Raw genomic sequence first — 110058 nt, 5'->3', positions numbered from 1 at the left:
TGAACTCCCCCAGCCCCCTGAACCCCCCAGAACCCCCCGTCTTTCCTGACCGCCCCGACCCCTCTGAGCCCCCTGTCACTGTCGCTGTGTCCCCACCACAGTGGCCACCAGGGTCTGAGCCCTTTGTCACTGTGTCCCCACCTTGGTGGCATCACAGGCAGAGCCCCCCATGGCTGTGTCCCCATCGTGCTGTGTGACACTGGGTGGGTGACACCGGGTGTGTCCCCAATGTGCTGGGCACTGCCAGGCACTGCCAGAGCCCCCTGTCACCGTGTCCCCACCTTGGTAGGTGACACTGGGTGGGTGACACTGGGTGTGTCCCCACTGGGCACTGCCAGGCACTGCCAGAGCCCCCTGTCACCGTGTCCCCACATGGGTGGGTGACAGCGGGTGGGTGGTGACAGTGGGTGTGTCCCCACTGGGTGGCCACTGCCATGCAGATGCTGAGCCCTGTGTCACTGTGTCCTCGGTAGGTGACAGTGGGTGTGTCCCCACAGTGCTGGGCACTGCCAGGCACTGCCAGAGTCCCCTGTCACGGTGTCCCCACCTCGGTCGGTCACCTCAGCCCTGCAGGTGTCCCCCTGCCCGTGCCAGGTCTCTGTGCCAAGGTGGCCCAGCCCTGTCCCCTCCCTCCCACCTGCCCAGGTGCGGCCGCACCACAAATTCCGCCTCTTTTTCCCCCAAAATCCGCCCCTCACCCCGTGCCCGGCTGTGCCACCTCCGGGGACACCCAACCACTGTCCCCACCCCACGCCAGCCCGGGTGACCCCACCAACATCCCCTCACCCCCCAGCGACCCCAAACCTCACGGGGACGGCTCCTCCCTGTCCCTTCCTGTCCCTCCCTGTCCCTCCCTCCCCCTGCGCGCTCCCGCGGGTCCCGACTGTCACCCGGCGACAGCGACAGCGACGCGCGCGTGCCCCCGCGGCCGAAAAAGGAAAATAAACAACAAAAAAAAAAAAATCCCCGTCGGAGTCCTTTAAGAGATTGAGCGGGGCCGTCTCCCCCTTCCCTGCGCGGGTCCATCATGAGCTAATGTGTTTTTCACGTTCGTTCCCTTTTTTTTTTTTTTTTTTTTTTTTTTTTTTTATCTCTCGCGGAGCCGCGCGTTCTCCCACGCGCAGCCGGGCGCGCTCCCGGGCGCGCTCCCCGCGCCCACTCCCCGCCGCCGCCGCTCCTCCCGAGCTCGGCCGGGCCTGAAGCCCCTTCTCCAGGCAGGAAAGGAGAGGAGAGGGGGGGAAAAAAAAAACCAAAAAAAACCCCCCCAAAAAATAAAAAAAAAAAAGAGGAAAAGCGGCAGGACAATAAAAAAGCGAAGCAGCCTCGGCGAGCAGAAATGGGGAATACACCCTCTCAAGGCATGTCACTCTCACTATGTGCATCCATTCTTAAGTAGCAGGTATTTTTTTTTTATTCGTGTGGTTTTTTTGCCTCTTTTTCCTCCTTCTCTCCCTCCTTTCCCCCCCTTCTCCTCCCCAGCCTTTTCTTTTCTCCGTCTCGCCGCTGATGCTCGGGGTGCTTGGGGGGCGATGGAAAACGCTGTGGCCGCTGGTGCCGGAGTTTTGGTGGCCGCCCAGGCAGGGCGTGCGCGGGGCTGTGGCGCTCCGGAGGGGCGTGTGACAAACAGAGGGACGCGGTGACCCCCCCCCAACCAGCCCCCTTCGGGGTGGGGGGTCGGTGATTTTTTAATTTTATTTTATTTTATTTTAATTGGGGGGGGTTGTTGTTGTTGTTGTTGCCCCATTGGAGATTCCTGGAAATGGGGAGCGCTGAGGGGTTTGGGTTCCCATGGATGCTCCAGCCCCCCCTGACCGCGAAATTTACGGGGGTGTTTTGGCCACCGAGCCGCGCTGGGGGCGATCGGGCTCGTTTTTTTTTTTTTTTTCCCAGCCGTGGGCTCTCCCCTACCTGCTGCGTTCCCTTTTCCTCCTCCCCAGCCTCTGCCAGAGACACAAAGGCCAGCACGAGCCACCGGGTGGCCCCCGGGGCGACATTTTCCAGCATTCTCGCCAGCACTAAAAAAAAAAAAAAAAAAAATAAAAAAAAAAAAAAAAAAAAAAAAAAAATTACAAATCTGGCGCATCCCTGGCTAGGCTGGGGCGGAGGGAAACTTAAAATAACTCCGGAGGTCGCCAGCCCTGAGCTGCTCGGGGGGATCTGAGCCCCCCCCCCCCGTGGGTGCGAGGCCACCCAGCCCCGCCGAGGTGACAGCGACACGGGCGGGGGTCCCTTTGTCTGTGCTAGCCACGGGCAGCTCGGCGCTCGCCCCGCGGCCTCTCCCTTGTCTTTGTTCTCGCCTCGCTGGCGGTGGCAGCGGGCTGGGCGAGCGGCGGTGCCCACGCGGGTGCCCACGCGGGTGCCCACGCACCCTGCCCACCCCATCCCGGGGAAGTTGGGCTGGGCTGAGCCTGGAGCCGGGAATGCGGCCGGAACCGGAGCCAGGGCCCCTTCCCGGAGTCTCCAGGGGTGACACGGGGGTCGCAGCCGTGCGCGGGGCAGGGGTCCCCCCCCCCATCGCAAAGGGGGTTCAGCCGCAAAGACCCCAAAGCCGGGCTCTGAGATTCCCAAAATCCGCGTTTCTGGGGGCGCAGGTGCCTTCCCTGGATGCTCCAAGGCTTTCAGGGCGCTGGGAAAAGGGGCGGGGGGCTCTCCATGACCCCCCCGTGTCCCCCCCAAACCCAGCTCAGGGGTTCAGGGCACTGGAGCCCCTGGGTTGTTCCAGCCCCGGCGGCGGCTGTTGCTGGTTTTAATGAGGAATTCATTTCCAAGGCGTTAATTATCTCCCAGCAAGCCGCCCCTGGGAACGGCTCCGTGCCCCTGGCAGGAGCCCCCTCCCCACTGGGAGCTGCTGGGAGGGACTGGGACCCCCTCGGGGGGTGGGGGGCGGCTGAGGAGCCCCCGAGAGTGGCAGGGCGGTCACAGGCTCGGTGTTTTCGTGCGGGAGGAGCCGCGGGCTTTGTCCCCTCCCGGCAGGGTGGGATGCTCGCCCCTCTTTTGGGGGGGAATTTTTGGTTTTTGTGGAATGTCCTGGTCAGGTTCTGGGGGTGCTGGTGGGACGGGAGAAGGTGGGGACAGCCCTGGCTGGGAGGTGGCACTGGTGGGGTGTGGATGTCGTTGCCAGGCGAAACCAGGAAAAACATGGATTTACCCCCAAAAATGCGATTTTCCCTTTAGAAAAAAACGGGAATAAAGGCGCCTCCCTGCTGGGCTGGGGGCATGAAGCAGGCAGGACGCCCTGGTGAGGGTGACACCTCTGTCCCCTCACATCGTCCCCTCCCTCCGCCCTTCCCTCCCCCTCACCCAGGGCCGGCCTCGCTTTCCTTTTCCCTTTTCCCCAAAAATCCCCCATTCCCACCCTTCCCGTGGCTCGGGGGTGTCACCCACTGTCCCCAGGGGCCACCGCCGCGGGGAGGGGGGACGGGAGGGACAGAGCCATCAGGGCAGGCTTTAATTAGAGCCATCGATTGTCGCCATCGATCCCCGCTGCGCCCCATGGCAGCGACAGCGGCCCCGGGGAGGGGACAGGGCCAGCCCCGAGTGTCCCTGAGCGCGGGGGGACAGGGTGTGAGAGTGACCCTGGGAAGGGAACGGGCATGGGAAAGGTTTGGAGCGGCTGAGGGACCTGGGAATGTTGATCCTGGAGAAAAGAGGGATCGGGGGGGACATTCTGAGGTCCCGGACAGGAGGGGACAGGAGGGGACATCCGGGACCAAGGGACAGGAAAAGGTTTGGAGCAGCTGAGGGATCTGGGAATGTTGATCCTGGAGAAAAGAGGGATCGGGGGGGACATTCTGAGGTCCCGGACAGGAGGGGACAGGAGGGGACATCCGGGACCAAGGGACAGGAAAAGGTTTGGAGCAGCTGAGGGATCTGGGAATGTTGATCCTAGAAAAAAAAATGAGGGATCAGGAGGGACCTTGTGGATCTGCACAAGGGACAGGGAAGGGTTTGGAGCTCCAGGAGCTGGGAATGTTCATCCTGGAAAAAAAGGGACCTTCTGAGGTCCGTGACAAGAAGGGACAGGAAGGGACATCAGGCTCTGATCCCAAGGGACAGGGAAGGGTTTGGAACTCCAGGAATGGCTGAGGGAGTGGGAAAGCTGATCCTGGAAAAAAATGAGGGATCAGGAGGGACCTTCTGGATCTGCACAAGGGACAGGAATGGGTTTGGAGTTCCAGGAGCTGGGAATGCTGATCCTGGAAAAAAAAAAAAGGACCTTCTGAGGTTCATGACAAGAAGGAACAAGAGGGGACATCAGGGACCAAGGGACAGGGAAAGGTTTGGAACACCAGGAATGGCTGGAGTGGGAATGTTGATCCCAGAGAAAAGAGGGATCAGGAGATGCTCTGTTCCCGGTGCTGGGGTCATCCCCAGTGCTGGGATAACGTCCCCAATTCTGGGATAATGTCCCCAATATTGGGATAATGTCCCCAGTTCTGGGACAATGTCCCACCCTGGCCATGGGGTCGTGTCCCCACGCTGCAGCACCATCCCTGTTTTCCCACCAGCTGGAATTTAGAATCCAGCCGCTGGTTTGGAGGTGCAGGACCCCTGGGGGGGGGGGGGTCAGATGTGCTGGGGAAGGGCAGTGGGGAGGCACAGGAGGGTCAGGGGTGACACAGAGCCCCCGTTTGTGTCACCTGCTGTCACCTGAGCCACCCCCAGGGATGGCTTTTCCCTCCTTTGGCTCCTTCCCAGCGGCTGAGTTTGGGAATTCTCCTTGTTCTCTTTATTCTTTATTCCCTTGATTGGTTGTTATTTATTAATTTTTATTTGTTAGTTATTGGCATCATTTTTAAACTCGCCCTGAGGTGGGAAATGGAGCCCTGAGGGTCCTGCTCTGGATTGGGATGAGAGGATCCCACAGGGCTGGGATCCCACACGGGTCCCTGCATCCCAGATCATTCCCTGATCCCGTGAAATTCTGTGATCCCAAATCATTCCATGATCCCAAATCATTCCGTGATCCCAAATTGTTCCATGATCCTGAATCATCCTGGGATCCAATGAAATTCCCTGATCCCATGAAATTCCATGATCCCGTGAAATTCTGTGATCCCAAATAATTCTGTGATCCCAGATTGTTCCATGATCCCAAATCATCCTGTGATTCCCATGAAATCCCGTGATCCCACGAAATTCCAAGATCTCAAATCATTCCATGATCCCAAATCATTCCATGATCCCAAATCATTCTGTGATCCCATGAAATTCTGTGATCCCAAATAATTCTGTGATCCCAAATTGTTCCATGATCCCAAATCATCCCATGATTCCATGAAATTCCCTGATCCCACAGAACTCCAGGCCCGAATTCCACAGGGTGAAGACCTGAGCCCGTTCACCCAAACTCCGTGGGATTCTCGTTTCCCAAACCCACAAATGGGGGCTCTGCCCCCCGGAGACAGCACCTCCAGCCCCCCCCCCGGCTTTGGGACCACCCCAAATCCACCCCAAACTCACTCCAATACACCCCAAATCCATCCCAAATCCATCCAAATCCTCCCCAATCTACCCCAAATCCACCCCAATCGATCCCAAATCCACCCATATCCACCCCAAACCCACCCCAATCTATCCCCAATCCACCCCAAATCCCCCCCAAACTCACTCCAATGCACCCCAATCCACCCCAATTCTTCCCAATCTACCCCATATCCACCCCAATTCACCCCAAATCCACCCCAATCCATCCCAAATCCACCCCAAACCCACCCCAAATCCACCCCAACCCGCCCCAAATCCACCCAAATCCTCCCAAACTCACTCCAATCCACCCCAAATCCATCCCAAATCCACCCCAATCCCCCCAAATTCACCCAAACCCACCCCAATCCACCCCAAATCCCCCCCAAACTCACTCCAATCCATCCCAAATTCATCCCAAACCCACCCTAAATCCACGCAACCCCACCCCAAACCCACCCCATATCCACCCCATATCCGCACCAACCCACCCAACCCCACCCCAAGTCCACCCCAAACCCACCCCAATCCATCCCAAATCCCCCCAAACTCACTCCAATCCACCCCAAATCCACCCCAATCCCCCCAAACCCACCCCAAATCCACCACAAATCCACCCCAAATTTACTCAAATCCACCCAACCCCACCCCAAATTCACCCAAACCCACCCCAATCCACCCCAAATCCCCCCCAAACTCACTCCAATGCACCCCAATCCACCCCAATTCTTCCCAATCCACCCCAAATCCACCCCAACCCCACCCCAATCCACCCCAAATCCACCCCAAACCCACCCCAATCCACCCCAAATCCCCCCCAAACTCACTCCAATGCACCCCAATCCACCCCAATTCTTCCCAATCCACCCCAAACCCACCCCAACCCCACCCCAATCCATCCCAAATCCTAAAAGGATCCTCCTCCCTCCTCCTCCTCCTCCTCCCCCCCGGAGCTGCAGGTGCTGCGGGGCTCGAGGGCTCTCCAGGCTCATCCCGACAATGAAACTTTGCCGTCAGCGGGTTTTATTTTATCCCTCCCCACTCGCTTTTCCTCTTCCACAATCCGTGCAAATGATGGGGTTTGGGGTTTTTTTAACATTTTTTTTTGTTTTTTTAAATAATTTTTTTGTTTTGTTTTGTTTTGTTTTGGAGATTCATCTCCAGCAGATGATGGAGAGGGTGGGAGGAGAAGGAAGGGAAGGGAAAGGAAAGGGATAAAAACATTTCGGGGTTGTTTGTGTTGTTCTCCCGCTGCTGAAATGTTCGGATTGAGCAGGAGAGGTGGAGTCTGGGAATCCAGGAACTGGGAAAAACTGGGAAATGTGGGAGAAGAATCCCAGTTCCAAACTGGGAGATGTGGGAGATGAATTCCAGTTCCATACGGGGAAATGTGGGAGATGAATCTCAATTCCATACTGGGAACTGTGGGGGATGAATCTCAGCTCCAAACTGGGAATTTTGGGAGCTGAATCCCAGTTCCAAACTGGGAATTGTGGGAGCTGAATTTCCCTCCAAAGGTCTCCAGGTCCTGTCAGGGTGTGGCGCTGTCCCCTCCTTTCCCTGTTCCTGCTCCCTCCCTCCCTCCCTCCCTCCCTCCCTCTCTCCTTTTCTTCCTCCCTCCTTCTCCCTTTCCCTCCTTCCCTCCCTCTTTCCTTTCTCTCTCCCCCTCTCTTCTTCCTCTCCCTCTCTCCTTCCCCTCTCTCCCTCTCTCCTTCTCTCCCTCTCTCTCTCCCTCCTTCCCTCTCTTTTTTCCTCTCTCTCCCTCTCTCCCACTCTCTCCTTCCCTCTCCCCCACCCATCCCTCCTTCCTTTTCTCCCTCCCTCCCTCCCTCTCTTTTTTTTTTTCTCTCTCTCCTTCCCTCTCTCTCTCTCTCTCTCTTTTTCTCTCTCTCCCTCCCTCCCCTCGATCAAAGCCAGGAGCTCTCGGGGATTTTTCACTTCCCGAGCCGCGTGAGCCTCCCAAGGACACTCAAGGACGCCGCGATGGAGCCTCCCCTGCCTTCCTCCCCTTCCTCCTCCTCCTCCCCTGCCTTCCTCCCCTTCCTCCTCCTCCTCCTCCTCCTCCTCCCCTGCCTTCCTCCCCTTCCTCCTCCTCCCCTGCCTTCCTCTCCTTCCTCCTCCTCCTTCTCCTCCCCTGCCTTCCTCTCCTTCCTCCTCCTCCTCCCCTGCCTTCCTCTCCTTCCTCCTCCTCCTTCTCCTCCTCCCCTGCCTTCCTCCCCTTCCTCCTCCTCCTCCCCTGCCTTCCTCCCCCTCCTCCTCCTCCTCTCCCAGTTCCATCTCCCCCTCCCTTTTGTCCCCCCCGTGTCGCGGTCCCGTGGGCTCAGGGCCAGGCCCCTCAGCTGCTCCCTCTGATTCCAGACCCCATGAAATCCCCGCAGGAATTCGGGCTGGGATGGATTTTCCATGGGGTCACATTCCCGGACCTCGAGGGAATTTTTGGCGGCCCCATCCCGACCAAAAGAACTCCAGGAGAGTGAAAATCTCTGGGAGATTTTCCCGGATTTTATCTCAGGATAAATTTTGGATGGGAAGCTCCGGTGTTCCCAGGGCTGGAGAGCACACAGGTGAGGCCGAGATCAAAACCTGGGAATTCCAGCTGGGAATTCATGATTCCACATGAGAATCCATGATTCCAGCTGGGAATTCATGATTCCAGCTGTGAGTCCATGGTTCCAGCTGTGAGTCCATGGTTCCAGCTGTGAGTCCATGATTCCAGCTGTGAGTCCATGGTTCCAGCTGGGAATCAATGATTCCACCTGGGAACTCATGATTCCAACTGGGAATTCCAGCTGTAAATCTGTGATTCCAGCTGTGAATCGGTTCCAGCTGGGAATTCATGATTCCAGATGAGAATCCATTATTCCAGGTGTGAATTCATGGTTCCAGCTGTGAATCCAAACTGGGAATTCATTATTCCAGCTGGGAACTCATAGTTCCAGATGGGAATCCATGATCTCACCCAGGAATTCATGATTCCAGATGAGAATCCATGATTCCAATTGGGAATTCATGATTCCAACTGGGAATTCATGATTCCAACTGGGAATTCAAGCTGTGAGTCCACGATTCCAGCTGTGAATCCATGATTCCAGTTGTGAATCCATGATTCCAGCTGGGAATTCATGATTCTGGCTGGGAATCAATGATTCCAGCTGTGAATCCAAACTGGGAATTCATTATTCCAGCTGGGAACTCATAGTTCCAGATGGGAATCCATGATCTCACCCAGCAATTCTTGATTCCAGATGAGAATCCATGATTCCAATTGGGAATTCATGATTCCAACTGGGAATTCAAGCTGTGAATCCACGATTCCAGCTGTGAATCCATGATTACAGCTGTGAATCGATTCCATATGGGAATTTATGATTCCAGCTGAGAATCAATGGTTCCAGCTGGGAATTCATGGTTGCAATTGTGACTCCATCATTCCAGTTGGGAATTCATAATTCCAGCTGTGAATCCAAACTGGGAATTCATGGTTCCAGCTGGGAATTCATTATTCCAGCTGGGAATTCATGGTTCCAGCTGGGAATTCATTATTCCAGCTGTGAATCAATTATTCCAGCTAGGAATCCAAACTGGGAATTCATTATTCCACCTGAAACTCGTAGTTCCAGATGGGAATCCATGATCTCACCCAGCAATTCTTGATTCCAGCTTGGAATTCATGGTTCCAGCTGGGAATTCATGATTCTGGCTGGGAATCAATGATTCCAGCTGTGAATCCAAACTGGGAATTCATTATTCCAGCTGGGAACTCATAGTTCCAGATGGGAATCCATGATCTCACCCAGCAATTCTTGATTCCAGCTGGGAATTCTTGATTCCAGATGAGAATCCATGATTCCAGCTGGGAATTCAAGCTGTGAATTCATGATTCCAGCTGTGAATCCATGATTCCAGATGAGAATTGATGATTCCAGCTGGGAATTCATGGTTCCAATTGTGACTCCATGATTCCAGCTGGGAATTCATGATTCCAACTGGGAATCCAAGCTGGGAATTTATGATTCCAGCTATGAATCCATAATTCCAGCTGGGAATTCATTTTTCCAGCTGGGAATCCAAGCTGGGAATCCATGGCTCCACCTGGGAATCCATTATTCCATGTGGGAATTCATGGTTCCAATTGTGACTCCATGATTCCAGCTGGGAATCCATGGTTCCAGCTGGGAATTCATTATTCCAGCTGGGAATTCATGATTCCAACTGTGAATCCAAGCTGGGAATTCATGATTCCAGATAGGAATTCATGATTCCAGCTGCAAATTCATGATTCCAAGTGGGAATTCGTGATTCCAACTGTGAATCTAAGCTGGGAATCCACGGTTCCAAGCTGTGAATCCACCATTCCAGCTGTGACCCCACCATTCCAGCTGTGAATCCACCATTCCAGCTGTGACCCCACCATTCCAGCTGTGAATCCAAGTTGGGAACCCACAGTTCCAGCTGTGAATCCACGATTCCAGTTACAAATCCACCATTCCAGCTGTGACCCCACCATTCCAGCTGTGAATCCAAGCTGTGAATCCACGATTCCAGCTAGAAATCCACGATTCCAGCTGTGAACCCGCCATTCCAGCTGTGACCCCACCATTCCAGCTGTGACCTCACCATTCCAGCTGTGAACCCAAGCTGGGAACCCCCTTCTCCCTTCCCCCCCTTCCCTCCCCAATCCCAGCACGGGCTCGCGCCGCCCCCAAGGAGCCGCCCTTGGCCTCCTCCTCCTCCTCCTCCTCCTCCTTCCCCTTTTCCCGCGAAAATTCCCGAATTTTGGCCTCTCAGGTGTCGCCGGGAGCCGAAGGAGATTCCCGCAGGTTTTCCCCCCCGCGGCGCGTTACAAATCGCGCCATAAATAATTCAACCCCTCCGCAATTAAACAAACAAAGGAATAAAGCGAATTTCCGGCCGATTTTCTGCTCACATTCCACGCTTTTTATTGGGTTTTGTTTCCTTGCTCTTTTTTTTTTAACACCTCAGAGATTATTTAGTCGGATCCATGGCCAGGAACCACTAAAATCCCAATTTTTTTAGGGGGGAAACCACCCCAAAATTCCAGGGGAAATGGGGATAAAATGGCTTGACTGGGTTGGGTTTTTTTTTTAACTATTCCAAGGAATTCTGAGTCTCCCATTGGGATTTTGGGGTCCAGGAAAGGTCATGGAGCCCTTTCCCACCTTTCTCCCTGCAAAAAAAAAAAAAAAAAGGGAATTTTGTGGGGTTTGTGTCTCCTCAAGCCCCATCCTGGTCATTCCACAACCCCAAAATCCCCAAAAAACGAAGGCTCAGAGCAGCTCTGGGATTTTTTTTGTAGGATCTGGGAATTGGGATCAGCAGGGAATGGGATTTTCCAGGTGTGGATCCATGGGGTTGTGAATCCCCTTTTCCCCCCACATTCCCCCATATCCATTATGGGATGGTGGTTGTTGGCGGGGCAGTGCCAGGGAATGGGGTCAGACCCTAAAACTGGGGGTGGGAAGGGGATTTTTTGGGATTTGGGGCCGGCAGGATGGGTGGGATGGATCCGTGGTCCCTGACGATCCTATTTTCCCCCCACGAATTCCCCCATATCCATTAAAGGATCCTGGGGCCAGACCCCAAATCTGGGACTGGGATTTTGGGATTTGGGGCCAGCAGCTTCACTTTGGGGTAAAAAAAAAAATCCTTTCTGTGCATTCTCCAGGAAAAAAAAAAAAAAAACCACAAAATTCCACGATTTTTATCCTTCCACGCCGTGAACTCTTCCCAAAAAATCCCTCCTGGAGCTGAGCCCCAAAACCCCACAGGTGTGGGGTGGGATTTTTTGGGGTCGGTTTGCAGCCTGGTTTGGGATATTCCTCTCTTTATTTTGGGATATTCCTCTCCCTCTTTAGGGATATTCTCCTCTCTCATTTGGGATATTCCTATCCTTATTTTGGGATATTCCTGTCCCTGGTTTGGGATATTCCTCTCCCTCATTTGGGATATTCCTCTCCCTCATTTGGGATATTCCTCTTCCTATTTTGGGATGTTCCTGTCCCTGGTTTGGGATATTCCCCTCCCTATTTTGGGATATTCCTCTCCCTCTATAGGGATATTTCCTCTCCCTATTTTGGGATATTTCCTCTCCCTATTTTGGGATGTTCCCCTCCTTATTTTAGGGTATTCCCCTCCCTCATTTGGGATATTCCTCTCCCTATTTTAGGATATTCTCCTCTCTCATTTGGGATATTCCACTCCCTCTTTAGGGATATTTCTCTCCCTATTTTGGGATATTCCACTCCTTATTTTAGGATATTTCTCTCCTTATTTTAGGATGTTCCTCTCCCTCTTTAGGGATATTTCCTTCCCTATTTTAGGATATTTCTCTCCCTGTTTTGGGATATTCTTCTCCTTATTTTAGGATATTCCCCTCCCTATTTTGGGATATTCCTCCCCTTGTTCTGGGATGTTCCTCTCCCTCTTTAGGGATATTTTCCTCCTTATTTTGGGATATTCCTCTCCCTATTTCGGGATATTCCTCTTCCTTATTTTGGGATATTCTTCCCCCTGGTTTAGGATGTTCCTCGCCCTATTTTAGGATATTCCCCTCCCTCATTTGGGATATTCCTCTTCCAATTTTGGGGTGTTCCTCCTCTTATTTTGGGATATTCCCCTCCCTGTTTTATGATATCCCCCTCCATCTTTTGGGATATTCCCTTCCTTGTTCTGGGATATTCCCCGTCCCTATTTTGGGATATTCCCCGTCCCTATTTTGGGATATTCATCCCCCTGGTTTGGGATATCCCCCACCCTACAAGCAGGAACAAATTCCCACGTGTCATCCATGTGATCCCGCGGAATTTTCCCTCTTTTCCCTCTCCGTGTCCCGTTCCCAACCCTTTCCCCGCCGCTCTTTAATTTCGGGTTTTTTTCGCTGCTTTTTGCTTGCTCTGATTCTTTTTTTTTTTTTTTTTTTTTTTTTTTTTCTTTTTCCCTCCTCCGAATTCCCAGGAAAAAAAAAAATAAAAAACAACAAAACCTAAAAACAAAACAAAACAAAAAACACAAAAAATCAGACAAACAACAACAACAAAAAAAAAACAAATAAAGGGAAAAAAAAAAAAAAAAAAAAAAAAAAAAAAAAAAAAAAAAAAGACCCGAATTTTTTTTTAAAAATTCCCAATAATAATAAAAAATTCCCGGCTGGAATTTCCCGCGGGCATTCATGAATCTCCTCCTTTCCTGTCCCTACCCAGGGCTCCATGGAATTGCGGGCGGGAAGAAGCCAGGACTGTGTTCCCTTTGTTTAAAGTCTCCAGGTCAGTACCGGGGGCCCGCAGCGTCCTCCCCTTTTCCCTGATTTTTCCAGAATTTTTCCATGAATTTCATGGATTTCCCCGCCCCTCTCCCGGGAGCCGGGCCCGTGGTGGGTGAGGGGAGCACCCGGAGCCCGATTTTTGGGATGTTTTAGGAGGAATATTCCTGATTTTTGGGATAATTTAGAGATTCTTACCCAATTTTGGGGATATTTTAGAGGTTCTTGCCCACTTTTGGGGATGTTTTAGGAGGTTCCCACCCAATTTTGGGATGTTTTAGAGGGTCCTGCCCGATTTTTGGATGTTTTGAAGGTTCTTACTCAATTTTTAGGATATTTTAGGAGGGACATGCCTGATTTTGGGGATATTTTAGAGGTTCCTGCCCAATTTTTGGGATATTTTAGAGATTCTTGCCCGATTTTGGGGATGTTTGGGAGGTTCTTACCCAATTTTTGTGAGGTTTTAGGAGGATTAGGATTTTTTTTTCTATTTTAGAGGTTCCTGGCTGGATTTTGGGATGTTTTAGGAGGAACATGCCCAATTTTCGGGATGTTTTAGAGGGACCAGCACGATTTTGGGAATATTTTGGAGGTTCTTACACAATTTTGGGGATATTTTAGAGGTTTCTGGCTGGATTTTGGGATGTTTGAGAGGTTCTTGCCCGATTTTGGAGAGGTTTTACAGGTTCTTATCCAATTCTTGGGATGTTTTAGGAGGAATATTCCTGATTTTCGGGATGTTTTAGAAGGTTCCTGTCCATTTTTTGGGATTTTTAGGAGGCTCCTGCCCGATTTTTGGTCAGCATCCATGGTTGAGGCGTCACTTCCCGAACTTTTGGCAGAGGACAGGGTGGATTTGTGGGATTTTGTGGTCCTGAAAGATCCTTTGAGTTCCTAAAAGGATTCCTGGTGTCCCTAAAAGGTTTCCTGGTGTTCCTGGAGAGATTTTGGGTGTTCCTAAAAGGATTCCTGGTGTCCTTAAATGGATCCCTGCTGCTCCTCCTTTTTTTTTGATTCATTTGTGATTGTTTTAGGGATTCAGTGGTGATTTTTTGGGATTCAGTGGTGATGGTTTTTGGGATTCAGTGGTGATGGGTTTTGGGATTCAGTGGCGATTCTTTGAGATTCAATGGTGACAGTATTTTAGGATTCAATGGTGACTTTTTTGGGATTCAATGGGATTTTGGGATTCAATGGTGATGATTCTTTGGGATTCAGTGGTGATGGTTTTTGGGATTCAATGGTGATTCTTTGGGATTCAGTGGTGATGGTTTTTGGGATTCAATGGTGATTCTTTGGGATTCAGTGGCGATGGTTTTTGGGGATTTAATGGTGATGCCCCTTTGGGATTCAATGGTGACAGTATTTTGGGATTCGGTGGTGATTTTTTGGGGGATTCAATGGTGATTTTTTGGGATTCAATGGTGTTGGGTTTTGGGATTCAATGGTGATGTTATCTTGGAATTCAGTGGCAATGTTTTTTTGGGGATTCAGGGATGATGGTTTTAGGAATTAATTGGTGATGGTTTCTTGGGATTCAATGGTGATCCTTTGGGATTCAGTGACAATTCTTTGGGATACAGTGGTGACAGTATTTTGGGATTCAGTGGTGATTTTTTTGGGGATTCAGTCGTGATGATTTCTTGGGATTCAATGGTGATTCTTTGGGATTCAGTGGCGATGGTTTTTGGGGATTTAATGGTGATGCTCCTTTGGGATTCAATGGTGACAGTATTTTGGGATTCAATGGTGATGTTCCCTTGGGATTCAGGGGTGATTTCTGGGGGGGATTCAGTGGTGATTTTTTTTTGGGGATTCAGTCGTGTTGATTTCTTGGGATTCAATGGTGATTTTTTTGGATTCAATGGTGATTTTTTTGGGATTCAATGGTGATTCTTTGGGATTCAGTGGTGATGGTTTTTGGGATTCAGTGGTGATTCTTTGGGATTCAGTGGTGACAGTATTTTGGGATTCAATGAGATTTTGGGATTCAGTGGTGATTTTTGGGGGGGATTCAATGGCGATGGTTTTTGGGATTCAGTGGTGATTCTTTGGGATTCAGTGGTGATGGTTTTTAAGATTCAGTGGTGATTCTTTTGGATTCAGTGGTGATGTTATCTTGGAATTCAGTGGCGATGATTTTTTGGGATTCAGTGATGATTCTTTAGGATTCAGTGGTGATGGTTTCTTGAGATTCAATGGTGATGTTTTTTAGGATTCAATGCTGATTTTTTTAGAGATTCAATGGGGATTTTTGGGGGGGATTCAGTGGTGTTGGCTTTTGGGATTCAGTGGTGATTTTTGGGGGGGATTCAATGGTGATGTTTCTTGGGATTCAGTGGCAATGTTTTTTTGGGATTCAGTGGCAATGTTTTTTTGGGATTCAGTGGCAATGGTTTTTTGGGATTCAGTGGCAATGGTTTTTTGGGATTCAGTGGTGATTCTTTAGGATTCCATGGTGATGGTTTTGGGATTCAATGGTGATGCTCCTTTGGGATTCAGTGGTGATTCTTTAGGAATTCAGTGGCGATGGGTTTTGGGATTTAATGGTGAATTTTGGGATTTAATCGTGATTCTTTGGGATTCAATGGTGATTTTTTGGGATTCAGTGGTGATGGTTTTCAGGAATTCAGTGGTGATGGTTTTTGGGATTTAATGGTGATGCTCCTTTGGGATTCAGTGGTGATTTTTTGGGATTCAGTGGTGATGGTTTTCAGGAATTCAGTGGTGATGGTTTTTGGGATTTAATGGTGATGCTCCTTTGGGATTCAATGGTGATTTTTTGGGATTCAGTGGTGATGGTTTTTAGGAATTCAGCGGTTGAACAGAGCTGTCAAACCCCGCACAGGAAGCTCAGCAGAGGGCTGGGCACAGGATTTGTAGGACTTGCGAGATTTGGGAAATCTTTTCCAACCAGCAAAGCCCCTCCTGACCCTTCCCCCCCCAACACCCCCAGCTCCAAACCGGGAACCACAAACCCTTGGTGGCACCTCCGGAGTCACGAGCGCCAGGGTGACACCCTAAGGGACAGTTCCGCGGGATGAGGGGCGGGAAGGATGGAAAACAAAACCCTTTTCCCGACCCTTTGGAACATTTTTCCTGCCTCCCGTCTGTTCCGCCTCTGTCTGGGGGGATGAAAGCGCCGCCGAGCCCTGGCGGAGGTGACAGCGACAGCGAGGCCGGCGCTAATGGGGACATTAATGAGCTTTGTGTCCCTGCCCCAAAGCTCGTCCTGACCCTTCCCAAGGTTCGTGAACACCTGGAGGAAACCGGAGCCGCTTTCATCCCCGCGTTCCGGCCGGGAAAAAACCCTGCAGGCAGCCAGGGAGGGGGTGGAGGTGGCTTTTGTCCCCAAAAGTCCTCGGGTTTTGTCGCCAAAGTCCTGCTGGAGGTGTTGGAGGAGCTGGGGAGAAAATGCCCGGGATGGGGTGAGCCGGGAATTCTGTGTGGGAATGGTGGGAATGGTGGTGGCCGCCCAGGGGAAGGGTGGTGGCACTGCCAGAGCAGGGGACAGTGTGTCCCAGTGTCCCCTGGGACATTCCCCAAACCCGCAGGACAGGGGAGTGTCCCCATCCCATCGGGACAAGGCAAGGGCTGTCCCCAACCCTGTGGGACCCGGGAAGTTTGTCCCCATCCCAGCAGGTCAGGGGAATGTCCCCAGGGAATGTCCCTCATCCTCCTCATCATCTTCATCATCTTCATCCTCATTCTCATCCTCCTTATACTGCTCATCCTCATCCTCCTCATCCTCATCATCTTCATCCCCCTCATCCTCCTCATCATCTTCATCATCTTCATCATCTTCATCCTCATTCTCACCCTCCTTATTCTGTTCATCCTCCTCATCTTCCTCGCCCTCCTCATCATCATCCTTATTTTCCTCATACTGCTCGTCATCCTCATCCTCATTCTCATCCTCGTCATCTTCCTCATCCTCCTCCTCATCCTCATCATCCTCATCTTCATCCTCCTCATCCTCCTCATCCTCCTCATCCTCATTCTCACCCTCCTTATTCTGCTCATCCTCCTTCTCTTCATCCTCCTCCTCCTCATCTTCCTCATCCTCCTTCTCCTTATCCAGCTTCTCCTCCTCATTCTCATCATCCTCATCCTCATCCTCCTCCTCCTCCTCCTCCCCGGCCCTGTCTGGCCCCTCCATTCCCCCGCTGGCTCCTGGCCCTGGTTGCCACCTGGCCACCATCGCTGCTTCCCCCGCCCACCCCTGTGTGCTTCACCCAAATCCATGGGGCAGAGCAGACGCTCCCAAACCCTTCCCGACGGGAATTTCGGGGCGGACCCACGGGTGATCCACGCGGGGAGCAGCGAAATTCCCCGGAAAAAAAAAAAAAATCCCGAGTGGAAAAAAATAATTCCCGGGTAGAAAAAAAAAATAATTCTCGGGAGGAAAAGAATAATTCCAGGGTGGAAAAAAAGAAAAATTCACGGGTGGAAAAAAATAATTCCCAGGTGGAAAAAAAAATAATTCCCGGGTGGAAAAAAAAATAATTCCCGGGGGGAAAAGAATAATTCCCGGGCGGAAATTCCCCCCGGAACCCCGGGATGATGGAGCCGCTTTTCCATGCTGTGGGATGAGCAGGTGTCCGGGGGCCGGGGCGGGGAGAGATCCCCAAAATAGATCCGGGCAGGGAGGGGGGGGAGGATGCGGCCCCAGCTCCCCCCGGGCAGCTCCTGCCGGAGCCGCCTGACGCCTGCGGCCTCGTCAGAGCTGTGCCTATAATTACCGCACCTATAATTACCGCACCGATAATTACCGTCTGATGGGCCGCAATCAGAGCTCCAGCGGATGGGGGGGGGGAGAGGCCTTGGCTGCCTGAGAGAGCTTCCAGACATTCCTGGTAGCTTCCAGACATTCCCAGAGCATTCCAGACATTCCTGGTTCCTTCCAGACATTCCTGGTTCCTTCCAGCCATTCCCAGAATCTTCCAGACATTCCCAGAGCATTCCAGACATTCCCAGAGCATTCAAGACATTCCCGGAGCGTTCCAGACATTCCTGGTTCCTTCCAGACATTCCTGGTTCCTTCCAGCCATTCCCAGAATCTTCCAGACATTCCCAGAGCATTCCAGACATTCCTGGTTCCTTCCAGACATTCCTGGTTCCTTCCAGCCATTCCCAGAATCTTCCAGACATTCCCAGAGCATTCCAGACATTCCCAGAGCATTCCAGACATTCCCGGAGCGTTCCAGCCATTCCTGGTTCCTTCCAGACATTCCTGGTTCCTTCCAGCCATTCCCAGAATCTTCCAGACATTCCCAGAGCATTCCAGACATTCTCAGAATCTTCCAGACATTCCTGGTTCCTTCAGACATTCCCGGAGTATTCCAGATATTCCTGGTTCCCTCTATCCCCTCCTGGTGCCTTCCAGCCATTCCTAGAACCTTCCAGCCATTCCCGGGGTATTCCAGCCATTCCCGGATCCTTCCATCCCCTCCTGGTTCCCTCCAACCATTCTTGGTGCATTCCAGCCCTTCCCAGAATCTTCGAGACATTCCCAGTGCCTTGATCCCCTCCCAGTCCCTTCCATCCCTGCCCGGTGCCTTTTTCAGGTTCCTTTCAGCCATTCCCGGTCCCTTCCATCCCATCCCATCCCATCCCATCCCATCCCATCCCATCCCGGTGCCCTCAATCCCTCCTGCGCTGTCTGGAGATGGATTTTGGGAAAGCCGAGGGACCAAGGAGTCAGCTCTGTGCCCAGAACCTGCGGGGTTGGGCTCCTTGTGGGATCGGGGAAAGGTTTGGGATGGAAATCCCAAAATCTCAAATCCCATCAGGCAGGGACCCCCTCCCACCATTCCAAACCCTGCCCAGCCCAGCCTTGGACACTTCCAGGGATGGATCAGCCCCAGCTTCTCTGGGAATTCCATCCCAGCCCCTCCCCACCCTCCCAGGGAGGAATTTCTTCCATTTCTCCATCTGTGAAAGCACAGCAGAGATCCCCGGCTCTGTAAAGTTCTGCAATCCCAGAAGGGTTTGGGTTGGGAGGGACCCCAAAGCTCATCCCGTGCCAAGGACGGGACCCCTCCCACCATCCCAGGGCACTCCAAGCCCTGTCCGAGCTCCTGTTCCACCCACAAAGCCCCAAATCCCCGCTCTCAGCAGGGATCCCTCACCCCAAACCACAGGGCTGAGCTTCCCCACCCTCCAAGCCCCCAAAATTTTGTTTTTATCAGCTCAAAATCCTTATACAAACCCGCAAAAACTCCCCAAAATCCCCCAATCCCTCATTTCCTGCTTCCCTCTCCCGTTTTTTCCCCCCAGTTCCTCACTCCATCCACCGTGCCCAGTTTAAACCACAGCTCCCAGCCCTAGGCGAGGTTTTAAAGCTTTTATCGGAGCACAGGGCCTGAAATTCACAATAAAACCCAACAAATAGCGATGATTCAGAACCTCACCGCTGCAAAGAGCCGGACCAGGACCTCAATTAAGCCATTTGTAAATCGTTAATTTAAGAATTGCTCTCGGATGCCTTTAAATCGCTCCCTCCTGCAGTTTCCAAACGGGTAAAGAGAGCAGGGATATGAACGGAGAGGTCGGGAAATGTCATTTATCCGCTGGTTTTGGCACCGGCAGCGGCTCCGGATTTGTTTGAAATCCCGAGGCTGCCTTTGGAGGGAGAGGAGCGGTCCCCAGGTGAGCTGGGACCTGCTGGGGGATCCCCGGGGGATGGATCTGGGAGCTGCCAAAAAGGTCTGGAAAAGCGCTGAGTTATTTTTAAAATCCATTTTTAAATGGTTAAATGCAGAGGAAATAAACGGGATTTTTTAAAGCCAGGTGAGGTTTGGATCTCCAGCAGGATCCCTGGAGCGGGATGGGAGCAGCTCCCAGGGGTGGCAGTGACTCCCCTGGATTTATCCTGATTGTCCCCTGGAATGAGGGGACAGGGACAGCCTGGCAGTGGCACAGCCGGCGGGTTTGAGGATGTGGAATTTTGGGATCTTCCTGCATTAAAAAAAAAAAAAAAAAAAAAAAAAAAGGGAGAAAAATCTGCGGCTGCCTCATCCCTGGAAATGTCCGAGGCCAGGCTGGGGGTGGGATTTTTGTGAACCCCTCCACCCCAAACCCCCCTGGGATCCTTCCGATGACCCCCAAAGCTCCTCGAGCAGAGAATTTGTGCCCCCAAACCCCAGCGCTGCCCTTGCCGAGTCCTCTCCTTTCTCCTCTCTCCAAAACTGAAATCCTTTCCCTGCATCCAGCTGCTCCTGGCAGCTTCTCCCTTCCCATCCCACCTCCCGCGGGTGGATTTTGGGGATATTTTAAGGCAGAACCGGGCACATCTCCCGATCCCGCGGCCGATCCTGCGCCTCCGCGCTGAGCAAAGTGAGCAAGAGGAGAAGGGAAAAAAAAAAAAAAAAAAAAAAAAAAAGGTTCTGGAGCAGCGGGATTTGGGGCCGTGCCAGGGCACCGGGTGGGCGCCGGGTGCCAGCCGAGGCCCCGGAGGTGTCGCTGCAGCCCCGGGAGGCTGTGCCAGGCTCCGCTCGGCTCCGGGGAACAAATTCTCGCCTCTCGCTTCTCCAGGAGGGGCTGGGTTCCGTCACCAGCTGGGGAACAAAACCCCCAAAATCCACGGATTGATCCAGAGGGTGCCGGGGCGGCCGCGGGAACAGCTTGGGATGAGAGAGGGGCCGTGGGAGGCTGGAGGGGACCTGAGGGTGCCAAAATTGCCTCGGTCCCACCTGGCACCGCTTGGCAGCTCCCGCCTGGGAGCGGTGCCGGGCTGTGCCAGCGCCGAGGGCGATGCCAGGCTCGGCAGATGTTGCCCGCAGATCCGAGCAGGCTGAGCCATTCCAGACACCTCCGGCTTCTTCTGCTCGGGCTTTGAGGTTTTGGAGGGGTTTTTTTGGGTTTGTTTTTTTTTTTTTTTTTTTTTGGAGTGATTTGAGAACTTGGCTGGGTTTGATCAGGATCCGCAGTTCCTTCAGCCGGGGGAAGGCTCGGATCGCGCGGTGCCAAAAGGTCTTAAAGTCTTTTAAGGAGTTTTTTTATTTTCCGCCGCTTCACTCGGTTCCTTTCCTACAGATCCGATCCTTCCACCGGCACTCGCAGCCGCCGAGTGGAAAAGATTTTTCTTGCCCACCCTCCAAGCCCCCCGAATTTTTTTATCAGCACAAAATCCTTTTACAAACATCCCCAACATGCCCCAATCCCTCATTTCCCGCTTCCCTCTCCCATTTTTTTTCCCCAATTCCCGCTTCTCTCCCATCCAGTTTAAACCACAACTTCCAGCCGTAGGCGAGGTTTTAAAGCTTTTATCGGAGCCCGGTTTAAACCACAACCGAGGGGCCGAGGGGTTTTTTCCCATCCGGGGTTGGGTCTGGCTTGTCCTGCTTGTCCCGCTGTCACTGTCCCCGCAGCCTGTCCCCTGCCACCACCCCCGCAGGGGCCGGGGCACAGCTCGGGGCACAGCTCGGGGCACAGCTCGTGTCCTGACGCGGCTTTTTATTGGAGTTGGGGTTGTGGAACGCGAGGAGCGGGAATTAATTTGGGAATTTCGGGAAGAGTTTCCTGGCCAGGCTCTGATTTTCCCTTCGCCTTCTTTTCCACCCACCTCCTGCTCCCAGAGCCGGCGGACAGCTGGGAAAGGATTCTTGTCTGCCTGTCTGCCTGTCTGTCTGTCTGTCTGTCTGTCTGCCTGTCTGTCTGTCTGTCTGTCTGACTGTCTGTCTGTCTGCCTGTCTGTCTGCCTGTCTGCCTGTCTGCCTGTCTGCCTGTCTGACTGTCTGACTGTCTGTCTGTCTGACTGTCTGTCTGTCTGCCTGTCTGCCTGTCTGTCTGTCTGACTGCCTGTCTGTCTGTCTTTCTGTCTGACTGTCTGCCTGACTGTCTGTCTGCCTGTCTGTCTGTCTGACTGTCTGTCTGCCTGTCTGACTGTCTGCCTGTCTGTCTGTCTGACTGTCTGATGTCTGTCTGCCTGTCTGCCTGTCTGTCTGACTGTCTGACTGTCTGCCTGTCTGCCTGACTGTCTGCCTGTCTGTCTGATGTCTGTCTGATGTCTGTCTGCCTGTCTGCCTGTCTGCCTGACTGTCTGCCTGTCTGTCTGATGTCTGTCTGCCTGTCTGCCTGTCTGACTGTTTGTCTGACTGTCTGACTGTCTGCCTGTCTGTCTGTCTGTCTGATGTCTGTCTGATGTCTGTCTGCCTGTCTGTCTGATGTCTGTCTGACTGTCTGTCTGTCTGATGTCTGTCTGCCTGTCTGTCTGCCTGTCTGCCTGACTGTCTGCCTGTCTGCCTGACTGTCTGACTGTCTGCCTGTCTGTCTGACTGTCTGCCTGTCTGTCTGCCTGACTGTCTGCCTGTCTGCCTGTTTGCCTGACTGCCTGTCTGACTGTCTGCCTGTCTGCCTGTCTGCCTGTCTGACTGTCTGACTGTCTGCCTGTCTGTTTGCCTGTCTGCCTGTCTGCCTGTCTGCCTGCCTGACTGTCTGACTGTCTGCCTGTCTGTTTGCCTGTCTGCCTGTCTGCCTGTCTGTCTGCCTGTCTGTCCGTACGAGGACAGGCGGACTGACAGAGCCGGGAAAACCTCAAATCCCACATCCCGCCCGAAATGGGAACATTCAATCCAACCTGGCACCGGTATGGAGGAAATGGGCACATCCATGCCCACCTGGCACAAAAATCTGGGAATGGGCACATCCATCCCCACCTGGCACAAAAATCTGGGAATGGGCACATCCATGCCCACCTGGCACTGCCATCCCCCTGGGAATGGGCACATCCATCCCCACCTGGCACAAAAATCTGGGAATGGGCACATCCATGCCCACCTGGCACTGCCATCCCCACCTGGCGCTGCCACCCTGCCCTAAGCCGTGCTGGGCACGGCCTGATCCACCCAAGGGCAGCACAGCCGAGTTTATTTTGGGCTCCGTCCCCTCCTGGATCCGCTCTCCGTCCCCTTGGATCATCCCTGGCCTGGCACATCCCCGCTCCTGCCCCTCCCCCTGCCGGGACGCCGCGCTCCGTTTGTCCCCGAGCTCTGGTGACACAAAGGCCGCTCTGTGCCACCGTGCGAGGGCACCGCATGTGCGAATATTGCTCGATAGACTCGGGCGGGGCGGGCACAAAGCGCCTCTGTCCGAGCCGGCATTCCCGAGCCGTGAGTGTCCCACTGCTCCCATTGTGCTGCTCCCGGGTGGGGGGGGGGCTCGGGGAGAGCCGGGAATCACGGGGGGATGGGATGGGATGGGATGGGATGGGATGGGATGGGATGGGATGGGATGGGATGGGATGGGATGGGATGGGATGGGATGGGATGGGATCAATGGGATGCGGGGGAGAGGGAGCTGGGAGTGGGAATGGAGCAGGAACGGAGCAGGGAATGGAACAGGGAATGGAGCGGGAATAGAGCAGGGAATAGAGCAGGAATGGAGCAGGAATGGAGGAATGGAACAGGGAATGGAGCAGGGAATGGAGCAGGAATAGAGCAGTAATTGAAGAATGGAGCAGGGAATGGAGCGGGAGTGGAACAGGGAATGGAGCAGGAATGGAGCGGGAATAGAGCAGGGAATAGAGCAGGAATGGAGCAGGAATGGAGCGGGAATGAAGCAGGAATTGAGGAATGGAGCAGGAATGGAGCAGGGAATGGAGCAGGAATGGAGGAATGAAACAGAGAATGGAGCAGGAATGGAGCGGGAATAGAGCAGGTAATAGAGCAGGGAATAGAGCAGGAATGGAGCAGGAATTGTGGAATGGAGCAGGGAATGGAGCGGGAATGAAGCAGGAATGGAACAGGGAATAGAGCAGGAATTGAGGAATGGAACAGGGAATAGAGCAGGAATCGAGGAATGGAACAGGGAATGGAGCAGGAATGGAGCAGGAATCGAGGAATGGAACAGGAATGGTCGCAGCACCGTCACCCGCGGGCTCGGGAGGAGCTCACGCCGCTCCCCGGGAGCTGCGATTTTGCCGAGAGCAGAATCGCGTCTGGGAGCTCAGGTGTGAATGCAGATGTCTCACCTTGAGCTGCTTTTAGCGGATTTTTTCCCGGGAATTTCCTCCTGGACACGCCGCGGTGTCACCAGCGGTGAGGTGACACCTTTGTCACCCCCCCTGCCAGCTCATGGTCCAAGTCACCACCTTGGGAAAGCCCAAAGTGGGGGGAAAAAACCTGATATTTGGATTTAAATCCAGGTGTTTCCCTCCCTTCCGGGGGGGTTTAGGCTGCCGGGCCCTGCTGGGGACTGGCTGGGATTTATCCCGGGATAAATCCGGGTGCTGGAACTGCCCTGGGCTCCTTCCCCCATCCCGGGGCAGCTCCAAATCCCTGTGGAACGTGGGGACAATGGGGACAGTGGGGACAGTGGGGACAGTGGGGACAGGGATGTGGCAGCGAGGCTCATTTACCCCTCACAATTAAAAGGTCACTGCATTTTTCTTTCTTTTGTTTCTTTTTCTTTTTCTTTTTCTTTTTCTTTTTTCTTTTTTCTTTTTCTTTTTCTTTTTCTTTTTCTTTTTCTTTTTCTTTTTCTTTTTCTTTTTCTTTTTCTTTTTCTTTTTCTTTTTCTTTTTCTTTTTCTTTTTCTTTGCCTTTTTCTTTTTTTTTACTTTTTTCTTCTTTTTCTTTTTTCTCTTTTTTTCCCTTTTTTCCCTTTTTCCCCTTTTTTCTTTTTCCCCCTTTTTTCTTTTTTCCTTTTTTCTTTTTTCTTTTTTCCCCATTTTCCCCCTTTTTCCCCTTATTTTTAAAAATTTTTTCCCTTATTTTTTTTTCTTTTTTCCCCATTTTTCCCCCTTTTTATTTAGAGCAATTCCCGCCTCTCCCCCAGGCAAAAATCAACCTCACACAGATAATACTGAACATTAACAGGACATAAACGCTCAGGAAATTATTCCCTCAACCCCAAAATAAGGAAGAGAAGGAGGGGAAAAAAAGCCTGAGCGATTCCAGGAGAGCTCAGCTGGGAGGAGAAGGGATTTTTTTGGGAATGTTCCTCTTGTCGTGAGTGTCGCCTGTGCCAGCTGTGACTCACGGCTGCTGGGGAGCCTGGGAAGCTCCAAGGGGGAGCTCAGGGCTCTGGAATTTCTCCCTTCTTGCCCCTGGGAACCGGGAGCGCTCCTGGCCCTGCTCTCTCCGTGCCCCAGTGTCAAAAAAAAACCAAAAAACAGGGAAAATCCAAACTGGATTGGAATCCTGAATTCCCAGCTCTTCCCACCTGGCTCTATCTGAGCCCTCGAGGCTCGTGGGAGAAACTTTGGGGCGCCAGAAACGCCAGGAATGGGAAAGGCAAATAAAAAAAAATAATAAAAAAAAATTAGGTTCTCAAAGTCTCTTCCCAGTGCTGGAAAAGATGAGGGAAAGTGGGAAAGGTTGGAAGTGCCGGGGTGGGTGGGACCTTCCAGGACAGCACGAGTGTCCCCGTGGTGTTCGGGTGACAGGAAAGGTGCCGGGGGAGATTTAAATCGGATATTTGGGACAATTTCTTCATGGAAAAGGTCGGCAGAGCTGCAGGGAGGGGACACGTGGGGACACTTGGGGACACCTGGGGACACCTGGGGACACTTGGGGACACTTGGGGGTTGCTGGTGGCACGTGGGCGCTGGTGGAATTTTGGGAGGGCTTTTCCAGCCTTATCGATCCCAAGATTCTGATTGGAATTGGAATTGGAATTGGAATTGGAATTGGAATTGGAATTGGAATTGGAATTGGAATTGGAATTGGAATTGGGTTGGAGTCTCATTGGGTGGCAGCCGGGCTGGAGGGGACCCTGTGACACCGGGGGGGTCACAGCCCTGTGGGGTTTGGGGTCCCTTTGGCACCTCCCTGGGACCCCGTGCCATTTATTGAAATTATTCAAACCTACTCTAAACTAAAAACACAAAAAAACCACCAAAAATTCACACCCATAACCCGCTAAAACCTAAACCACAACATGTCCCAAAGCCAAAAAAATTTAATAACAAACTAAATAAATCAAATCACAACCCACAAAAATAACTCCTCTAAATTTATCAACTCTTCAAAACAACAAAAAATTTTACTGTTCACTATTATTCATTTTTATATTTAAAAATACTTTACCTATTAAACAAACAGGTTTTTTTTCCACTTCTCTCAAAAAAAAAAAAAATATTCCCAAAACAGTTTTTTTAAAACTGCTTAAATCTATTTCCTAAAACAACTCCACTCAAAAATTTTCTCCCAAATTCACAATAAACCAAAACCAAAGAAACAATTGGCGCCCAACGTGGGGCTCGAATTCCCCAAAATCTGGGAGCAGGGGGAGTTGAATGGGGCTGGAGGAGTGGGGTGCTCCCCTCAGGTGTCCATCCCCTGCTCCTCCTTTCTTCGGGATAATAAACCTTGGGAATTTTGGGAATGGTCAATCCCGTCCGTGCAGGGCCCAGAGTGACCAGAGTGACAAATCCTGCCCAGCTGGGTGTGCAAAGAGAGAGAAAAGGACAGCAACACACACGGAGCTCTTTGAAAAAAAAAAAAAAAAAAAAATTATTTTGAATAAAAGGCCAATTTATTGTACAGACAGTTTGTATTTAAAGTGTGTCAGTGCAGCCAGGACAGGACAGGAGCTCATTGGACAATCGGGACAAACATCCTTGGGACAGCACCTCAGGATGTGTCCCACGGCAAAGACACCAGGGGTTAATCTTTCTGATGAATTTTATTCTGTTTGTCACCGTGTTGTCACCCTGGGAGACTCCTCCCTAACTGAAGCTGCAGTCAGCTTGTCAGCCTGGGAATGGAGCTGAGAGTCAGGAGAAAATCCAGGCCTGAAAGGAATTTCCAAGCTGGAATTCCCCAGCTCTCTGAATGTGTGTGTCCACAGCTGGGCTCTGTTGGGGACAAATCCTCCCCAGCCGAGGTCTCCTGGGGACAAACTCCCCACCCCGGGGGGGGATTTGGGGTCAGCAGGACACCGAGCCCGTGCAGCTTCACTTTGGGGGAAAAAGATCCTTTCTGTGCATTCTCCAGGAAAAAAAGAAAAACAACAAAAAAAACCCCAAAAAACCCCAAAAAACCAAACAAACAAACAAACAAAAACCCCAAAAAACAAAAAACAAACAAAAAACAAAACCAAAAACAACAACAACAACAAAAAACCAAACCAAACCAAAAAAACCCCAAACAACAACAACAACAACAAAAAACAAAAAAAAAAAAACAAACCACAAAATTCCATTATTTTCATCCTTCCACGCCGTGAACTCTTCCCAAAAATTCCCTCCTGGAGCTGAGCCCCGGCCACTGGAATTCTTTCTCCCTCGGACATTTTGGGGTGTCCATGGCCGGGGCAGCTCGGTGACATCAGGGACATCCCGGTGTCCCCAGCGCGGTTCCCCGGACCCTCGGGGTGGCTCCTGGGGGTGGTGGCAGCGCGGGGACAGCTCCCCGAGTGGCACCGGGGACACGGGGACAATCCGGGTGCTGCTGGCAGCGTTTGAGGGGACACGGTGACATTTGCAGGGGAAGGGGGAAAAAAATAAAATAAATCGCTGGGAGACCTGCGGGGAACTCCGGAAAACAGAGCGAGAAACGAGCGGGGAGAGCAGAGGGATAAACCGGGAACGGATAAACCGGGAATCGATAAACCGGGAATTGATAAACCGGGAATCGATAAACCGGAAATCGATAAACTGGGAACCAATAAACGGGGAATCGATAAACCGGGAACGGATAAACTGGGAACTGATAAACTGGGAACGAGGCAAAAGCTGCCAGGGCAGGGACGGGATGTGAGGGGAAGCGATGGGAGCTGGCAGAGGGACAGGGAATGGGAATGGGAATGGGAATGGGGATGGGGATGGGGATGGGGATGGAGGATGGGGGAATGGTTTTGAGGTGACAGTGACAACACTGGCTATGAGGTGACAGTGACAGCACTGGCTATGAGGTGACGGTGACAGTGGCAGCGCTGGCTGTGTGGTGACAGTGACAGCACTGGCTATGAGGTGACAGTGGCAGCACTGGCTGTGAGGTGACAGTGACAGCGCTGGCTGTGAGGTGACAGTGACAGCACTGGCTATGAGGTGACAGTGACAGCGCTGGCTGTGAGGTGACAATGACAGCACTGGCTATGAGGTGACAGTGACAGCGCTGGCTATGAGGTGACAGTGACAGTGCTGGCTATGAGGTGACAATGACAGCACTGGCTATGAGGTGACAGTGACAGCACTGGCTATGAGGTGACAGTGACAGCAGTGGCTGTGAGGTGACAGTGACAGTGCTGGCTATGAGGTGACAGTGACAGCACTGGCTATGAGGTGACAGTGACAGCGCTGGCTGTGAGGTGACAGTGACAGCACTGGCTATGAGGTGACAGTGACAGCACTGGCTATGAGGTGACAATGACAGCACTGGCTATGAGGTGACAGTGGCAGCACTGGCTGTGTGGTGACAGTGACAGTGCTGGCTATGAGGTGACAGTGACAGCCCTGGCTATGAGGTGACAGCCACCTCACGGGCTCGCTCAGGTCGTGCCCGCCCTCCCCGCTCTTCATTACCATCAGCACCACCAGCCCCGCCCGATCCGCCTGCTTAGACCCGGCCTAACGAGGCCCGGCGTGCGGCTTTAAATGCCAAAAGCGGTCGCTGTGCCCATGCCCGGCCCGGCTTAAGCAGACGCGATGAGCTGCGCGTGTTTGTCGCCGCGCAGATCCGGGAGCCGCGCTCCGAGCCGCCCCCTGCTCCCCCCGCGCTGTCGCGATGCTGCCGAGCTGGGCAAAACCGAGCCCCGGAGCTTCCCCGCGAGCCGTGGCCGGGCTGAGGGAACCGGGCAGAGCCAGCGAGCCCCGGGACTACCGGCTGAGAGCGCTGCTCGCGGGTATGGAGCGGGGGGGGGGACGCGGGGATGGGGGGGAGCCAGGGGATGAGCTCTGCCCTGGGAATGATGGGGGCTGTGGGGTGTGGGGTGGTCCCAGCACCGAACTGGGGGATCAGGAATGGCCTGGGGGTGGTCCCAGCCCCTCAGAGGGGGCTCTGGGGGTGGTCCCAGCCCCTCAGAGGGGGCTCTGGAGTGGCCTGGGGGTGCTCCCAGTCCTGAACTGGGGGCTCTGGAGTGGTCTAGGGGTGCTCCCAGTCCCGAACTGGGGGCTCTGGAGTGGCCTGGGGGTGGTCCCGGCACCGAACTGAGGGATGGGGAATGGCCTGGGGGTGGTCTCAGTCCTGAACTGGGGGTTCTGGAGTGGTCTGGAGGTGATCCCAGTTCTGAACTGGAGACTCGGGAATGGCCTGAAGGTGATCCCAGCCCTCCTGGAGTGGCCTGGGGGTGGTCCCAGCACCGAACTGGAGGATCGGGAATGACCTGGGGGGTGGTGCCAGCCCCTCGCAGGTGGGCTCTGCCCCGAAAAGGGGACAGTAGGCCCAGCCTGGGGATGGCCCCTGTCCCTCACAGGTGACCTCTGGGGTGGCCTGAGAATCCCAGTTCCACACAGGTGGGCTCTGCCCAGCAACTGGTGGGTGGTGTGGGCTGTGGTCCCTCACAGGTGACCTCTGGGGCGGCCTGGGGAAGGTCCCTGTCTCTCCTAGGGGGCTGTAGGGTGGTCTGGGGGTGGTCCCTGCCCCTCACAGGGGGCTGTGGAGTGACCTAAGGGTGGTCCCAGCCCCACACAGGTGGGCACAGATGGCGTGGGCTGTGCTGTGCCCGGCTCTGAAGGAGAAGGAGAAGGAGGAGGAGGAGGAGGAGGAGGAGGAGGCACAGGGCTGCAGGCAGCTGCTGCTGCCCTCCTTTTGCTTGACTAAACCCCGCTGCCTGGACAGCTTCTGACTGCGCTGGTGGGAGGCGGCGGGCGGGGGGCACGTGGCTGTGCCCCCCATGTGCCCGACAGGGCAGGAGACGACAGCGGGGGACAGCAGGACGAGGGGTGGCATCTACCCCCTGCGACAGAGCGGTGGCTTTGTCCTCGTGTCACCCGCAGCGTCTCCAGGCGGGATGAGCCACCCGCCCTGAGGGACCGGCTCAGTGTCCCTGTGCCCTGTGGACAGGACATGTGTCACATGTCCCCGCAGCGTCCCCGTCCCGTGGCTGCTCAGGCTGACAGCGAATCCTGGCAGGATTTCACCCCGTGTTTTCCACCCCTGAGCACGTTTTTCTGCATCTCGGAGGCCTCGGAGATTTTTCTTTTTTTTTTTTCTTTTTTTTTTTTTTTTTTTTCTGATTTTTAACGAGCTGTGACTAACCGGGCTGGCACGACAGGCGGTGACCAAGCACCAACGTGGTACCTGAGCTCTCAGAAATTGGGAATGCTCTCCACACCCCCGCCGGGAACATTCCCGGCCTCCCGAGCCCCCCCTCCCCGGGACACCCACCCAGCTTTTCCCAGCCCTTCCCACCCCTGGCAGTGCCCAGCTCCCAGCAGGAGTCACCCAAACGGGCGGTGCCACCCAAAATCCTGCCTGATCGGGGCTGGCGAGCTCCGGGATGGGCTCCCAGCCCATGGTGGGGGTGGCACAGCCAAGATTTGGGCGAGTTGGGTCTCCTGTGCCAAGGATGAGGCTGGGCTGAGGGTGGCTGTGGGATTGTTGTGGTTCCAAACCCTCTGAGCCAGGAAAAATTCCCTTCCCGAGGGATCCCTTGTGGGATTGAGCCCTTGGGAGACTCCAGCTTTGCGGGGCAAAGGGTTGGAGATGCCGTGGGATGCTCTTGGATCGTTCCCTCGAGGATTCATCCCTCAGGGAGAGATTTGGGATGCCAAAGGCCCCGTGCCCGGCTCTGGGCTTTGCCCTGGCAGCTGCTGGTGGCCACAGGCCAGGCTGGAGGGTCACGGAATGGATGGGATTCTGGGAAGGAATTCCTGGCTGGGATGGAATTCCCAGAGCAGCTGCGGCTTCTCCATCCTTGTGAGTGTCCCAGGCCAGGCTGGGGCCACCTGGGACAGGGGGAGGTGGCCCTGCCATGGCAGGGGTGGCACTGGAGGGGATTTAAGGTCCCTTCCCACCCAAACCATTCCGGGATTCGGTGGCTGTGGAGGCCTTGATGAGTTTAGGGATTTTCTCGGTGTCTTATTCAGGGAATTGATTTTTGGGCCCCATGTGAGTCCCCTCCAGCCCCTCCTCCTCCTCATCCCAGCCCTTCCTCAGTCCTGCCCAGCTCCGTGGCCTCTGCCCTTTGCTCTTCCTGTCCAGAGATGAGATCAGAACCAAATCCCAAACCCTGGGATGGGGTCCTGGCTCATCCCAGCAAACCCTGGAAGCTGGGAAGGGCTGGAGCTGGAGCCTCCTGACCTTTCCCTGTCCATCCATCCCTCCATCCGTGGATTCCCTCCATCCATCCCTGGAGCAGTTTTGCACATGAATTCACAACTTCCCTTCCCTCCACCACCTCCAGCGCTGTTTTGGGGCTCTTTCCTCCCACCTGGACCCAGCAGGATCCCAATCCCTGCTCCTCTCCCATTTTCATCCATCCAGGAACCATCGACTCTTGTGCCTTGAGGGGGCAGCTCCTCCCTTTCCCGGCGTCTGATCCATTGGAATTGATTTCCAGAACAATTTTCTTGGAGAGCTCAGATCAGGAATTTGGGATTGGGACTGAGCCCGGCTTTGCCGGGGTGGGGAGGTGACAGCCGTGCCCGGGGGAGGTGACCCCGAGCTGTGACACTGCTCAGCGCTGGCAATCCTCTGAGTGCGGGGTGGATTCTCCCAGCAGCCAAATCCCCAAAATTTCCCCGGGGAATGGGGATGGAGCTGAGGGGGTGATGGAGGCTCCAGGATCTGGGTCCTGCTGCTGCCTTGGGCTCATCCTAAAACCTTCTCCCGGCAGGATGAGGATGAGGGGGGAACTCTTGGCTCTGCTTCCCCACGGCTGAGTCACGGCCCCACGGCTGAGTCACGGCCCCACATCCACGCCCGGAGCTGCCAGCAGCCGAAATCCTGCAAAAACTCAAATTCCTTCCAATCCCGATGGTGTTTTCTCCCTGCTCCCACCCTGGCTTTGACCCCGTCCCCTCTCAGCGCCGCCACCCGCAGCCGGACCCGTGTCCCCCCCTCTTCCGTGCCTCAGTTTCCCCTCTCCAGGCTCGGGCCGTTCCCATGGCAGCTGCCAGGACCTGGCTGTGCCGCGTGGGTGGGGGACGAGGCCACAAAGCGGCTTCTGTGGGAGCCCTGGCCAGCCTCGCCTCTCTTTTATTTTTATCTGCTGTCCCCAAGCTGCTGGCACGTCCCCAAGCCGCTGCGCCAGCCCTGCCAGCCGAGGATGCCACCCTTGCCAGGGCACGCGGGGCTCCGACCTCCTCCTCCTCTTCCTCCCCCAGGGATGTTTTCCATGTGTCGGGAATGATCCCGGCTCTGCCTCCAGCCGGCGGCCGGACAGGGAGCCGAGGGCAGCGAGATTTTCCCGATTCTCGCATTTAGAATTTGTCCTTCCCTCATTCCCTCTGCTCCTCATTTTCTCGGCCTGCCGAGGGCAGCAGGAAGATTTTCCCGACTTTCCCATTTGGATTTTTTCCTCCCCTCATTCCCTTTGCCCCTCATTTTTCCTCAGCTTGCTGAAAGGAGCGAGAAGATTTTCCCAGTTCTCCTATTTGGAATTTGTCCTTCCCTCATTCTCCCTGCCCCTCATTTTTCCTTCGCTTGCTGAGGGCAGCGGGAATTTTTTCCTGGCTCTCCTATTTGGAATTTGTCCTTCTCTCATTCCCTCTGCCTCTCATTTTTCCTCACCTTGCTGAAAGCAGCGGGAAGATTTTCCCGACTCTCCCATTTGGATTTTTTCCTTCCCTCTGCCCCTCACTTTCCCCTCTGCTTCCCGAGGGCAGCGAGGAGACTTTCCCAGTTTCTCCCATTTGGAATTTGTCCTTCCCACCCTCTGCCCCTCATTTTTCCTCTCCTTTCTCCCCCCTGCATGGCTCCAAGCGAGCATCCAGGTGTGCCGGCCCTTCCCTTGGCACTGGATCCGCGGGATTTTGGGAGGTGAACTCGTCTCCCGTCTCCCATGTGCTCGCGTGGGCGCCTTCACACCCGGCGAGGTGAGAAAAAAGTGGCGGCTGCTTTTTGCAGGCCCGGCCAGATGGGATTTCTCCCTTCGCTCTGGGGATCTGACAAGTGACATGCAGGATTTCTTTATCCGGTGCCTTGCGAAGGGAAGGAGCCGCCTGGCAGGGCAGTGGCACCGCCAGATGCCAGCTGGGCTCCTCTTGTGCAGCCCCGAGTGGTTTTGGGGCCAGCTCGGTGTCCTGGAGCAGCTCCGAGGTGGGAATTCGAGGGATGAGAGCAGGGAAAAGGCTGGGAACGGGCAAGATCCCAGGATTTCACCCGGAAATCATCCGGACTGCCACGGCGAGTGGGCACGGTGCCCCTCTGCCCCAAAGCCAAGCGGGATCCTGGCTCTGTGGGGTCCCGCCTGGGAAGTTCCCGATGGAACAGCGGGGGTTGAATTTTCCGCCGTTCCGCTGGAATTTGGGAGTGAAAGGCTCGGCGGGGAACTCGCAGCTTGCCGGGAGGGATCCTTGGGAAGCGGGGGATGAGGGGGGAGAACAATTCCCGCATCCCGGGGGACACCGTGGGGGGGTTTATCCCGTGCTGGGTGTTCCCGGTCCCCTGAGGGTGGCCTTGGTGTCACCTGGCTTTTCCCAGGGGATTTGGTGGCCGCTCCATGAGCCCGGGAGCGAAGGGAGGCTGCGGAATTTTCATCCCAGTCGCCGCCAGCTCTCGCTCTTGTGTCGCTGTGACAGGGACAAGGACACCCTGAAGTCCCCACATCCCCGTCCTGGGATGGACTCTGGGTCTGTCCCGCTCCCGACATTCCCGCAGCCCCCAAAACAAAGCTGGAATTCTCTGGGAATTGCTTTCAAGTGACCAGACCTGGCCTGGGTCGGACCCGTCGGGGACACGGCGGTGGCGGGAGTGGGGGACACTGATGTCCCCCGGTGTCACCTGCCCTGTCCCTGCTCCTGGGCACGGGTTTGCTTGGAGAATTTGGGCACCTGGGCGGCTCCCGGCACTTTTGGGGTGTGAGGAAGGCGCTTGACCATCCCAAAATGAGTGGACATAGAAGTGGCAGAGCCAGGACAGGGGACAGCAGCGACTGTCAATGTCACCATGGACGGTGACTCCGAACCCCCCGGCGCTGTGGAATCACCCTGCCCACGCCAGGGATTGGATCCGACTGATTTTCCCACCTCAAACCACTCCAGAATCCCCCAATCCCCCCCCCCCCCCAATTCCAACCCCCCGCCTGCCCGACTCCTGCCCGGCTCTCACTCCTGCGGCACCACACGAGTTAAACCGCGCTGCTCAGCAGCTCCCCCCGCTCTCCCCACCCTTTCTACCACCCCCCAGGAGCTCGGCAGGGAAGGGGTTAGCGCCGGGCAGGGCTCGCCGGGTGCCGGGCAAGGCTCGCTGGGTGCCGGGCAGTGCGGCAGTGCAGCCTCCGGGAGGAAGCGGGAGCATCCCGCTCTTCCGCTGCGCTAATGGCCGGCCGCGGGGGATCCGCATCGCTCCGAGGGGCTTCCACCCTGCCGGCTGCTGCTCCTCTCCCCAAATGCACTCCCCGCTTCCCCTCCTCCCCTCGCCCCTTTTTGTGCCAGCGCTTTCTCGGCCGATTTTCCACGCTCCGCTGATTGCCGGCGCTCTCCTCGACCCGCTCGAGCTTTTGCTGCCTCATGAAGATTTATGGGACTGCAGTAATAAACTGTGTTTGAGAGGCTCCTGTGGATGATAAAAACCCCTCCGAACCGCTGGTAAAGTGGGGGGGGGGGGATCCCGCAGCCGGATCCCGCAGCCGGATCCCGCAGCCGATCCCGCCGGGGCAGCACCCGGGAGGTTTTTGGGAGCTTTTCCCTTCCTCGGCTCTCAGCAGCTCCCCGGGAGCTCCAACGCCGTTCCTGAAGATTTCCAGCTCAGTTTTTCTCGCTGTTTTCCCGGGAAGGACACGATGGCCGTGCCCTGCTAGCAGCCCGGGGCTCCGGCCCCGGCACGGGTGACACCTCTGCTGCCAGGCGGGGACGATGGGTGGATGAATCGGCAAAGAGAACCGCGTTCCCTCAACCTCCCGCTGCTCGGAGAGGGGCTGGCCAGGATCTACCGAGGCATCCTGGCCGTGGTGGGAGCCCTGCGCCCACCCAAGGAGCCTCCAGCAGCTCCCACGGAGCGCAGCGCTGCCCCCTCCGTGCCCCCCCAGCCGCTGCCCGGTCGCCGTGGGAGCCGCGCTGTGCCGGCGGGTAAGAGAGGGGACAGTCCCCAAAGAGGGGACACGGCCCTCAGGGATGTCCCGCTGGGATGGGATGGGCTGGGCAGCTCGGGCAGGCTCCGGCCAGCGGCTCTGGCACCCCAGTGACCTACTTGGAAGCAGCCTCGGGAAAAAAAAAAAAAACACTTTCCAGGGATCTGCTGTGGGTTCCTGAACTGCCGGAGGAGGAGAAAGAAAAAAAAAAAAAAAACCAAAACTTTGTGAGGGATTTGAGGTGGAATTTTCCGCAGGAGGGAAGGATTAACACCCTTTCCTTCAGCCTGGTCCTGCTGAGGGTTTTTGAAAACCCTGGTGAGGGTTTGCAGGTGTCTTTCCCCAAAAGGATTTTCCCCAAATCTCCCACACACTGCAGCTCTCGGCCGTTTGGCTGCGGGTGGCACCTCCGGAGGGCAGGGGTGGCTGACAGGAGGCCAGCACACGTGGCTGCCGTGGCTTTTCCTCCCCTCTCCTCGGAAGGGTTCACGGATCACAACATTTGTGATTTTGTGAGGTCGGGGCCGCCTCATCCTCGCTGACCGCGGATGGCGGGGATGGAGCCGGCAGCGGATGCGGCTCAGCCGGGAGGGGGTGAAAGAGGAGCTGAGAGGATCCAGCTCCTCCCTGGCCTTTTCAGATCGTCCCTGGGTGAAAGAGGAGCTGAGAGCATCCAGCTCCTCTCTGCCCTGTTCAGATCACCCCTGGGTGGAAAAGGAGCGGAGAAGATCCATCTCCTCCCTGGGTGAAAGAGGAGCTGAGAGGATCCAGCTCCTCCTGGCTCTGTTCAGATCATCCCTGGGTGGAAAAGGCGCTGAGAGGACCCAGCTCCTCCCTGGCCTGTTTTAACCATCCCTGGGTGGAAAAGGAGCTGAGGGGATCCAGCTCCTCCTGGCTCTGTTCAGATCATCCCTGGATGGAAAAGGAGCTGAGGGGATCCAGCTCCTCCCTGGCCTGTTTTAACCATCCCTGGGTTGAAAAGGAGCTGAGGGGATCCAGCTCCTCCCTGGATGGAAAAGGCGCTGAGGGGATCCAGCTCCTCCCTGCCCTGCTCAGATCATCCCTCGGAGCGGGCGAGCGCAGGAGCCGGCGCGTTCCGCTGCTAGAGCGTGTAATTAGCGAGCGGGATTAGCTGCATGCTAATCACGGAGCGGGAGGGGCCGGGAAGGAGCTGGAAACGCGGCCTCAGCCCGGGGCTGGAGCAGGAACCAGGAGGGTGATGATGGAGAACAAACCCCCCGCCCCTCTCATCCCAAAAATCCCCGTCCCTGCGGATTCCTCGAGGAGGGAGAGGAGCTGCAGCTCCTTCGTGCCAGCCCCGTGCCCAATTCCCATGGGATGAGGGAAATTTGGGAATTCTGTGGCGCTCGGGACCCGGAGTCGCTCGGGAATTGTTTCGGGGGGCTTGGAGCACAGCAGGGTCCGATCCCCGCATCCAGAGCAGCAGGAGCTGCTGCCGGGGGTGCTCCAGAGATTTTTCCAATGGGCTCCAAGGCTGGGGCTGGGCTGGGTGCTGGGTACTGGGTGCTGGATGCTGGATTCTGGGTGCTGGATGCTGGATTCTGGGTGCTGGGTTTTGGATGCTGAATTCTGGCTGCTGGGTGCTGGACTCTGGGTGCTGCATTCTGGATTCTGGGTGCTGAGTGCTGGGTGCTGGATTCTGGATTCTGGGTGCTGGATTCTGGGTTCCGGGTGCTGGGTGCTGGATTCTGGGTGCTGGATTCTGGATTCTGGGTGCTGGATTCTGGGTGCTGGGTGCTGGCTGCAATTCCTGCCCAAATTTCTGCTCTGGGCTCACGGAGCCGGTGCTGGGGCGAGCCAGGGGAGGAGTTTTCCTCCTTGGATCAGAATTTCCCGGTGAGGAACGAGCGCTGTGGGGCTGTCAGGGAGCGGGAGAGGGGCCGGCAGCTCCCGGGACTCCCGGGGGTGTCAGGACAAACTGATCCAGAGGGATTTCCCAGCCGGGCTGGAATTCGGCACCCGCGGGGACCTCGGGGCGATGCTCTCCTGGTGTCCCCTCTGCCACCAGGGTCCCCTCGGGCACCTCCCCTGTGCCGCTTCCCCCGGGAGAATTTGGGGTGTTTGGCGCGGTGGAGGCGCCACCGTGACCTCCTCGGTGCCACCGTGACCTCCTCGGTGCCACCATGACCCTCCTCGGTGCCACCGTGACTTCCCCAGTGTCACCGTGACCCTCCTGGTGCCACCATGACTCTCCCAGTGCCACCATCACCCTCCTGGCGCCACCGTGACCCTGCCGGTGCCACCATTACTCTCCTGGTGCCACCGTGACTTCCCCAGTGCCACCATGATCTCTCCAGCGCCACCGTGACCCTCCTGGTGCCACTGTGACCTTCCCAGTGCCACCGTGACTCTCCCGATCCTTCTGTGATCCTCCCGGTGCCACCGTGGCTTCCCTGGTGCCACCGTGACCTCCTCGGTGCCACCGTGACTCCCACAGTGCCACTGTGACCCTCGCGGTGCCACCGTGATCTCCCCAGTGCCACTGTGAATTCCCCAGTGCCACCATGATCTCCCCAGTGCCACCGTGATCTCCCTGATGCCACCGTGACTCTCCCGGTGCCACCGGGACCCGGCAGAGCGAGGGAAGGACGCGATTTCAGCTCTCCCCACATCCCACCTCCGTTTTTTGGGAAAAAAGGGGGTGACAATCTGGCCAAGGTCACCCTCAGTGCCGGAGCTGTGGGGGACGGGAGCTGCTCCGGTGGATTTTTGGAGGAGGGGAGGCTTTGGGATGTCCCCGTGGCGCTGGCGGAGCGCGTGATGTCCCCGCTGGGCTCGTGGCGAAGCCGCTGGTGCGACCTTGAGAGGAGGAATCGCTCCCGTGGCTGCCGCCGATAACGCTGCTGATCGGTTTGATATCAAACTGATCTGCTGGGATGATAAATAATTGAGGGAAAAGGAAAAAAAAAAAACAAAAACAAAAAAAACCCCAAACCTGGCTGTGATTTGTTTAACGGGAATTTGGGAGAGAAGGGGCGGGGGGGAAAAGCAGGAGGTGAATTATGGATCAAGGTTAAAAATAGAGCAGGAGGGGGGGAAATCCGATGAAAAATTCATCAGCGCTGGCAAAGCCAGCCCCGTGGCCACTGGCCAGGCTGGCACCAGCCCGAGGACGGGGGACAGCGGCTCCGATGAGGGGGGACCCCCCCAAAGTGGCTTTTTGGGGTGACACTCGGTGTCCTGGAGCGGGCTCTGGGCTGGGGGAGCTGCGGGGCGGCCTCGAGCCGAGGGCACCGAGGCGGTGCCAGGCCCTGGCAGCGTGCGGGGACTTCCAGGCATCCATCGGCTCTTCCAGATTCCCTGGAAGTCAAATCCCAGCGTGCGCTGATGAGTTACGAGAGGAAAGACAAATCCCTGTCACCACTCTGTGTGTCCCCCTGTCCCCTCCCCTGCCTGCTCGGGCTGGGAAGGGCTGGGATGGGGCAGAGCATCCCGGAGATCCCGGGTTTGGTGCCCGAGGGTACCGGGAAGGGGCTGGAATGGGGCAGAGAATCGCGGAGATTGTGGATTTGTTGCCAGAAGGCACCAGAAAGCGTCTGGGATGAGGCAGAGCATCGCCTTGATCCCGGATTTGGTGCCCGAGGGTACCGGGAAGGGGCTGGAATGGGGCAGAGCATCCCGGAGATCCCGGATTTGGTGTCCGAGGGCACCGGGAAGGGACTGGAATGAGGCAGAGCATCCCCGAGATCCCGGTTTCTGTGCCTCAGGGCTGGACTGAGCCCCGGGAAGGGGCTGGGATGGGGCAGAGCATCCCGGAGATTCCGGGTTTGGTGCCCCGGGGCTGGGATTAGGCAGAGCATCGCCTTGATCCCAGATTTGGTGCTCCTGAGGCTGGGCTGAGCCCCGGGAAGGGACTGGGATGGGGCAGAACATCCCGGAGATCCCGGGTTTGGTTCCGCGGGGCTCGGCTGAGCTCCGGGAGGGGATTGCGATGGGACAGGGAACCCCCCGATCGCAGGTTCGGTGATCCCGGGCTGGGCTGGCCCTGTGAGCAATGGCTGCAGGATGGGGCTGAGAACCCCCGGGGTCTCTGAGGGGCTGAGAAACCCCCGGGGTCTCTGAGGGGCTGAGAAACCCCCGGGGTCTCTGAGGGGCTGAGCCCCCCCCCAGGGTCTCTGACAGGACATGGGGACCTGTCCCACCCCCCCAGCACAGCGCCCGAACACACGACCCTCCCCCTACCCTGCTTGATTTCATTTTCTTTTCGCTCTGTGTCACGTCTGTGTCCCTGTCCCCAGTGTCCCCCAGTGTCCCCCAGTGTCCCCCCGTGTCCCCCGTGTCTCGTCCGTGCTGTTTTCAGTCACCCAGCGCTGTTTTTGTTCCCGTTTCGCTCCGATCATCGCGGGTTTGGTGGGATCGCGGCCCCTGCACCCCCCCCTCCATCCCCGCTGTCCCCTCATCCCCTGCCCCATGTCCGGCAGCGGGGACAGCTCTGTCACCGCAGGGGGATGAAGGCGGCACCCACCCCCTTCCCCGGGCACCCCATTGAGGGATGATCCCACTCCTGTCACCCCACTGAGGGATGATCCCACTCCTGTCACCCCACTGAGGGATGATCCCACCCCACTGAGGGATGATCCCACTCCTGTCACCCCACTGAGGGATGATCCCACCCCACTGAGGGATGATCCCACTCCTGTCACCCCACTGAGGGATGATCCCACCCCACTGAGGGATGATCCCACTCCTGTCACCCCACTGAGGGATGATCCCACCCCACTGAGGGATGATCCCACTCCTGTCACCCCATTGAGGGATGATCCCACCCCACTGAGGGATGATCCCACTCCTGTCACCCCACTGAGGGATGATCCCACTCCCAGCAAGTCTCTGCCATCGCTCCTTACTGAAATCCCCAAATCCCAGCCCCAAATCCCAGCCCTCAACCTCTGCCCCACGGCCGGAGACTGTCCCCTCCCTCTACCCTATGGCAGGGGACACTGCCCCATGCCCGGGGACTGTCCCCTCTCTCTGCCCTATGCCCGGGGACTGTCCCCTCTCTGCCCCATGGCAGGGGACTGTCCCCCCCTCTGCCAGGGCATTGTCCCCCCTCTGCCCCATGCCCGGGGACCCTCCCCTGACCCCGCTGCTCTCCCGCTGCCTGTGCAGATCCCGACAGGACAAGTTCCTATCCCTGCCCCATGCCCGGGGACTGTCTCCTCTCTCCGCCCCATGGCAGGGGATTGTCCCCCCTCTCTGCCTTGTGCTCGGGGACTGTCCCCCCCTCTGCCAGGGGATTGTCCCCTCTCTGCCCCACGGCCGGGGACCCTCCCCTGACCCCGCTGCTCTCCCGCTGCCCGCGCAGATCCCGACAGGACGAGCTCGCACATGATCTCCGCGGACGATGCCGAGTACCCGCGCGAGTACCGCACCCTGGGCAACGGCACCCGGCGCTTCTCCAACGTGGGGCTGGTGCACACCTCGGAGCGCCGGCACACCGTGATCGCCGCGCAGAGCCTGGAGGCGCTCACCGGCCTCCAGAAGACGGAGATGGAGCGCAAGAGGGATGCTTTCATGGACCACCTCAAGAGCAAATACCCGCAGCACGCCCTGGCGCTGCGCGGGCAGCAGGAGCGCCTGCGGGATCAGGTAAGGGGAGATTTTGTGGGATTTTGTGGGATTTTGTGGGATTTTGTGGGGTTGGAAGCGCCTCTGGCTGGGTGGGGCTGGCTGGAGGAGAAGAGGAGTAAAGGGGAGTTGGATGTGCGGGAATTAAAGGGGTGGGTGAGGCAGGGCCGGGGGAGAGTCCTGTAGGGGTGAGGGAAATTATCCAGGGTGAGGAAAATTGTCCAGGGTGAGGAAAATTATCCGGGAGTGAGGAAGGGAATCCTCCAGGAGTGAGGAAGAGAATCCCACAGATGTGAGAAAGGGAATCTTCCAGAGATGAGGAACAGAATTCTCCGAGGGTGAGAAAGAGAATTCTCTATAGAGGTGAGGAAAAGAATCCTCCAGAAGTGAGGAAGAAAGTTTTCTAGGGGTGAGGAAGAGAATTCTCCGGGGGTGAGGAAGGAAATCTTCCAGGGGTGAGGAAGAGAATATTCCAGATGACACCACGATGTCCTTTGGCTGTGTGTCCCCTGTCGTCCTTGGGGCAGGTGACACCTCTGGTGGCCTTTGCTGAGCACAGCAGAGCCCCGGACGGTTCTGGGGGTCCCTGTCCCGTTTTTGGGGTGTTCTGGGGACCCGAAACCCCTTGGGGCTGAATCCACCGTGATGTCCTTTGGCTGTGTGTCCCCTGCTGTCCTGGGGGCAGGTGACATCTGGTGGCCTTTGCTGGGCACAGCAGAGCCCTGGACGGTTCTGGGGGTTCCTATCTCGATTTTGGGGTGTTCTGGGGACCCCAAACCTTCTTGGGGTTCGTTCCAGTAACACCACGATGTTCTTCAGTTGTGTCTCCTTGTCGGTCCTTGGGGCAGGTGACATCTGGTGGCCTTCACTGAGCACAGCAGAGCCCTGGGCATGGACGGTTCTGGGGGTTCCTGTCCCATTTTTGGGGTGTGCTGGGGACCCCAAAACCTCTTGGGGTCAGTGCCATGTCCACCACGATGTCCTTTGGCTGTGTGTCCCCTGCTGTCCTTGGGATAGGTGACATCTGGTGACACTCACTGAGCACAGCAGGGCCCGAGATGGTTCTGGGGGTTCCTGTCCCGGTTTTGGGGTGTTCTGGGGACCCGAAACCCCTTGGGGCTGAATCCACCGTGATGTCCTTTGGCTGTGTGTCCCCTGCTGTCCTGGTGACACTCGCTGGGCACAGCAGAGCCCCGGACGGTTCTGGGGGTCCCTGTCCCATTTTTGGGGTGTTCTGGGGACCCCAAACCCCCTCCTTTGTCTCCTGGTGACACCGATGTGACATCAATAAATCCCCACCTCCCCCTGGGAACCCCAAACCCGGAGCATCCCGAGGCCGTGGCTGGCAGGAAACCTCAGCTCACCCCCAAAAATCCCCGGGGGACAAAGGTGACAATTCCCAGAACTGGCATGGAAGGAAATCCATCTTTGCCAGGAAAACCGGCGGCATCGGAGCTGCTGCCACCCCCAAATTCCCCTAAACCCCCAAATTTTGGCGAGGGGACAATAATTGGTGGTGGCTTTGCTGTCACAATCCATTTCTGGAGATGGAGCAGGGGCATTTCCGGGCACGGAGCGCTGCTTCCCGGTAAATAAATAGGATTTTTCTCCCTATTATTACAGGGATTTAAAGAATTTCCTTTTTTTTTTTTTTCAAATGAGCAGCAGCTTTTAAAAAGAAAAAAAAAAAACAGAAAAAATAAATCCAGCTCGAGTTGGCTCAGGTCTGATAAGCTGCTGAGGATTTTTATAGGTGAAGGAAAGATGATCTGGATTTGGGAATTATCTCCTTTATTCCCCCCAAAAAATGGGAGCGTGGGAGTGTCTGGGAACCTCTTGGCTCCAACCTGGATTTTTGAGCTTGGTTGCAGCTCATTCCTCACCAAAACACCCCCAAATCCTACAAAATCCTTTTTTTTTTTTTTTTTTTTTTTCATTTTCCGCCATTCCTTTCTTTTATTTCCCCCTCAGGCAGGAAATAATATCAGGAATCCAGAAATCCTGGAATGCTCAGGTACCAACCTTTAAATGACATTGGGATCCAGCTCTGCCTGGAATGTTTGGAACTCACTTTGATATTCCAGAGGAGCCCGGAAGGGATTTCAGAATCCCAGGATTTGTTGTCCTATTGGGATTTATTTAAAAAAAATTAAAAAAAAATTTTAAAAAAAGGAAATCCGAGGGAGTTTGGAACATCAGGGGTGGAAAGGAACATTCCATAAAAGTCAGCATCCCTTCCAGGCTGGGAAAAATCCGTTGGATTTTTGAGTATGGGAATGGGAATGGGAGAGAAATGTTCTTTTTAATCATGGGCAGAGCAGGCGGGAAAAAAATATAAAAATATCCAGGGTAAAATCTGCAGGGAAAATTGAAAATCCAGGTGGGAGAAGGCGTTAAATGGGAATAGGAATGGGAATGGGAATGGGAATGGAAATGGAAGAGAAATGTTCATTTTAATCATGGGCAGAGCAGGGGGGAAAAAATATAAAAATATCCAGGGGAAAATTGGGGGAAATCTGCAGGGAAAATTTAAAATCCGGGTGGGAGAAGGCGTTAAATGGGAATGGGAATGGGAATGGGAATGGGAATGGGAATGGAAATGGAAATGGAAATGGAAATGGAAATGGAAATGGAAATGGAAGTGGAAATGGAAATGGAAGTGGGAGAGAAATGTTCATTTTAATCATGGGCAGAGCAGGGGGAAAAAAAAATAGAAATATCCAGGGGAAATTTGGGGGAAATCTGCAGGGAAAATTTAAAATCCGGGTGGGAAAATGGAATAGGAATGGGAATGGGAATAGGAATGGGAATAGAAATGGGAATGGAAATGGAAATGGAAATGGAAATGGAAACGGAAATGGAAATGGAAATGCTGGCTGTAGGATTTGGGGTAAATCCTACCCTGGGAGGGGAAAATCCATCAGGAGATGATTTTTAAGCTGCTTTCCAACCGGAATTGTTCTGTGATTCCACAAATTCCGTGATTCCGTGGCCGATGCTCAGGGAATGGGATTGGGACAGAGCCGCTCTCGGTGCTTGGTGTTGAGGATATGGAAATCTGGGAAGTGTTAGAGAAAAATGAGGAATAGCTGGAAAAATAAGGAATAGTTGGAAGAAAAAAGGAAAATCGAGGGAAATAATTCCGTGGTTTAAGGAGTGGCTCCATCCCCCGTCCCTGGTTTGGGATGGGTTTAATGCAGATGGATCATAAATCCTATGAAAAAAAAAAAAAAAAAAAAGGATTATGGACCCATTTTTTATCCATTACCAGGGAAAAGCCGCGTTGTGGTTTAACCCCTTCCTCTCCCGGCTTTGTCTTGTGGGGTTGAGGCTCCCCCAAAAAAATGAAATGTCCAAAATCTTGGATTTTGTCCTGTTCTGCAGCAAGGAAACAACAACAACAACAACAACAAAAAAATCAGGAAGAGGCAGGAGCTGAGTGTTCAGCGCCTGTGACAGGGGCGGGTTTGCAGCTGCCTGGAATAAATCCGGCTCGGGAATAAATCAATGACAGCCGGGGGGACTGTCCGCACCCGGAGCCACAGCGGGGACAGAGGGACACGGGACAGGGGGATAGAGGGGACAGGGGACAGGGGACAGAGGGACAGGGGGATAGAGGGGACAGGGGGATAGAGGGACAGGGGGGACAGGGGAATAGAGGGGAGAGGGGGACAGGGGGGACAGGGGGATAGAGGACAGAGGGACAGAGGGACAGGGGGACAGGGGGACAGGGGGACAGGGGGGACAGAGGGGACAGAGGGACAGGGGGATAGAGGGACAGGGGGACAGGGGGATAGAGGGGACAGGGGGACAGGGGGACAGAGGGACAGGGGGACAGGGGGACAGGGGACAGGGGGACAGGGGGATAGAGGGACAGGGGGACAGGGGACAGAGGGACAGGGGGACAGAGGGACAGGGGGACAGGGGGACAGGGGACAGGGGGACAGGGGACAGGGGGACAGGGGGATAGAGGGACAGGGGGATAGAGGGACAGGGGACAGGGGGATAGAGGGGAGAGGGGGACAGGGGGATAGAGGACAGAGGGACAGGGGAACAGAGGGACAGAGGGACAGGGGGACAGGGGGACAGAGGGACAGGGGGACAGGGGGACAGGGGGACAGGGGGGACAGAGGGGACAGAGGGACAGGGGGATAGAGGGACAGGGGGACAGGGGGATAGAGGGGACAGGGGGACAGGGGGACAGAGGGACAGGGGGATAGAGGGACAGGGGGACAGGGGGACAGGGGGACAGAGGGGACAGAGGGACAGGGGACAGAGGGACAGGGGGACAGAGGGATAGAGGGGACAGGGGACAGAGGGACAGAGGGACAGGGGGACAGGGGGATAGAGGGGACAGGGGGACAGGGGGACAGAGGGACAGGGGGATAGAGGGATAGAGGGGACAGGGGACAGAGGGACAGAGGGACAGGGGGACAGGGGGATAGAGGGGACAGAGGGGACAGAGGGACAGGGGGACAGAGGGGACAGGGGGACAGGGGGACAGAGGGGATGAAGGTTGGGATGAATTTTAGGGTTCAGGCAGGGGATGGAGGTTGGGATGAATTCTGGGGTCCAGCAGGGATAAAGGCTGGGATGAATTTTGGGGTCCAGCAGGGATGGAGGTTGGGATGAATTTTGGGGTTCAGGCAGGAGCTGCAGGCAGGCCCGGGAGGTGCCGCTTTGCTGAGCCCGTTCTGTGCCTCAGTTTCCCCAGTGCAGGAGAGGCTGGGCTGTGTCCCCAACCTGTCCCCGTCTCTGCTGTCACAGCGGGGTCCTGGCTGTGTCCCCAAACTGTCCCCAGCTGTCCCGAGGGGCTAAAATTTGGGCTGGGCCCGTGTGGATGTGGCAGTGGGTCCAGCTGGCATCCTCGTGCTGTTCCCGGGAATCTTTGCCCTTCCTGATGGCGCCGTCGGCTCTGGGCTCTGAGAGCCGTGCAGGGGACACGGGTGGCACCGGGCACAGGTGACACCGGGCACAGGTGACACCGGGCACAGGTGGCACTGGGGTCACACAGAGGGGTCCTGCAGTGCCAGGGCACGGGGGGAGCCCTGCGGCTCTGTGCTGGGGGGGCTGATGGAGGTGTGTGAACCCAGGTGTGAACCCAGGTGTGAACCCAGGTGTGAATCCAGGTGTGGATCCAGGTGTGGATCCAGGTGTGGATCCAGGTGTGTGTGAATCCCTGCGTGCACCCATGTGCACATCCCTATGCACGTCCACGTGTGCCCATCCCTGCAGGTATCCAGGTGTGTTTCCATGAGTGTATCCCTGTGTTATCCAGGTGTGTTTCCGTGAGTGTATCCCTGTGTTATCCAGGTGTGTTTCCGTGAGTGTATCCCTGTGTTATCCAGGTGTATATCCCTGTATTTCCTGTGTTATCCACGCCCATATCCCTGTATTTTCATGTCCATATCCCTGTATTTCCACATCTCTGTATTTCCACCTCCCTTTATTTCCACATCCCTCTATTCCCTGTATTTCCTGCATTTCCATATCCATATATTTCCATATCCCTGTATTCCCTGTATTTCATGTAAACCCTGTATTTCATATCCCCGTATTTCCATGCCCAAATCCCTGTGTTATCCCTGTATTTCCATATTCCTGTATCCATATCCCTGTATTTCCACATCCCTGTATTTCCTGTATTTCCCGTATTTCCATGCCCACATCCCTATTATTATTATTATTATTATTATTATTATTATTATTATTATTATTATTATTATTATTATTATTATTCCTCTTACATCCCTGTTTTATTTCCCCGTTTTTCCCTCACGTGCTCCCCGCCCCTCCCCCCCCGGCAGGCCCCGCCCCCTGCGCTCTCAGCGCCCCCTACCGGCGGGCTCGGGGGGGCGGGGCCTAGCCGTGGTTGCCATGGTGACGGCGCCGCGGGCGGGGCGGGGCGGGGCGGGGCGGGCGGCGGGAGGTGGCGATCGGAGCCGAGCGGGGCCGAGCGGGACCGAGCGGGGCCGAGCGGGGCCGAGCGGGGCCGAGCGGGACCGAGCGGGACCGAGCGGGGCCGAGCGGGACCGAGCGGCGCTGCGGATCCCGAGGCGCAGCGCTCACCTGCCGCAGGTACAGGGCGGGAATGTGCGGGATGGCTCGGGATGGTTCGGGACGGCTCGGGATGGCTCGGGACGGCTCGGGATGGCTCGGGATGGCTCGGGATGGCTCGGGATGGAGCGGGGCGCATCACTCCGGGTGGTTCCGGAGCCGGTGGCCGCCCCTCGCTGCTGCGGTTGCCCCGCCGATCTCCCCTTCCCCACCTGTCCTTGTGTCGCTCCTACCCACCCCAGCATCCCCCTCCCCAAAATTCCCACCCCGAGGTCTCCGTTCCCCTCTCCCACCCCCGTCAGCACCCGGGGGTTCCGGGGGTTTCTTTACCCCGACCCGGGGACAGCCTCTCCATCTTCCCCTTTCCTTTAGCCCCCCCTTTTCCCCAGTCCCCCTTTTCCCTTCAGCCTCTCCCCCTTCCCCGGGGTCCCCCCCTGTCCCCAGTGTCGCGGCGGGGACGGGGGGGGGGGGGGGGGTGGCATTTTGTGGGTGTCATCGTCCCTGCGCTGCCCTCTGCTGCAGCAGCCGGGGGGGGTCTCACCTTGTCCCCACGGGGGGGTCGTGCAAAGCCCTGGCAGTGTCCGTTCCATCCCCCCCCCCCCACGCTGTCCCGGGGCAGCTCCGCGTTGTCACCCGTGTCCCCGTGCCCCGGCGGGTGGGGACACCCATCCTGTCTGCCACCCCCGGGCAGCAGAGAGGGGCAGATGGTGGCCTGGGCAAGCAGCGTCCCTGTGCCCTGCGGGTGTTTCTGTCACCTCCAGCTCACCTGGCCCAGCGTCCTTCCCACGGGGTGTCCCCAAACCGGACCCCTGTGGTGGCACGAAAGGTTTGACCTCACCTCCAACCCCCCTTCAAGAGGTGGCACCCGGCGTTGGCACGGGAGTGGCCCCGTGGGGGTGCCCGGTTGGGCTGGGAGTGCCCGGCACGGGCAGGTTTGGGGTACCTGGGTGTTTCTGGGGACGGTGGGTGCCGGCTGAGGTGACGCGCGGTGGTGGCAGAGGGGACGCGGGGTCCCTCGGGGCTCTTGCCGGCGGTGTCATCTTGGTCTCCAGAGGTGGAGAGTGACGGGAGGGAAGCGCTGAAATGGTGGAGCGTGGCTGCCGGGAGTAACACGAGCGCTGTGTGCGTGTCCCTGGGACTGCAGCCGGAGCCGGCCCTATCGATTCCCTCCTTTTCCCTCGCTAACAGCGATTCCTGCCTCATTCCCGGCTGGGAATGGGGGATCGGGAGGCAGGCGGAACTCCGGGGGTCACCCCGTTTTTTATGGAAGTGCATCTTGAAGTCCCCAAGTGGGTAAAAAGCTGGGGACAGCGGTGACAGCCCCGGGGAGGGCAGGGATGAGTTCATGGAGGGAGGGAGATGCCCAGGAGGTGCCCACCAGGAATTAGAGGTGGGATGCTCCCCTTGGTGCTCCCCCTGGAAGGGCTGTGGGCATTCCTGCTCTCCCTGGCACACACGGGCAAGGTGAATGCATCCATCCCTCTGTCCATCCATCCCTCTGTCCATCCATCCCTCTGTCCATCCATCCATCCATCCATCCATCCATCCATCCATCCATCCATCCATCCCTCTGTCCATCCATCCATCCATCCATCCATCCATCCCTCTGTCCATCCATCCATCCCTTCATCCATCCCTTCATCCATCCCTTCATCCATCCCTTCATCCATCCCTTCATCCATCCATCCATCCATCCCTCTGTCCATCCATCCATCCATCCATCCATCCATCCATCCCTCTCTCCCTCCCTCCCTCTCTCCCTCCCTCCCTGCCCCGAACTTTCCCTCTGTTCTATCCCAAATTTCTCTCCTGCTTCCCGTGACCTCGGCGGTCGTGGCGAGCGGGTCCCCGCCGTGGCGAGGGTGGCTTTTAGGGGAGGGGACACCCGAGCCCTGCAGCAGCCGGAGCGGCGGCTCCGCTGTCCCTGAGGCTCAGGAGGGGACAGAGGAGGGGACAGAGGAGGGGACAGAGGAGGGGACAGGAGGGGACAGGAGGGGACAGAGGAAGAGCAGCGCGGGCTCCAGCAGCGTGGCGGAGTCTTCCTCACCTTCATCTCTGCAGGGAACGGGGGCGCACCGCCCCCCCCACGGTGTCACGACCCTCTCTGGGGACCCTGAGGTGGGGACACGGCTGCTCTGACCCCCCCTGGGGACCCTACGGTGGGGACACGGCTGCTGTGACCCCCCCTGGGGACCCCGCGATGGGGACGCGGCTGCTGTGACCCCTCCGAGGGGACTCTGCGTTGGGGACACGGCTGCTGTGACCCCCCCAGGGGGACCCTGCGATGGGGACACGGCTGCTGTGACCCCCCCGGGGGTCCCTGCGATGGGGACACGGCTGCTTTAACCCCCCCTGGGGACCCTGCCATGGGGACACGGCTGCTGTGACCCCCCTGGGGACCCTGAGGTGGGGACACGGCTGCTCTGACCCCCCCAGAGGCCACCCCCAACCCTTGCCCTTTGCTTTTCTCCAGGATTTATCGATTTTTGCGGGGTTTGGGGGTGCCGGGTGGATCGGGGGGGGGTCACCCCGGAGCTGCCGGGGCCGTGCCCGGCGGGGAGCGGAGCGCTGCTCGCTGCCGCCTTTACCTTGCCCGTCCCTATTGTGTTCGGTCCACCTACGCCGTGCCGTTGCCATGGCCACGGTGCCATCTGATCTGCCCAACTCCTGCCAGCTCGCCCTGCCCTGGCCCAAAACCTCCTGCCCGCCAGCCGGAGCGACTGAGGGACACCTTGCCCCACCCCCAGCGCGGGGTTTTGGGGGCGCTGATGCCACAAATCAAAGACCCCCCCCCCCCCCCACCATGGCTCAAGAGCACGAAACGCGGTCCCCGGGGCACCTGCGGTGCGGGAGAGGGGCCCGACCTTGGCAGAAAGGAGATTTTGGAGCCCCAGCATGGCTGCTCCTCGGCACAGCACGTCCTGATGCATTCATCGCTCCGAGCAGGCGCTGCGGATTCGCTCGCACCGGCAGAGGAGGCGGCTGGAGCCGGGGCCGGGCGTTCAAAGCCACCGCGGTGCTGGTGGCCAGCGGTGTCCGGGCTTTGGTGTCACCTGCGCCGTCCCCAGGGGCCGCGGTGCGGGTCACGGCTGTAATTAGCGCTGATGAGTTTGGAGAGGATGAGGAGGAGGAGGGGAAGGTGGAGGGGCCTGGAGGGGAAAGTTGGTTTTGCTTGGGGGGGGGTCTGGAGGGGAGGTTGACGTTGAGTGGCCGTGACAGGCGGCTGTGGCATCTCTGATGTCACCTCGGTGGCCATCAGAGCCCACTGAGGGTGGAGGGGCAGCAGAGCCCGAGGCTGTGCCCGAAAGAGGAGCAGCAAAACCTCGCGGTGGGCTCCTGAGGAGCCCGGGTGTGACGGGAACGAGCCCCATCCCTCCTGCACCCCATCCTGTCCCCGCTGTCCCCTCCCCTGGTCACGTTTGAGAGGTGCCCGCAATAATTGCGAGACCTCAGGTGACAAAAATCTGCGGCCCCCGGCTCTCCGCTCTGTCTGGTCACTGGTTTTTATTCTTTTCCCTGTCTTGTCACGGTGCTGTTTCCACTTTAATTCACTTTCACTGGCGCTGAAAAGCATTTAAAAAAAAAAAAAAAACAACAACCAAACAAAACACCAAAACAAAAAAAAACTTTAATAAGGAGAAACAGATTAAATTCACTTGGCTGTTATTTTTCAAGGAGATTTTCGTTTGTCAAGACGCGGTGCCTGGGGGTGGGGGGACTCGATCGGAAGCTGGAAATGTTGGAAATGAGTTAATTAAAAAGCCGATGGAGCTGCCTCTGTCCTCCCTTGCAGTGCAGCGTGCCGGGGTGGTGGCTGCTGCCCGTTCGACAGGGACACGGTCGTGCCTCGTTAATCACCAACAGATTTGTGATTTAATTGCCAGCCCGGGGAAGTCCCCCTCGGTCAAGGCGCTGACTCACACGGATTTCATTTCATTTACCTCCCGTCTTCTCTTGGGACAACCACAACGACCGTTCCATTTATTTTCTTCTTTTTTTTTTTTTTTTTTTTTTCTTCCCCCGAACTCAACTCCCAAAATATCGGCCATTACATCACTCCGGCCCTGCTTTTCCTCCTGGCTGCGTGTCCATCCCTCCCAGGCTCCATCCCCACCCCATCCCTGCTTTTCCTACCCCTCATCCCCGATGCTTTGGGCACCCCCAGCTCCTCGTTATCCCCTCGTTCGGCAGCACCACGGACATGACTCTCATTGTAATTATAAATCGCAGCCTCTGTAATTCCCCGCACCTTGCGCAGAGTTGCTGCTGCAAGGAGCCGCCTGTTTTATGGCTCGGAACGAGGCTGTCGCTTCCAATCCTCTCCCGCCCCATTATCTCCCTTTGATGCTTTTGAAGAGCCAGCGAAATGTTAATTCCACCCCAGGAATTCTCTCCTCTCCCCTCCTTCCCTGGGTAAATCCAGCCTGGAAGATGCTGGCAGGGACCCGGACAGAGGTGTCCCCGCTCTGTCCCCGAGTTTTGGGGGTGCTCTAAGGATGTGGCGGTGCTTGATCCATCCCTCATCCACACCCGGGAGTGCTTTTGGGATTTTTTTTTTTTGGGGGGGTGGGCAAAGCGCCGGGGGTGGCAGCAGTGCCAGCGGGGACAGATGGTGGCCACAAAAGGCCCGCGTGGTGCTGGCCACGACAAGCAGCACCAGATTGTCATCCCTGGGATGGCTCCTGGCTCCCAGCAGGGGACAAGCAGAGTGTCCTTGTCCCCTCAGGGCGCTGCCCCAGGGAAATTTTGGACTCGGTGAGCCGGGATTGGGACACTGTGCCACCCTGGGCCACCCTGTGCCACCCTGTGGCCCGCAGGTGACGGTGCCCAGCCCCAAATCGCTGCCGGAAGGTTCTGGATTGTGGTGGGGCTGTGATTTATGGGCTCGCTGATAAGCTTGTCCAGCCATCCCAAAATAATAAATAAAACCCGCAGCAGATAGGATCAGCAATATCAGGGAGCAGGAAAATCACCGAGGCTGCGGGAAATGAAAGAGAGGAGAGGGGAGGGAGGGAAAAGGGGAAAGTTGGGAAGGGAGAAATCGGGAAGGGAGAAATCGGGAAGGGAGAAATCGGGAAGGGAGAAGTCGGGAAGGGAAAAGCCGGGAAGGGAAAAGCCGGGAAGGGAAAAGCCGGGAAGGGAAAAGCCGGGAAGGGAAAAGCCGGGAAGGGAAAAGTCGGGAAGGGAAAAGTCGGGAGCGTCTTCCCCTGCCACAAACTGGGCTGGGATTTTGGGAACTGGGCCAGACTGGGACTGGGGTTTGTCCCCGCGCAGGGCTGGGGGCGACTGGGGCTACAGGTGTGACTGTGCCCGGTGCCACCTGACTGTGCCCAGTGTCACTTGCCCTGAGCCCAGAATCACTTGCCCGTGTCCAGAATCACTTGCCCACCCACAGAATCACTTGCCCTGAGCCCAGAATCACTTGCCTTGCACCAAGCATCATTTTCCCTGAGTCCAGCATCTCTTGCCCTGTGTCCAGAATTACTTGCCCAGCAGCCAGCATCACTTACCTGTGCTCAGAATCACTTCCCCAAGCCCAGAATCACTTGCCCTGAGCCCAGCATCACTTCCAGAATCACTTACCCTGAGCCCAGAATCATTTGCCCATGCCCAGCATCACTTGCCCCGAAGCCAGCATCACTTGCCCACCACCAGAATCGCTTGTCCTGTGTTCAGAATCACTTGCCCTGAGCCCAGAATCACTTGCCCACCTTTAGAATCATCTGCCCTGAGCCCAGAATTGCTTGCCCTGAGTCCAGAATCACTTGCCCACCCCCAGCATCACTTGCCCACCTCCCGAATCACTCGCCCTGAGCCCAGCACCACTTGCCCATTCCCCAGCTCCGTTTCCCAGCCCCTGCCCGTGGCTCCGCTCTCCGGGTGCCTCTGTTCGTTTTCCCCAAACTGAGGCGGCTCCTCCTTTCCCAGGGGACCTTTGGGCTCCTGCTGGCCATTATCTCCAGCTGGGCAACCCCGCCTCGGCTCCTGCTGGCCATTATCTGGGAATTGCTGCTCCCGCCGCTGCCTCGGAGCCAGGGGTGCCCTTGGAAAAGACCTTTGTGCCTCCAGGCTCGTCTGCAGAAAAACACAAAAAAAAAACCTCGGCGCTCTTTGAGTCAAAGCGCTTCTAAAGCGCTTTTTGTTTTAATCTCTTTTTTTTGTTGTTGTTGTTGGTTTTTTGGGAGTTGATTGAGGCTGAGCTCGGGTTGGAAACTCCTGGCGTTGTGTGGAATGTTGATGTGAGCTGGGAGGGGAGTGGGGCTGGAATAAGGTGAATTTTGGGATGAGGAGAGCGGGGGGGGTTTGTGTTCGTGCTCTGGAGGGGGAAAGCAGCGAGAAGTGAAGGGGAGGGAGCAGCAGATCTGCCCATGGATCGGGGAATCCCTGGGAGAAAAAAAATTCTCGGAGATTCCAACATTTTTGCAGCTTCTCCCGATGTTTATTGGCAGAGAATTCCCGGGACTGGGGCGGGGGCGCTGGGAGCCCGGTTTGGATGTAAAATAATCATTTTAAAAATTAATCCTCTAAGCAGCAGAGCAGGTTTGCAGGCACGGGGGTCGTGGTGGGGGAATAAAAGCGAGAGGGGAGGAGAGAGCAGAGGAGAACTTTGTTCCCAATAAAATCCCCTCGGGACAAAAACTGCTTTGTGCCCATTTCTCCCACCTCACCCAGCGTTATCCCGGGGATTTCTCCTTCCGGCCAGGTGGATCCCAATCCGTGTCCCTGGATCCTTGTCCCTCGATCCCAATCCTTGTCCCTCGATCCCAATCCTTTTCCCTGGATCCCTCCCCTTATTGCTGGATCCCATTCCGTGTCCCTGGATCCCAATCCTTATTTCTGGATCCCGCTCCTTGTCCCTGAACCCTTGTCCCTCGATCCTACTCTTTTTCCCTGGATCCCAATCCTCATTTCTGGATCCCAATCCTCATTTCTGGATCCCGATCCTTGTCCCTGGATCCTTTTCCCTGGATCCCACTGCTTGTCCCTCGATCCCAATCCCTATTTCTGGATCCCATTCCGTGTCCCTGGATCCCAATCCTTGTCCCCGGATCCTTTTCCCTGGATCCCGATCCTTGTCCCCGGATCTTGTCCCTCCTGCTCCCGCCTGGATGGGGCTGGGACCAGCCCGGCTCTGTGGGATCCCACTGGGACAATAAATGAATTTAAGATCCCTTCCCACCCACACCATCCCATAATTCCACGATCCCGTGGCTCCCTTTGCCCCAGCCCTGGCTGTGCTGGATCCTCAGGGATTCCAGGATCCCCTGGATCCCTCGGGAATGGGATCAGCCCCGGGGCCGTGAGCGGCGCCAGCTCCTGTCACCGGCGGTGCCACATCGCGGTGACAGCGGTGACAACCCCGCAGAGGGAGAGGGGGTGGGAAAATCCCGTGGAAAATGAAAATTATTGCGGCTTCCAGCACGGGCTGGGCACACGGGTGACACTGGCGGCCGCTCTGCCACCCCCTTTTCCCTCCTTTTCCACCCCAATTCCCCTCAATCCCCATCCCCCCCCGAAATTCCAGCAACCCTTTGGGAACCAGGGCAGGTTTAAACCCGAGCTCAGCGACTCTCAAAGGGAAAGCAAAAGTCAAACCAAGAATCTTAATGGTGTTTTTTTGTTTGTTTGTTTGTGTGTGTGTGTGTTCTCTTCTGTTGTTTTTTTTAATTTATTTTTATTTTTATTTTTATTTTCTGTCGTTAGCAACCCAACTACTGGAGCTTTAAGGTCAGTATTTCGGATTTTCCCTGCTTTCTCTTTGAAATGCATGTGCTTGGACCCCTCTGGAGGGGGGTGGGATGGGAGCTCGGGGTGGGATTTTTTTGGGATGAGAATTCCTGAGCTGAATTTGGTTTGGTGTGGGCTCAGCTGAGGTTGAAGGTGGTGAGAAGGAATTTTTGGGGTTTTCGAGCCCTGAGCTGTTCTGTGAGGTTGTGAGCACTCGCCCCACACCCAAATCCTGCTGCTCTGGAGTTGTTTCCAAACCGCTGAGATCGGAATTTTGGGAAAATTATGGTTCTGGATGTGGTTGGAAGTCCAAGCTCAGAGGTGGCTGCTCCCAGGCAGGGATGCTCTGGTTTCCAACCTCTTCCTCCTCCTCTTCCTCCTCCTGGAGCTCTGGAGCTGACCCTGCCCCTTTTCCCTGCCAGGCTCTGGGATCTCCCATTGCTCGGTGTCAGATTTCTGATCCAGAGGGAAGAGGAACTCGATTCTCAAATTGGAATTTGGTGTCAGGAGATTTTTAGACCAGAGGGAACAGGATTGGGATCCCCAAACCGGAATTTGGTGTTGGGAGATTCCTGATTCAGAGGGAACAGGAATGAGATTCCCAAGCTGGAATTTGGTGTCAGATTTCTGATTCAGAGGGAAGAGGATCAAGATTCCCAAATTAGAATTTGGTGATGGGACATTTCTGGACCAGAGGAAAAGGATCAGGATTCCCAAACTGAATTTGGTGTCAGATTTCTGATTCAGAAGGAAGAATCGGGATTCTCAAACCGGAATTTGGTGTCAGGAGATTTCTGGCTCAGAGGGGAGAGGAATGGGATTTACAAGCTGGAATTTGGTGTTGGGAAATTCCTGATTCAGAGGGAAGAGGATCAGGATCCCAGACTGGAATTCGGTGTTGAGAGATTTCTGGACCAGAGGTAAAGGATCAGGATTCCCAAATTGGAATTTGGTGTTGGGAAATTCCTGATTTGGAGGGAAGAGGATCGGGATTCACAAATTGGAATTTGGTGTCAGGAGATTTTTAGACCAGAGGGAACAGGATTGGGATTCCCAAACCGGAATTTGGTGTTGGGAGATCCCTGGGGCAGAGGGAAGAGGATTGGGATTCCCAAACTGGAATTTGGTGTTGGGAAATTCCTGATTGAGAGGGAATAAGATTGGGATTTACAAGCTGGAATTCAGTGCTGGGAGATTTCTGGCTCAGAGGGAAGAGGATCAGGATTCCCAAACTGGAATTTGGTGTCAGATTTCTGAATGAGAGTGAACAGGAATGAGATTCCCAAACTGGAATTTGGCATTGAGAGATTTCTGGCTCAGAGGGAAGAGGATCAGGATTCTCGTGCTGGAATTCGATGCTGAGGGAATTCCCAGACCAGAAAACAAAGTTATTTTCTGGGTGTGCCCAAGAGGGGAAGGAATTTCATCCCTGTCCCCATCCCCCGGTGCTTGGAAATCCCGGAAAAAACGCGGAAATCCCGAAAAAACGCAGAAATCCTCAAAGCTTTGTCCCTAAAAGGGACCGGTGGCACCTCGGGAACAGCCAGGCCTTTGTGTGGCAGCTGGAAATCCCCGTGTCCTTCCTCCTCCTCCTCCTCCTCCTCCTCGCCCTGGCAGCCCCTCAAGGTCGCCCTCCTTGCCGGGTGACCTTGGCGCGTTGTCCCCGCTGGGTTCGCTCTTCCCGTGGTTAAAAAACAAAAACAAAACCAAAAAAAGCAGAGAATCTGCGCCTGGAAATTCGGGATCCGCGCGTTTGTCCCGAGATTTCATTCCCGGAGTTTTTTGTGGCGTGAATCGAGGGTGGAACCGCGGCGGCTCCCGGGGACATTCCTGGCACTGCCAGGGCTGGGAAGGCACAAAATCCTCACTTTTAAAATTTCCCCCCAATTTTTTTCGACTAAGGAATAAAACAGGGCTGGACTTTAGGACATTCCCGGCTCTGCGAGGGGAGGGAAGGCAAAAAAAAATTCTCACTTTTTAAAAATTTTTCCCCGATTTTTTGCGACTGAATTTGGAATTTTGGGGAAGGGGGTCCCTGCATTGCTGAGTTTGTCACAGATCTGGGGGTGTTGGTGGCAGAGGGAACCCAGGGTGTCACTCTGTCTGTCCCCACGAGGGTCTCAGGGTGTTGGTGGCACTGCTGTCACTGCAGAGTGGCCCAGGGTGTCCCCCTGTCCCCAGGCTGATCTCGAGGTGTCACTCTGTCCCCAGGAGGGTCTCAGGGTGTTGCTGTCACTGCACAGGGATTCCAGAGTGTCCCCCTGTCCCCAGGCTGATCTGGGGGTGTCACTCTGTCTGTCCCCAGGAGGGTCTCAGGGTGTTGGTGGCACTGCTGTCACTGCAGAGTGGCCCAGGGTGTCCCCCTGTCCCCACGGGGGTCTCAGGGTGTTGCTGTCACTGCACAGGGGTTCCACGGTGTCCCCCTGTCCCCAGGCTGATCTGGGGGTGTTGGTGGCACTGCTGTCACTCACAGGGAACCCAGGGTGTCACTCTGTCTGTCCCCAGGAGGGTCTCAGGGTGTTGGTGGCACTGCTGTCACTGCACAGAGGTTCCAGAGTGTCCCCCTGTCCCCAGGCTGATCTGGGGGTGTTGGTGGCACTGCTGTCACTCACAGGGAACCCAGGGTGTCACTCTGTCTGTCCCCAGGAGGGTCTCAGGGTGTTGGTGGCACTGCTGTCACTGCACAGGGGTTCCACGGTGTCCCCCTGTCCCCAGCCCTTTCACCCCCGTGTCCCCTCCTGTCCTGTCCCCAGCCCATCCCGGGAATTTCTGTCGCGGCTCCCAGCTCCATCCCAGCCCCGCTGTCGCTGTCGCTGTCCCTTCCCCTGGGGCGTCACTCGCCCCGAGCCATCGATCGCCACCTCCGTGCCACTGTCACGCTGCTGCCAGCCCCGAGTCCCCAGGCGGATTCCCGAGTCCCTTTTCCAGGACATCCCAATCCTCCCCTCACTTTTCCATCCCCGAAAATCCCGGGCGGGGCCATCCCAGAGACTCTCAGGATTTTTTTTTTTTTTTTTTGGGGGGGGACATCCAGGGTCACATCCAAAGGGGGGAAATTCCCTTGGGGAATTCTGTGACAGGTCTGGGGGTCCCGCTGTGCTGATCCCGGCTCCTGGTGGGATGCGGCAGGAAAGGGAAGATCCAAAAGCTCTGGAGAGTTCCTTTGGAGCCGGGACTTTAAAGGAACATCAAAGGCAGCCAAGAAAAAAGATACAGAAGGGGGAAAACTGCGGGGGATGCAGGGAGGGACACGCGGGACGCGTTTTGTGTTTAAAACAAATGTCTGGGGTGGCTTCATCCGCACCGGGCTGCTCGAATTTCGGGTTTTGGGGCTCGGGGATCGGGGCTGGGGGCTGAGACTTCCCCCTAAAAACTGCGGGGGATGCGGGTGGGGACAAGCGGGACGCGTTTTGTGTTTAAAACAAATGTCTGGGATGGCTTCATCCGCACCGGGCTGCTCGAATTTCGGGTTTTGGGGCTCGGGGCTGTGGCTTTCCCCGAAAAACTGCGGGGGATGCAGGAGGAGGACACACAGGACGCGTTTTGCGTTTAAAACAAATATCTGGAATGGCTTCATGCACATCGAGCTGCTCGAATTTCGGGTTTTTGGTCTCGGGTTTTGGGGCTGGGGGCTGCGACGTCCCCCGAAAAACTGTGGGGACACACGGGACGCGTTTTTTCTTTAAAACAAATGTCTGGAGTGGCTTCATGCACACTCGGCTGCTCGAATTTCGGGTTTTTGGTCTCGGGTTTTGGGGCTCAGGGCTGCGGCTTCCCTGGAAAAAAAGGCGGGGAATGCCGGGGAGGACACACAGGACGCGTTTTGTGTTTTAAACAAATATCTGGGATGGCTTCACCCTCACCCGGCTGCTCGAATTTCGGGTTTCGGGGCTCACCCGGAGCTCCTCGTGTCCTTGCTGGAAACCGTTTCCACCTTCCCCCAGCCGGAACGAGAGCCAGGCCGCGCTGTTTGCTCGCCAAGGGATGAGCAAATAGCACCAGGCAGCGAATTCCGAGCTCCTGTAATCCCTTCCCCTGCTCCAGCCTCCCCCAACCCCTCCGGCCGCGCTTCCAGAGGGATCCGGGTGGGTCCTTCCCGGTGGGAAAGGGAATTTGGGGTGGGGAAAGAGCGGGGAGAGGCTGCTCCGAGCTCCTGGCTGTGGTTTTGGGCTCCTCGCTGGTTTTTTTTTTTTTGGTTTTGTTCTTCTTTTTTTTTGTTTGATTTGTTTTTTTTTTTTTTTTTTTTTTTTTTTTTGCGGCTCTCTGTTGTCGCCCATCGATCCCGGGCGCTGTCGATGGCGATGGAAACGCGGCGTGGTTTTGGTTGAAGCGGTTCAAGGTGTCCCCATGCCAACCCCTGCCACTGGCGGGGGTGGCACCAACCCCATCGGGGAGCTGGGAGTGGGAGAAACTCAGGAATACGGGAAATTCGGGAAATTGAGGAAATACAGGAAATTCGGGAAATTCAGAAATCCTGGGAATGAGAGAAACTCAGGAATTCGGGAAATTCGGTGAATTCGGGAAATTGGGGAAATACAGGAAATTCGGGAATACAAGAAATTCAGAAAATTCAGGAAATTCAGGAATGCTGGGAATGGGAGAAACTCAGGAAACTCAGGAAATTCAGGGAAATCAGGAAATTCAGGAATGCTGGGAATGGGAGAAACTCTGGAAACTCAGGAAATTCAGGGAAATCAGGAAATTCAGGAATGCTGGGAATGGGAGAAACTCTGGGAATTCAGGAAATTCAGGAATGCTGGGAATGGGAGAAACTCAGAAATTCGGGAAATTCAGGAAATTCAGGAATGCTGGGAATGGGGGGAATTCAGGAATGCTGGGAATGGGGGGAATTCAGGGAATTCAGGAAATTCAGGAATGCTGCATTCCTCAGGGTAGGAATGGGGAAACTGAGGCACGGCGGGAATGGACGGCTTTGGATTTTCCAGCAGCACAGCCCGGGCGGTGTCGGGGCTGGAATCGCAGAATTTGGGATTTTTTTTCCCTCCGGCTCTTCCTGCTGGCGCTGCTTTGGGGTTTTTTGGGTTTTTTTCACTTCAAGCCGACCCTCAGAGCCGTTTTTTGTCCCCACGGGCGTTTCCTGTCCCCTGCTTCGCGTCCCCTAGAGCTGAGCCGTGTCACCTCTCACCGCCGCGTCCCTGTCACCATCCCCGTGTCCCCCCGCGCCGGGTCCCCTCCTGGGTGCTCAGACCTCGACCCCCAGACAGGGCGTGTCCCGTGTGCCTCGTCCCGTGTCCCTTTCGCCGTGTCCTTTGTCCCGTGTCCCTTATCCCTTATCCCGTGTCCCTTGTCCCTTGTCCCTCGTCCCTTGTCCCTCGTCCCTTGTCCCTCGTCCCGTGTCCCTCGTCCCGTGTCCCTCGTCCCGTGTCCCATGTCCCGTGTCCCTCTTCTCTGTCCTATGTCCCTTGCCCCGTGTCCCTTTCGCCTTGTCCTATGTTCCGTGTCCCTTATCCCGTGTCCCGTGTCCTGTGTCCCTCTTCCCTTGTCCCTTGCCCCTTATCCCATGTCCCTCGTCCTTTGTCCCGTGTCCCTTTTCCCGTGTCCCTCTTCCCTTGTCCCATGTCCCTCGTCCTATGTCCCTTTTCCCTTTTCCCGTGTCCCGTGTCCCTCTTCCCTGTCCCTTGTCCCGTGTCCCTTGTCCCGTGTCCCTCTTCCCTTGTCCCTTGCCCCTTATCCCATGTCCCTTGTCCTTCGCCCCTCGTCCCTTTTCCCTCGTCCCTTTTCCCTCGTCCCTTTTCCCTCGTCCCTTTTCCCTCACCCCTTTTCCCTCACCCCTTTTCCCTTTTCCCGTGTCCCGTGCCCCTCTTCCCTTGCCCCTTGTCCCTTGTCCCTCGTCCTTTGTCCCTTGTCCCGTGTCCCGTGTCCCTCTTCCCTGTCCCGTGTCCCGTGTCCCTCGCCCCTCGTCGCTTGTCCCTCGTCCTTTGTCCCCTGTCCCTTGTCCCCCCTGTCCCCTCCCAGCCGCTTCCTCACCTTTTTTTTTTTTTCGCTCCCCACCCATCAGCGGCCCCAAGGATAATTTGGGTGAATTTTGGAAGATTCTGTCACCCGAGGCAGAGCAGGGACCGAGCAGCGCCTGAGGGTGGAGGCAGCAGGGATGGAACCAGGATTTCCACGCGCGTTTCCCCACCTCTGAGAATTTGGGAATTCCCAAATTCCCGGCAATTTGGGAAATTCCTGGGCCGGAGGGAAGAGGATCGGGACTCCCAAACTGGAATTCGGTGCTGAGAGAATCCCCAGGCCAAAAAACAAAGTTGTTCGTTCATCTGGAATTGTCCAGGAGGGGAAGGAATTTCATCCCTGTCCCCATTCCCCGGCGCTTGGAAATCCCGGAAAAACGCAGAAATCCCGGAAAAAACGCGGAAATCCCGGAAAAACGCAGAAATCCTCGATGTTCACTCAATGTCAGCCCCAAAAATCTTCTCCTGCCGCTTATCCCACCCTGATCCCTGTCCTGGGGTGGCCTCGGGACCCCCGAGCAGGATCCCCCTTTGTCCAGGGTTTCACGGTGGGATGAATTCCCCTCTGGATATTCCCGCTGGAGCTTCAGAGAAAGGAAATCCAGGGATAAAAACCAGTCTGGATTTCCTGGGAGGTGAATAATTAATGGTGGGATGAGGAGGAGTGGGCACCACGTGTCCCTCAGTGGGGTTTTTCCCCATCCCAAATCCCTTCCAACCCCACCAGGATTTTCTCCTGCCCCTTTGCCAGCAGCGACCCCTCCCCACTCACTTTTTTGGGGGAGAAAAGGAGCATTTTTCGGGACAGAACGATCATTTTTCGGGACAAAACGAACATTTTTCGGGACAAAAGGAGCATTTTTAGGGCTGAACTCCCAGCTCAGCCTGGCTGGGACATGATCCATCAGATCTCCCTCTTCCCGAGGAAATCCCGACCCCCATCCCGATCCCTCTGGGGAAGGTGCGGGGCGAGTAGTCAACATTCAGGAGGCTGCAGAGGATCCGGGTTTTTAAATATTCCTCGGAGCCGCTTCCTGCCAGCAGGAAAAATCGGGGGAGAGGGGACGAGCAGCACCCCCCGTGTCCCCTCCCCGGGGACAGAGCGGTGGCTTCGTTTTGGGGACGCCACACGCGGGTGGTGTCACCTGCGGAGGCGCCGGGATGGGGGTGAAGGTGTGGGAATAATCCCAGAGCCCATCCCAGGGCAAGGCAGGGATTCCCGCTCACATCTGGATGCCGTGCACATCTGGCAGGGATCGGCCCCTTTTTTTTTTTTTTTTTTTTTTCCTTTAGTCAAGGGGTCCGGTTTAAAAAAAAAACCACCTAATCCGATTTGAGCGCTAATCCTGTTAACATTGAGATCGGGATTAATTCTGGGTTAATCGGGATAATCCTGACAAAATGTCGAGTGTTAGACGTCGGATGAGTTATTGCTGCCGGCAGCGGGAGCGATTTTAATTTGGCGGCGAGACGGGGATGGGGGGAGAGGGGAGGGGGCTGGGAAGGCGCCGATGGAGAGGCCACAACCCCTTGGATGAGGAAAAACTCCTGGAAAATCCCTTTGGATGCTGCTCGGAGCACCCTGGGCCTCTCATTTCTTCCACTTCTCCGATTTTTCCCCTCCTTTTTTTTCCCAGCCGGGCATCTCCCGGCTCCTGCACCTCCAGAGGCAGGAGTTGGAATGGTGGAATTCCTTCCCGCAGGGAATTCATCGCTCCTGGCTGCCGGAGTTGAGGGAAAACACGGAGTTGAGGGGTTGGGTTTCACCGGGAGCCAGCCGGGATCAGATATCCGAGCACTGGGATGCGCTGGGATGAAACCGGAACCTGGGGGAGGTTCCCAGGCTCGGGAGGCGCTGCCTGGGCACGGGGGGGTGATGAATTCCCGTTGGGAATGCTGGGTTCTGCTCAGGGATGGTGTGTTCCAGTTAGGAACGCTGATTTTGAGTCAGCAATGCTCTGTTCCAGTCGGGAATGCTGAGTTCCGGGTCAGGAATGTCGGTTCCAGATCAGCAATGCCGGTTTCTGGTCAGGAATGTTCTATTCCAGTCAGGAATTCCGGTTTGGGGTCAGGAATGCTGGATTCCAGTCAGAAATGCTGGTTTCAGATCAGGAATGTTGTGTTCCAGTCAGGAATTCCAGTTTTGGGTCAGGAATGCTCTATTCCAGTCAGGAATTCCGGTTTTGGGTCAGGAATGTTGGTTTCAGATCAGGAATGTTGTGTTCAAATCAAGAATGCTCTGTTCTAGTCAGGAATGCTGGTTTATGTTCAGGAATGCTGATTTCGGGTCAGGAATGTTGTGTTCCAGTCAGGAATGCCGGCTTTGGGTCAGGAATGCCGGGTTTATGTTCAGGAATGTCGGTTTCGGGTCAGGGATGCTGATTTCGGGTCAGGAATGCCGGTTTTGGGTCAGGAATGCCGGTTTCGGGTCAGGGACGCCGCTCTCTGGCTGAGGCCGCCCCGTTGTGCTCCGGGATCCTTTCCAGGGAGGAATTCGCGTCCCGTGGGAGTGAGGGGGAGTCTGGAGGCTGCGAGAATGTCCTGGTCCATGCTCCTTTCCCCATTCCCCGTTCCCCATTCCCCCATTCCCCCATTCCCCCATTCCCCCATTCCCCCATTCCCCCCATTCCCATTCCCCTTTCACCATTCCCCATTCCCATTCTCCATTTCCCCCATTTTCCCCATTGTCCCATTTTCCTCATTCCCCCATTTTCCCCATTCTCCATTCCCCATTCCCCATTCCCCATTCCCCATTTCCCATTTCCCATTTCCCATTCCCCATTCCCATTCCCCATTCCCCATTCCCCATTCCCCATTCCCCATTTCCCATTTCCCATTTCCCATTTCCCATTTCCCATTCCCCATTCCCATTCCCCATTCCCCATTCCCCATTCCCCATTCCCCATTCCCCATTCCCCATTTCCCATTCCCATTCCCGAGCAGCCTCAGCTCCCGCAGAGTCACCGGGATCATCCACAATCCAGGAAGAGCCGAGCGGGAATGAATGAAGGGCGGGACGAACGAACGGCACAGAGGGCAGAGAGCGCGGCTGGGCAGACTGGGGAAGGCAAACTGGTCAAACTGGGATCCCATCCCATCCCATCCCATGGATCCCATGGATCCCGAGGGCTCAGCACCAGATGGGATCTGGGCCGGGGTTAAGCTCTGAGCGGGGATTAGCGGGGATTAATCGCGATCCCGCGGTGTCCGGGCAGGGCTTTGTGCTCTCGGTCAATCCCGCGCCGTGCCCGCCGTGCCAGCTCCGTGCCAGCTGTTCCCGAGGATTTCAGGGCTCCCTCCCTTTATCCCAGAGTGAGGAGAAGCCACAGAGGGGAAGGACCTGCCAGGACCTTCCAGAACCTGTCAGGACCCTCCAGAACCTGCCAGGACCTGCCAGGAACTGTCAGGATCTTCCAGGCACTACCAGGACCTTCTAGAACCTTCCAAGACTTGGCAGGGACTGCCAGGACCTGCCAGGCTCCTCCAGGACCTTCCAGGCGCTGCCAGAACCTGCCAGGACCTTCCAGAACCTGTCAGGACCTTCCAGGCAGTGCCAGGATCTTCCAGGACCTTCCAGGACCTGCAGGAATTTCTAGGACCTTCCAGGACCTGCCAGGACCTTCCAGGACCTGCCAGGGCGCTCCGGAGCACCCTCAGTGCCTATGGGGCGCGGTTTTGGGGTGTCTGGGGGTTCCTGGAGGGCGCTGCCCCGAGCCCAGAACCGCCCGGCCCAGCCCGGGTGGCTCCTCCCGGTGACAGGAGGGGACAATGAGCTCGGGGACAGGAGCCGCTGGTGGCACCGGCACAGCGAGGGTTGGTCCATGCCGGGTTCTGGTTTTGGGGTTTGTTTTGGGGCGGTTTTGGGGTCCGAGGGGGTGCGGAGCTGGGGGTGGGGTGGCGATTGTGGCTCTGTGTGTCCTGAGAGTGTCCCCGAGGTGGGGGCAGCTCCTGCTGGCCTTGGAATCATCTGGGAATTCCTGGGACGGACCGAGGGGTCGGGATCGGACAGGACCCGTTTTTTATTTGGGATGGGATCGGGCCGGACCCGTTTTTCCTTTGGGATGGAGTGGAGTTGGACCCATTTTATTTCGAATGAGGTCGAGCAGGACCCGGGTTTTTTTGGGATGGGATCGGGCCGGACCCGTTTTTCCTTGTTTTTTTTCTTGGGATGGGGTCGGGCCGGACTCGTTTTTCCTTTGGGATGGGGTGGAGCAGGACCCGTTTTTTCTTGGGATGGGGTCGAGGTGCACCCATTTTATTTCGGATGGGGTCGGGCCGGACTCGTTTTTTATTTAGGGTCGGGTGGAGCAGGACCCGTTTTTTCTTTGGGGTGGGGTCGAGCTGGACCCGTTTTATTTCGGATGGGGTCGGGCAGGACTCGTTTTTTGTTTGGGATGAGGTTGGGCCGGACCTGTTTTTCCCCCGTTTTTTCCCCCGTTTTTTCCCCCGTTTTTTCCCCCGTTTTTTCCCCCGTTTTTCCCCCCGTTTTTCCCCCCGTTTTTCCCCCCGTTTTTCCCCCCGTTTTTCCCCCCGTTTTTCCCCCCGTTTTCCCTCCCGTTTTTCCCCCCGTTTTTCCCCCCGTTTTTCCCCCTTTTTCCCAGTTTTCCCCCCGTTTTCCCCCCGTTTTCCCCCCGTTTTTCCCCCCGTTTTTCCCCCCGTTTTTCCCCCCGTTTTTCCCCCGGTTTTTCCCCCTTTTTCCCCGTTTTCCCCCCGTTTTTTCCCCGTTTTCCCCCTTTTTTACCCTTATTTTCCCCCATTTTTTCTTTGGGATGGGATCTAACAGGACCCGTTTTTCCCCGTCTTTCTTTGGGATGTGCCCGGCACCACCCTCGGAGCCTGTGGGACCGTGACAAACGTCCCCTCTGTCCCCTCTGTCCCCTCTGTCCCCTCCCCGGGGCTCCCCGCAGGGTCAGAGGGTGCAAATCTCCAGCTCCGGCTGTTTTTGGGAACAGCTGCTCCATCCCGGAGCTGAATTCCTTCCCCACGCATTTTTTTTTTCGTTGGTTTTTTTTTCCCCTCTTCTCTGCTTTGAAGTGACCTGCGGGAGGTCCAGGTGTCACCTCCCCTGTCCCTCTCCTGACCCCTCTCCCCTTCTCCATCCCCTCCCCTTTTCCCCGCTCCTGTCACGGCTTCCCAAAAATCCGGGAATGAATCCTTGGATCCTTCCCTGCTCCCCTCCGAGCATTCCACGCTCCCAGGCGGGGAGGGGAATTTGGGAGAGGGGTGTGGAGGATGAGGATGATGAGGATGAGGATGATGAGGATGAGGATGATGAGGATGAGGATGAGGAGGGGCACGAATCAGGAGCATCTTCATCTCTCCCGGCAGAGATAATGGAGCTGCTTCCTCTCCGACTCCGGAGGGGATTTTTAGGAGCTCAAAGAATCGCTGAATTGTGGCTTTTTTTAGCTCTGGGGACACAAAAGACAAAACAAAAAAAAACCCCAAACAAAACCCTCGACAGAAAAAAAAAAAACCAAAAACCGGAGTCTCCCTCCATTCCCCATCCCGCTGTTTTTATATAAAAATCCCGGGGAGGGTGGCAGGGGATGGGGATGCTCCTGATCCTGCTGGAATTTGGGGATTTTTCCCATTATTCCCATTCCAGGTTTTGTTGTGTTTTCCAGAGGCTCTGGGGATGCTGGAACTGGGAATTCTTCTCATTTCTTCTCCACAGGGGCCAGAGAGGCTCCCGACCCTGCTGAAATTCGGGATTCTTCCCATTTCCTTCTCTAGGGAGGTCCGGGATGCTTCTGTCTTCACCTGAGTCGGGGATTTTTTTCCCCCAACTCTTCCAGAGGGGATGAGGATGCTCCTGGCCCTGTTGGAATTTGGGATTCTTTCCCATTATTCCCATCCCTGCCTTTGTTACCTCTTCCAGAGGCTCTGGGGATTCTCCTGACCCTGCTGGAATTTGGGATTCTTTCCCCCTGCCCCCTCCAGAGGACCTGGATAGGTTTTTGGGTTTGTTTTTTTTTTTGGGGATCAGGTTTTCCCTGTGACCATCACCGCAGGGCACTGCCGGAGATCCCAGCTTTGCTCCAGAGGAATTCCAGGGCTCCCAGGGGGGCTCATCCCGTCAGGTTTAATCTCGGGGAGGGGCTTTGGGAATCCCGAGTTCGCTGCCCCTCACCCACCCCCTCAGCCCCGAAATTCCACTTTTTTTTTTTTTTCTGGCCTCGAGTGGATTTTGTTGTGCTCTGCAGTCCCTCACTCCCTTCCCAAACATTCCGTGCTGGAATTCCCAGCCGGGAATTCCAGGATCCAAGCTCCAGGATTCCCAGTTTGGGGCCGGCTGGGCAATGGGAAATGGGTCATTTCCCAGCGGGAGCGGCGGCAGCGCGGGGACAGGAGCGGGGGAGGGCGATGTCCCCTCCCTGTCCCCTCCCTGTCCCCTCCCTCCACCCCTTCAGTGCCACCAGGGTGGCCTCAGATCCCTCTGGGAATCATCTCGGTGTCCAAGGGGAATTTTGGGCTGCAGAAACCCCTGGGGAAGGGTCTGGGTGTGGATAAAAAGGTTCCCCGTGGGGCAGGGCTGAGAAATTTGGGGGATGAGGTTTTTGGGGGTTTTGGGGGTTTATCCTGAACCCACAGAGCGGGGAAATGTCCCCTGCATGCCTGGGTGGGGCAGGGGTGACACAGGTGACAGGGGACATCCATCCTGGCACTGCCTGGCACCCTCAGGACCCCCCCAAAAAAAACCTGGAATTCCACAGGGAAAGGCGAAGCTGCCCCCAGGTGCCACCTTTGGGGTGACCATGGCCAGGTCCCCCCTGCTCGGGGTGGGCTGGGGGACAGCAGGGACACCGCGGGGGTGGCAGGGACAGGACGGGAGGGGGTCGAGGTGTCCTTTAATGCATCATCCAAGAGCAGGAGCAGAAATCATCAGCCAGGCAGAGCCATAAAACCCAATTTTCCCGGGAATTAACGCTCTGCTGGAGGCCAAGGTCGGAGCACTTTTGTCCCTTCCCCGAGCAGGTTTTGTCCCTTCTCTGTGCAGTTTTTGTCCCCTCCCCGTGCATTTTTTGTCCCCTCCCCGTGCATTTTTTGTCCCCTCTCTGTGCAGGTTTTGTCCCCTCTCTGAGCAGGTTTTATCTCCTCTCTGTGCAGTTTTTGTCCCTTCCCCGAGCAGGTTTTGTCCCTTCTCTGTGCAGTTTTTGTCCCCTCCCCGTGCATTTTTTGTCCCCTCTCTGTGCAGGTTTTGTCCCCTCTCTGTGCAGTTTTTGTCCCCTCTCTGAGCAGGTTTTATCTCCTCTCTGTGCAGTTTTTGTCCCTTCCCCGAGCAGGTTTTGTCCCCCTTCTGATCAGGTTTTGTCCCCTCTCTGAGCAGTTTTTGTCCCCTCTTTGGGAATCTCAATTCCCGTTCCATGCCCATCCCTGCAATGCCCATGGAATTGGCAGAGACTCCTCCTCATAAAATTGGGAATTGTGTCCCCCCCCTCTGCAGGGTCTGTTCTTTCCAGCACCCCGGGACATGTATGGGTCCTGTGCCCATCTTTGGGGGTCCTGTGCCCATCTTTGGGGTCCTGTGCCCATCTTTGGGGGTTCTGTGCTCGTCTCTGGGGGTTCTGTGCCCATCTTTGGGGTCCTGTGCCCATCTTTGGGGGTCCTGTGCCCATCTTTGGGGTCCTGTGCCCATCTTTGGGGTCCTGTCCCCATCTGAGGGGTTCCGTGCCCATTTGAGGGGGTTTCATGCCCATCTTTGGGGTTTCTGTGCCTATCTGGGGTGGTTCCGTGCCCATCTTTGGGGTTTCTGTGCCCATCTTTGGGGTCCTGTCCCCATTTGAGGGGGTTTCATGCCCATCTTTGGGGTTCCTGTGCCCATTTGAGGGGGTTCTGTGCCCATCTCAGTGGGTTGTGTGCCCATTTTTGGGGTCCTGTCCCCATTTGAGGGGGTTCTGTGCCCATTTTTGGGGTTCCTGTGCCCATTTGAGGGGTTTCTGTGCCCATCTGGGGTGCTTCCGTGCCCATCTTTGGGGTTTCTCTGCCCATCTGAGTGGGTTCTGTGCTCATCTTTGGGGTTGCCGTGCCCATCTTTGGGGTCCTGTACCCATCTGAGGGGTTCCGTGCCCATTTGAGGGGGTTCCGTGCACATCTCAGTGGGTTCTGTGCCCATTTTTGGGGTCCTGTCCCCATTTGAGGGGGTTCTGTGCCCATCTCAGTGGGTTCTGTGCCCATCTTTGGGGTTCCTGTGCCCATTTGAGGGGGTTCTGTCCCCATTTTTGGGGTCCTGTCCCCATTTGAGGGGGTTCTGTCCCCATTTTTGGGGTCCTGTCCCCATTTGAGGGGGCCCTGTGTCCATCTTTGGGGTTCCTGTGCCCATCTGAGGGGTTCCGTGCCCATCTGGGGACACTCCGGTGCCCACAGGGGTGCCCTGGTTTAGGGAAGGGGGGCTGGGGTGGCTCTGCCCGAGTTCTGGTGACATTTTTAGGGGTTGGGGACAGCTCATTGTGAGAGCATCAGGGCAGAACGGTCCCTTCCGGGCTAAAAATCCATTAACTGCCAGCCTGCCTGCGTTGGTTTTGTTTTGTTTGGTTTTTTTTTCCCCTGTTTTATTTTTTTTTTTTAATGGTTTGACTGATTGCACGAATTATCCACAGCGGGTGAGCTCCGGTACCCGGGGGCAGCTGCGGGACAGGGGGGGCTGGGCTCACCTGGGACAGGGCAGGTGTCCCTGTCACCCCCGGGGTGTGGGGATTGGGGGGATTTTGGGGATGGGGAGTGGAAGGAAATGCAGGGATGGATGCAGGGATGGATTTAGGGCAGGGGGAAATCCCAGAGAACGGGAACAGGGCAGGGACAGGGGGGTCTGGGCTCACCTGGGACGGGGCAGGTGTGGGGATTGGGGGGATTTTGGGGATGGGGATGGAAGGAATGGATGGATGGATGGATTTAGGGCAGGGGGAGATCCCAGAGAATGGGAACAGGGCAGGGACACGGTGGAATTTGGGACAGGGCAGGGACACCCCCGGGGTGTGGGGACATCGGGGGATTTGGGGATTGGGGGGATTTTGGGGATGGGGATGGAAGGAATGGATGGATGGATGGATTTAGGGATGGATGGATTTAGGGGTGGATTTAGGGATGGATTTAGGGCAGGGGGAGATCCCAGAGAATGGGAACAGGGCAGGGACACTGTGGAATTTGGGACAGGCCAGGTGTCCCCGTCACCCCCGGGGTGTGGGGATTGGGGGGATTTTGGGGATGGGGAGTGGAAGGAAATGCAGGAATGGATGCAGGGATGGATTTAGGGCAGGGGGAGATCCCAGAGAACGGGAACAGGGCAGGGACACCCCCGGGGTGTGGGGACATCGGGAAATTTGGGGTGAGGAGTGGAAGGGATGGATGGATGGATTTAGGGATGGATGGATGATGGATGATGGATGGAGGGATGGATTTAGGGATGGTTGGATGGATGGATGGGTTTAGGGATGGGTTTAGGGATGGATTTAGGGCAGCCCTGCCTCACACCCCAACCAGGATCCGCCACCCCCATCCCTGTGCTTCCCTAAGGATCCATCCCGAGCTGGGATCTGGGCCAGCATCACCCCAAACCCCGAGCAAAGCACCCAGAAACCACAGCCTTGAGAGCGGGGAGCCCCAAAATCCCCCTTGGGCACCCCAAAATCCGCCTTCCCCACCCAAAAATCCACCTTGGGCACCCCAAAATCCCCCTTCCCCACCCCAAATTCCACCCTGTGCACCCCAAAATCCGCCTTGGGCACCCCAAAATCCACCTCGGGCACCTCAAAATCCACCTTCCCCACCCCAAACTCTACCTTCCCCACCCTAAAATCCACCTTATGCACCCCAAAATCCCCCTTCCACACCTCAGATTCCACCCTGTGCTCCCCAAAATCCGCCTTGCGCACCCCTCAATCCACGTTCCCCACCCCAAAATCACCCCCACGAGGGGCCAGAGCTGCATCCCACAGGGATGGGAATTTTATTTTCATGATTTTCCCTGTAGATTTTAATGATGCTTCGATCCTGGATGTCTCTGGAAGCAGAACCAGAGCCTGAACACCCCCAAAATCCCATCGCCACCCCAATTTCCCTTCATCCCACAAATTCCTGGATTTAAAGGATAAAAAATGAGCCCCAAAATCCCATCCCCACCCCATTTTTTTCCCCTTCATCCCACAGAATCCTGGATTTAAAGGATAGGGAACACACCCCCAAAATCCCATCCCCACCCCATTATTTTTTCCTTTATCCCACAAATTCCCGGATTTAAAGGATAAAAAACCACCCTAAAATCCCATCCCCACCCCATTATTTTTTTCCTTCACCCCAAAGAATCCTGGATTTAAAGGATAGGAGACATACTCCTAAAATCCATTCACCATCCCATTTTTTTTCCTTTCATCCCACAAATTCCTGGATTTAAAGGATAAAAACCCACCCCCAAAAATCCTATTTCCCACCCCATTTTTTTTCCTTCATCCCACAAATTCCTGGATTTAAAGGATAAAAACCCACCCCCCAAAATCCCATCCCCACCCTATTTTTTTTCCCTTCACCCCACAAATTCCCGGATTTAAAGGATAAAAAATGAGCCCCAAAATCCCATCCCCACCCTATTTTTTTCCCTTCATCCCACAGATTTAAAGGATAAAAACCGACCCCCTAAAATCCCATTCCCACCCCAATTTTTTTCCTTCCAAACGGGAATGTTTGGGTCCATCCCTGCGTTCCCTGCTGGGTGTGAGGCTCTGCCAGGGCTCTTTGTGCTCCAACAACAACAACCGAGCCCAGCAGTTCAATTTTCCAGCAATTAACAACAACCAGAACATTTCAAATCTTTCCCAAACTCCGCCTCGCACGATTAATTAAAATCTTCCAATTAATGTCTCATTGAAAAGGCGACGATGGGCTGTTATCATTTCATATTTCTTTTTTATTTTTTCCTTTTTTTCCCCCCTCCCGATCTCAAAATAGAGTTGTTGTCCTTTTCCAGCGCCGCCTTTTCCACACCCTGGGAGTTGTTTTTTTCTCTCTGTTGGATTTGCCAAGCTTCAACAAGTGTCTGGAAAATCCAGGCTTGGATTTTTTTTTTGTTGTTTTTTTGTTTTTCTGGGATTTTTTTGTTTTTTTTGTTTTTTTGTTTTTTTTACCAGGCAGCATCGCCGGGAACGGCAGCGAATTTGGGGATCTTTGTGCCACAAAACAAACAAACAAAAAAAAACAACAAAAAAACCCCCCAAACAAACAAACAAACAAAAATTAAATTCCACATTTTCCGTCTCTTTGGCGTGAACTTTCTGGCAGCGAGCGGAATTTTTTTTTTTTTAATTTTCCAGGAGCGCTTTTCTCCTGCGGGAAAATTAAAATTTTCCCTGCCCCAAACCCGCTGTGTCCCAGCTCCCAGGACCGTTTTTGTTTCCAGGACGAGTTTAGGATTCCCCGGGGATTGGATGTGAAATTTCTGGGAATTCCCAAAGTTATTCCAGAGCCTCCCCACCCCTGTTCATGCCGGGTTCTTGGGATTTGAGATTCTTGGGATTTCTTTGGAAGTTTTGGGGATTTGCTGGTGTGGGAGCTCTGGGAAGGGTCATCCTGGACAGGGATGGGATTGGGAATTGGGAATGGGATTGGGAATGGGATTGGGAATTGGGATTGGGAATGGGAATGGGGGCTGTGCTGGGAGAGGGGGGATGGGAGAGGGGAGGACACGTCAGATCCTGAGCTTGGCTGGGAATGTGGGATGGAGAATCCCTGGATATGGGATGGGAGAATTCCTGGATGAGGATGGAGAATCCCTGGATATGGGATGGGAGAATGCTTGGATGGGGATGGAGAATCCCTGGATGAGGCTGAACCCAGGATGAGGGATGGTGGAACCCAGGATATGGGGATGGAGAATCCCTGGATATGGGATGGAGAATCCTTGGATGAGGATAGAGAATCCTTGGATATGGGGATGGAGCCCCCCTGGCCACAGCTCAGCCCCACCCCCGGCCCAGGCTGGGATTTCTGAGGGTGTCCCAAGGCGAGCCCGGGCTTGGACTCGCTGCCCTTTGTGTGTCCCTCCCATCCCATGGGATACTCCACAATCCCATGAGCCCCACGAGCCTCCCAGGGAGGAAAAACTGGGATCGGCCTCCCCCAGGGGTGCTGGGACACCCATCCCTGTCCCCCCCATCCCTGTCCCCCATCCCTGTCCCCATCCCTGTCCCTGTTCCTGTCCCCGTCCCTGTCCCCGTTCCTGTCCCTGTTCCTGTCCCCGTTCCTGTCCCTCTTGATCTGTCCCCTCTCCTATTCCAGACCCGCAGTTCCTGGCACTCCCAGGGAGGAAAAACTGGAATCAGCCTCCCCTAGGGGTGCTGGGACACCCATCCCTGTCCCCCCTATCCCTGTCCCTCCTGACCTGTCCCAATCTCTGTCCCCCCTGACCTGTCCATCCTTGTCCCCCCCATCCTTGTCCCAATTCCTGTCCCCCCCATCCCTGTCCCCCATCCCTGTCCCCATATCCTTGTCCCCATCCCTGTCCCCCCAATCCCTGTCCCAATCCCTGTCCCCCCTGACGTGTCCCCATCCCTGTCCCCATCCCTGTCCCCAATCCCTGTCCCCCTCATCCCTATCCCAATCCCTGTCCCCCCATCCCTGTCCCCCAATCCCTGTCCCCCCATCCCTGTCCCCAATCCCTGTCCCCAATCCCTGTCCCCCCCATCCCTGTCCCCCCCAATCCCTGTCCCCCCCAATCCCTGTCCCCCCATCCCTGTCCCTCATCCCTGTCCCTCATCCCTGTCCCTCATCCCTGTCCCCAATCCCTGTCCCCCCTGACGTGTCCATCCATCCCCAATCCCTGTCCCCCATCCCTGTCCCCAATCCCTGTCCCCCATCCCTGTCCCCAATCCCTGTCCCCCATCCCTGTCCCCCCTGACGTGTCCCCTCTCCCGTTCCAGACCCGCAGTTCCCGGCACTCCCAGGGCTCCCAGCCTGGCCTGGCTGACCAAGCCAAGCTTTCCTTCGCCTCTGCCGAGTCCCTGGAGACGATGTCGGAGGCGGAGCTGCCGCTGGGCTTTAACAGGATGAACCGGTTCCGCCAGAGCCTGCCCCTGTCCCGCTCCGCCAGCCAGACCAAGCTGCGCTCCCCAGGTACCCCCGACCCCAAAATCTCCTCTATCCACCCCAAAAATACTCTGGGGAGAGGAGGGAGGAGCCTCAGGGTGGTCCAAGGGGTGAGTGGGCTTCAGTAGGGTGAGGTTGGGTGGTCAGAAGTTCCCCATCTCTTTTTTTTTTTGGGTGCCCCAAAAACCTTCCACCTACACCAGGGTGGTCTCAGATCCTACATCCCATTTTTTGGGTGCCCCAAAAACCTTCTACCTACACCAGGGTGGTCTCAGATCCTATAAACTTTTTTTTGGGTGCCCCAAAAACCTTCCACTTTCACCAGGGTGGTCTCAGATCCTACATCCCATTTTTTGGGTGCCCCAAAAACCTTCTACCTACACCAGGGTGGTCAGAGACCCTACAAACTTTTTTTTGGGTGCCCCAAAAACCTTCCACCTACACCAGGGCGAGCTTGGGTGGTCAGATCTCCCCCAACCCATTTTTTTTGGGGTGCCCCAAATCTTCCAGGGACTCCTCCCCTCACCAGGGTGAGCTTGGGTGGTCAAAGCTCCCCCAACCCCTTTTTTTTTTTGGGTGCTCCAGAGCCTTCCACCATCACCAGGATAATTCTGGGTGGTCAGAGCTCCCCCAACCCCATTTTTTTGGGGTGCCCCCGACTCATCCACCATCACCAGGACAAATCTGGATATCCAAACACCCCCAACCCCATTTTTTGGGGTGCCCAAAAACCTTCCACCACCACCAGGATAATTTTGGGTGGTCAGAACTCCCCAACCCCATTTTTTTGGGGGTGTCCCCAACTCTTCCAACATCACCAGGACAAGATCGGGTGACCAGAACTTCCCCAACCCCATTTTTTTGGGGTGCCCCAGAGCCCTCTGGGAACCTCTCCCCTAACCAGGACAATTTTGGGTGGTCAGAGCTCCCCCAACCCCATTTTTTTGGGTGCCCTCAACTCCTCCACCATCACCAGGATGAAACTGAGTGTCCAGACATCCTCCAAATATTTTTTTTTTTTTGGATGCCCCAGAGCCTTCCACCATCACCAGGACAATTTTGGGTGGTCAGAGCTCCCCCAACCCCATTTTTTGGGGTGCCCAAAAACCTTCCACCACCACCAGGATAATTCTGGGTGATCAGAGCTCCCCTAACCCCATTTTTTGGGGTGCCCCAGAGCCCTCTGGGAACGTCTCCCCTAACCAGGACAATTTTGGGTGGTCAGAACTCCCCCAACCCCATTTTTTTGGGGGTGCCCCCAACTCCTCCACCATCACCACGACAAACCTGGGTATCTAAACACCCCCAACCCCGTTTTTTGGGGTGCCCAAAAACCTTCCACCACCACCAGGATAATTTTGGGTGGTCAGAACTCCCCTAACCCCATTTTTTTGGGGGTGTCCCCAACTCTTCCAACATCACCAGGACAAGATCGGGTGACCAGAACTTCCCCAACCCCATTTTTTGGGGTGCCCCAGAGCCCTCTAGAAACGTCTCCCCTAACCAGGACAATTTTAGGTGGTCAGAACTCCCCCAACCCCATTTTTTTGGGGGTGCCCCCAACTCCTCCACCATCACCACGACAAACCTGGATATCCAAACACCCCCAACCCCATTTTTTAGGCTACCCCAGACCCACTATGAGCAGACCCTACCCCCCCAATTTTTTTTTTTTTAATTTTTTTTTTTATTTTTTTTTGGGGTGGGGTGAGGGAGCAAAGAGCCGGTCCGATCTGACCGGGTGCGTGCTCCCCGCGTTCCCAGGGGTGCTGTTCCTGCAGTTTGGGGACGAGACGAGGCGGGTGCACATCACGCACGAGATCAGCAGCATGGACACCCTGCACGCCCTCATCGTGCACATGTTCCCGCAGAAGCTCACCATGGGCATGCTCAAATCGCCCAACACCGCCATCCTCATCAAGGACGAGGCAAGAAATGTTTTCTACGAGCTGGAGGATGTCCGGTGAGCAAGGAGGGCTCCGGTGTCAAACCCTCCCCGGGATGGGTTTTTTTTTATGATTTAAATGAGGGAATATGGGGGATGAAAGGGGGGGGAAAATGGGGTGGTGGTGGTGGGATTTTAGGGGTGTTTTTTTATTATTTAAATCTGGGAATCTGTGGGATGAAAGGAAAAAAAAAATAGGGTGGTGATGGGATTTCAGGAGTGGGGTTTTTATCATTTAAATTTGGGAATATGGGGGATGAAAGGGGGGAAAATGGGGAGGTGATGGGATTTTAGGAGTGGGCTTTTTATGATTTAAATGAGGGAATATGGGGGATGAAAGGGGGGGGAAATGGGGTGGTGGTGGGATTTTAGGAGTGGTTTTTATAATTTAAGTTCAGGAATTTGCAAGATGGAGGGGGGAAAAATAATGGGGTGGTGGTGGGATTTTAGGAGTGGGGTTTTTATCATTTAAGTCCAGGAATCTGTGGGATAAAGGAAAAAAAATAGGGTGGTGATGGGATTTTAGGGGTGTTTTTTTATTATTTAAATCTGGGAATCTGGGGGATGAAAGGGGGAAAAATGGGGAGGTGATGGGATTTTAGGAGTGGGATTTTTATCATTTAAGTCCGGGAAACTGTGGGATAAAGGAAAAAAAATAATGGGGTGGGGATGGGATTTTAGGAGTGGGGTTTTTATAATTTAAGTCCAGGAATCTGCAGGATGAAGGGGAAAAAATGGGGTGGTGGTGGGATTTTAGGAGTGGTTTTTATAATTTAAGTCCAGGAATTTGCAAGATGAAAGGGGGAAAAATAATGGGGTGGTGATGGGATTTTAGGGCTGTTTTTTTATAATTTAAGTCCAGGAATCTGCAGGATGAAGGGGGAAAAAATTGAGTGGTGATGGGATTTTAGGAGTGGGGTTTTTATCATTTACATCTGGGAATATGGGGGATGAAAGGGGGGAAAATGGGGTGGTGGTGGGATTTTAGGAGTGGTTTTTATAATTTAAGTCCAGGAATTTGCAAGATGGAGGGGGGAAAAATAATGGGGTGGTGGTGGGATTTTAGGGCTGTTTTTTTATCATTTAAATCTGGGAATATGGAGGATGAAAGGGGAAAAAATGGGTGGTGATGGGATTTTAGGGGTGGTTTTTTTATCCTTTAAATCTGGGGGATGAAGGAAAAAAGATGGGGGTGTGATGGGATTTTAGGGCTGTTTTTTATCATTTAAATCCAGGAATCTGTGGGGTAAAGGAAAAAAAATAGGGTGGTGATGGGATTTTAGGGCTGTTTTTTTATAATTTAAGTCCAGGAATCTGCAGGATGAAGGAAAAAAATAGGGTGGTGATGGGATTGTAGGGGTGGTTTTTTATCCTTTAAATCCAGGAACCTGTGGGATAAAGAAAAATGGGATGGTGATGGGATTTTGGGGCTAGCTTTTTACCCTTTAAATCTGTGGGATGAAGGGGAAAAAATTGGGGCGGTGATGGGATTTTGGGGCTGGTTTTTTTACCCTTTAAATCTGTGGGATGAAGGGGAAAAAATTGGGGCGGTGATGGGATTTTGGGGGTGTTCAGGCTCTGTTTCTGCTTCCAGAGACATCCAGGATCGAAGCATCATTAAAATCTACAGGAAAGAGCCTCTCTACGCCTCCTTCCCGGCCTCCCACATCACCAACGGTGACCTGAGGGTGAGAGGGGACACGGGGACAGCCCGGGGGGGTGGCAGCACCTGGCAGGGTGGGAGCAGGGAGGGGAGAAAGAGGCACAGGGGGAATTGGGGGGCGGAGGGGGTTGGGATTTGCCCTGATGGATTCCAGAGGGGTGAATCCGTGGGAGAAATGGTCGGGGTAAATGAGTGGGATAAATGATCGGGGTAAATGAGTGGGATAAATGATCAGGGTAAATGATCAGGGTAAATGAGTGGGATAAATGATCAGGGTAAATGAGTGGGATAAATGATCAGGGTAAATTAGTGGGATAAATGATCAGGGTAAATGATCAGGGTAAATCACCCCGTTGGTGGCTGGGAATCATGGAATCAAAGAAATCATGGAATCAAAGAAATCACACAATCATAGAAATCACACAATCAGAGAAATCACACAATCAGAGAAATCACACAATCATAGAAACCACAGAAATCACAGAAATCACACAATCAGAAATAATATAAATCATAGAAATCACAGAATCACAGAAATCACAGAAATGACAGAAATCACACAATCACACAGAGACATGGAAATCAATCCCAAAAATCACAGAAATCACAGAAATCAGCCACAGAAATCACAGAATCACAGAAATGACAGAAATCACACAATCACACAGAATCACAGAAATCAATCACACAATCACAGAAATCACAGAAATGACAGAAATCACACAATCTCACAATCACTCAATCATAAATAATATAATCACAGAAATCACCCACAGAAATCACAGAATCACAGAAATGACAGAAATTACACAATCACAGAAATCATACAGTCATCAAAAGGACAGGAATCACACAATCACACAGAATCACAGAAATCACAGAAATCACACAATCACAGAAATCACACTAAATCACTCAATCCAAGAAATCAACCATAGAAATCATGAAAATCACACAATCGCAGAAATCACACAATCCCACAATCACAGAAACCACACAGTCACGGAAATCAGTCACAGAAATCACACAATCACTCAATCACAGAAATCACAGAATCACAGAAACCACAGAAATCACAGAAACCACAGAAATCACAGAATCACAGAAATCACAGAAACCACAGAAATCACAGAAACCACAGAAATCACAGAATCACAGAAACCACAGAAATCACAGAATCACAGAAACCACAGAAATCACAGAATCACAGAAATCACAGAATCAGAGAGTCACAGAAATCACAGAATCACAGAAATCACAGAATCACAGAAATTGCAGAATCACAGAAATCACAGAATCAAAGAGTCACAGAAATCACAGAAATCACAGAATCAAAGAGTCACAGAAATCACAGAATCACAGAAATCACAGAAATCACAGAAATCACACAATCCCACAATCACAGAAACCACACAGTCACAGAAATCAGTCACAGAAATCACACAATCACTCAATCACAGAAATCACAGAATCTCAGAACTCACACAATCACAGAAATTGCAGAATCACACAATCACAAAAATCACATAAATCACAGAATGACAGAATCACACAATCACCAAAATCACAGAAATCACAGAAACCACAGAATCACAGAAATCACAGAAACCACAGAAATCACCAGGTTAGAAGAAAATCGAATCCAACCCCTGCCCCAACACCTGCACTAACCCAGTGCCACATCCAGGCTTTTTTTAAACACATCCCAGGGATGGTGACTCCACCACCTCCCCAACAGAAAATTCCAACCCTTTATCACCCTTTCCATAAAAAAACCTGTTTCCAAATATCCTAAATTCCCCTTGGAGCAGCTTAAGGCTGTGCCAGTGCTGCCTGGAGAAGAGCCCAACCCCAGCTGAGCTCAGCCACATTTCGGGGAATTTTAAGAGTGACAAATTCACCCCTGAGCCTCCTTTTCTCCAGGATTGACACCCCCAGCTCCCTCAGGGCTCGTGTGTGGGAATCTCTGCCTTGGGATGGTCGGGAAAAATTGGGCTTTATTCTGGTCTTAAAGTTTTGCAGTTTGTTTCGTAGGTATTCTTGTTTATTTTGTAGTTTATTTTGTGGGTTTATATAAGGCCCTGCCAGAAACTGCAGCCACAGCTTAGAGCAGGACACAGAGAGGGAGAGAGGGAGAGTAAAAGAAGAGAGTGAGAGTAAAAGAAGAGAGGTTAAGAAAGTAAGAACGAAGAGAGTAAGAGAATGAGAGAGAGATTTTTCCCGTTTCCAACACATTAAATCTTCTTTGTTGAATATTCTAATTTCCACTAAGCAATCTAACACAAGATACAAATTCTTTAACATGTAACCTGTAGGAATCGCTGTATTACCATGTTTTACTGCTTTTTTTATCTCTAAATTTCCACTGGGACCCTTCCTGCCGTGCCTGGGGAAGATGCCTGTTTGCTTTTTGGTGTTTGCAGCATCAAACATTATCTAAACAAAAGGGGCCTTTCAGCCACACGGTGGAAAATCGCTACCATTTCAATGTAGCCATGGAAAGGGGTTTTAACCCTTTAAGTGAGGCAGAAATAAGATGCACAGCTCCACGGTCGAGTTTCATGACAGGAAGGAAGAGCCGAGTTTATTCAGGAACACTCTTGGTTTTATAGCAGGACTGCAACTGCCAGAGCAGAGAAAAGGAGATTGGGTCAGAGAGAAGACACCCCATGGCCAGGGCCTGGGCACACACCACAACACATGTTTGATTTTGTTATTAATTCCTTTTTATTTTGACCAAATTATCACCCTGGGAGAAATTCTCCCTGGCCTTGAGCTGGGCCAGCTCATGGGCTGGGAACAGAGCTGAGAAGTTCCAACCTGGAATATTTTTCAAGCTGTAATTTTCTTACTTTCTCAATATGTGTCCCACATTTCTATTTCGCTTACATTTTCCATATTCTCCAAGTCTTTTGCTAGGCGCTCGTATTTATAAGGTTTTCCCTAATTCATCCTTCCCAACACTCGTGTTTTGAGGGAAGATTTTACCAAGGTCCTTGAAGGGGCGCAGAGCAAGGGCTGACCCGTGCTCCTTCCCACATTCCCACAGCGGGACATGGTCTACGCTTCCCGGGAATCCTCTCCCACCCGCCGGCTCAACAACATCTCCCCAGCCTCTCACCTGGCCTCGGGCTCTCCTCCTCCCGTGCTCCAATCCTCGTCGCCATCCCGTTCCCGCATGTCCTACAGCGGCGGTCGCCCTCCTTCCTACGCCGGTAGCCCGGTCCACCACGGCGAGCGCCTGTCCAGCCTTCCCCCGGCCCCGGGCGTGTCGCCGAGCCCCAGCGCCATCCTGGAACGCCGCGATGTGAAGCCCGACGAGGACCTGGCAGGGAAGAACGTGGTGCTGGTGAAGAACGAAGGGCTCTACGCCGATCCCTACGGGATGGTGCACGAAGGGAGGCTCAGCATCACCTCCACGCAGTCCCTGGCGGGCGTGGGCGACCCCTTTGGCTACTCGGGGGGTCTCTACAAGCGGGGTTCGGTGCGGTCGCTCAGCACCTACTCGGCGGCAGCGCTGCAGACGGAGCTGGAGGATTCTTTGTACAAACCCAACGCTCCCATCTACAGCGACACGTACGGGCCCGGGCTGGGCTTCCGAATGCCACCCTCGTCCCCGCAGAAGATGGTGGAGCCCGGGCAGAGCCCGCACAGCCCTTACTCGGGGCCGCCCAGCCGCTCGTCGCCCGTCCGTCAGTCCTTCCGCAAGGATTCCTGCTCCTCGGTTTTCATGGACGGCCCCGTGGGCAAAACGCGCAACCCGAGCTCGTCCGGACCGCCCGAGATGTTCCCCGGTCCCGGAGAGCGGCCGCTCTCGGGGTTCGGTTCGCCCGGACCGGCCAAAGACACCGAGACGAGGTGAGAGGAGAGGGATGGGGGGGGGGGGGGTGTGGGCGGGGTTTAAGCTGGGCTTTGCAGCACTCGTTGGTTTGGTTTTAGTTCGGTTCGTTTTCCCTCAGAGCCAGGATTAATTAAACGCGGTCCAGGCGATCCCGGTGCTGGGGTTGGATGTTCATTGTGTCTGATCAGGAATTACAGAGAGTGTGACAGCACCTCCAGATCCTCAAAGCACCCCAAAGATTGGGTGGGAATCCACCCCAATCCCAAAGATTGGATGGGAATCCACCCTAATCCCCCAAAGATTGGATGGGAATCCACCCCGATCCCAAAGATTGGATGGGAATCCACCCCAAAACCCCAAAGATTGGATGGGAATCCACCCCGATCCCAAATCTTGGATGGAAATCCACCCCAATCCCAAAGATTGGATAGAAATCCACTCCAATCCCAAATCTTGGATGGGAATCCACCCCAATCCCAAATTTTGGATGGGAATCCACTCCAATCCCAAATCTTGGATGGGAATCCACCCCAATCCCAAATCTTGGACCCTTCCCTTGGGGCAGGACTCTCGTGCTGGGGTTGGATGTTCATTGTGTGTGACCAGCAATGACACAAAGTGTGACAGCACCTCCAGCTCCTGGCTCCAAGTGGGGAAAAGGCTCCGGCTGAGGCTGCTCCGAGGCCTTTGGAAGCCAAACCCTGCAATAGAAGTTTAACAGCGACATTATTGATCCTCCTGACCCCCCCATGGATCCCCAGCACCCTCAGAGTGACATTGACTGAGCAGCCAAAGGTCACTGCCCGAGGTCTGTGGGGAAGAAGAAGAACAAAGGAAAAGACACCACCCCAAAATTCTCCATCTTGTCCCATCTCCACCCCTGTACTGTAAAAACCTCAAATTTAAAACCCAGTGAAAACACACACACCTGACCCACCACACATTGGTGATTTCTCCCTCTTTATTCAGATTTCTATTTCTATTTCTATTTCTATTTTCTATTTCTATTTCTATTTCTATTTCTATTTCTATTTCTATTTCTATTTCTATTTCTATTTCTATTTACATTTACATTTACATTTACATTTACATTTACATTTATATTTACATTTATATTTACATTTATATTTACATTTATATTTATATTTATATTTATATTTATATTTATATTTATATTTATATATTAATATTTCCAAGCCTTCTCCAAGGTTCCAGCTCCACAGCAGTGTTTTCCAGGGTGGGGTCTGTGCCTGGAAGCACAAAAAGCTCAAAAATTCTGGATTTCTGAGATCCAACACTGAGGAATGGAAATCTGGGGAAGGGGAGGAGGAGGAGGAGGAGGAGCAGAGGAAGGCGCTGCCCCATCCCCACGGCGGGGATTGAAGGCGCGGAGAGGGCACGAGGTGACAGCAATGTCCCCAACAGCCGGGGTGGCACTGACGGGGCGGGAGCATCAGGGAGGTGCGGATGGGGACAAATCCAGCTGGTGACAACATTCCCTGTCCCTTTCCCGGCGCAGGGAGAGGATGGAGGCCATGGAGAAGCAGATCGCCAGCCTGACCGGGCTGGTGCAGAGCGCGCTGCTCCGCGGCTCCGAGGCCGAGACCCCCAGGTGAGGGGACCCTCGGGGGGCTGGGATGTCCCTTCTGGGGGCTGGGATGTCCCTTCTGGGGGCTGGGATGTCCCTATCGGGGTCTGGGATGTCACTCCTGGAGGGTCTGGGATGTCCCTATGGGGGGGGGGCTGGGATGTCCCTCCTGGGGGTCTGGGATGTCCCTTCTGGGGGGGGTCTGGGATGTCACTCCTGGAGGGTCTGGGATGTCCCTTCTGGGGGGGCTGGGATGTCCCTCCTGAAGGATGGGATGTCACTCCCGGGGTCTGGGATGTCCCTCCTGGGGGGTCTGGGATGTCCCTCCTGGGGGGTCTGGGATGTCCCTTCTGGGGGGGCTGGGATGTCCCTCCTGGGGTTTGGGATGTCCCTTCTGGGGGTATAGGTTGTCCCTTCTGGGGGGCTGGGATGTCACTCCCGGGGGGGCTGGGATGTCCCTATCGGGGGGCTGGGTTGTCCCTCCCGAGGGGTCTGGGATGTCACTCCCGGGGGGGCTGGGATGTCCCTCCTGGGGTTTGGGATGTCCCTTCTGGGGGCTGGGATGTCACTCCTGGAGGGTCTGGGATGTCCCTATCGGGGGGGCTGGGATGTCCCTTCTGGGGGGGCTGGGATGTCCCTATCGGGGGGGCTGGGATGTCCCTCCTGGGGTTTGGGATGTCCCTCCTGAGGGTCTAGGTTGTCCCTTCTGGGGGGTCTGGATTGTCCCTCCCGGGTCTGGGATGTCCCTATCGGGGGGCTGGGTTGTCCCCTCCCGAGGGGTCTGGGATGTCCCTCCCGGGTCTGGGATGTCCCTCCCGGGGGGTCTGGGATGTCCCTCCAGGGGTCTGGGTTGTCCCCTCCCGGGGGTCCGGGATGTCACTCCCGAGGGGTCTGGGATGTCACTCCCGGGGGTCTGTCATGTCCCTCCCGGGGGTCTGTCATGTCCCTTCTGGGGGGACTGGGTTGTCCCTCCCGAGGGGACTGGGATGTCCCTCTCGGGGGTTTTGGGATGTTCCGCCCGGGGTCTGGGTTTTCCCCTCCCGGGGTGGCTTGGATGTCACTCCCGGGGGGTCTGGGTTGTCCCCTCCCGGGGTCTGTCATGTCCCTCTCGGGGGTCTCTCCCCCTCCCCACCCTGCCTGTCTCTCACTCCCCCTCCTCTCTTTTGTCACAGCGAGAAGACAGAAGCCACCAACGGCGGGACCCCCCCGTCAGCGTGTGAGTGACCCCCGGTCCTGCGGGACCCCCCTCTGAGCCCCCCTCATTTTTAATTCAATTTTAAATTCTATTTTCAATTTAATTTTCAATTCAATTTTCAATTTAATTTCAAATTTATCCTAAACTTTGTTATTCATTCTTTCCTTTGAGCAACCTGGGAAAAAAAAAAAAAAAAAACCACGCTACTTTTTTTCCCCTGACTCTCACCACCACCCACATCCCCGCACTCTGATTTCTCTCTGAAGAACCCCGAGCGATTTTTTTTTTATTTTATTTATTTTTTTTTTAATTTATTAACCCCAACTCTTCCCTCCCCCTGTGCAGCCACCAGCCGCAGTGGCACGGGGACACCGGTGCCAGCGCCACCGCCACCCTCGGCCACCAGCACCCCAGCGGGGCAGCCCACGGCCGTGAGCCGCCTGCACATGCAGCTGCACCTGCATGACCTGCAACAGAACGCCAGCGAGCTCCGCAACCAGCTGCAGCAGCTGCGGAAAATGCAGGTGGGGACTCGCGGAGAGGGGAAATCCCAAATCTGAGCTGGTTTGTGCTGGGTTAGGGTGGGGAAATCTGATTTTGGGGGTTGGGAAGCTGCAGCAGCTGCAGAAACTGCAGGTGGGGATTCGCGGAGAGGGGAAATCCCAAATCTGAGCTGGTTTGTGCTGGGTTAGGATGGGGAAATCTGATTTTTGGGGTTGGGTTGGGTTGGATTGGGAAGCTGCAGCAGCTGCGGAAACTGCAGGTGGGAATTCAGGGAAAGGGGAAATCCCAAATCTGACCCACAGGATTAGGGTGGGGAAATCTGATTTTTGGGGTTGGGAAGCTGCAGCAGATCCAGAAACTGCAGGTGGGGATTCGGGGAAAAGGGAGATCACAAATCTGACCCACAGGATTAGGGTGGGGAAATCTGGGTTTTGGGGTTGGGAAGCTCAGGAAACTGCAGGTGGGAATTCGGGGAGAGGGATCTCAAATCTGAGCTGGTTTGTACTGGAATAGGATGGGGAAATCTGATTTTTGGGGTGGGGAAGCTGCAGCAGCTCCAGAAGCTGCAGGTGGGAATTCAGGCAGGGGAGATCCCAAATCTGAGCTGGTTTGTGCTGGGTTAGGATGGGGAAATCTGATTTTTGGGGTTGGGAAGCTCAGGAAGCTGCAGGTGGGAGCCCAGGGAAGTGGGAGATCCCAAATCTGTTCCCACTGGGTTAGGGTGGGGAAATCTGATTTTTGGGGTGAGAGAGCTCCGGGTTTCTTTGTTGAAGGTGAGGGTGGGGATCCCTCCTGAATCGGAGCTCACGGATCCTTCCCAAATCGGAGCTCAGGGATCCTTCATGGAGCCGAGCTTGAGGATCCCTCCTGAAACCGAGCTCAGGGATCCTTCCTGGATCTAAACTCAGAGATCCTTCCCAAATTCCAGCTTAGGGATCCTTCGTGAATCTGAGCTCAGGAATCCTTCCCAAATCCAAACTCAGAGATCCTTCCTGAAACCGAGCTTGGGGGTCCTTCCTGAATCCAAACTCAGGGGTCCTTCTTGAATCCAAGTTCAGGGATCCTTCCCAAATTCCAGCTTAGGGATCCTTCCCAAATCTGAGCTTGGGGATCCCTCCTGAAGCTGAGCTTGGGGATCCCTCCTGAAACCGAACTTAGGGATCCTTCCTGGATCTAAACTCAGAGATCCTTCTTGAAACCGAGCTCAGGGATCCCTCCTGAAGTTGAGCTCAGGGATCCCTCCTGAAACCGAGCTCAGGGATCCCTCCTGAAACCGAGCTCAGGGATCCTTCCTGGATCTAAACTCGGGGATCTTTCTTGAAAACGAGCTCAGGGATCCTTCCTGAATCCACGCTCAGGGATTCCCCATGAATGCAAACTCAGAGATTCTTCCTGGATCCGCACTCAGGGATTCCTCATGAATCCAAACTCAGGGATCCTTCCCGAATCCCAGCTCAGGGATCCCTCCTGAATCCAAGCTCAGGGATCCCTTCCCATGCTGAGCTTGGGGATCCTTCCCAAATCCAAACTCAGAGATCCCTCCTGAATCCAAACTCAGGGATCTTTCCCGAATCCCAGCTCAGGGATCCCTCCCCGTGCCCAGCTCAGGGCTGGTCCCTTCTCAGGACCCATTTCCCATTCTAGGGGGGGGGGGGTCTCTCCCAGCCTGACCCCCTCCTCCTCCTCCTCCTCCCGCAGCTGCAGAACCAGGAGGCGGTGAAGACGCTGCTGCGGCGGACGGAGACGGAGATCAGCGTGCGGGTGACGGACACGATGCGCAAACACGAGGATCCTCTGCAGCGCCAGCGCAGCTTGGTGGAGGAGGAGCGGCTGCGCTACCTCAACGAGGAGGAGCTCATCACCCAGCAGCTCAGGTGAGCCGGCCAGGGCCACCGCCGGTCCCGCCGGGGCACCGAAACTGCGCGACAGGGACACTGCCCGCGGCAAAGGGCACAGAACCCCGGGACAGGGCACAGAGCCTCGGGACAGGGCACAGAACCCCGGGCAGGGCACAGAACCCCGGGCAGGGCACAGAACCTCGGGACAGGGCACAGAACCTCGGGACAGGGCACAGAAAATGTGGGGCAGGGCACAGAACCCCGGGACAGGGCACAGAACATCCGAGGAGGGCACAGAACCTCGGGTCAGGACACAGAACCCCGGGACAGGGCACAGAAAATGTGGGGCAGGACAGAGAACCCCGGGACAGGGCACAGAACATCCGAGGAGGGCACAGAACCTCGGGTCAGGACACAGAACCCCGGGACAGGGCACAGAAAATGTGGGGCAGGACAGAGAACCCCAGGACAGGGCACAGAACATCCGAGGAGGGCACAGAACCCCGGGCAGGGCACAGAACCTCCGAGGAGGGCACAGAACCTCGGGACAGGGCACAGAACCTCGGGACAGGGCACAGAAAATGTGGGGCAGGGCACAGAACCCCGGGACAGGGCACAGAACATCCGAGGAGGGCACAGAACCCCAGGACAGGGCACAGAACCCCGGGACAGGGCACAGAACCCCGGGACAGGGCACAGAACATCTGAGCAGGACATAGAACCTCCGAGCAGGGCATGGCTCCGGATGAGGAGGGGTCCCAACCAAACACTGACCGTGTCCCTAAATGAGGAGGGGTCCCCAGTGACCACGTCTCTGAGTGAGGAGGGGTCCCAGCCCAGTTTCCCCACCCCCCCACACTGGGGACCTGCCACCCTCGGGGTTCTCCACCCTCCTGACACGGCAGTGACTCCCCCAGTGACCCCCCAGTGACCCTAATGACCCCCCAGTGACCTCAGTGACCCCCCCCAGTGACCCCCTGCCCTCACAGTTTCCCCCAGTGACGCCCAGTAACACTCCTAATGACCCCAGTGATCCCCAGTGACCCCCCAGTGATGCCCCAATGACCCCCCAGTGACCCCCCCAGTAACAACCCCAGTGACCCCTGCCCTCCCGTGCCCTCACAGTGAGCCCTCAGTGACCCCAGTGACCCCCAATAACCCCCCAGTGATCCCCCAGTAACACCCCAATAGCCCCCCAGTGATGCCCCAATGACCCCCAGTGATGCCCCAATGACCCCCAGTGACCCCAGTAACACCCCAGTAACCCCCCAGTGATGCCCCAATGACCACCCAGTGCCCCCCCAGTGACCCTAATGACCCCAGTGACCCCCAGTAACACCCCATTGATGCCCCAATGACCCCCCAGTGACCCCCAGGTGACCCCCTGCCCTCCCGTGCCCTCTCAGTGACCCCCAGTGACCCCAGTAACACCCCCAGTGCCCCCCCAGTAACACTCCTAATGACCCCAGTCATCCCCAGTGACCCCCCAGTGATGCCCCAATGACCCCCCAGTGACGCCCCAATGACCCCCCAGTGCCCCCCCAGGGACCCTAATGACCCCAGTGACCCCCCGTAACACTCCTAATGACCCCAGTGATCCCCAATGACCCCCCGGTGACCCCCAGTAACCCCCGGTGACCCCCTGCCCTGCCGTGCCCCCTCAGTGACCTGGAGAAGTCGGTGGAGAAGATCCAGAAGGATCTGGCTCACAGCCAGCGGCTGATCCCGGTGCAGGAGCTGGAGGAAAAGGCCGTGGTGCTCAAGCAGCTGGGGGAGACCCTGACGGACCTGAAGGGTGAGGAGGGGGCTTGGGGGGGGGAAAACGGAGCCTCCGGGGGCTTCCCTGCTCCATCCCTGCCTGGGGAGCTCCAGGATTCCCGGGATTTGGGTGTTTGTGCCTGGGATTCCCAGGATTTTTGTGTTTGTACCTGGGATATTCCAGGTTGTTCTGAATTTTTTTTGTACCTGGGATGTTCCAGGTTTTCCTTACCCCTGGATTTGGGTGTTTGTACCTGAGATTCTCCAGGATTTCCTGGATTTTTGTTTGTACTTGGGATATTCCAGGATTCCCTGGATTTGTGTGTTTGTACCTGGGATACTTCAGGATTCCCAGGGTTTGTGTTTGTACCTGGGATGCTCCAGGTTTTCCCTGTCCCTGGATTTGGGTGTTTGTACCTGGGATGCTCCAGGATTCCCAGGATTTGTGTTTGAGATTCTCCAGGATTTCCCTGTCCCTGGATTTGTGTTTGTACCTGCGATTCTCCAGGTTTTACTTGCCCCTGGATTTAGATATTGGTACCTGGGATACTCCAGGAATTCCTGGAATTCTCTTTGTACCTGGGATGCTCCAGCTTTTCCCTGCCCCTGGATTTGTGACACCGCTGTCCATGGCAGAGACAGGAGTGGCACAGCGGTGACAAGAGTGGCATAGCAGTGACACCGGTGTCCCCTGACAGTGCCAGCAGGCACAGGGAGTGGCACAGAGGTGACAGGAGTGGCACAGCGGTGGCACCAGTGTCCCCTGGCAGTGGCAGGAGTGGCACAGAGGTGACAGGAGTGGCACGGAGGTGATACCGCTGTCCATGGCAGTGACAGGAGTGGCACAGGGAGTGGCACAGAGGTGACACCGGTGTCCTTGGCAGTACCAGGAGTGTCACAGCCAGCAGGCACAGGGAGTAGAACAGCAGTGCCAGGAGTGGCACAGAGGTGACACCGGTGTCCCCTGGCAGTGCCAGGAGTGGCACAGAGGTGACACCAGTGTCCCCTGGCAGTTCCAGCCAGGCACAGGGAGTGACACAGCGGTGCCAGGGGTGTCACAGAGGTGACACCGCTGTCCCATGGCAGTACCAGGAGTGCCACAGCGGTACCAGGAGTGGCACAGAGGTGACACCTCTGTCCATGGCAGTGCCAGCCAGGCACAGCGAGTGGCACAGCGGTGCCAGGAGTGTCACAGTGGTTCCAGGAGTGTCACAGAGGTGACACCGCTGTCCCCTGTCCAGCCCAGTTCCCCAGCCTGCAGAGCAAGATGCGCGTGGTGCTGCGGGTGGAGGTCGAGGCCGTGAAGTTCCTCAAGGAGGAGCCGAACCGCCTGGACGGGCTCCTCAAACGCTGCAAGAGCGTCACCGACACCCTGGCCCAGATCCGCAGGTGAGCCCCTCCCCGAGGGCACCGCCACCTCCCCCCTCGGTGTCCCTTTGTCCCCACTGCTCTGTGTCACCTCCCCTCTGGGCGGCCCAAACGCTCGGGGAGGGAGGGAGGGAGAGGGGCGGTGATAAAAAGATTATTTTTGTGCTGAAGGAACCCCAAAAATAAACCCAGTGGTTTCCAGGTGTGGGTGGGAACCCCGTGTTTGATGAAACATTGATTTTTCTGCTAAAGGATCCCCCCCAAAAAATACCCCAAGTCCTTTCCCGAGTGTGTGTGGGAACCTCTCTTTACATAAAAGCCTCGTTTTTCTGCTAAAGGACCCCAAAAACACCTTCAGTCCTTTCCAGGTGTGTGTGGAAACCCCTCTTTCCATAAAACCCAAAATGCAAACGAGTCTGGATTTTGGGAAGGGTTTGTGGGATCCAATTTCCTTCACTGCCCCAAAATCCAGGAGGATCTGGGTTTAGGGAAGGGTTTGTGGGATCCAATTTCCTGCATTGCCCCAAAAATCCAAACGGGTCTGGATTTTGGAAAGAGTTTGGAGGATCCGATTTCCTGCACTGCCCCAAAATCCAGATGGATCTGGATTTAGGGAAGGGTTTGTGGGATCTGATTTCCTGCAGTGCACCAAAATCCAGGAAAATCTGGATTTTGGGAAAAGTTTGGAGGGATCCGATTTTCCAGCACCAACCCCACCCCTTTTCCCGGCCCTCAGAGCACCTCAACCCGCAGAAAATCAGGATTTTTTTGACCCCTTCCCCCAGTTCCCCACCACCCCTCAGTGCCCCCGCTCTGCCCCAGGCAAGTGGACGAGGGCGTGTGGAGCTCGCCCGGCAGCCTGAGCCAGTCGCCCAAGAAAGTGGCCCCGGAGACGGATTTCACCAAAGGGTTGGAGCTGGAGATGCCCACCAGCCCCCCCGTGAGCCTGCACCACCTGACGGGCACCCCTGAAGGCCTGGGGGTGCCCGGTTTTGGGCACAGTCCCCCCCAGCCCCAGAGCCACCCCGGCAAGAGCAATAACCCGTCCCGAGCCCCCGAGATGGTGCCGGCCAAGACCCAGACGGGACCCGAGACCCCCAGCAAGAAAAGCGCGGACAAAGCCGTGTCCGTGGAGGTGAGAGGGGGGTGCTCGGGTTTTGGGGAGGGGTCCTCTGGGGGGTTTGGAGGGGTGGGAATGGGAGAGGGAGCCGCGCTCAGGCTGCTGGAGCTCGGTGGAGGGTGGGGAGCGTGGGGGTGAAATTTGGGGATGGGGTAAAAATTCCATCCCAGCTCCTCTCAGGGTTTGGGGAGCGCCTCTGCTGTGTGGGGGAGTCGAGAAATTTGGGGATGGGGTAAAAATTCCATCCCAGCTCCTTCCACAGGGTTTGGGGAGCGCCTCTGCTGTGTGAGGGATTGGTGAAATTTGGGGATGGGGTAAAAATTCCATCCCAGCTCCTCTCAGGGTTTGGGGAGCGCCTCTGCTGTGTGAGGGATTGGTGAAATTTGGGGATGGGGTAAAAATTCCATCCCAGTTCCTCCCAGAATGTTTGGGGAGAGCCTCTGCTGTGTGGGGGAGCCGTGAAATTTGGGGATGGGGTAAAAATTCCACCTCTCCAAATTATTCCAGAGGTTTTAGGGAGTGCCTCTACTGTGTGAGGGAGTAGTGAAATTTGGGATGGGGGTAAAAATTCCATCCCAGCTCCTCTCAGGATTTGGGGACCGCCTCTGCTGTGTTGGGGATTGGTGAAATTTGGGATGGGGCTAAAAATTCCACGGCTCCCCAGCTGTTCCCAGTTGGTTTGGGGGTGTCCCGGAGCACTTTGGGGGTGTCCTGATGCTCTTTGGGGGTGACCCAGAGCTCTCTGGAGGTGTCCTCGGGCTCTTTGGGGGTGTCCTGATGCTCTTTGGGGCTATCACGGTGTTTTTTGGGGGTGTCTCGGAGCACTTTGGGGGTGTCCCTGGGTTCTGGGGAGGGTCACGTCCTGCCAGGGACGGGGCTGGAGCGGGCTCTGTGTCCCCCCCAGCTATTCCCAGTAGGTTTGAAGGTGTCCCGGTGCTCTTTGGGGCTGTCCCCGGGGCTCTTTGGGGCTGTCCCGGGGCTCTTTGGGGGTGTCCCTGAGTTCTGGGGGGTCTCGTCCTGCCAGGGACGGGGCTGGAGCGGGCTCTGTGTCCCCCCCAGCTTTCCCCAGCGGTTTTGGGGCTGTCCCGAGGCTCTTTGGGGGTATCGCGGTGCTCTTTGGGGGTGTCTCGGGGCACTTTGGGGGTGTCTCGGAGCGCTTTGGGGGTGTCCCTGACTTCTGGGGGGTGACATCCCGTGCCCGCAGGCAGCGGAGCGGGACTGGGAGGAGAAGCGGGCGGCGCTCACCCAGTACAGCGCCAAGGACATCAACCGGCTGCTGGAGGAGACCCAGGCCGAGCTCATGAAAGCCATCCCCGACCTGGAATTCGCCGCCAAGCACAAACAGAGCCCGGGCAGCGGCAGCGCCGCCTCCACGCCCGAGCACAAACCCTCCAAGGCACAGCACGGCCCCAAATCGGGGGGCAAAGGGGACCCCAATGGGCGCCGGGGCTCAGGTACGGCCGGGGGAGGTGACCCTGGGAATTCCCTGTTCCATCCTGGGAATTCCCTGCTCCACCCTGGGAATTCCCTGCTCCACTCTGGGCATTCCCTGTTCGATCCTGGCACTCCCTGTTCCATCCCGGGCACTCCCTGCTCCACCCTGGCATTCTCCACCCTGGGCATTCCCTGCTCGATCCTGGGCATTCCCTGCTCCACCCTGGCATTCCCTGCTCCACCCCAGGCATTCCCTGTTCCATCCTGGGCATTCCCTGCTCCATCCTGACATTCCCTGTTCGATCCCTGCTCGATCCTGGCCATTCCCTGCTCCATCCTGGGCATTCCCTGCTCCATCCTGGCCATTCCCTGCTCCACCCTGGGCATTCCCTGTTCCACCCTGGGCATTCCCTGTTCCATCCTGGGCATTCCCTTCTCCACCCCGGGCATTCCCTGCCCAGGGCGGTGCCCTGACCGCCCCCCTCCGTGCCCAGACGAGCTGACGGTGCCGCGGTACCGAACCGAGAAACCCTCCAAGTCGCCGCCGCCGCCGCCGCCCCGCCGCAGCTTCCCCTCGTCGCACGGGCTGACCACGACCCGCAGCGGCGAGGTCATTGTCACCAGCAAGAAGGAGCCCGGCTTTATGAAGGTAAGGAGGGATAGATGGAGGGACGCTGGGCTGGGGTGCTCGGTGCCACTCTGGTGTCCCCCGGTGTCCCCGGATGTCCCCCGGTGCCTCCCGGTGTCCCCTGGTCCTCCTCGGTGCTTCCTGGTGTCCTCCGGGTGTCCCTCAGTGCTTCTCGGTGCTTTCCGGTGTCCTGGTGCCCTCGGACACCTCCTTTTGTCCCTCAGTGTCCCACGGTGCCCCCCGCTGCCTCTCGGTGTCTCCCGGTGCCCTCGAGTGCTCCCCAGTGTCCCCCAGTGCTTCCCAGTGTCCTCCAGCGTCTCCCGCTGCCCTCGAGTGCCCCTCGGTGTCCCCTGATGTCCTCCGGTGTCCCTCGGTGCCTCCCGGTGCTTCCTGGTGTCCCCTTGGCGCCTCTCGGTGTCCGTCGGTGGCCCTGGTGCCCTCGGGTGACCCCCGCTGCCTGCCGGTGCTCCCGGTACCTCCCGGTGCCTCTCGATGTCCCCCGGTGCCCTCGGGTGTCCCCCTGTGCTCCTTGATGTCCCCGGTGCCCCTCCGTTCCTCCCGGTGCCCTCTGGTGTCCCCCTGTGTTCCTTGATGTCCCCCGGTGCCCCCCGGTGCCCCCCGGTCCTCACGGCCGCTCTCCCCCCCGCAGAAGGCGGAGTCGGAGGAGCTGGAGCCGCAGAAGCCACAGGTGAAGCTGAGGCGCGCGGTGTCCGAGGTGGCCCGGGCGGTGTCCGAGGTGGCCCGGCCCGCGTCCACCCCGCCCATCATCGCCTCGGCCGTCAAGGACGACGATGACGAGGATCGGATCATCGCGGAGCTGGAGGTGAGCGCGGCAGGGGCGCGGGACCCCCGAGGGGACAGCGCCCCAAAGGTGACAGCACCCCCGAGGTGACAGCACCCCCGAGGTGACAGCACCCAGGAAATGACACCATCCTGAGGTGACACCACCCCAACCTGGAGGTGACAGCGCCCCAAAGGTGACACTCAACCTGGGAGTGACACCATCCCCAAGGGGACAGCACCCCAACCTGGGGGTGAGAGCACCCGGAGGTGACAGCACCCCAGAGGTGACACAATCCTGGAGGTGGCAGCACCCTGTCCTGGAGGTGACAGCACCCCGGAGGTGGCAGCACCCTGCCCTGCAGGTGACAGCACCCCAGAGGTGACACAATCCCGGAGGTGGCAGCATTCTGTCCTGGAGGTGACACCACCCCCGAGGTGACACCACCCCGTCCCGGAGGTGACAGCACCTCAAAGGTGACAACACCTTGCCTTTCCGCTCCGGGGACAGCTCAGGGGGTTTGGGGTGTGACATCTGTGACATCCCTGGCACCGGCACTGCATGGCGGTTCCCGCGGGGACAAAGGGGTGGCACTGCCAGGGACAGGTGCTGCACACCTGGGTGCCCCTGCTGCACCCCTGGGTGCACTCAGCTGGCTCTGAGCACTGCACAGGTGCTCCAGTGGGGAGGGGATGGTTTAACCTGGATGGTTTTAACCTGGGTGCTTTAACCTGGATTCTTTAACCTGGATAGTTTAACCCGGGAGGTTTAACCCAGAAGGTTTAACCTGGATGATTTAACCTGGGTGGTTTTAACTGGATAGTTTAACCTGGATGGTTTAACCTGGATGGTTTAACTTGGATGGTTTTAACCGGGGTGGTTTAACCTGGATTCTTTAACCTGGATGGTTGAACCTGGGTGCTTTAACCCGGGTGGTTTTAACCCGGGTGGTTTTCCCCCAGGAGGGAGAGCTGGGCAAGGTGCAGGTGTGGCACAGGTGATGATGCTGCAGGCAGGGGACCTGGACCAGTGACTTTGGTGGCCACGAGACCAGTGACACCACTGTCCAGGGAACCAGTGACACTGCTGGCCAGAGGACTGATGGCACTGCTGGCCAGGGCACAGGTGACACTGCCAGCTGAGGACTGGTGACACTGCTGACTGGGAGACCAGTGACATTGATGGCACTGATGGCCAGGGACAGGTGACACTGCTGACTTGAGGGCCTCGTGACTCTCCTGGCCAGGGATGTAGTGACACTGCCAGCTGAAGACCAGTGGCACCGTTGGCCAGGCGACCAGTGACACTACTGGCCAGGCGACCAGTGACACTGCTGGCCAGGCGACCAGTGACACCGTTGGCCAGGGGACCGGTGACTCTCCTGGCCAGGGGACCAGTGACACTGCTGGCTGAGGGATCAGTGACTCTCCTGGCCAGGGCACTGATGGCACTGCTGGCCAGGTGACCTTGCCAGCAGCCCAGGGGACAATGCCACCCGTGCACAACCACCCCCATCCCTGCTGCCAGCCCTGGTCCAGCCCCGCTGCAAGCCCGGGCTGTCCCCCCCTGTGGTCACTGCCCTGCAGAGAGAGGGAAAAGACAGCAGCACACACGGATTTTTTTGGGGGAAAAAAGGCCAATTTATTGTACAGACAGTTTGTATTTAAAGTGTGTCAGTGCAGCCAGGACAGGACAGGAGCTTATGGGACAATTGGGACAAACATCCTTGGGACAGCACCTCAGGATGTGTCCCACGGCAAAGACACCAGGGGTTAATGTTTGTGATGAATTTTATTCTATTTGTCACCGTGTTGTCACCCTGGGAGACTCCTCCCTAACTGAAGCTGCAGTCAGCTTGTCAGCCTGGGAATGGAGCTGAGAGTCAGGAGAAATCCAGGCCTGAAAGGAATTTCCAAGCTGGAATTCCCCAGCTCTCTGAATGTGTGTGTCCACACCCCCCTCCCTCCAACTGGCCGTGTTTGACTCCCCAGGTGTTTCAGCGGAGCTCTGCCTCCCCTTCCCTCCCCTGTGACCCCCTCGAGGCCGTGTCCCCGGGCCACTCCGGCTGGTGGCCCAGCGGAGCCGCAGTGGTAGCCCAAGGATGGAAGGTAACAGCTCCACGGGGCTGCGCTCTCACCGCCTTCCTCCTCCGCCTCTTCTCGGCTCACTTCTGCTTCTCCTCTCTGATTTAACTCACTAACGATCGGCTTCTCTCCTCACTGCCTCGCTCACGCCACCAAACCCAGCACTAACCCCCGGCCGGGGCTCCCGGGCCAGGCCAGCACCGCACCGGGCACGGCACGGGGGGCGGGCAGGGCACGGGAGAGCCCCGAGGGCACGGAAAGGGAAGGGTTGGAGCAGAGCCCGGGGGGATTTGGGTCTGACCCGGATCAGGTCCGGCCACAGCGCAGCTCTCCTGATGTCCGTGCTGGGCTCTGGGGGGGAGAGAGACTGGAGAGAGGATGGGATGGGGCAGGGAAGGCACAGGGTGGACAGAGCAGGGGGAAAATGCCTGGAGAACTGATGGCATGGAGCAGGGAATGCCAGGATGGAGCAGGGAATGCCCAGGGCGGAGCAGGGAATGCCCAGGGCGGAGCAGGGAATGCCCAGGATGGAACAGGGAATGCCAGGATGGAGCAGGGAATGCCAGGATGGAGCAGGGAATGCCCAGGGTGGAGCAGGGAATGCCAGGATGGAGCAGGGAATGCCCAGGATGGAACAGGGAATGCCAGGATGGAGCAGAGAATGCCCAGGGAACAGGGAATTAGGGAATTCCCAGGATGGAGCAGGGAATGCCAGGGTGGAGCAGGGAATGCCAGGATGGAGCAGGGAATGCCAGGGTGGAACAGGGAATGCCCAGGATGGAACAGGGAATGCCAGGGTGGAGCAGGGAATGCCCAGGGTGGAGCAGGGAATGCCAGGATGGAACAGGGAATGCCAGGATGGAGCAGGGAATGCCCAGGGTGGAGCAGGGAATGCCCAGGGCGGAGCAGGAAATGCCCAGGGTGGGACAGGGAATGCCCAGGGTGGAGCAGGGAATGTCCAGGGCGGAACAGGGAATGCCCAGGGCCGAGCTCATCCCTCAGCTCAGCTCCTCGGGGAGGCTCTGGCATTTTTGGGGGTCCCCCCAGGTCTGGGCTGTCCCTCTGTCCCTCAGCCCCAGAGCTGGGATGGGGCCCGGCTGCACACCCGGAGCTCCTGCCCCGCCTGCCCCGAGCTCGGGGGCAGCTGCAGGGGCACCGGTTCTGCCAGGGGTGCCAGGGCATCCCATGGGGGTCTCTCGGCATGGGAACAGGGAGGGGGGGCAGGAAGAGCAGCATTTTCGGGTGGTTTTGGGGTGGGAAAGGTCTGGTGCCCCTGGGCTGGGATGGCTCCGCCCTCACTGGAGCTCTGTGCTCACACCAGTGCCCCCAGTTTGGACCAGCACAGAGAAATACCAGCTGGATTTCTGCTGGTGGCAGCGGGATTTCCAAAGGTGCAGAAACACCGGCGTGGTTTTTGCTTTAGAGGTTTTTGTGCTCCAGTGGGATGTCAGGGCTGGAGGAGGGAGCTGAGCATCCCTGTCCAGTTCCTGTCCATGTTCAAAATCCCTGTGGGATGTCAGGGCTGGACAGGAAAGAAATGAGCGTCCCCTTCCAGCCCCTGTCCATGCTGTGAGTTCCTCTGGGATGTCAGGGCTGGCCGAGAGGGAATTGAACATCCTTGTCCAATCCCTGTCCGTGCTCAAAATCCCAGTGGGATGTCAAGGCTGGACAAGAGGGAATGGAACATCCCTGTCCAGTCCTTGTCCATCCTGAAGATCCCAATGGGATACAGGGCTGGAGGAGGGATCTGAGCCCCCCTCCATTCCCTGTCCATGCCGTGAGTCCCTGTAGGATGTCAGGGATGGAGGAAGGAGCTGAGCATCCTCTCTGTTCCCTGTCCATGCTCAAAATCCCTGTGGGATGTCAGGGCTGCAGGAGGGAGCTGACCATCCCTGTCCATTCCCTGTCCGTGCTCTGGATCCCAATGGGATGTAGGGCTGGGCAGGAAGGAGCTGAACATCCCTGTCCAGTCCTTGCCCATCCTGAAGATCCCAATGGGATATAGGGCTGGAGGAGGGAGCTGAGTCTTTTTCCATTCTCTATCCATGCTCTGGATCCCAATGGGATGTCAGGGCTGCAGGAGGGAGCTGAACATCCCTGTCCAGCCCCTGTCCACGCTGTGGGTCCTGCTGGGATGTCAGGGCTGGACAGGAGGGAATTGAACACCCCTGTCCAACTCCTGTCCATGCTCTGGATCCCTGTGGGATGTCAGGGATGGAGGAGGGAGCTGAGCCCCTCTCCAGCCCCTGTCCATGCCGAGAATCCCGGTGGGATTTATGGGATGGACAGGAGGGAGTTGAGCATCCCCTCCGTGCCCTGTCCATGCCGAGAATCCCGGTGGGATTTATGGGATCAGCAAGAGGGAACCGAGCCCCTTTTCCTTCCCAAACTTCCCCCTGGAACTCTGCCGTGCCCGGCAGCACCGGCATGGCGGGGGAGGACCCCAATATTTTGTGGCACCCCGTGGTAGCCGTGGGAAGGGGTTTTAACCCTTTAAGTGCGGCGGAAATAAGATGCACAGCTCCACGGTCGAGTTTCATGACAGGAAAGAAAGAGCCGAGTTTATTCAGGAACACTCTTGGTTTTATAGCAGGACTGCAATTCTGAGACACCCCATGGCCAGGGCCTGGTCACACACCAGAACAAGTGTTCTATCTTTGTTATTAATTCCTTTTTATTTTGACCAAATTATCACCCTGGGAGAAATTCTCCCTAGCCTTGAGCTGGACCAGCTCATGGGCTGGGAACAGAGCTGAGCAGCTCCAGCCTGGAATATTTTTCAAGCTGTAATTTTCTTACTTTCTCAATACGTGTCCCTACACCCCGTGGTGCCTCCCCAGTGAAACCCCGCTGCCTCCTGGCCCCTATAACCTGTCTGAATTCTCTACCCAGGAGCCGCTGGCAGCCCCGGCCAGCCGGGCGTTCTCCCTGCCCCAGATCGTGCTCACCGAGTGGGTGTCGGAGCCGCCGTCCCCCGAAGCCGAGCCGGAGCTGTGGGTGGCACCGGGCAGCGAGGCAGCAGGAGGGCAGCTGCCACCCGAGGGGACAAGGAGAGGCCGTGTGGCAGCTCCTGGCAGCTCCCCAAAATCCCCGCTGGCACAGGAACCCCCTCCCGCCGGCACATCCCGGGTTCTGCCTTTGGCAGCCCCGCCTTTCCCGAGGGATAAAATGAGGGGACGAGGAGGGGACGCTGCCAGCAGGACAGGAGGCAGCGACAAAAATTGTCCCCAAATTTCTCAGCCTCATCGGAGCCACGGGGAAAGCGCCGGAGCTGCGGAGACCGCGCTCCCCTCCGTGGGTGCCGGGATCATCCCCCAAATTCCCCATGGGGACCCCCAAAGAGGAGCCAGGCTCGTTCCTGGACACTCTCCCAAAGCTGCGCGGAGGGAGGAGAGCCCGGAAAGTCCGGACCGAGAGCCCCGAGAGCCCCCGGGCTGCCCGGTGCCACATGCCGGGATTGCCCCGGGCACGGAGCCAGCCCCGGGGGCACCGGGACATTCCCCGGAGCAGATCCCTGCCCGTTCCAGCCGCTCCACGGCACCCCCGGCATGGGATGGAGGAATTTTGGCTACCGGCGACCACCCCAAAACGAGGGGGGAAGTGGCAGAGGGGCTCTGCAAAGGCCACTTGTCGCCCGGGCAAGGAGCTCCGGGTAAAAAAGAGATTTATGAGGACACCTACCAGAGACTGGACAGCCTGGAGGAAACCATCCGCGAGCTGGAAATGACCATCAGCGAGATCAGCAGCCACCCCGCCGTGGAATTCGTGTTCGCCAAGGACGCGCCGCGATCCGAGGAGGTCGGGAAAAGCCCGGGGGACCTCGGGCACGGAGGCTGCGACGGTGACACCGCTCTGGACCTCAGCCAGGCCAAGGATGGCGCTGCCAAGAGTCCAGTTCCGAGCAGGACCAAGCCAGCGCTGCTCCCCAAGCCGCAGCTGCCCCCCGGCGCTCGCCAGGTTCATTTTCTCTTCTCCCCCACCCCGTGCCCTGCTCTGCCCTGGATTCACTCTGATGTCTCTTCCTCTGCCTTCTCCCTCTCTGTGACTCCTCCTCCGGGCAGAGCCGAGCTGGAGAAGGAATCTTCCTCTTCTCCCTGACGCCTGCAGGGGTTTTGGGAAGGGCAGGAATGAGCGAGGCAGGAGCTGGCAGCGGGAAGGGAGGCGGTGCCGGCGGCTGCTGGCTGAGCCCGTGCTGCAATTAGAGCCGGGCTGAGGTGGATTCTTCCACCCCCTGGCAGGATTTTGGAGCACCAGGTCCGGGATGGGCCTCAAGGGGTCCAAGAACATCCCACGGGGTCCACGAGCATCCCACGGGGTCCACGAGCACCCCAAGGGGTCCAGGAATTTCCCAAGGGGTCCAAGGGCATCCCACGGGATCCACGAGCATCCCACAGAGTTCAAGAGGATCCCAAGGGGTCCAAGAGAATCCCTCAGGGTCCAGGAGCATCCCAAAGAGTCCACGAGCATTCCAAGGGGTCCAAGAGCATCCCACAGAGTTCAAGAGGATCCCAAGGGGTCCAAGAGAATCCCACAGGGTCCAGGAGCATCCCAAAGAGTCCACGAGCATTCCAAGGGGTCCAAGAGTATCCCACGGGATCCACGAGCATCCCACAGGGTCCAGGAGCATCTCACGGGATCCAAGAGGATCCCAAGGGGTCCACGAGCATCCCAAGGAGTTCAGGAGCATCCCACAGAGTCTAGGAACATTCCACAGGGTCCAAGAGCATCCCAAGGGATTCAGGAGCACCCCAAGGGGCTCAGGAGCACCCCACGGGATCCAAGAGCATCCCACTGTGTCCAAGAGGATCCCAAGGGGTCCAGGAGCATCCCACGGGATCCAGGAGCATCCCAAGGGGTCCAGGAGCACCCCACGGGTTCGGCCAGGGCTGGATGCCCAAGCACCACTCTCAGTTTCACCATTTTACATTAAAACCCTCTCCTAATGAGCGGCAGCAGGAGCCTGGCAGATGTTTCTCCTAATTAAACCACAGCTCGAGCTCCCTGAAGCCATCCCAAATTGCTTTCTGCTGGAATCCAGCTGAATATCTGGGAAAAAAACAGGGAGGAGGGGAAAAAATGCCCTGAGCTCTGCTGCGACATCAACCTGCTCCTTTATTAACAGCCAGCGCTGGGGAATAAATCTCATTTTCCATTTGGAGCCGTTCTCTCCCTCCTCGGGGACTCTCGCTGGGTGAACGAGCATGTAGCTCCAATTTTTCCCGCTTTTTTCTTTTTTTTTATTTTTATTTTTATGGGAAGTGGAGCTGCGGGATGGATTTATGGCTGAGGCAAAGCCAGGCTCAGGGTTAGGCAGGATGGGTCGGTCCTAAAGTTGGGCGGGGCTGGTGTCACCTTCCGAGGATTCTGCGCTGCTTGGGAACATTCCCAGTGCCGGGAATGTTGTGACACAGACACTTGGGATTCTCCAGGGCTGGGATTTGGACTCTGAGGATCCTCATGGGTCCCTCCCAGCTGAGGATATTCCAGAATTTTCGGATTTCCTCGCGCTGTGGGGTGCAGGAATCCCCCCGTGTCCCACCTGTGAGGATCAGGGGCTCACCTTGAGCCGTGGATTTCCCAACCTGGGCTGATCCCTCTTGGAACAGGACAGGCAGGAGGGGGGACCTGGGGTGTCCCCAGCAGGGGAGGGGACACTCGGGGTGACACTCGCCGCTGCTCTGGCGATTCTCTGTATCCACACCTGTGCACATCTGGAAATAAACTCCTCTGTATTCCCACTGCCGCCGTTCCCACCTGGAATCTGCTTCTGCCTGCCGCCGCCTCTTTCCCTCTCTCTTTTGGGGTGTCCCGTCCCGCCCTCGGTGTCCCGGTGTTTGCCGTGTCTGCCCTAAAATCCCTCTCGGGTGCTTCCCGGTAAGTTCGGAGCTCACGGGGGACCCGGTGACCTCGTCCTCACCTGGCTTTGTCACCACGAGCTGCGCTGGTGGCGCATCTCCAACCACCCATCCCGAGGGAGCTTCCAGCAGCCCGTTTTAACCCTTTTCTCGCCGGATTTTGTACCCCGCAGAGCGGTGGCGTGTCCATCCCGGCTATGAAGGTGGTGAACCCGGCGTCGAGGCTGAAGCAGGGCCAGCAGGGCAGCCCCGACAAGGGCAAGCACATCAAGCAGCGCATGGAGTACATGAGGATCCAGCAGGGCCAGCAGCAGGTACCGCACCCCCAGAGCCGCCCCCGGGGCTGCCCGCGACCCCGGCACCGCCCCCGGGCACGGCCTGGGGCGGGGACACTCCCAGGGTGGTGATTTTGGGGGATTTTTTGATTTTTTTTGGGGGGGGGTTCGGAGTTTTTTGGTGCGTTCTTGGTTTTGGTTGAGCTCGGAGAGGTTGGGGACAAAGGGACGCGGTTGTTGTGGGAGGAGGGGATCTTGTCACACTCTGTGGCCCTGGTGGTGGCACCTTTGTGGCGCCCGAGAGGGGCGCGGGGATAGCGGGTGTGGAGGTGACAATGCCACCCCCTTGGGGACACCTGCATGGGGGGGGGTGACAATGCCACCCCCTTGGGGACACCCACATGGGAGGGGTGACAATGCCACCCCCTTGGGGACACCTGCATGGGAGGGGTGACAATGCCACCCCCTTGGGGACACCCACATGGGGGGGTGACAATGCCACCCTCTTGGGGACACCCACATGGGGGGGTGACAATGCCACCCCCTTGGGGACACCCGCATGGGGGGGTGACAATGCCACCCCCTTGGGGACACCCACATGGGAGGGGTGACAATGCCACCCTCTTGGGGACACCCTCAAAAATGACATGGGGAGGTGACAATTGCCACCCTTTTTGGGGACACCCCCAGAAATGTCATGGGGGAGTGACAATTGCCACCTTCCATGGGGTCATTCTCAAAAAATGTCATGGGTGGTGACAAGTGCCACCCCCTTGGGGACACCCACATGGCGGGGGTGACAATTCCCATCTTCCATGGGGACACCCTCAAAAATGTCATGAGAGGGTGACAGCGCCACCCCCTGTGGGTATCCCCACATGGGAGGTGACAATGCCAGCCCTGGGGGGTTGGGGACAAGGACACCGCTTGGTCACGGGCTCGTCCTCGCTCGCTGCCCTTTGTCCCCCAGCGCTGGTGTCACCTGCCCTGAGGGGTGGCTGAGCCCCGGGGGGACAATGAGCTCTGGGGTCGGGGATCCTGTCCCGGGAGGTTTTTGGGGACCCCCCCCATGAATCCACAGAAGCAGCCTGTGTGTGTCCCAGGAGGGGTGGTGGCACTTTGGGGACATCGTGAGCGGCCCACAGCAGCTGGAAGAGAATTTGGGGCCGTTTTTGGGGTGGAGCATCCCCAGCACCCAACCCTGACCCCTCCCCATCCTGGGGGGGGGGTTTGGGCATCTCCCGGGGGGGGTCCCCCCCGTTGTGTCCCTGCTGTCACCCGCAGTGCTGGCCGTGCATTCCCGGGTCACACGCCGGGGGATCACGGCCACTCGGGTGTCCTCCCTCCGTCCCTGCTCCCCTCTCCCATCGCCCCTTCCCCCTCTCTGGGCACCACGAGCGGGTTCACCTCGATCCCCCCCACCCTTCCCCTTCCCCTGCTCTGAGTCTTGATCCTTTTTCCAGCCCCAAACCCCACAATAAACCCGGATCTGCTCGTTCTCCCGGATCCCTCAGCCCTGGGGGATCGTTGGACGAACCAAAGGATTTTCCAGCAGAGTTTTGGGGGTTTTTTTTGGGGGGGTGGTGGGGAGGATTTCGTGCGATTTGGGCAAATGTGGAATGAGCAAAAGGCAAAAAGGATCAAAACCCCTCCCCAACCTCCGCTGCTCCCCGAGCTCGGGGTGTCCCTGATTGTCCCCTCCGGGGTTGTCCCATCCCATGGGATCAGGGAAAATCTGGGAATTCCCTCTGCATCCCCCACACACCGGCCACCCGCGGGGCTGGCGAGCACCCCGTGAGGCCACCAAGCCCCGTCCCTTGGAGGTCACCTGAGGTGACCACAACCTCATTTTCCGCCTCATTTTTTATCCCCTCCCCACATTCCCAGCGGGATTTTTCAGCCCCATTCCCGTGCCCGCGACCCCCCACCCCACCCGACAGGGGACAGGGACAGGGTGGGCACCGTCCCCTTCGGGTGCCACCGTGGGGGCTGTGCCCTCTCTAACGCTGTCCCTTCTTGTCCCCCCTGTGCCTCCCCCGTGTCCCCCGTGCCCCCCTGGCTCTGTGTGTGTGTGTGTCTGTGTGTCTGTGTGTCCGTCTGTCCGTGTCCCCTCCTCTCGGGGCTGTCCCCTGCCCGTGCAGTGACACGTGGGACCCGCTCTTGTCGCGCTCTTTGTGGTGGCCCTTTTCCACTTTTTTCCACCTTTTCCAGCTGCTTTTCACCTCAGGCCTGACTCAGTGCTGCTTCTGAACCAGCTCCCCTCTGGCTCTCGGTTGTTTTGGGTTTTTTTCCTGTCTTTGTTTTTGGCGTTATTTTCTCCTTTTATTATTTTTTTTTCCCTCCCCTCCTTTCTTTTGTCGTTTTTTAAGCCTTTTTGGTTGATCGTTTTTTGTCCTGTTTTGGTTTTTTTTTTTTTTGCTTCTTTAATTTTAATTTTTTTTTTTTTTTTTTTTTGGACTTTCCACCCTTTCTTCCTCCTCCTCCTCGTCCTCCTTGAATCTTACTTTTCTTTCCAGGCCACTAGAGCATCAAAAGAGGCCAGTGAGACTTCCCCCACGGTCTCAGAAAAACCCGCAGCTGGCAGAACCTCCATCCCCGTATTGACTTCCTTTGGGGCCAGGAACTCCTCCATCTCATTCTGAGCTCCGCCCGCCCGCTCTTCCTCCTCTCTTCCTCGGGCTCCTCTTCCTCCCTGCGACTTTGGCTTCTTCTCGAGGAGGGAATCCGCCACCTGTGTCCCCTCCTCTTCTCGTGTTTGCTCCATGTTTTTTGTTCGTTTTTTTTTGTTTTTTTTTATTTTTATTTTTATTTTTTTTTTAGTTTTTTGGGTTTTTTGGGTTTTTTTTTTTTTTTTTTTTTTTTTGGTTTTTTTTTTGGTTTTTTTGGTGGCTTTTTTTTTTTTCTGTCGCCTCCGCTCCGCCAAAAAAAAAAACAAACAACAACAAAAAAAAAACTTTTGTGTCTCTCGCCTGCGCCGCGCCTCGGCCCGACCTCTGTGTCCCCTCCGCTCCGCCATGGCCAACCAGCCACTTTCTGTTTCTCTCTCTCTCTCTTTTTTTTTTTTTCTTTCCTTTTCTCCTTTTTTTCCCTCCTTTTCTCATTTTTTCCCTCCTTTTCTTCTTTTCCCCCCTCCTTTTCTCCTTTTTTTTCCCCCTCCTTTTCTCATTTTTTCCCCTCATTTTCTCCTTTTTTCCTCCTTTTCTCATTTTTTCCCTCCTTTTCTCCTTTTTTCTTCCTTTACCCCTCCTTTTCTCCTTTTTTCCTCTTCTTTTCTTCCTTTTTCCTTTCTTTTCTCATTTTTTCCCCTTCTTTTCTCCTTTTTCCCCTCCTTTTCTCCTTTTTCCCCCCCTCCTTTTCTCCTTTTTTTTCCCCCCTTCTTTTCTCCTTTTTTTCCCTCCTTTTCTCCTTTATTTTCCCCCTCCATTCCTCATTTTTTTCCCTTCCTTTTCTCTTTATTTCCCCTCCCCTTTGGATCGCTGTTTGGTCCCCCCTCCCCTTTTTCCCCCCCCCTTCCTTTTCTCCCCCTCCCCGCCGTTTTTTTGGGTTTTTTTTTTGTTTGTTTTGTTTTGGTTTTTTTGGTTTTTTGGCTTTTTTTATTATTTTTTCATTTGATTTAAGAGCTCTCAGAGCTTCCCCCCACCAGCCTCCAGCCAGGAGCAGCTTCCAGCTCCAACCACGCGGAAATTCGGGAAGCAGCGACCGCCCAAGACACCCCCGGAGCGACCCCCGGAGCGACCCCCGGAGCGACCCCCGAGCTCCCCGGGAGCCACCGCGGTGTCCCCGCAGGACAGGACAGCTCGGGCCAGGGCTCGCCGCTGGGTGGCCGCTGGCACCGAGGGCTCGGGGACATCCCCGGCTGTTGTCGCCGCTGTCGCCGCCGCCACCCCCGCGTCCCCTCCAGGGGGTCCTGGGGGTCCCCGGGAGTGCCGGAGGGGCCGCAGGGTGTGAAATTTGGGGAGGGGGGGGGAGGTCCCGGGGAGGGGAAAGGGGAAGGGGGGGGGGGTGGCCCTGTCGTGGTTTTGTCCCCTCGCCTTGGGGACACCGGGGTCTCCGGGGAGGGGGGGGGGGGGTTGGGTGGTTCGTGGGCACCTCACTGCCCAGGTGTGCCCAGGTGTGCCCAGGTGTGCCCAGGTCCATCCTAGGTGTGACCAAGTGTGTCTAGGTGTACTCCAGGTGTGCCCCAGGTGTGCTCCAGGTCCATCCTAGGTGTGACCAGGTGTGCCCCAAGTGTGCCCAGGTACATCCTAGGTGTCCAGGTGTGCTCCAGGTACACCCAGGTGTGCCAAGGTGTGCCTCAGGTGTGCCCAGGTCCATCCTAGGTGTGACCAGGTGTGCTCCAGGTACACCCAGGTGTGTCCAGGTGTGTCCAGGTGTGTCCAGGTGTGCCCAGGTACATCCTAGGTGTGACCAGGTGTGCTCCAGGTACACCCAGGTGTGTCCAGGTGTGCCCAGGTACATCCTAGGTGTGACCAAGTGTGTCTAGGTGTACTCCAGGTGTGTCTGGGTGTACTCCAGGTGTGCCCAGGTGTGTTCCAGGTGTGGCCAGGTACATCTTAGGTGTGCCCCAGGTGTACTCACCTGTGCTGAGTTGCGCCCAGGTACATCCTGGGTGTATCCAGGTGCACCCAGGGGTGCTCAGGTGTGTCCAGGTGTGCCCAGGTGTGCCCAGGTGTACTCCAGGTGTACTCCAGGTGTACTCCAGGTGTGCCCAGGTGTGCCCAGGTGTGCCCAGGTGTGCCCAGGTGTACTCCAGGTGTACTCCAGGTGTGCCCAGGTGTGCCCAGGTGTGCCCAGGTGTGTGTGTGCGTGTGCAACCCGAGATCCAATCACTCCTTCCGTTCTCTATTCCGTCCTTGCGTTGATTCTTTCCGTTTCTTTTTTAAATTTCAATTCCTTTTTTTTCTTCCTTTTCCCCCTCCTCTGATTTTATTTTATTCTGTATTTCGTTCGGGTTTTTGGTTTTGTTTTTTTTTTTTTTTTTTTGTATCTCGATCATTTTTGTACAGAAGAAACGAGAGCCTTTTTTTGAATAACAAAGAGAAAACACACAGAAAAAAAAAAAAAAAAAAGAACAAAAAACCAAAAAACAAAAAAATTTTAAAAGACCAAAAAAAAGCAAGAGGAAAAAAAAAAAAAAAAGGAAAAAAAAAAATCATGATGCAATTTCTTTGGATTGCAAAAAAAGCAACTCTTTACATTTAAGTGAAGTGTCTTAACATTTTATATTGTTTTAAAAAATATATTTACATATTATATATATAAAATATACGTAATATAAATCTATATATAAATATTTAAAGAGGGGAAGAAGAAAAAAAAAAAAAAAAAAACTTTAAAAAAACGAAAAAAAAAAAAAAAGGAAAAAAAGAAGAGAAATAAATCACGTCCGCTATTATTTAAGGGGTGGATTTGAAATCCCTGCTTAGGTTTAGGCTTCGCGCTGAGTCCCCGCCCCTTTTCCTTGTCCCCACCTTGTCCCCAAGTCCTGGTGGCGTTGGGGACACCGCGGCCCATCCCCCAGCAGCAATAGCAGTCGCCTGTTGCGTTTTGAATTAATTTAATTTGGAATGATTGTCGTTGTTGTTCTAATTATTCTTCATTAATTCTTTCTTTTCTCGGTACCAAAGTGAGTTCGCTGTAGCGAAGCCGCAGCCCCGGGGGTGGCACCTGGCGCTGTCCCCTCCCCCTGCTTGTGGCACTTTGTGACGTTTTGTGGCACCCGAGGGGGGGGGGGGGGGGGGGGACGCGGTGGCAGCGGGGAGGGGGGGGGACACTCAGAGGAGGGGGTGACAATTGTGGAGGTGACAATGCCACCCTTGTGGGGACACCCCCAGAAATGTCATGGGGGAGTGACAAGTGCCACTCCTGTGGGGACACTCCCAAAAATGTCATGGAGAGGTGACAATTGCCACCTTCCATGGGGACACCCTCAAAAATGTCATGAGGGGGGTGACAATTGACACCCTCCATGGGGACACCCATATGGGGGGTGACAATGCCACCCTCTTTGGGGACACCCACATGGGGGGTGACAATTGCCATTCTCTATGGGGACACCCCCAGAAATGTCATGGGGAGGTGACAATTGCCATTCTCTTTGGGGACACCCACATGGGGGGTGACAAGTGGGGACACCCTCAGAAATGTCACGGGAGGGTGACAATGCCATCCTCCATGGGGACACCCAAAAAATGACATAGGGAGGTGACAATTGCCATCTTCTGTAGGGACACTCACATAGGCGATGACAAGTGCCACCCCCTTGGGGACACTCTCAAAAATGTCACGGGGGGGGGTGACAATTGCCACCCTCCATGGGGACACTCACGTGAGGGGATCACAATTGCCATTCTCCTTGGGGACATCCTCATGGGAGGGTGACAAGTGTGCCACCCCCTTAGCGACACCCCCAAAAATGACATGGGCGGGGCTTGTCCTTAGTGCAACCCCGTTGTCCCCATCCCAGTGTCCCCACCCCGGTGTCTCCATCCCGGTGTCCCCACCTCGATGTCCCCATCCCAGTGTTCCCAGCCCGGTGTCCCCATCCCAGTGTCACCATCCCGGTGTCCCCATCCCAGTGTTCCCAGCCCGGTGTCCCCATCTCAGTGTCACCATCCCGGTGTCCCCACCTCGATGTCCCCATTCCAATGTCCCCATCCCGGTGTCCCCATCCCCGGTGTCCCCACCCCGGTGTCCCCACCTCAATGTCCCCATCCCCTGTGTCCCCATCCCGTTGTCCCCACCCCGGTGTCCCCACCTCAATGTCCCCATCCCCTGTGTCCCCATCCCGATGTCCCCACCTCAATGTCCCCACCTCGATGTCCCCATCCCGGTGTCCCCATCTCAGTGTCCCCCCCCGGTGTCCCCACCTCAATGTCCCCATCCCGGTGTCCCCCCCGGTGTCCCCCCGGTGTCCCCCCCGGTGTCCCCCCGGTGTCCCCACCCCGGTGTCCCCAAGCTGTCACACATTTTGGGGTTGTCTCCATCCCCCCCGGTTTGTCCCCCAAGCCACCGCTCCCAGCAGGGGAGGTGACAGCCACGAGTGAGGAGGTGACAGCGCCAGGTGAGGGGGTGGCAGGTGCCACCCTGTCCCCAAACCCCCCCTCCTCCATGTCCCCATGTCCCCGCTGGTGTCCCCGCGAGCGTGATGTCCCCGCGTGCGTGTGTCCGTCCCCTTCATGGCATCGTGCAAATCCCTCGCTGAAGCAAGAAAAACAACCCGAAAATCAAATAAAATCGAATAAAAGAATAAAAAAAAAATCAAAATAAAACTGCTCAGTTCTGGTTCAGAACGGGGAAAAATATTAAAAAAAAAAAAAATTAAAAAAAAAAAAAGAGGAAAATGTGTAAAAATCACCAAAAAAAAAAAAAAAAAAATCCCAAATCCAAGCGCTGCCTGCATCGTGCATGTGTCGGAGGCGCCCGCTGCATGCGCTCCCTGCTTTACTCGTCTGGATGTTGTTTTAAAACAAACCAAGAAAAAAAAAAACAACAAAAAAATAAGGCTACGACTCTGAAAAGGACAAAAAAAAAAAAAAATAAGAACTGAGAAGAAAAAGCGAAAAAAAAAACACCAAAAAAAAGGAAAAAACTTCGAATTTCTGGTTCTCTTCAGAGGCTGTTTTGGGGTTTCTACGCCGTCGTGTGTCTCTCTCTCTCTCTCTTTTCCGCATGAAATTTCTCGTGAACTGTTTTAAAAATAAAAAGGACAAAAAAGAAAAAAATAAAGTTGAAAAAGGAGGGGGGGAGGGGGAAAAAAACGGGGGAAAAAAAAAAAAAAAAAAGGGGAAAAAAAAAAGCGAAGAAAAAATGTAAAAAAATAAAAAATAAAAATAAAAAAAATAAAAAGCGGGGGAGGGGAGGGAGGGGACGTGACCCCTCCCCCACCCCGTGCCACCCCCTCGCTGTGTCCCCCGTGTCGCCGTGGATGCCATGGGTAGTTGTGTGTGACCGTTGTAATTCCCGTGACAAAAGGGTTGCTTTTTATTCTTTTCCATTTTTTTTTTTTTTCCCTTTATAACTTTTTCTTTTCTATCAGAGTGTCTGGCTTTAATAAAATTATCTTTTTTTTTTTTTTTTTTTTTTCCTCGTCTCTTTTTCTCTCTTTCTTCGCCCCTAAAAAAAATTGAGAATTTTGATTGGGATGGAGCATCCCAATCCCGTTATTTTCTCCCCAAAAGCTCAGAGAAAAATGAGATTTATCTTCCCGTGGAGAAATCCAGGAATAAAAATTCCCAGCAGCAGGAATTTGGGTTCTCTTCCCACCAAAAAAAAAAAAAAAAAAAAAAGAGAATTAATACCAACAAAACCATGAATAACCAGTTTATTTCCAATATATAGACCAGGACTGGGGGGCCAAAGCAGGGAGGAATTTTTTGGGTTGGTTTGGGGTTTTTTTTTTGTTTGTTTTTTTGGATTTTTGCAGATCCCGACGAGGCCAACACGCCGGGAATGGGAAGGAATTTTTTTTTTTTAAATTTTTTTTTTTTTTTTTTGGGAGGGACATGCAGGGAGGGTTTTAAAAAGTCACCACTGCTCGGGGCTGGCCTTTCCACTGAGCAAAACTTCTTTTAAAAAATCCTTATAAATCCTTTGGGATATGTTACAGGGACAGAGACGATATTTACAGGGGGGAAAGAACAAAAAAAAAACCAAAAAAAAAATGAAAAAGAAAAGGAAAACAAACGACTTTACAGCAAATATTTGCATAACGTTATGAGAACGACACGGAGAGACGGTGACGGGATGTGACACCGAGGTGACACCGAGGTGGTGGCACCAGGCCGGGGGTCCCTGCGCCACCCCCGTGTCCCCTTCCTAAAGTGCTTCTGGCCTGGGGGACAGCGATGGGAGGGGACAGCGACACCCCGGGAGTGTCGCGGGGCTGGTGGCAG

At 55.8% G+C, this 110058-nt stretch overlaps 2 protein-coding genes and 1 long non-coding RNA gene across 6 annotated transcripts; all 3 read left to right on the top strand.

The window, feature by feature from the left end:
- Positions 1-1151: 1151 nt before the first annotated feature.
- SRCIN1 (SRC kinase signaling inhibitor 1) lies at positions 1152-104926 on the top strand. Its single transcript, XM_088179435.1, has 19 exons — positions 1152-1358; positions 40191-40474; positions 54215-54238; positions 73122-73314; positions 75052-75250; positions 76827-76920; positions 79945-80753; positions 82256-82348; positions 83497-83537; positions 83853-84043; positions 85722-85897; positions 87526-87656; positions 88861-89008; positions 89810-90122; positions 91312-91561; positions 92036-92190; positions 92819-92992; positions 101063-101203; positions 103681-104926. The coding sequence occupies exons 1-19, from the start codon at positions 1337-1339 to the stop codon at positions 103804-103806; spliced, it is 3564 nt and encodes a 1187-aa protein (XP_088035561.1). The 5' UTR covers positions 1152-1336; the 3' UTR covers positions 103807-104926.
- LOC148221058 (uncharacterized) lies at positions 97837-101052 on the top strand (the record flags this gene model as incomplete). Its single annotated transcript, XM_088179460.1, has 1 exon — positions 97837-101052. A coding segment is annotated over one exon (1296 nt), but the record flags the coding sequence as incomplete, so codon positions are not given.
- Positions 104927-105248: 322 nt separating the features above from the next.
- On the top strand, positions 105249-106736 carry LOC148221057 (uncharacterized). 4 transcript variants are annotated; one of them, XR_015808560.1, is made up of 3 exons: positions 105249-105412; positions 105484-105906; positions 105959-106736. It is a non-coding gene; the product is annotated as an uncharacterized LOC148221057 (long non-coding RNA). The 4 variants fall into 4 exon arrangements; XR_015808559.1 differs by having other exon boundaries at positions 105249-105441; positions 105494-105906; XR_015808557.1 differs by having other exon boundaries at positions 105249-105906.
- Positions 106737-110058: the final 3322 nt, after the last annotated feature.

The sequence above is a fragment of the Sturnus vulgaris genome, chromosome 27 (assembly GCF_052056855.1).
Source record: "Sturnus vulgaris isolate bStuVul1 chromosome 27, bStuVul1.hap1, whole genome shotgun sequence".
NCBI lineage: Eukaryota > Metazoa > Chordata > Aves > Passeriformes > Sturnidae > Sturnus > Sturnus vulgaris.
This window is presented reverse-complemented; position numbering and strand designations above follow the sequence as displayed.

Bases quoted from the DNA above. Each gene is read 5' to 3' on its own strand.
- SRCIN1 (XM_088179435.1), top strand. From the start codon at position 1,337: ATGGGGAATACACCCTCTCAAG. The intron at 54,239-73,121 runs GTCAGTATTTCG...CTCCCGTTCCAG, and splicing joins CCAACTACTGGAGCTTTAAG to ACCCGCAGTTCCCGGCACTC. The intron at 91,562-92,035 runs GTACGGCCGGGG...CTCCGTGCCCAG, and splicing joins CAATGGGCGCCGGGGCTCAG to ACGAGCTGACGGTGCCGCGG.